Genomic DNA, 144179 nt, shown 5'->3' with positions numbered 1-144179 from the left:
GCCTATAAAGTTCCAGTACTCAAAAATGCCTTTAGTAAGCTCCATTCAGGCTTCTCCATCAATCTAAAACAGCAAGATAAAGAATCTTTGTTTGAAAACAATTGCCAAATTTGCCTCTCCAGTAGCTTATGCTGATTATCAGTTTCTTCTTCTTTCTTATGGCAGCACACTTTCCTAGAATATAGCTACAGTCGCAGGACCTAAAGTTTATCTAGTCCTGTAGCTTGACAATGGTCAGAAGCAAATTCTTAGTTAAGAACGGGCATTGGTCACTGCTTCTGCTCCTGCGGACACTTAATATTCATTCTTTCAATCTCTTCATATCCATCTCATTTAGTTAGAAGAGCTTTGTAGTAGTCTCTTTGTGCTCTCCCTCTGTCCACATCCTCCTTTTCCACCCCATTTTCCTGTCAAATTCTTGTTCTCATAAGCTAAGAATGCATTATATTTGGACATAGTAAGCAAACACCTTTCTAGCTGTTGTTGTGAATTTAAGTAAATCATCTTCAAAACACATTTCAGTAATCCTAGAATCATTTAAGTGGAAGGAATCTTGAGAAGTCATCTAGTCCAGCGTACTGCTCAAAACTGAATCAGTAGAGTTATGGCTTCATTAGAGAAGTGGCATTAGTGAAGTACTAACAGATGAGATTTTAGCCACTATAATTTTGCGACCATGCATTAGTCAGTTTGGACAAGATAAAATTATGCTCTGAATTTTGCTGGCACTGTATGAATTGGTCACTGCTGGCAACTTGGTTATGATTATAAATTTCTGCTTGACAATTCTCTACAGCCACCATACTGATCTCATAGCAATTAATGTATTTGTAAGACTTCATTTTCTTCTTTCTAACAACCCTATTTATTTTTTTTTTATTCAAAAAAATATATATATCAGGGCATGAAATTTTCCTAGAGGCTTTCTATTTGTATCTTACCTTTCTATTTGTATCTTACCTTCCTATTTGTAGCTAGAAAGAGAAGTAGGAGCCTCTAACATGTCCGTATTTTTAAGCACAGAAGTGCAACTCCTAATCAAGTTGCCTACATCTATCTCCTCATCCAACAGTTACTTCCATCTGCCTAGTATTCTGAGGGAAAGCCCTAAGAGAGAAGAAAAACAATTTAATATATGACATGTGCCCTACCCCTCAGGCCAAAGGGCTTATTAACATCCTCCTGAGGTTAGGGTGGTACAGTACGTTATATCTCCTTTAAGTCACTGTGCTTACACTATAGTTAGCTTAAGGCATACAAATGCTGTGAATCCTCAGCAACGAGTGCTAGAAGTATGTCTAGAATCATGCACTAAGAAGTGATGGGCGTGACTGAATCTTCTTTGATCCTCATATCAATTTCATTTACATTACAGCATGCCCTTAAGATACAGATGTCTCCAAGAAGGGCAAATATGATGCAAGGAACAAAAAGCTGATACAGTGCTAACAGGGTTTGTGTCAAGAAGATGATCTTCCTAGAATTGTGTTAGAAACTTGAGAGTTTTGGAGGAGGGAAAGAAAAATAGAAAAAGCTTTGTGACTGTGAAGCAGCTTCATTGTAAACCACTTTCATGCTTATTGCTGCAGTTTCTTTGCAATGCCGCTTTTCTTCTCCAAACTCACTTCGACATGGATTGTGGAAACAAATCATTTGTTTTGTTTGATATATTTTCCATTTTGAATTAATGATGCTCTGAATAACCTGATATAACTTTGATATTGTCCCAGACCATGAAGTATGTTCGGACCAGTTGACCTCCAGTGGTCCCTTCCAACTTAAATTATTCTATTATTACAAATAAACATACAAAAGCCTTAATCCTATCTCATAGTAAAAGGTAGATATTTCCTTTTCTCTTTGTTTTGTAACTGCAAAATATTAATGCTTAGGCCAGAATTTTGAATACCTACATGTTCATTTCGAGGAACATGGGGTACAAGCTCCTCTAGATGTGAATCCAGAATTCAGTCCAAGTAAAGCCTTTCGAAGTTTGTTTGGCATGGTTGTGTTGTATCTAAGGGTAGCTGACATCAAGAATGAGGTATGAGGGAAAGAACACTGTTGTTTGAAGTATATGGTAGGTGTTGGTTATAGCTCCTCCTGTAATTTCCGTATAGTGCAGAGTTAGACTAGCAAACAAGCAATTAGGATTGTAAACCTGCTGGCTTTTTATATCTTTTTATATATTTAGTTTTATCATATAAGCTTCAGAGGAAGAAGTAAATCTGTAAATGCATCTTTGATTTTGTAGGAGTTGAATTATGGGCAGGCTTTGGAGCACATTTCTCTAGAAGGTACTGTCAGTTGTTCTGACAGATGGAGAGCTGCTGAAGGGATGTTCCAGTGGATATAATTAGATTTATTGGGATGTTATGAGGAAAAAGGGAAAACTGAGAGAATATTTGAAACATCTTATTATTTATTCAGTACTTTATAGGCCCTTAGAGAATTTGAAGCTTATGTTGGTACTTGTAGAAACAACAAAGCAGAGGGCTGAAGACTGAAGCAGAAAGACAACAAATAATTGAGAGAATTTTATGCAAGTTGCTTAGAAAGGTGTGTTCAAAGAATGTGTAGTTAAATAAAACTTTTCTGGTTGACTCACTCTTTAATTCACTTCAAGGAAGAAGTGGGACTTCATAGGTCTTCCTGATCATGCTGAGAAGTATTGGAATGCAGTCCACCAAACTACCCCAGGGTAATCATTTGGCTAATACTTCCCAGATTACTTCAGTCTGACTCTACATTGGCATCTTATTTGAAATGAGTAATTCTGATTTGGAATCATTAGCAATAACAAGGGAACAGTGTCAAAAATAAAGATGATTCTCAGTCAGATTGTGGTCTGAAGTATCTGAAAAGAAAGTGTTCATCAAATAATTAATAATTGGCTTTACTACCAAATAGGCTTCTCAGTATTCTGTCTTGCTTCCAAAAAGGAGATGTGGTCACTTTGTACCACAGTGTGTACACCTAGTAGTGTTCCTTGAAGGGTGATTTGTCTCCCTTCCTTTTTCTTCCTTCAGAAGTTGAGGAAGTGTTTCTGGCACCAATATTCTCCATAGTATTTTATTTATTTATTTATTTTCTCTTGCAAATCTCCTTATTTCCAAACCTCTACCTCACATCATCCCACTCCTAGAGTTTGTAGGATGGAATCAGGTACCTTGAAGGATGTAACTTCAAAAAGCATATTGGCTCACTGAGAGCAAGATGCTTCCCGTGTTGGGCTGCACAGTGTAGTTCTGTTGCCAGCTGATTTTTCTTTAGCTCAGTCTTATTTGTAGGTATACAGAGAGAAAATATGCCTAGACTACTTTCAAAAGTACACATTCTGTGGCAAGTAACATAAGAAAAAAGGAGTGGAAAAGCAGAACTTAGATGTCTCTTACCCCATAAATTATCCACAATTCTCCATCGCTAGTATGTAGTGTTCTTATTTTAAAGAGCAACTGTGAGAATGCTACCATGCAAGAACAGCAGTATTTAATATCTACTTTGTACATGTGTGATTGCATGATACAAAGGCAAATATAGCTTAAGTCTTTGCATTTGCAGAGTGTTTTTCCTCCCCTTCCACAGAAAATATGACCTGGGGAGTGAGTAGTGCTGTACTTTGTTTCTAAGCCCTTATTTTCTCTTCCTGTAGCATATATTAAACATGCATTAAAAATTTCATTTGAACTTTTCTTCTCCTTGTGCTTCTCCTGCTGATGGATGATGACAGAACCATGTAAAATATTGCCAAAAATTTTTAATACGTGGTACATCATCTATCACCTAGAATTTATAAGTTTTAAAGTCATTGCTGTTCTTTATTTAAACATAATGTGAAATCATAGCTTTTTGCAAGCCATGAAATACTACCCACACCTTTTTCAATATCAAAGATGTAGTATGAGTCACTGTTTCATTTAATTCAACCAGTGACAGCTGTGTTCATGCAGCCTTAGTGAAAGCAGAGTAATGTTACACAGTCTCTGAACAAAGCACGTTGTGGGATGCATTACAGCAAGCCTCTAGCGTGACTGGGCAGCCGTCTGGAAGGGCTTTGTTTGGGAAGCAAAAGAGAAGTATTAGCTAAAGGACGGGGTTGTTCATCTTTTCTACTATAGCAAGGTGATCTTATTGAGTGCACAGAGATTGGAGTCTCAAAAAGAATTACAGAAAAGTTGTGAGGGTGATGCTCTCTTTAAACCCACCTTTACTTGAAACTGTTTTTGTTGCAGGATCTTTTTCCTACTTGTGTTTCCTTTCAATCATCGCTTCTGAATGTGGCTGGTGCTCTGAAAGTATGTTACAAAGAGACCCGGGAAGAAGATGAGAGAAAGCAGGGGACTACTTTCTGTTACTTTGCATGTGAGGTGTCACTGTTGCCCACAGGCAGGTGGTGCTTGAGTTTGACAGTTGTCTGGGTTCAGTTTCCTGCAGGAAATAAAGATGACACCAGCATTAGCTTCAGCCCCACAGAAACTCAGATTTGCTCCTGAGGCCCTTGGGGAAGCCATAAGACTGATGTTAACTGAAGGAGACCACATGTACGTCTATAAATGGGATCCTGAGTATATCCCAGATGCACAGCAGTGGGGAAGGTGAGAGTGAAGGATTGACTTCAACTGAAAAGAACATGATGTTTTTACTGCTTTTTAGTATGGAAATGAGGAGGTAGATAGCATGTGTTATTATGAGGGACAGACAAGACCAAAGTTTCTCAGTTTCTGACTTTGCCGTGTTTGTTTGCTGCCAGATGAGGTGTCTTCACTGTCTTGTTGGAGTGACTGTGGCATTCGTAATGCCTCAGTTGGCCACAATCTCTATGCCACAGTTGAAACTACACACTGAATTGACAGGTCACTGGGATGACTGTGAACATGAAGTCTCAACTCTCTGCTACATTACACAATGGAGTTTTTGGGTAACACCCCAGACAGTGCACTACTGATTCAAGACATCTGAAATATATATATTTTTTGGCTAATGACTAAAATCTTCTTCAGTGTGTGTGTGTTATTTATAATCGATACTTTTTAAACCCCGCAAATAGACATATTTGGCTGCACTGAGGATGGTTCTGCTGAAAACACAGATTGTGCGATACAAAGTACTGCCTCATCGAATTTATGAATATCAAGCGTAGGAAAATCTGCTTTGCTCAGAATTTGTAATAATTCAGCATATGTTATTTTGTCATAGACTTTCATTTGAAAGAGGAAATTGCTCTTAAACTGTTCAGATGGAGGGCCCATATATATAAGGATATCTGTTTGAGGAAAGCATCTGTCTTCTTGTATGAGGTTTCTTTTTTTTTTTTCTTTTTTTTTTTTTTTTTTTGCCAAGATTAGTATTATGAATTGCTTATTCCTATTACTGAGAAATCAGATAAGCTGTAACTATATTGTGAGTATGTATTGTGTATTATGCTTCATGTTTATTTATTTATTTATTGGTTAAACTAATGGCTGAAGTTCAGCTTGTTTCATTTTACAGCCCTTTTAAGAAAAACTGAATGTAGACCACTCCAAGTTTTTTTCCCATCGAGACAGCCATGTCATTTGTTTTCATCATTTTTGCTGGCTGAATCTGTGGCTGCTTGTTATGTACCTCATCATTCTGCTGCTGAGTAGTCCATGTGATTGCTTTCCAGTCTCTAAAATCAGTTCATCACAGACTTATTAATTGCATTGTTTATTCTAATGAGGCTGCCTGAAGAGAGTATATGTACAAGATTCACATGCCCAAGGCCTATAAGCATGCTCTTAGTAGAAATTCACTACAGAACCTGCACTGATGGTATGTAGTATACAGCAAACTCAGCATTATCTGGATAGACTGGCAAACTCTCACAAAAACCATATTCACACTAGGCCTGAATTCACTGTTTTCTGGTCTTTTCAGCAGTTTCTACAGAGCTGTTATGTAAACATTTCCTCATTTTTTCCTACCCCTGAATAATTCTTAACTTTTCCACTCCATAAATATTTCTATCTACCTCCACTTTCCTCCCCTCCCCAATTCCCCATTCCCAGTGCTGTGAATGGAGCAGAAATTGTTCTTGCTATTTTTATTTGATAACTTGTATCTGCGGTACAGAACACCTTATTTGACAAAACATCTTATTTTTGTGCAAGTACCCAGAGTGATACCAGCAGAGATCAGAAAATAGTGTGAGCCTGCTAACATTACCATTAATTGTTAAAATCTCCTCTTATTACTCTTTTCCATCACCTGTGGTATTTATTAAGAAAAGATACACTGAAGACTGAAACTCAGAAGTAATTTATTGATAATTTTTTCTGCTGATTTCTTAATAGTTTTACATGTTGGACAAATATATATATATTTAGATATATATTTAGATATATATAAGAAAATGGAAAGGAAAGGAAAGGAAAGGAAAGGAAAGGAAAGGAAAGGAAAGGAAAGGAAAGGAAAGGAAAGGAAAGGAAAGGAAAGGAAAGGAAAGGAAAGGAAAGGAAAGGAAAGGAAAGGAAAGGAAAGGAAAGGGGAAGGGGAAGGGGAAGGGGAAGGGGAAGGGGAAGGGGAAGGGGAAGGGGAAGGGGAAGGGGAAGGGGAAGGGGAAGGGGAAGGGGAAGGGGAAGGGAAGGGAAGGGAAGGGAAGGGAAGGGAAGGGAAGGGAAGGGAAGGGAAGGGAAGGGAAGGGAAGGGAAGGGAAGGGAAGGGAAGGGAAGGGAAGGGAAGGGAAGGGAAGGGAAGGGAAGGGAAGGGAAGGGAAGGGAAGGGAAGGGAAGGGAAGGGAAGGGAAGGGAAGGGAAGGGAAGGGAAGGGAAGGGAAGGGAAGGGAAGGGAAGGGAAGGGAAGGGAAGGGAAGGGAAGGGAAGGGAAGGGAAGGGAAGGGAAGGGAAGGGAAGGAAAGGAAAGGAAAGGAAAGGAAAGGAAAGGAAAGGAAAGGAAAGGAAAGGAAAGGAAAGGAAAGGAAAGGAAAGGAAAGGAAAGGAAAGGAAAGGAAAGGAAAGGAAAGGAAAGGGGTTTGTATTGCAGGTCATGGTAGCAGCCTGGTTAACTTTAAACTTCATTCTCTTCCTTCATTTTCCTCTCCTTATTAGATGTAGAAAACTCTGAGTTCTGGATTGTGCCATTTGTAGATTTAATTTTGCTGTGCTGACTTGTATCTCAGAATAATTTAAATCTCTTTTCAGTATTAACTTTTCTACTGCTGAATTACAAGCAGCAGCCACAGGAATGGATACAGCATGGATGCTACCACCTTTCCATCCCAGGCTTACAAGAGAGAAATAAAAGAGAGAAGTTTTGGAGAGCTGTTCCAAATCTTCAGTCTCAAGACCAACCCTGGATCCATGACGAGTTAGATCTCCTTTCAGGCTGTATTATTTCATGCTGTAGAGGCATGCATAATCCCAGTTGATCTTGATGTTGCCATAGATGTGAGGAATTCTTCTGCACCCCTGAGCCTGATGCAGGCCCCAATGAATGAGCAGGAGGCTGAGCATTTGTCATGGTTTAAACAAAATCTACCTGTGTCCGTGACAGGGGGCTGTGGGCCCCGCAGGGGCCCTAGGCCGAAAGGAAAAGTTAATTAGGAAAAGAAAACAGCGGCAACGATCTAAGGAGGCACATTTATTTACTAAATACTATATCGAAAGCCAGGATAATACAATATAATATAATTGAATTTAAGCTAACAAATCAAGCAAAATAGGAGAAAGAATGAGTCCTGAAACCGAGAGGCCTACTGTTAACTCTAGGCGAAATGGCTGACGGCTCCCACACACTGCTCTCCTGAACGCCAGAACTTGAAAGACGTCAGTCTAGCCTGCAAGAGAGATAATATAGTGCCCAGGTCCCGTGACCCATCTCTGACTGTGTTGTTCTCTGGGAGATGTAGTCTTCTTCTGTAAGTTGCAGATTTCAGTAAAATTATTCATGCTTTATATGATGTTATGATGTGGAATACTGATAGTAAAATTACAAAATTATTAAACCATGACAGCATTGGCTTCCCTGTTCTTCTAGTGGTTTTTCCTCCAGCTGTTTCTGTAATGATGCAAACCTCTTCCAAATTTGTGTTCTACCTCTGTTTCTTGGTTTAAATCTTAAAAATCTAATTGGTATATATTTTAACTGCATTTTGTTACCTTTTGGTGCAGGATGGACATCTTATTATAATTCTCCATGGGTTGATTTTTGTAAGAATTCAGTGTGAAAACTGGAAAATATTGTGTGGTTTGAAAGATTAGAAATAGAGACTTATGGTCCAAGTGGCTCAATTTTCTTTTGGGTTTATTTACAGAGGCTGCAATATTTGCAGTGCGTATCACGGTAATACTCTTTTCAGTGCCTTGGCTATTCTGTAGTCAGTTGATTAAATCAGGGAGAAAGAAATGAAAGTGAAAACACAATAAACCTATTTTTTATCCAAATGAGAAAGCCACAGCATCCAAATTCTTGAGCTAGACATTGCAGCGATAAGCTTCCTCATTCACAGTGACAAAACTCAGCCCTAATAAAGGAATGCTTTGCAATTAGAGTCATCTTGTGAAGATTAAACTGCTCTGCCCTCTGGGAAACACTGCTTTTATCTCATTAAGGATTCTTGCCACTTTACAATTAATAAAACACAAAAGATTCACCTCTGTTGCAGATAGAAGATAGTGGCAGCCGTGTTGCCAGACAAAGGCTCACCTCCATCAGGATGGATGCCGATAGCAGTGAGTTACTGTCACCTACCCTGGTTGCAGGACATAATGTAACTGGCTCCCACCAGAGTGTTTTAAACCTCTGTGACAGGACTGAAATGACAGTAACTATAATAAAAAGGGGCTTTTTTTTTTTTTTTCCCCCTACAAATAGTTTTAATTCAGAAATATGTTTTGTGACAGTTTAATCTAGAGAATACTCTCCATCCTCTTTTCACATTTTGACTTACTTTGTGATGGAAAGCATTTGAAAATGTAGACTGTTCTTAAAATTATCTGGTATTGTGAAGAGGTGAGCATGGACTTTGATACTGTATTCCTCAAGTCAGAAACTGTTGACACTTTCTCACATCTTCCTTTTGCCATTATAATCCAGAGGAGGTCTGCACTCATACTGATTTCACTATAGGTTTATAATGCATGAAGTTGTAGCAAAAGACTAGACTTGATCTTATTGACAGCATAGACGTTTGAAACAAGGCACTAAATCTTGGCTTGACTGCTTGTGAGAAGTAGTAGATCAAGCCAAATATAGCTCAGCATGATGAGGAACTATTGCTGTGAATTTGGTAACACCGATTACAAAGCATTAACTTATTTGTGCCAGTTGCAGGAATGTGCTGCCTGTGCTTATAACATAATGCTGTGGTGCAGTATGTGAGGAGGAGTAATCGCTGGGAGGGAAGGAGGAAAATACAGTCCAGGAATTAAAATGCAAGTATGCTGTCATGATCTAGAATGGATTGACAGTAGTGGCCATCTTTACAGTGATTCCTATGAGATCTAGATGAAATTTCATCTACCTACTGTGAGGATTTTGAACCAATTGAATTTAAAATGTAGCCTTAAATAAACACTAGAGTGTCCCTTTTCCTTATGCTACTGGATTTCTGTGGGTTTCTTATCATTTAGATAGTCTTAAAATTCTGGTAAAAGGTAAATACACGGGACAACATGTAGTTTAGTACTGAGGTTCTTGTAGAGGAGGAATATTTGGTTCCTTAAACCTACACATGAAACAGTGGTGAGACAAGTGTATGAAAACTTGTCCGTCTTCCTTTGCTGAGAGAAAGGATTAAGAAGAGCATATAAGTGGATAAAATGTATTAATTCTGAGATGATTTCAACTGTATTCCTCCTCCTTCCATTCAATGTTTTGCTCTTTGTTAAAATATGAATTAGAACTTAGAGACAATATCTTGAGGTTTTCACAGTGCAAATAGGCAATGCAACCAGGGCAATACTGTCTTTAAATGTGCTTGTAGGTATATGGTTTCTTTCTAGAAATGAGATGTGAAATGTTTTTATGAAACCTTGTGAGAGTCTGAACTCACAAGGGGTGGGGAGATCGTCTAACTTCCCCAAGGAAATTGCAGATTTTTAACAGGCTTTTGTTACAGTGATCACAATGAGAAAAACAAAATCCGTAAATGAGAAATTTCTGTGATTCTTAACTCTTCTCTATTTCTTTTTCTAAGTCCAAGGTTGATAGCATGATTGATAACTAGCACTGGGCAGCAAGGAATTTCCTATAAAGAGGCTGAAATATGCCTTGAGGTAGACACGGGCATTTTGGATGACATTAATTAGGATAATGAATGACATGGCAGATAATTGACACACCAAGTGCTTATGTCTTCTACCATTCATTGACTGCCTGCCAGTTCAGATTGCATCTAAAGATCATTTCATTTCCTGCTGGCACCCGATGTATACAAACAATTAGCACTGTGCAATGCCTTTTAGGTCTTTTGGTTACATGCTGAGTTAATTGCTGGTATGTTTTGATGGCCACCACGGTGCTATCCTTAAGTGTAAAAAACATTGTTATTTTTAAACTGGAAGTGGGGCACTTCATGGGAGCTTATTCAATATTTAATTTGTGTTAGAACTTAAGTAACTTACGTAAGAACCATTAAATAAAGGTCTTTCTCTTACATCTCCTCTTCTCTGGACCTTCTGTATGTTTGGATCTAACCCTTAGGGCACAGCTGTTCCAAAAAGCTTTTGTAGGAAAACTGTTGCTGTTGTTATATTTGTCTTTAAAGGTGAATGTCATCAAATATCTGACCCTTTAATTGTCCTTAACTTACAGAAGTAATAGAACTAGTAAGTACATTGCTTGAGTAGTATTTCTTTCAAAGTGTCTGTCCAAAGAAGCAGAAGTTTTTAAAAGTTCCTAATCATGAGATCATCATTGCTGTCTATTCTTATAGCACTTTTAAGGAGACTTCTCAGCTCGTTAAAATAAGAAATAGTGCTTTATTATTTTAGATTTATTTTGCATCTCTCTCTCTCTCTTTTTTTTTCTGTACTATTTTTCTCTTATTGCTAAGCATATTTATTGGAATTCAAAGAATACTAGATTGTTGAAGAGATCCATCACCAATTAGGTTTGATGAAGTCTTTTAGGCTTTGATGGTCAGTTTTTCTAAGCATGATAGATAGTTATTCAAATCTGTATGCATTTTGCTACAGCACTGAAGCGAAGACAGGAAATGTCTAACAGAGGAAATGCCGGGCTGTTGCTGTAGTTGTTGTTGGTATTTTAATTGTAGGAAGAGATCTCAGGATTAAAGGATATTATTTATAATTCAGGTGGCCAAATCACTAGGTATGAAATAAGTGCATCTTATACTGTATGCATATAAGTAGATTGCTCTGAAAATAATGCCTCCTATTTATTTCCATGGAAACTGTAGCCATTACAAAGAGCACAATAAGACTATTTAATTGAATAAATTCTCGGCTGCAAGACACTATTACAATACACTCATCATTAAGCTATGCATTTTCACCAGCAACAAAAAAGAGCCTGCATGCTGCTCTCATAAAAATCTGCATCAGCAAAAGTAACCTACAGTTTCACAGCTGCTATGATGACATCACTGCTAGGAAGTTGTTGCTCATATAATCCATTTTTACTGGCCCAAGAAAATGGAAGTCAGAAAATGCTAGATCTGGATTATACAGTGGGTGTGGTAGGACAGTGCAGCCAAGATTGGCAGTGTGCTCCATGGTCTTCAAACTGGTATGGGACCTGGTGCTATTGTGTTGCAAGATAAAGTTAGCCTTCTTCTCTGGTATGACTCTAAAATTTCAGGCCATCGACTTAGTCAGAGCATTGCAGTTTAACAGTCAGAGTTGATGGTTTGTCTGGCTTTCAGGAAATCCAGAAGGATCTCCCCTTTCCTATCCCAAATGACAGTGTATATCACTTTACCTTTTGAGGACTGTCTCAAACATTTTCTTCTATGGGGAAATTCATATGTCATCACTCCATGGACTGCTGTTTTGATTTTATACTGTAGTGGTGACACCACATGTTGTCACTGGAAGTGATGTGATCCAGGAAGCAGTCACGTTAAGTCTCCTATTGGTCCAATAGGTCCTGACAAATTTGTATGTGGTGGTCTTTCTGTTCCTGTGTGAGCATTCATGGGGCCTACCTGGTGCAAACTTTGCAATATTGCAACACTGCCACCATTGTTTCCAGTGCATTGAAGACAATATTCATCTCCATACACAGTTCCTTAGTAGTAATCCACTGATTATTGCAGATGATCTGATCAAGACACTCTTTGTTTTGTGATGTGACAGAACATAGCTTGTATTTCACGTCGCTGTCATCACTGCTGAAACCACTCACCACCTGGTATTACTACAGAACAGCCCTAGTATAAGTAGATATACATTTTCCCCGGAGTTGGAAATTCTTGGATAATAATGAGTAGATTTAGCATTTCTGTGGCCTAACGTTCATACTTAAATGTGAATGTGTGGGAGGCAGAAAAGAAATGGTCATCAATTTGGTTTTATATAATTATCAGTTCGAGTTTAGACTGTCTTCAAGACCAGTGATGGGCACTGGGGACCCCATTGCCTTGAAGTACAGGATCACAACTGTTGGAATTATAAGCTCCCATCTGACTGTAAACCTGTGGGATTTGCTGTTCCAGCTGGAAGTGCATAAGTTTCTGAGGCCTGATGGGATTCATCCCTGGGTACTGAAAGAGCTGGCTGATGTCATTATGAGACCTCTTTAAATTAATGATCTTGGGAATCTGGGGAGGTCCCAGTCAATTGTAGGCAGGCAGTTCCATATATGAAATTATAAGGTTTGTGCTATTACAAGGTATGGGAAGTTAGCATGCTAAAATAAATAGTTTAGAAGAAAAAAGTCTTCCTGTACTGTGTTTTACAGGGACACATTTAATCTGTGCTTCTTGGGGAAAGGGATATGTCTGAATAGCAGATGTAACTAATCAGGGTGTTGTTCTGGCAGCAGGAGTTTCCTACCAATATGTTACTCTTGGTATGATAAATTTTGAGTATAATACAGGTGTACTTGTGTAATAAACCCTTGTTTTCAGTTTAACTTGTAAGCTTCCCAAAACAGACTGTGTTGCTTACACAGAACATCTTCTGTTCAACTTGCTTATAAAAGTGGAATGCAAACTAGGTAGCTGCTAGGTCATCTAGATAATAAGTCTCATTTCTCAATGGACTTGGAACACCAGCAAATTTTCAATATCATTTAAAATGTCATTTGTATTCCATATATCCACAGAAAGCATAGTGACTTTCAGTATACAGATAACACAGTCAGAGCTCATTCGCAGTAATTTCTCCAGAGCATATAATGTGTTTACATGCAAGAATGAACTGCAGTTTTGAAAGAGGCACTTACTGCAAACAGTAGAAGTTTGAAAGACAATTAAGTAGTTACATGAAGCGCTACATACAACCCTAGGGAACATGAGCATATCAGGACCAGGCTTAGGGAATATAACAGCTGCATTAATGCAATTACCTTAAAAATGTCTATTTCGAATGTTCTTATTGACTGCCATGGCTCATTCTAGGTTGATGGAATGAGCCTGATATATTTCTGCTTTTCTATTATTGTACATTATGAGTAACCTCAGAAGTCTGACTTGCATTTCAGTGTGACAGCTTAGTACCTGATGCATAACAGTTGTTTTAATCTTACTATAGCCATGTTTAACTATTGAAACCAGTCTCCAGAGACAGTTTTTTCCATTTTCCTGTGATTTATATATTCCTTTCTCCCCTACATTCCCCTTTTTTTCTTTTTTTCTTTTCTTTTTTTTTCTTTTCTTTTTTTTCCAAGCTAGTTTCTCTGTCAGGACCCAGATCTCTTCTGTCAACAAATCTGAAAGCAGCAGAGGAACTGTTGACAGCTTTGTGATTCCCCGCTTGGCTGGAGACTGACCTTGCCACAGAGTAGACCAACTTCAAGACATTTTTAAAGCTGTTTGCCTAAAATTTGCATTAGAAACATTTGATGGGGTCAAGACCAGTCTCCCCTCCACATCTGTTTGTGGTCAACATGTTCCAATTCCTGACATACAGTAAATAGATCCCAAAGGACCAGTGCTATGAAACTGACGAACCTTGGGAGTACAAGTATGCCTCCTCAGATGAAGCCTTGTTCAGCTAGGCCTTAATATATGGATAGTTTAGATTATTATTACTTTTTATTTATTTTGTATCATTTCTGCCTATATTTCTTTTTTCAGACTAACCTATGAGGTACCTTTTAAATAACTAATCCCAACTGCTATACTGGGATTGCATCTTGGCTGAGCTGTTAAGAGAAATTATATTTCTTCATAAATAAGTAAAGTCTATCTTCTTGCAAGTGCTAGAATCCATGCTCTTCAGCCATTTTCCATTAAATATATCATTTCTGCTTGCTTCACGTTACATACTTACTGATAGATCACAATTAGGTTTCCTGCTATTTTTTTCCTGTACTGACTCCATCCAAAAAGACAGTCCCATAACTAAATCATAGAATCACAAGACTGGAAAGGACCTACAAGATCACCTAGTCCAACTGTCCTCCCATTACTGTAGCTACAGCAAACCACTAAACCATATCTCATAGCTGAAGTCATATTATAGGAATTAGATACAAGCTCCACTTTTCAAAAACTTTCTTTGAGGTTTTAGCCAAGTCAGCTGGTGTTGTCTTGCCTTCTTCACACCCCTAGGAGGAGAAAAAAAAAAAAAAGGAAATAGTATCTAAATTGTATGTTTGTTTCATTCTTCTGAAATACAATTTATGATGCTTTATAACGAATGAGATTTTTGATTACTTGGGTCCCCAGCTGAGAACTGTTGAGGGGAGCTGGTTTTGGAGAAGCTTGAGCAATCAGGATCTTCCTGAAGCATTACAGATTGAGCATGAAAAATGACTCATTTCTGTAATATTTTCTAAGATACACTGAGGTAGTTCTGCGGAGGGTATTAAAAAGAAATTACAGAGTATTTATAACCTCAAGCTGGCTTTGTGCAGACTATTGGTACTATATCCATGCTCATGTCTGACTTATATTACCTTTAACAGAAGAACACAGGCCCTTGGGGTGTAAAAATGAAAACCCTGTATTATGCTTAATACACATATTTTTAAGGCATTATGTTCTATACTGAAATGGCATAGTTTGTAAGACCGCATGCAGGAAATGATTTCTCAAGTGTATTGTTGGATATCAGCATTGGTTTAATATGAAGTACGGAGGAGTTATGATGCCATACATAGAAACTTTGCTCAGTGTTTTACAGTCCCTTAGCACTTTGAGCTTTGGTATCCAGTGTCCTAAATGCCCTATCTTAATTAGATTGTACTTTTGGTAATTAGTTTTTCTAGTGCAATATAGTCAGTCCTCTATGAAATTTTCTTTTGATGCCTAGGGACGCATTATGTCAAAACCTGATGAGTGCTGTGAGCTTATGTATGCAAAAGATGACTTATAATCAAGCTCACTCCTCTATACTAGGATAGCGAAAAAAGGGACAACAAGAACAGTCATCTTTCTGAATGCCCCAGCAGGAACTTCAACTTCAACTTATTCTTCTTCCATTATAATGTTAATATCTTGCAGTAACATGAACCTTTGGAATTTAAGCCCTGCCACTAAGGATGGCAAGTGCTTTTCCATTTCTGCCTCATATTTATTTTGGTGGATCATCAACACCTGTGCTCAGCAATGAATATATCAGCCACGTACACTGATTCCCAAATAATAGCTGGAATAGAGAAGGGCAAGCATTTTTTTCTAAAGATCTTTTTTTCAACTCAGAATTATATCTTTGACTTGACAACTTTTTATTTCAAATTTGCCAGTTTTACTGAACTGCCTAAAAGAGCGAAGGGGGTCGCAATGTTTTGTTTGATGCTTCTTTCACTGATATTTTCCAAGCAGATAGTATCAGGTATCTAAAAATTTTCTACCATTAATAACGTATTGAGAAAATACTCTTTCTTTGATGGAACTTAAGACTTGTATGTTTGGGTTTTTTATAATTGTTTTACATACTACAGAGCTTCCTATACTCCCACATATGTCTGAAAAATTCTAATTGCCCAAGGTGAAGTTAAAGTGCTCTGTCCATCCCTTAAATACATTAACTTATATCAGGTGCTGCGTACTTGATTGTACTCCTTGAGTATTTATTAACCCAACAATGCAAACAGTAACAAGATATTTCTATACGGTATTTTTAATAATAGGAAAATAAAAGTATTTCTACTTTATGAAATGCTATATTTTATCAGTTGATGAAAGTTGGAAACTTGGGATATCGGTGCCATAAAAACTTTCAGAAGTCATCCTGTGTGAAAGTATTCTGGAGGATTTGTTTAAAATACTAAACAGCCTGAGGCTATGCTGGACCTGGGGCCAAAGCCAGACTATAATGCCATGGGTCGATAGATGCTCTTTCCACTTGCCCTGTGATGATATGGATTTCAAGGATCACAATTAAAAATAGGTTTCCAGTACAGTTGTCATCACAGGCTGGATCAGGCACAGGAGGAGGACAGCAATAGACAGAGGCTGGAACTTTTCATGTTTTTGGTATAGAAGGTAGATTATTGTATAACCTTCATCTGACAGAACAGCACTTCTAGTGCGCATAACCTGGGGAAACAATGAGACACTAAACTCCTTTTCCTCAAGTCTGTGCAGTAATGAGATGTCTCAGTATATCAAATTGGTACATAGTTGATGCTGTTAGATGAAGTTAACAAGATGAAAATATTCTGGGTTGAACAGACACAGCACAATATTTCATTTTCTCCATAAAATTAATTGCTTTCTACCAAAAAACTTGTAATATTTTTTTAGAATTACACCTTCCACCAATAAGGTGTTTCAATACATAATTATCCCCCGGTTCTAATTAAGTAGTCTAAATATAAAACGTAACATACACATTTAAAAAGTTTTTCCTGTCTGTGAAGCCTTTCTCAGATCCAGAAAGAGTTCTCCATTTTAAGTGTAGAGATAAGTGCCACAATTTGCAATACCCCTAAAATGGGAATGAACTAAAATGAACCCATTACAACATTGTTTATAGCAGGCAGGAAGGAACAAACCGCAAGTATGTCAGTCAAAGTGTTTTGTTTCGTTGATTTTTTCATGTCATGTTATGCAAAATGAGAACAAAGGAGAGAGCAGTCATCACGTTCTCTTCTTAGCTCTCACTTGCGGACACAGTCTAATATTGTGCCTCAGAAGCAGAAAGAGCAGCAGCAGACTTCTTGAAACAGAGAAAATGAGACTTTAGCATTTAAAAGAGAGCATGAAAAAGGAATATTTAAAGCAATTTCTCGTTTAATTTGTGTAGCACATTTCTGCAGCTGTAGCTCAGCTATATTGAGGCAGTGCTTTGTGGTGATTTGGATGCAGAAAAGGAGAGTTAGTGGCCAGCCAGTGATGCGGGCATTTGGCTCATGAGGGGCTGGCTCATTCCCTGTTGTGCTTTGCAGTCAGATGCAATCCAGCTGGCTGTGACACGTGTGCCCAGCTCCCCTTTCCATAGAAAGCACACCTAGGAGACAGAGGGCAGGAAACAGTTTAACAGTTTAAAACTTCATCTAAAAGCATTAACAGTGTATGAGGTTGATAAACATTATACTGAGTTGTTTCATGTCTGCACAGACTTGAGGAAAAGATGCTTAGTGTCTCATTGTTTCTCCAGGTCACACCCCTGAAAGCTGTAGTTCTAAATTCAAAATGGCTCCCGGTTGTGCACACAGCTTTGGGAAGTGACTCCTGCAGTTTATCTGCAATTTTTTACCCTCAGCTTGTCTCCTGCACAAAAACTGAGCAAGCACATCCCTTGGCATTCTAATTACATTGTCTGTGGATGCCTGCTGAGGGTTTTAAGGCATGCAATGCAGTTACACAAAGCAGCAAACTCTATGCATAAGGATATTTTAAGTGGGCATTTTTATCATAGAGGATGTTTATCCATGCGTTTTTCACTCATTAATTATCTTCTCAGTGGCATTTTCTCTGGCAGATTACAAAGGCAGCAAAGTTTGGGATTACACAATTAGTCTGTGAAGTCTCCATTGCAACATGGGGTCCATTTGATCCCTTTTGCCTTTTGTCCTGTGACCATTTTGCACTGCAAGAATCTGCTTTGTTTCAGCAAGATCAAACTTCAGTTTAGAAACCCTCTACCTGAGCACAGTAGTGGGGAAGTTTCCTTAGGCAACCTTTCAGTCCCCTATGGAGCAAGTAAGTTCCCAAGCTTTGGACAAACAGTGCTCAAATCACCACAGCTAAAGTCCATAGCAATGATAAAGCACCCAATAGGAAGCGGATTAGTTCCATGTGAAGCCAGTACTGGAAATTTGGATGTTTAACAGAACTAAGTAAAATCAAGGCATTTATACCTTTTTAGTGCTAAGGGAAAGAAAGAGCCTTTCTCTTATTTCCTAGCATTTTCAGATCTTCACAGAAATAAGGAATTATGATGATAGGCTTGCTCTCTTAAATTAGTGGAGGCTCTGAGAGGAAGACTTTGATATAAATTAATTTAGCCCTCTCTACTAACGCTGTGATCTGTTTAATTACAGACACAGTATGTTTTATAAATATTTGTTTACAGCTTGCTGCATGAAAGTACAGGAAAAATATGGAAATAAATTTATATAATTACAGCTTAATGATCTGCATTTTAATTGAGATTTTACCAAATAATTTTGCAAAAATTCAAGAATGCTCCAGTAATGCTGCTGGATGGTTAGATGCTTGGGGTTTGAAATCTATTTTGTTATACTAACACCTATCAGGGCATCAAGTCAGGAACATTATTTTGGAATGTTAGGATTTTTTTTTCTCTCTCTCTCTCGTGTTTATGGTACAGTAGAGGAACATCTCTTATGTCTGACTGCTTCTGGTCAGTCAAAGTATGTTATGCAGTGTTTTGAAAAAGAACTTAAGGTTGATAGTTAGGTGTACATGTGCTCAAAAAATATACTCTGTGCTGCTGTTACTCTCTGAGATGCCCACTCTCTAACTCTTCTCTGAAGACAGAACCATATTGTTCTTGTTTTGTGCTTGTCTCATCCTACAGGTTCTGACTTATTTCCCAACAATTAATCACTTGGCAGATATTGTCACTTACTGAATAGAGAATTAAAAATGAGGTAGTAGAGCAAGCTACTCCTAAAACCTCTTTTTGAATAATTTATGATAGTGTGACAATTGCCATCTTGGCTAAGCAAGCAGGAGTTGAACCAAGATCTCAAATGGCCTTTGATATTACTATTTCATCCTTATTTGGAGCTCTAACATACTCCTCAACCCTGTCAGTTTGGTCCAGAGGAAAAAAAACACTCTCAGTAATGCTAATGTTAATGCTGTGCCCATGGAGTAGTGGTGAAGACTAATTTTCCAGAGCTTTTTTCTTACATTCCTAGGGCTACCAAGCATGGGTGATAACAAAATCCAGATGCTTATTTTCTCCCCTTTGCCTTTCCCTACTAACACTGATACAGTTAACAAAATTTACCAAACCTTGACAGAAGCAAAATTGTGACCCTCTGGGAGAGATGGTAATTTTGCTCCATGTTAGCCACGTCTATGCAAGTTTTTGCTCTTCGGGTGCAGATTTGCTGGAAATTAGACCTTGTCACATGAGATACTGACAAAGAAATTACCAGTCCATTTTTTTACTACTTTTCTTAGAACTCTTCTTTTGTTTGTCCATATTTCAGATCAGGCACAGTGAAAAATATCAAATGGATGCAGCTTGCTGTTTTCAAAGTGGTCCTCTGTGGCAGTTCTTGTTCCCCTACTGCTGTGTTCAGCGGGACAGGATTATTGACTTAAATTTATTTCTCTTCTTTGTGATTTTTCTTCACTGCCAATTCTAAGGCATGTTTAGCAATTGCTAAATCACATGCTCTGTGATTTCTCAATTACTACAGTACTACAGTACTGAGTGTGTGTATATATGTGTATGCATATAAGTTTAATAGTAAATCAAAATTTTCTTGGCAAATGCACCAAATGAAAATGCAGCTATATCCACCTTCAAGGATAAAGCCATGTGGATACATCCCTCTGAATATTATCATCATTCACATGCACAAAGTGATTCTTAACCTTTCAAGGTGTATCTAGAAGTCTCAACTAGATGCATGACCCATTAAGAATGGACTGAAAATTGTGGTGAAGTTGCTTTTGGTAGAGAGAAGTTGTTAATGTGTAATTTTGTGTGTGCCACTTTTAGTTTTCCTAGGAACATCTTCCTCTTCTGTGTCTCACCTTCACTGTTCTGCTTTGCCTTTTCTGCCATAAATTCTTATATATCTAAAATAGTAAAAATTAGCCTATGAAACAATAAACAGGAAATTAGTGCATTATTCTTTATGGACAACTAAATTTGGACAGCAGTGTATGAGCATTCATCGAGCTCTATCAAATTTCTCCCAAGTCATAGAAGACTGAGTTCAATTTTGAGTGGCTAACAGTAATATGTAATAATATATCATGTAAAGGACAAAATGAGTGGGAAGTTTATGCTCTTTTCTCTGCAGGTATTATTCCAGCCGTGTTCATGTGTAAAAATAGGTTATGTGCTTCAATTATGCATAGAAGTCATCCATAAATAACTTCACTTCGTTGGGAAAGATCTCTCATGCATAGGCACCTCCCTGTCTTTTACATGCATCCTTTTTAATCCATGTCTTGGATATTCTGTGCTTAATTTTAGTGGATATCCTTCAACTTAAACAACTTTTTCTAATTCATTATCTTTCTCCCTGCTTTACATTTTTTGTAAAATAAGGATTATTTCCCAGACACAATATGTAGGTATCTCTAGGTAGGCTGCAGCTCAGAGTCTCTGTTTTCCACTTCTTGTGATTACCTTTGTTTCCTGTTTATAGATAATGTATTCTGAGCTTTGCCATATGCTAAGCAGCCAGCCTGATGAAAAATATACAATCAACAAACAATCTGGTACTTAAAAACAGGAAAATCAATGCGGCAACTAATTATCTGTACTCTCATTTAACCCTAGCTGATATTCTATTAGATTTTGATCTAGGCTTGAAGTGTGTATGCAACCTACAAAACAATTAATAGAGAGTAATGCTGCATTCTCTTCATCACTGCAAAACAGCATTGAAAATGGCTTTCTATTGCTATTCCATCTAGGTTGGAAAAAAAGCACATTCGGTTTCATTAGACAAAATTTGATATGTCATGGAGCGTCTGAAGTCTAATAATCTAGTAGAAATTATACAGAGGATTGCTAGTTCATAAGATCTATGCTTTCTTTCTTTAGGTCAGCCTGCTTACCAGTTGTGCAAGCAAGTTAACGGAGTAGAAGGAATATCATTGTTGTGTCTTAAATATTGTCCATACTGTATACAGAGATAACAAGTTAAACCTCTCTTTTCCTGTACTGAAATCAGTAGCAGAATCTCCTGTAGGATCAGGGGCAAAGCAACTGAGATTCTCACTACAAGCTGTAATTCTTAGGAAAAAACAGAGCTCAGATTACAACATTGTCCCATGAAGCTAAATATGGGGAAAATAAAGATGTTCTATCTCATTTGTGCTATTGTAGAGTTGTGAAATCCTTGGAGGATGAAGGGGCAGATCTGAGCAGAAAGCGTGTGATATTTTCTGAGCAAAGAATGTTAGTTCTATGAATCTAAATATAGAAGGTGGACAGACTGCATAGCAGTAACAAACCCCTAAACTAAGTGTGAGAAAATTATAATTACCGTGAGTGTAAAATCACTGTTTATGTAATGCCATAAGAGTCCCAGTCTTTGCCAGAAAGAAAGAAAAGAACCAGCATTTTCAGAAACTCGTATTATTCTTTGGTTGGAGCTCTTAACGTAGACAGAAGGATGTCCTATCTTGTAAGACTGTGTTTCCTGAATAGAAGGTAGATACCTATAGAAAATGAGGTGATAATATACTACCTTTTTTGGAGGGCTTCAGTTTCAGACGATTAGCTGCAGAAATTGAATGCAAAGAAACACTGCTCGACTCCAAAACTGTACAGATTGTATCCCAAAGCCTCTTAGACTTTTTCTCCAACTTTTCACCTATATCCACATTTGCTCATACAAGAAAGCATAGAGCAAATTTATTTTATTCTCATCCTCATCATTCTCAGAGCAAGAATGAATCTGCATGAAGTGTTTGGTTTTTTTCATTTTGCTTCCTTTACTCTTAGATAGTTTTTGTTGTTTTTTTTTCACTATAGTAAATCTCAGGTAGTTTGGTCCTTTCAGTTTTGTGGGGAGTCATCAACCTGGTGATGGCTAAGATTGCACAGCTGCCAGTAACAAAGGTAAATGTACTACAACTCTACAGATCATCATAAAATCAAAAGTGATGAGTGTGAGAAACTCCCTTTCAGCCTAGGGAAAGGGCGGTTTCTTCACGCTCTCCCCTTTCATGCTGACAACAGCTATTTCTCTTCTATTGACAAGAGAGAAACCAGGACGATGCTTACTGCTGTCCCCATTCATTTGTTCATACCAGGGGGAAGAAGGCAAGAAGCTCTTGTTCTTCCCATTAAATTCAGTGTTTTTCTGCCTGGGGCTGAGTGGGGTGATGGTGCATTGAATGTAGCCTGCTGCACTGATCCATTGCACTTAGGGAGGGCTGTTGAATCATATGACTTCAAAATAAAAGCTTTTTCCCCTCTAGTACTAGGGATTTTTTTTTTGGAAGCTGACAGCACTGAATTGCTAGTGCTTTTGGTGTTAGATGCCAGTAAGGGAACAGTAGCAGAATTATTTACCTAGAGGGAAACTCATTTAAAAATACTTATAAACAAAAACCTGGGACTGTTCTCTAACTATCTTTTTCCAATTTTTTTTTAATTTTTTTTATTTTTTTTCTTCCATGATGTAGAAAAATAATGATGAGAAGCTAAAGGGGAAATGTTAAGATGGTGAAAAATAATTTGATTGTCCTAATGAGTCACAGCACTGCTCTGCTTACTGTCTCTTCCAGTTTCTTATTAGCAGGCAAATGGACATACACAGAGAAGCATTTCCTCTCACTGGCTTACGGCTGAGCTGTATGTTCAGCTGCTTATAATCCTTCAGCTGGTCATCTCCTCTGCCTTTGTGTAAGCGACTCCTCAGGATGCTAACGCAATGGTTGTATGTTTTGGCTGTTTCCAAAAATAATCCCTTGTGAATGTCCCTGAGTTCTTAAATGCATCATTTCAGACCTCTGAATCACTGAGACGTGCTACCATGGAAAAACAATAGCCCCAATCAGTCATAGTTAAATTTATGGCTAAAAAGCTATTAACCCAAGGCTTGTATAAGCAGGATTCTGATTCATTCAAATACTCCAAATCCCAAGAAGAAGAGTGAGGACAACAGCTGGCTCTCAGCAGTTTCTTGTCAAGCCATATAAACTCCTGTCTGTGGTACAGGATGCTGAATTGCAAAGATGTCCTGTGCTGCTGTTAGGAGGCACAACTCTTCATCCCCCTCTCCCATCCACTGTATAGCAGATCAAAGATGGGTCACACACATCTCCTGGGATGCATTTGGATCTTCCAGACCTTGCTTATACTCAACAGATGCAATTGGTAACCACGCTCATGGTTGTGAGTTGGGTGACTGTTTCATGTATGACCTAACGTGGTGTAATTTGCTAGCAGGGCTTGGCATGTCTGAAGCATGTAATTTATCCTAACTCACACTAATGATAAATTGCATCTCCACAAGAAGATTCTTTTTCTCTAGCATCAAGAGTTGGTAACATGAACCTCAACCTAGTATTGTCAATTTTATTGAGGTTGTTCACACCTTCAAATGGACAAGTAAAGTGAAAGAGCTCTCTTGGATACAGAAATTGCCATGATTTATCCCAAAGAAGCTCAACCGAACTCAAAGCCATACCAGACCTTTAAAATTTTTTGCTACATGCTGATATTCTTCAGCTTCATCTGTGAGCTGCAGATGAAGATAGTGAAATTTCACCTTTATTGGTTTCTAGATTGTCTGTATGTGTTTTTCTCATGAGAAATGCATTATGGTGTACCTGCCATAGAGTACAGAGACAGAATATATAATCATTTATATTGGATGTTAGGAAAATCAGGTTGGATGTTAGAAAAAACTGTTGTCTTAGAAAGAGCAGTAAAGCACTGGAACAGGCTGCCGAAAAAGGTGGTGAAGTCAGTGTCCCTAGAGATGTTCAAGAAATATGTAGATGTGGCACTGAGGGACATGGGTTAGTAGTGGGCAGCATTGGTGGTAGGTGGATGGTTGGGTTAAGTGAACTTAGAGGTCTTTTCCAACCTTAATGATTCTGTCTTCTGGTTTAAAATCCTTTTCATCCCCTCTTTTTAGAACAGAGAAGCTGTTTCACATTAGTTGTCCATTTTATCTTCCTAATGCTTTTTTATCTCCTCCCAGCCCTATGGGACTATCTCTTTTATTAACCAGGTTGGTTTTTTGTATGTTATTATATACAGATTCCCTTGTACTTTTCCTTCTTCTTTTTTTTCCTTAGCATTGTAATTCTGTAGAGGTGGGCTTTTTCTACTCTGATACTCTGCACACCTTCTCAAAATGCATCTCACGTGTGCCTCTCAACAGCACCTACACTATTTTTAAAGTGCACAAATGTTAAGTGTGGGCGTTTGTCTGTAAGCATACATTATAAATACCGTGTATGCAAAATATTGTTGTTTTCTTCTTTTAGCCATTGCACACTTTTCACGAATGATATGATATTCCATTTAGAGGACCGGGGGCCCAGTATGTTAATGCCTGTTAGTCTGTGGTTGACTCATGAGAATGTGCAATCAGAAATGACCAAAGCTTCTGATACACATCATGTAAATGTGCATTTTCCAAAATACATGAGATTTAGCTGAATGTGCAATTGCTACTTGATTGAATGGCATACCTGATGGTACTTTTAAAGTAAATAACAAGAAATTTGGTAAGTATGCTGTAAAATGAGGTTAAGGATAAGTAAACTGTTCTTGACAAAATCAGATGTAAAGTTAGATTCAGGAAGTTTTTGGCTTCATTGTTTACTAACTGATAAATCAATTTCTGCATGACCTAAACAATCTACCAATGGAAAGTTCAGAAGCAAATTTCCTTGGGGAAAATTGAATGCTGTATCGTAACATTCTTTCAGTTATTTCATGTAACATTTTCAAAGTGAAATCATTTTCCCTTTTCAAATTCACACTGTAGTTTCTGATAAACAAAATCCAAATTTCGGAAAGATATGGAGTGCCAACAGAAAAAGACAGCTTTAAATCCTAAAAAATAAAAAATTAAAAAAAAAATGTACTGAGAATTTGAGGGAGGAATTAGTACAGTTCAGAGCACCTCATCTAAATCAGGCTTTGTTCATGGCAGGCTGGTTTGTGATTTCAGTCACTAACCCCCAAAAATCAATTATCTCTGCAGTTCCATCTTTCCAAGTGCTATGCTGAAAAGCAGTTCTAAAGTTTTGAGACTTTCCTTAATTATTCCTACAGCTATGGACTTTTGCCTTCACACAGAACTTGTAAGATACCAGAAGAAAAGCTGTCTGTCTTCTTTTATGTCTGGGACTAGAAGGATAAGTTAGAAATTCATGAGCTGACCTATTTTACTAGACACAGAGAACTTGTCAGAGGTGTCCCAACACCCCTAAAAAACCTGCAAGACATTTGGAGAAGTGTTCCAACAGCCTTATCTTGCTATAATTGATTCCTGAGCTTCCAACCCTTTGCAGTTCTGCCAACCTTTGATGATCTACCTTCATTTAAGCAAAAACCCATCTCCTTCTTCCAACCTGTAGAAAAAGGAGTCAACTGTAGGGAAGAAAACGAAATGTTAGCATTTGTTTGTTTGGTGAGAAGTTCAAATTATTTCTTCCATGTGTTTCATCCCATTTCTTCTAAAAAGAAATGCCATTTTACAAATGCATTGGGCGCATTTTTATTCTGAAGTGGTACAAAATTTGCTATAATATCAAGTCCATTTCTTTAATCATCTTTTTACATCTTTATCCTTGTAAATGCACTGTTTTGGCTACCTGAATGAAAAGAGAGAAAAAAAAAATCAATAAAAGGAATTCATCTTACTGCCAGTCTAGTCATAAATCATCTGTCAGCTAAAAAAAGACATATATATCTTATCTAAACAAAACAAACTGTAAAATCAGACTTAACCCCAAAAAGTACAGAAACACTACAAAGCTTATCTGAGACTTTGCTGTTTATCTTTTTGGCAGAGAATCTGTAGAAGTGAAGAGCATTTTGATATGTCATTGTAGTGTCTGTGTCTACATTGTCCCACAAAGACATTTCTAGCAGCAAGTTTGAGGCTAAAAGCTTCAAGTGTCTACTTGCTGTTGAAATTCTGGGAACTGTCATGTAAGCACTTCACCTGACATGCTGGGAGTCCACAGAGGATATTTCAGGTGCACATTGCTCCTGCTGTGCTGTCAGTAGGATCTGGCATGACCAGTATGGCTGACGCATCTCAGACATACCACCATTTCCTCTCAGGGGGCCACATGCTCCTAGAGCATTGTGCTGACCATGCCTTCTGAGAAATGTCACGTTAGATGGGCACATTACCCTCTCCCTTACTGGGAAGCCCACAGGCTTTCTGCTACAACCATTCCCTTTTTATGTACTTTTACCACTGCCCTCTTTGAAGGTGAAACGTCCTATTCACATGTCACCCAAACGTGCTTCACAGCTGCTGTCCATGAGGTAAGAGCTATCTTACTGAGGACTTGTAGTGGTAACTGCCATGCCGCTGAAGGTTTGGTTTTTTTCCTACTGAGGCCACAGTGGCTCAGGGCTTAAAATCTCAGTGTATCATCCCACAGTCGGCAATGGACATCCCCATGTGCTTTTCTGCTGATGTACTCATGCACTTTACATTATCTTGGGCCTATTCAGCTTCTTTCCATGACTGCTGCTGTCTGATTCTTGCCTCCCTTGCTTCTTAACCTCATCATCAGGCCACAGTCCAGACAGCCTTACTAATTTCAGACAGACTAAAAATTATCTAGTTTTCAAAGCACTCAAGGTAATAGCATTTCTTTGTCTTGTTAACAGATCAAATCATTTGAAAAATCCTCATATATTTGAAGATAACTGGAAATTTGCAGGTACTTGGAAATGGGACAGCAAATACTCTTAGACTGATTGCCTAATATACTTTTTAGAAACCCAGCTGTTCATATCTGTACTAGAGAATTGTAAGAGTCTTCCGTATTCTGGCAGCAGAAAAAGTTCATGTGCCTTTTTCTTAGAGGTTTCTATATTTTGTTTTTCAGAATTTAAATTAAACCTTCTTTGCAATTAAAAAAAAAAAAAAAGTTTAAGTCAGTGCATTTTCATTTTCACTTGTAGTTTTATTGAAAGGAGTGTAGCTGGCTGGCTGGTTTTGTTTGTTTGATGAGGTTTTCAATTTCCTGAGGTTAGAGTGGTTTTGTGATGGCGTCTCCCACTTAAGCACTAAGTGCTTAAAGGTGCAATCAACATATATGCAGTGATTCAGTTATCCTAGTACAAGGCTACCACTCATGTTCATAAGGGAGCTGGTGCCTATTGATAATAAACAACAAGCAACACCTGGAGTGGTCAATGCTTTCCGCCTGAGTTTTAATTTGTCATCAAAGTCTCCTCTTCTGTACAGATATTCTGCTTGTGTTTAGCAGTTGCTGACGCTCAGTGAAAATAAAAAATAGTGAGGCTGGTATACAAAGTAGGATTAATCTCTAATTTGTCACGGAGAGGGCAAGGCCTTGGCATAACCATATCATTGGAACAGGAGCAGAGTTGCACTTGGCATCAGAGGCCAGTGGGGTGCTGACAGCAGGCTGCAGGATGAGGAATGAACTGAGTAAATGTTGATGTTGGTTGGAAATTATGAATCACTTCTAACTAAGCATGATGCGTCCATATCCTGAACTATTATGAAGATTTCCTGAGAGTCCCCTTGACTGATAGGCTCAGCTTACTAACTCACTGCATGAGTATGATGCCATTCCTAAAGTACAAATGAACACAGTGGCACTTCAGTTCCACTTGCAGGAGGGAATGGTTTCATATTTTTACTGAGGAAATGCATTGTTCCTCCATCAAGACACTAAAATGTCCTGCAGGCAACTGAGTGGAAATGAGGACTGGGGCAAGAGGAAATAGAACAGATATGTGGAAAATGGAATCAGAAGACTTCAAGACCAGAACTGAGTACCATTCTAGTCTCTCACTGACAAGTTAAGAAAATTGAAATCACTCACATTTCCACCCCCCACTTACTGTATTTCTCCTTAACAATAAAAATCAATAATTCCTAAGTGCCTCATTATGGACTTTGTTATGCTTCTTTGTAGGCTCTTGCACATTCAGGATCCTTGTCTTCTACTCTCATAACTACTATAAGCAGCTGCTATTTCAGTAAATTTTCTGTAGTGGCATCCTCACAGAAATATTCAAAGAAGTCTGGTACTCAGGAGAGAATTACCAAGCAGTGAGAACAGCACAGCAGGCAAGCATTTCAAAATGGAGTCAAAGCTGTAGTAAAACATCTGCCTCAAGCTAAAATCAGCCAGGTAGATTAGAACTGAAGCAATCATGTGGTGCGAACACATGCTGAGTAGCTGTAGTGTTATTATTTTATCATAAAATCTTCCACATTTCATTGTACAAAAAGGCATCAGCTACATTATTATTCTCTAGTCTCTCACAGTATATACTATGTAATGGCCCAGGGCTCCCCATGTATCATCTATATAAACACACATGGAAGCATAGAATTGCTTGAGTTGGAAAGAACCCTTAAAAGTCATCCAGTTCAACTCCTCTGCAATGAAAAGAAACATAGACAGCTAAGTCAGGTTGCCCAGAGCCCCATCCAGCCTCACCTTGAATGTCTCCAGGGGCAGGGCATCCAAGACATCTCTGGGCAGCCTGATCCAGTCCCTCACCACCCTTATATCTCATCTAAATCTCCATCTTAGTTTGAAACCATTTCTCCTTGTCCTATCACAACAGACCCTACTAAAGAACTTGACCCCATCTTCCTTATAGCTCCTCTTGAGGAGGATGTTATATCGGAACTGTGAAAAGCTTTACTGAAGTAAAAATAGATGACATCAGTGTATCTTCTCTTGTCTGTTGATGCAGTTACACCATCATAAAGGGCCCCTAGGTTGGTCAGGCAGGACTTGCTCTTGGTGAAGCCATGTTGGTTATCCCATATCACTTTTTTCTCTTCCATATGTCTTAGCATACTTTCCAAGAGGATCTGCTTCATGATCTCCCCTGGCACAGAGGTGAGGCTACATGTTAATAGTTCCCTGTGTCATCCTTTGTACCCTTCTCAAAAAATGGGTGTGATGTTGCTTTTTTTTTCACTTACCAGGGACTTCACCTGACTTTTCAAATATCAGCGGAGGCTTGGCAACTACACCAGTCAAAGTCACGTGTAAAGTCACTCAGTAAACCCAGTGAACACTGGATATATCTGTTCATATGGAGGTAGATTCTGCAGTGAATGCCCAGAGATGTGAAGTCTCCTTCTGTGGAGACATTCAAGACCCGTCTGGATGTCTACCTGTGCAACCTATTGTAGGGTACCTGCTTTAGCAGGGAAGTTGTTTGATCTCTTGATATCCCTTCTAGTCCCTGCAGTTCTGTGATTCTGGGATCTGTTTTGCTATCTTGAACAGTACTTCAGTCTACTTCTTAGTCTGTTAGATGAAGTTATAGTTCATATGGCTGTCCAGAGTCAAGTCTGTCACGTTCAGACCATCCAGGATCCACATTCATGCCTGATGCTTCTAGAACAGATGTCCAGACCTCCAGATGTTGAATAGTCAACTCAGACTCACTGCTGGAAGGAGCAGTCTGCATATCTTGAGATCTCGGAGATATATCTAAGTGCTTTGTCTGTTCCTAAATAAAACGTCTGAGGGATCATTTCAGGAACATTCAGACACAAGATATTTTTTTCCTATGAAAAAACAGTTTCTCAGTATCTTTATTTAACATGCTCACTTTCAGTTTATTTACATATCTTTTTTTTTATTATTATTATTTCAGAAGAATATTTTTTTATTATTATTTTTATTTTTTAAATTCTGCTCTCTTTTTCCTATCCCTTATTTTTTCTTGCTAATAGGCACTGCCATAGGTATTTTAGCCAGGATGTCAGCAGGATGTCAGGATGTCACTGCCATAGGTATTTTAGCCAGGATGTCAGCTGGCCTTAGCAGGCCAGCATGAGTGAAACATGTCAAGCTTCATCTGAAACTAATAAAAGGGCTTTCAATAGCAGCAGGAATCCTGACATGCCTGTATGGCTCCTCTTAGGAGCCTCTGACACATTGAGCTTGATGGTGGCTTTTAACCTAGAGTGTTGGTGCCTGGCTTCTGGCAGGCAGTGGGAGTGCCTGCCAGTCTATTAGAAGCACTCTCCTCATTCTGTATCTTGGACCTATTGTGTGGGCAGTGGAAAGGGAAGAAAGCTCTCTCACCTCTCCAGACCTCATTAAGCATCCTGCTTCCCCAGGATTACAGTAAAAGTGAAGGAACTGTCTTTGAATGACAAACAACACAGGGACTGCTCTTATTGGCTCACCCCCTGAACTGTCTGCTTGCAGGGTAGAAAAGCCTGCAACTCAGAGATGTTGGGAAGGTAGCTGAGGTTAGTTTTGTCTTTTTACTTGGCAATATATAGAAAAACAATGATTAAACATGCATTTTTGAGCCATCTCTAAAATGTCACTACCAGTTAGCCCTGGAGACTTGTACCATCTTACTGCAGTGCATGCATACATTCTTTCTGCTTGACAGATGTAGAAAAAATTGTTTTCTTTAATTATGCAGCAAAGAAGGAAGAAGTATAGCTTGGATATGTATAAATGCTTACTTTTACCATCAGTAATAACAACTGTATTTAAGGAGATGTTAACATTTCAGAGCAATTGATTTTCTTCTGATCATACTCTAAACAGATGAGAGTAGTGGCTGTTTCTACAATTGCCATTCCTAAATGTTAAAACAGTACTTGAAATGACTCAAAGTTCAATGTAAATGTTTTCTCCTGGCTGTTCTGTGTTGATTTTACTATGACATATTTTCCAGTAGTGAAGTAAATAATTAGCACATTGGAGGAGGTTATTTTGTTAATAAATGGCATACAGTGCCACTTAGTTGAATATAAACCTATTGTATCCTTCTGTTTAGGCAGCACGTATGCTCCACAGGTCCATGGCCTCATAAATTCTAATAATCTACCCAGGGCAAGGCTGGTTACTGTACCTCCAAAAGCCTGGATAGGCAAAGAAAAGGAAGATTCAATACTTGTTCTTCTTCCTTTAAGTCACCACTGATCCAACAGTCCAGAGTAGATGTAAGGGATCCTCTGCCTCTGGACACACAGTCAGATTCATGTTCTTCTTCCAGCCAAACTGAATTTGATGCAATATAAATGCCTGTTGAAATTGGGCAGACCTACTCATATCACATGGTAAAGGGCAGCCGAGTTCAGTTCAAGATGTGGTACAGCACCCTTAGAAAAAATTTCCTAGCAAATCCTATAGTATAGGTGGATTTGGACAAGCAGTCAGTGTCCTTTGCTTCTCCAAGCAAGGCAAAGATATGGCTCTTCATACAGATGTTGATGTAAAGATGATGAGGCAGACAGCAGAGCCCACCTGCCTGTCAGGGCAGCAGGCAACCTCAGTGTGTGATGCAAGAAGGAATGCCTGATTATCAAGAGTACAATGGCAGACCTTTTAAAAATGAATTCACAATTATCCCAACATACTTAAGAGGTGTTTCAGCCCCTGAACTGTTTGCTGTTTAATGGGGAAAATAACACAAATGCCAGTGAATTTGGAAAGCATCCAGAGCCCAGAGAGATTCATTCTGAACTGGCATTTGCCCAAATGTGAGACACAGTGAGTGGGGTGTATTGGGATGGCAGCAGGGTTGAAAAAAAGACGTGTAAAATAAGAGGGCTCCTTTTCTAATGACTGATGCAGATGAGTTTCATTTTCTTGAAGATACAGCTTTCCAAAATCTATGATGCTCTTTCAGTCTGTAGCTTCTTTGAGCTGTTTCTTTTTCCTTCTGTCTCTTATGCAGCCATCAGATGAAAGCATAGTTGCCGCAAGCTTGAAAGTGAAGCTTCCCTTGCCTTAAAAGTACTGTTTCTCACTCCTTTTTGCAAAGCTTTGAATCACCGCGACAAGCAAAACTGCTAACCTTAACTTTCCTCCTTCTAATTAGGCAACAGCATTAAAACTCTTTATTAATGCCACCCCTCCTGGGTAGTTGCAGATATATATATTTTCGCCGCGTAATTGCTTTCTGGCCCTCATTTTAATTAGAGTCAGGGGGGCTATGGGATTCCACCACCTTCATTTCCCACTGGCTCATTGTGCCTACAATGCAGATTCAGAAATGGGGAACTACTTTCCAGATATGTTTCTGAGAAAATGAGCAAGGGGGAAAGCCAAAACCCAACAGTGTTGCTTTCTCCCTGTCTAATTCCTCTTACATCCCAGCAAACTCTCTCAGTTTGGCTCCTTCGTTCACTGGGAATTCAGATTTCTGACTTTTGTCAATATGGTGCAGCTTTATAACTAGATTAACCAGGATTTTAAAGGCCATTTGAGGCTAAGCTTAAATGTTAGTTGAGGTTACAATTTTTTTTGCAAATATGACCCTCAGTTTTCTGGGTCCTTAGAGTCTCAGGCCAGGTGTGGAGAGAGGTGTAATGTTGTGGCAGAAGGGAAATGAGGTACACAACTTTGCAGCCCCAAATATAAAAGGAACCGCTTCTCCCAGCTGAGATTTTGCCTAACTTAGCCTTCGAGAAGTGTTTTTGTTTTACTTTAGTTCATATTTCCCTGGAAACAGATCCATTTTTTGAAAAGAGCAAAGAAACCATCTACCTGAAGAAAACATTTTGGTTAAAGTCCATCAAACCAATAGATTGGATGGAGAATATCTGATCATACTGAATTACCTTAAAAATAGGTCTACTGCTTGACAGAGAAATGTAAGTTTTTGAGATATGCACTTCAGCTGGATATTTCAAATGAAATGAATAGTAGTTAAATGGCAACAGTATTGTTATTATCAATCTTCAAATTTAATATATGCTAAGGTGGATGAAGTAATTCATATCCATCCAAGATATTATTTCAGGCAATGACTGCAGACACTTCTACTCTGTATAGTGTTCCAATTAAAGTTTTCTAAATCATAGTTACAATCATAAGGACTAGAAATTATAATTTCTCAAAGAGATGTGCAGAGTGAAATTCTATCTCTTATTTCAACATTTTACAATAAAGTTTTGTTTGGTTCTTTCTGTGTTAAAGCAGAAATAAATTCATAAAGCTGCAGGAATATAGTTGCTTTTTTGGAAGGTTTTCTTTTTTTTTAATATTTCATAGTTTTGACATTTTATAATTAATTCCGCTAGAAATTATGATCCATCCTTTAGTCTTCTGTATTTCCCTTCTTGGAAAGCCTGGCTACCAAAGCACAGTTTCATTACAGCCTAAAACTCCCAAGTGCCAGTTACACAGCTACATGAGGCTCCGCACCTGGGCATCATTTGGTTGCTTCTTTCAGAGTTCCTGATAAAAGGCTGATTACTGTTGCCAGCTCTCATGCACAGTTGAGTATTTCTAGAGAGGACAGTTGCTCCTCATCACGTCTGCCTAATTAGGCTGATTGGTTCACAGCACCAAGCCAACCTGATTGAGAGACGTGCTTGGCTCAGTGTCCTGATTTCTTACTGGTTTTGCTTTGCATTAAATGAAACTTTGCTGAGCCCCCCTGCAAGATGCTCTTCCAGCTAGAATTGAGGCTGCATAGCCAATGTAATGCTGAAGAAGTAAAAGCTGTCTTGCTGATGTGCTGTGGATGAGCTACATCACAAATATACTGAGGTCATTGTTCTAGGTTATAGCTGCATTGAGATTTTAAAAATATATATAAAAAAAGGCTGGATATATTGCAGATTAAGGACTTAGAAAGACTCACAAAACAGTGAATAGAATGCAGAAATAAGGGCCTAATTTTTATTTAAAGGCTTGTCATTTAAAGGTTGTTTGGCTATCCCAAAATGCTTTAAATCTGTACAGTAGAAGGTATGCCTATGAGAACTGTGCTTGTTTCAGAGACTGACTGAGGGAATAACATGTAATTCTGCACCCTAGTTCTTGCAGACCTTTCATAATCCCACTCAATTCCCTTCTAAGAACTGAAACATTTGCTTAGGACTACTGATCCCAGAAATGCAGCTTCCCGTCTTTGTAGTAGCATCAGCATGAAAGCTTGTGAAGAGGCTACACTTGCTAAGTTACACTGGAGCAGAATGATAAATGGAATGGGGTTGTGATTGAGATGAACTGTCTGACTAACAGGGTGCAAAATCGAGGGGGAAGCTGAGGATGGGGAAGCGTTTCACCATGTGAAGCACAATTAAGATGTAGGTTTGTCTTTTAAATCCCAAATTTTGAGGTGTTTAAATCAGTAAAGCTTATTCACTCTGCAGTGGTAGTCCAGGAGCTAATTCTCTGCTGGCTGTAATTCCTGTTACCAAATTAATTAGCAGAGCATGCCATGCCCAGGAAAGTATTTGTAGCATTCATATGCATATATCTGGATTTTGAATACTCTTCTAAATGTGGAAGTGCGCTGCTCACAAAGAAAATATAGCTCTTACATGGCACCCTTTAAATTATCTGCTGACTTTGACAAGCAGTCATACAGCATTTCTGCAATAGCATTGAATTTAGTGTGGGCAAATGTTCTTTTTTGTTGACCTTTGTGAGGGAAATGGTTGTAAGTGTCTGAAAACCTAAAACTGTCAGGTGCTCTACTGCATTCAGGTTTTGTAAGCTAAGGTACAGTTAATGTCAAGTGCATCAAAGTTTGCAGAAGTCACTTTCCTCTAACATAGATGAACCATCTGACAGATTTACATCAAAATCACAGACACATTCCCAAGTTTCATTTGATTGCATGTGAGATTGTTTCATAATTGCTTATTTTCCTGTGAAAATGTTGAGTTCTGCCATTAGCTTTGAATGCAGAGCAGTGAATTCCACCATCTGTTTATCTGACCCATCAAAACTAAATCCAAACCCCATGTACCAATCAAGGAATTCTTAAGGATAAATAAAAGGAAAAGAGCAGAATACTAAGGGATTTAAATACATTCCTACCAATATTTGGAAGTCAAGGAGTTCATACAGCTGCAGCACTTCAACGTTTGATCCATTTTTCCATTTCATACAATCACTGATATATACAGCTGACAGGCAAAACAATTTTGCATTCAGAATGAAAAGCACATTTGAATACAGTATATCCAGAGGATTCCCTCTTTTTATAGAAAGACCTCTATTCATGAGTAATTGCCTAGAAAAAACTTCCTTGAGGTACAACAGATAAGAAAGCAACGCATTTCCACAAGCATACTGCTTCATATTCTTCTTATGTGAGCTCACATGGCTTGATCAAGGCCTAATGACTCACAGCTTACATAGGCTTTGGCCACATCATTTATGATAAACACTGGAGGAGTTTGTCTGAAGAGACAAGAAATTGCACACAACTATTCTAATGAAAGATAGAAGTAGATCGTTGGTGGGAGAGCGTAGTTTTACGCCAGTCTAAGAGTGGGGGAATTAGGAAATTGATTTTGCAGTTCTATAAGTAGATATAGGTATTAGTCTTTAGAATATATTGCCTAAAGTCTTTATGCCAGCATGATCGAAGCACTAGATCCAAAAAGCTGAGCATAGGAATGGCTCAGCGGTCAGTGGTAGGATATTTATCATTGTTGATTTAGAATTTCAAGAAGTAAACAAGAAAAATATTCCTCTTCTATTTGAATGACAGACTTTCATGCTAGCATTGAGTCTAAGTGGCTAGTGAGTCTGTAGCACATAGGTATTAATTTTTGAGAAGCAGTGAGCAGTTATTTCTCTTAACTCAGTAGGGAAATACATGCAAGAAGGCAGCAAATCAGTGCCCAAACCCTATCTTTCTCTCCAACATACTGTGAAACTTGTCTGCAGCCCATTCCTAAGTCCTCATTGTGTGAACTCAGGCACATGTTTTGGGTGAACAAATTGCAATATAACTCAGTTTGGGAAAGAAGGGAAGATTCTCTGGCTACAGCTCAAATGGCATGCTCAGATGTATTCATACCTGTTTCCTAAAAGCCTTCTCTTTGATGGCTCCCCACCAGACCTGCATTTAATTAAGGCCAAGATATTAGAATTGCTCTCACTGAGCAGCAGCTCACCTCCACCACATTGGTAAAACCTAGCTAACTGGTTACAGCACTACCTCATCTGACAAGCATTGCATTTCTCTTTCTTCCAGAAAATTCTGATAGAGATTAGTGTGTAGTGGTATTCTCAGACTAAAAAATAATTGATTAAATTGGTTGGAGATCTCTGACAAAATGTTTGTTAGATCAGTCCCTTGGTATCAAAGCTAGCCCTGTAGGGAATATATAAATCATTTACATGTCCAGGAGTGATAGTGGAATATGAGATGATAACTAAGGTTTCTACTTTAAGTAGAAAATCCTTTTATATTGAACTAACATTTAACATTTGAAGGAAATTAGAACCCCTGAGGCAGAAACAGGGACATGGCTTTTAAACTGTGTTGGAAATGTACTGGAATAGTTACATGTCTTTGTGAGAAAGATTATACAGAAAAAAATACAGAAAATAGTAAAGAGTGTGCTAAAAACAGGAATTGTCCTTTTTGGGTAGGAATGTCTGACAGCTAAGACAAATTTGGTCCGGTTTTGTCGTTTAAAATAGTAACTGATATTTTGTCAAGTTGCTCCCTCATGGGTAAACTCTTACAAAATGAGAGCAACGATTCCATTAACTCGTGTCTCTTCTGTGGTCCCAGATGGCACAGTTAATATAGTTTCTGTAATGCCAAGTTAATACTTATTCTTCCTTTTGCTGTGCTCTTTTGTAAATTTGCCCTCAGCTCATATTATACCCTCTGGCAGTAGAGAAGTTGAAGGTTGAGGATGGAGGCTTTGGGCTTGATCTAAAAATGAAGTTCAAGAACTGTTAAAACAGAGCTTCCAAATGTGTCTTCAGACGCAACTTGAGTTTACCTGCTTTCTGTGATCTTTCATTTCATATCTAATGCTACTTCATTTCCTGTGTCACCTGTTTGTGTAAATAATACAGATCTGTAAAGCCAGTCAAGCAGGGTTTGTTTAAACGTATCTGAACACCAACCAATATCAAGCCAGAACTGACTCCAGTACCTGAATTTTCACAGTTTTCCCAGTTTCATTCACCTTTATGTGTCCACTTGTTGTTTTGGGTTTTTTGTTTTGTTTTGTTTTGTTGTTTCTTTTGAGTGCTAATTTCTTAAAGGGGAAAAAAATATGCAATGACAGAATATTTCAGTGGATGTAAATGGAAAGGAGTCTGGTGATATATAAGTCATCAGATGATCTCCTAATTCATCTACTTTTTAAGTAAGATGAAAAAGACTGTAAGCTGTATTTGTATACAGAGAAAACCATTAAATGTCCAGGAAGGAATTTCACCCCACTACTGATTTCTGTCTAATTCATCCACCACAATGCATGAGGTTTAACATTTAATGCATAAGCTATCAGTAAACTTAATGGCTCTAGGAATTTGTGACCAGTCTTCTCAGAGGTGAAATCAATGTCAGTATAAAACCATACCTCCCAAAGTAAGGTTTTGTTTCCAGGGATCCCTTTTTGTTTTTGTTTGTTTTGTTTTTTTAACCAATAATTCAGTACAGTCAGGTGGTACAAGAAGTGCTAGAATGAGTTAAGGATTTGAAAGAAATATATCCGAAGACCTCTCCTCTTCTGTCATGCCAGTTGGGTGGCTAGAGTAAAGAATAAAGAGGTTAAAGTGTATTTAAAATAGATGCTGATCTCGCAGGTTTAGGTTGTCGTAAGTGAAAACTTCAGAGAAGTTTGGCTGTATTCCATTTTTTCAGCTCCCTACTCTTTTAGGAATTTTAATTTTTTTCTTGGATAATTAGATCTCTGACAGTAGATGCATGAAATTAACAGGGAAGATGGTTTGCATGCTGACTATAATAGCACTGACTGATCTCTTTGCCAGATAACTGCTATGGCCTAGCTACCCAGTATCATTTTATTCCCACAGATATCATCAGACATCCCTATCTGGAACCATCTGTATTTGATTTCAAGGATGAAACCTTGGAACCATTTATTAATTTCACTGGACCAAGAATTCTGCATGCATCCTCAGAATTACCCCCTTAAGATTGTTCTCTTTGAAAATTTTTAGTCTTTTGGTAGTTGAATGTGAATGTCTTCCTCTTTTCAGTAGTGTAATAGAGCTGAAATTTCATTTAAAAAATACATTTCTCAGGGAAGATGGTTTTTAGAATTGGCACAGAAGCTTTTACTGCAATTCTCAAAATGTACCTCCCTAGGTGGGAGGAAGACGTGTTCTCTTTAAAATAAAATGAGCTTTATCTATCTTTGGTTAAGCAAAGTTCAGCACCCTGGTGTCACTCATATCTTTTGGAAAATTGCCCCCAAGTCTTTTTTTATAGCCTATTTACCATCTGCTAAGCAAACAACACCTAACAGTGAAGGGTTGGGAAAAACACTTATGGTTGTTTTATTATAATGTATTTTATGCTACTTACAACTTCCTTCTTACATTTAGATCAGATGAGATTTAGGTGCACTGGAATAAAGCTTTCAATCATGACTTTTCAAGGAGTAAGAATATGAATATAGGTGGGTGAAGCATGCACCAGATTATATGTATTTTTTTCCCTGAGCATACGGTCCAGGTGTAATTTCTAGGTGTTTAATACTGAAAGGAATAGTAACAAGTAAAACATATCTAAATCTTTTTGGACAAAAATGGTAGCATGAATTGGAGCTAACTGCTTGCTTTTGGTCCAGCTGGTCTGTCTTTGTCAACAGAAGGCAGCTTTTACATCTCTGGAAGAAGATAAAGCCCCATGAAATATTTTTGAAGATCACACTTATGAGGATATGAGTAGTATTTCAGCTGAGATCATGGAGAAATGGCTTTTTAGATGTATTAACAAGTACCCTTATAAATCCACTGGCAGTAATAGGAATAAAAAATACCTCTCAGAAAGTCAAAACCCCTACCAACTATTTGCAGTTAAAATACATCATTCACAGTTCTGGACATTCTTTGCTTTTCTATGTGGAAGATAAAAATAGATTTGCTACACAAAGCTCTCATTAGGGGGTCACACAAATACACAGCAGCTATTTTTCCCTAAATTGGATCATTCTCTACATTTTTCTTTTGATGTATGAAGTCCTTGCTGCACTGATCTTTCCTCATCTTTTCTGAGCACTACTGCCTAATATTGTCTATCACTCAGTGCACTGGGCTAAGTATGCCGCATATGAACACATATACTAGGAAATCTACTGTTTAGCTACTACTTCCTTACTTTGATGTCTTCGTTTGAGATTTCAGTCTTGAAAATATAACTCTCGATTTATTTTTTATTTTTTAAAATGCCTTTATACTTCAGATTCTAGCAGCCAGTGCAGAAAAGCAGAATTGTGTTTATCATAGCAAAATAGGAGTGCAAGTGAGAGGGAAAAACTAAAGGAAAATTTTGATGATAAAATCTTTCAACACAGCCAAATGTTGCACAGGTTAGATTCACAGCACCCTTGGGACTGACCACGCATACATCGACTCTGTAATATTAAGACCAGAAAGAAGGTAAAGCTGGCTCCTAGGTGTTGTACAAATTCAAAATGGAAGGTCAACATTGAACCTGAAGAGCTGACAATTTAGGCATAAACTTTGTGTGTTTGCAGAAGTTCATATCTGATTACTGGTAACATGTGACTTGGAAAAAAAAAAACAAAAAAACAACCCTCTTTTATTATTTTGCTCCTTAATTTCTAGCGCTTTCCTTTTCACATTTCTTGTGAATCAAAACTCTTTTCTGTCTGAAGTTATATCTTCATAATATCTGCAACTCTTTGGCTGTTCTGATCATGTGGACTACCACATCCTCTGGATTTTCTTCTCCTTGGGATACCAGAAAAGTGCCCTAGTTTGGAACAATCCCTTAAGTTATCTGATGAATGCTATCCCTTCTGTTATAAACTGCTGCTTTCTTTAATTGTTGCTCTCTTGCATTTATAAAAATTTAGCCACTTGTTCTGAGTTGTTAATTCTTCCTTTAGCTAAATTAAACATCCCAAATATTAGCCCTTTTCTGGGAATTTGGAATGACTTACTTTTCCTCCAGATTTCAGCTATTGTGATGCTCAAAAGTCTTTTCTATCCTCGTGATCCAGCAAAAAAGAGTAAGAAGACATAGAAGTAAGATGGACTACAAAATTAAAATAGAATTTTACAATTATACAGAGCTATATTATCAAAATTGTCAGCCATGTAACTTTAAGGTTCTGAATACTCTTGCTAAAATTTGACCAATCAAATGAATAAATCTACAACATAATTTCGTATCTTGCTTACTTAAAGTCTGAAACCACTAATCTCAGTCATTAAGCATTTGGATTTGGGATAATATATTCCATGGAAAGAGCAGAAGAAAAGATCCAACTTCTCTGGATCTGATGTGCAGGCCCTTTCTGCCTGAACAGCCACACTGAAACATCAGAATTACATGCATAGCATGGTGTTACTTCCTGCAGTACGACTGAAGAAAGAAAACCATTACTGTTGTGTTATTTCTTTTCTCTTAAATCTACTGAAGAAATAGAAATAATTGAGAATGTGGAAAGTGAAGTCATTCACACAATTTTCCTTCTTTTTTTTTTTTTTTTCCTTCTTTTATTTCTTTTCTTCAGTTTGTTGTTCTAAAAGTCTTGACTGTCTTCCCTAGTGAAATTGTTTTCTCTTGCAGCTGGGCTTGGCCCTTTTGGATAATGAGGCAGTGATATGTGCTTATAAAAGGAGCAGTGACTCAAAAGTGCTCTGTGTGGAGATTTCAAATGGCAGCAAGTGATCATATACTTTCCTATTGCTTCAAGCAACAAAATACAATGATTATTTGTACTGGAATACTTAAAAAAATGGATGATATTTCTATGGGGAGATCTAGTTGGAAAGATTCTCAACTAAAAGACTCAGTAGTTTTATTACTGCTTCTAGACAAGATAGTGAGACCTAATTTTTACCCAGGTAAACTGACCTTTCTCAGCCCTTTTAAAAGGTACTGAACATGTGTGATAGAATCAGAACAGTAATAGTCAGGAAAACAAACCTACCCCCCTACAAGCATTTTGTATTAGATTATAAAACTTTTAGTTACTTTAAAATCAAATAATACAAAACATTACAGATAATCTCTTTCAGTATTGTAAGGTTTACCTTTTTTTTTGCTGTTTTTAACTTTTACTTCATGTTTTTATTTAGAACTGGTAGCTATGTAGACAGAGCACAGTCCATTTTCATCACATATCCATCAGTATCTTTCAAGCTTTGCATATTATCAACATTCAAGAAACAAAAGCAACAGATGTGGGCTGTAAGATATTCACCTTTCCATTCAATTCATAGCAGGCTGAATGTTTTCTTTATTCTTGTTTAAGAGCTGTAACAGACCATCACAACAACTTACGTAATAGTAGGCAGCCCTCATCATACATGCTTCTATTCCATTTGACACAAGCACTAATCTGATAGAGCAAAATGTTAAACTTGATAATGATAAATTCTGATATTTCCATGAAGTCTTTCATCCTGCCAGATCCAAAGGCTCTTAGAGGTTTGCTGTGAACAACTGAGTGGTGCCACACTCTGTAGAAGAGCCCTGTTTTTCTAACAAAGGTCAACTGTGCACTAAGAAATCCTTTTTTTCTTTCTATGCAAATTATGCCAACACAACTATGTAGACAGTTAAATTCACTTTGCATTCAGCATGCATGTTTGTGCCCAAATATTACAGTGACAGGCACACTCTAAGTACCTATGACAGGAAATACTGTGCATCCAAAAAAAAAAAAAAAAAAAAAAAAAAAAAAGCAAAGCATATACATATCCTTGTATTCACCACTAACTATGCTGGGAATGTTTGCCAGTGCTTGTTTTAGATTCTATTTACAGGCTAAGCAAAACATTGCTCTAAATGCATTTTCACTGGCATTACTTAAGAAGTAGCTCATTATGATGCAGTACTGAATACCAGAGTGATGAAGAAAGCAGGTACCTAAGACAAATCCAGTGAAGCCCTGCCAGTTGTAATACTCATGACTGCAAAGGATAACAAATGGACAAGGGAATTTCAAGGTGAATTTAAGTTGGGGAAGGTTGAGGAAAGAAAAGTGACTGAAAGTTTCCTTCCATTGAAAGTCATTCAGAAAAAAATAATAACCCCAAGGGCGGTGACCCAGTGAGGATTTCCTCCCACTCCACCCTGGAAAAGGATGAGAAAAGAAGTAGATAGAGTTGATTGGGGTGATAGGGGACTTTTCAGAGTTGTACTGAAAGCTATAAAGAAGAATCCTACTTTCCATAAAGCCTTTCATTCTGGGGAATAGAAGTGAGGTTAAAGCAGAAAGAGTGGGATAGATCATTAGTTATCATCACTTAGTTATATTTCTAAATATTTGGAGCACAGATACTCTGAAAAGATTTAGTACATTATGCTTACATAGATGAATCACCATCACAGCCACTCACCGAACTGGGTCAGGGCATTCTCACTACAGTCATATTGGACTGTGTCTGTAAATGGCTATTAAATGCCATGAATTTCTAGGAGCATCTGTGAATTGCAGGAAGTGGTGCTACTGATTCCATGGGTCTCTTTTTTTATCACATTCCTATAAAAAGAGAGAAGGAATCGCATTGCTAGCAGAGATGTAAAATCAGGTCGGGACTGTCGCTAGTTATTTAAAGGTATTGCAAAGCTTTTTGTAAGCCTGAACATATTACATGCTGTATCTTGGCTAAACTCCATGTTTTGTAATTACATCCTCTTCTCCTCTTCTCAAACAACTTTTGTTGTCACAAGAGGATGCTGCTTTCTTCGTTTTCCTGAACTAGATGTCTGGATAGCAGTATTTTAATCTCATCATGATCGCTCTGAAAGATAAATTCAAGTTGTCTGAGATGCAGCATGGTTTCTGCATCACTCCCTGTAGCACTGCAGTATATGGAGAGAAGGCAGGTTTTTAAATTTATGTTCAGGAAGAGGTTTCATTTTTCTCCGTGCTTAAGTACAAGCACAAATCTGTTGGTTTGGCTTCCTCCTCCATTACTCCCTTGCTACAATATAATCACTCCAGGGAGCAATAGGAGGCTTAGTACTTTAACTCAAAAATGTGTTTTGAGATCATTGTAGTCAAAATGCAAGTCATCACTATCCCATTAGCTCTTGGAATGCTTTCAGAGCACTGACTGGTTTCTGCTTCCAATTTGATGAGCTGGTGACTGTAGCCCTTGCATGGCATTTTCATAAGCAAGGTCCTGAGGGAGGTGGTTGCAGTTGTTACCATGTTAGTCACCTGAGGAACTGCCAAGGTTGTATTAATAGCAAGCAAGAGGTATGTCACTATAAACAAAACAGCAAAAATGCCTTTTTCTGCTATTTTAGCACTGTTTTCTCTGTGGGTACAGTGTTTGTTTTCCACAAAGACAAAATTGGATTGAACAAGAATTGAAGCTACTATTTCTCACCTGGAACACTCACAAATTGAACTGAGGGACTGAGAGAGAGGCTGATTAAGTTGCACTTCTAATGCCAGAAATTCAGCCTTATTCTGTGGCTAATGGTTTTCTGTAGCACTCAGTCTGCAGCCAGATGAATGTTGGACTTTCAGTAAACTTCAGTCCTCTTTCCTCTGAGGGCTCTGCTTCGGTGGCAGACATTCTGATTCCTCCTGATTCCTGTGCTGCTTTGTACATTGCTAGGGAGAGGTACATCATGGCTTAGAGGTGTGTTAATCAGTAGTATCATCTCTGTAAGAACCTTTATACTCTTTTTGTTCAGGACTGTGAGATGGTTTATGCACCAGGCAGTGAATGATGATACATATATTCATTATTTGCTGAATAATGAATTCTTACTTCTCTTTTTTCTTTACTTCTTATTTTTCTCTAGTAATTACATGGGATGTCCAAGTGGGTATAACATCTTTGTTATTTATATATATGTAAAATAAGTGCTGATTTCATAACTTCCCTCTCAGTGAAATATAGCTGTGTTTGTGTACTCTTTTTGCAGAAAGGTGCCTAAATATGTTACAGGAAGAAGGTGAAGGAATGTGGTGTGGGCCAAAACATCCACATTAAGTTAACCTTGCCACTGTGGAGCTTGAGAGCAGGTAGGACTTGGCAGTACAAAAATGGTTATTAATAATCAGAGTACATTTTCCTGTGCTGGGAGCTTCTGGGATGCTCCCACTGAAGAACAGCTGGATCTCCAGCACCGCATTGTGTGCTCTGTGTCACAGCCCATCACTGTCATGTGTGTGGCTGGACACACAGCAGAGTGGGTGAGGCATAGCACTCAGGTCCTCAGCTTTGTTCTGCCCAGCAGGAGAATGCTGGCGGTGACTGCAGGCATCATCCAAGCACCTTTACACAGTGCAACAACTTCAGCCGGGGGCGGAGAATCCATCCTCATAATTTATTCATCCAAATTTCCTCTCCCTACTCCAGAAATCTACACTCATCTCTTCACTAGAGAATCTGTTCAATTTCCTTTCATTTAGCGCCATACTGCAGCACTCACATTTCCGCTGAGTACCTTCACTCAGAGACTGATCGGTGCTAATCACAAGTCCAACTTCTCAAGAGTGAAGCGTGGGAGAGAGAGGGAGATGTAGGCTCATCTAATTTGATCAGTCTGTTTTGTTACACTAAATATTTGATTTTCAATAGCCAGCTCCCATGGAAGGAAATAAAAATGTAAGAAATCCAGCTTCCTTCCCTTTTTGCTTTTTTGGTAAGATTTTAGGTTTGACTCATCTTTCCCAGGCTAATTGTCAAGAAACTGACAGATCACTCATGGTTGACAAGTGAGTAATTGGGAGAAGAGAGGGAGTGCAGCAGGTGTCAGTACTAATTTGGTAAAACAAACGGGGGAAAAAAACAGAGGAGTAGCGAGTGGTATGATAGTCACTTTCACAGTCATGACGCTACAAGCACTTCATGCAAAATGTGTACATGATTTTACCACACTTAGAGTGTTAACTATTAACCAGCCACTCCAGACGCACTTCAGAGGTGGCCTGCAGTTCACCGTAAGAAGATGCTTTTGAGTCTCTTAACAGGAAAGACTGGTTCATAGCACCGCTGAGGAAAGGGACGAAAAATAGCTTCATGATTCTCACCTATTGCATTATTGGTCCAAGCTGCTCTTGCAGTGGGCAGACCTTGTGCCCTTGGCCATCAGGAAGGTTACTACCGTCAGAGCTGGAGCATTCTATTGCTGGCATGATCTCTGTTATCTACAGCTGCCCTAATTCTCCCAAATTGAGACTCAGCCCAGACCTTGGCCATTGCTAGGATCTAAATCTCACTTACTGGATGGAAGAAGTGAGCGTTGTGCCTGGAGAGTTGCTCTGGCTCTGAAAAGAGCAGCCAAAGATTTTGCTATGTTTTAGATATCAAACCCCTGGAAATCAATTCTTTCACTTATCTGCCAAATCTGTTCATCTGAGCTCTGTTTTCTTGCTTCAGTCTCAGATGTCATTGAAACTGCCTCAACACCAACCAGTGCTCTTGTTTTGATCCCTGTAGTAGTGTTAGCAGCTACAGGCCAAATAATGGATTCTGCTGGCAGACTCCGAAAACACACTTTTGCTTTAAAGTGGTGATACAAATAGCAGTGCAGCATTTCATGTTTATTGTCTGCTAAAGATTTCAGTATCTTATATGCTCTATTTCAAAGGAAAATGCTTTTTTTTTTTTTCCCCAAATGCTGATACTGGAAATTCACCAGAGATTCAAAGAAAAGTATAGTTTTTTCCAGACTTCAGCATAGTTATAAAGAATATTGAGGCTGCAGGGCACTTTCTGCTCTGGCTTTCATCTGTACAACCCCTAGTGTCTTGAAATCCTGCCTTGCTTTCACCCACTGATAGAGCAGTCCTACAGGGCAGCCCCAGGTAGCAAGTGTGTTTCTAAGGGGTAGGACCAAAGTGAATCTGGTACCCTCTCTTGAGCTCCTTTCTGGCTCAGATGTCAGTGCATCACCTCCAAACACCTTTGCCTGTACCTCCAGGAAAAACACATTAGGGTTGCTTTTATTCTTTTTTCTTCCCCTGAAATATAAAGAGACATCTCCGCCAGCTGCATGGAGCGGATCTCACTCCACAAAGCGTACATGCATTGGGGAGGACATCCATTCAACCTTTCGCCACACAGACCTGAAGTCAGCAGGGAGGAGAGCATACAGGTGCCTTTGCAGCTGATTTAACCCATAGGCATGATTTGAGGCTGACAGCAAAGTCATGCTGTCCTTCCTCCAGGACTACCGCAGCTCTGAGAGTGACTCCGGGCACTGCGTCCATGGGAAAGACGGTGCCTGGGGATGCCGACAGCTTTCCCACTGCAGCCTGAGTGTTATTACTATGACAACCTACAGGTACGGATCTGCGCAGCGCCGGGAGCTCCGGCAATCCCTGACTGCATGTGCATGGCTCAGACCGGGGTCTCCTGCCTAGGAGAGAGGTAAAAAGCACTCAGAGCCACAGGTGCCCCTCCCTGGCTCTGTCCTGTCGCTTTGGGGTGTAAGGCAGTGTGGGTGTTTAAGAGACATCAGCAGGTAGGATTTTTAATCATCTTCTCTGGGACAAAGTAAGAAGAGTGTTGCTTTTCTCCTAGAGTCCTTCTTCAGAAAATCACCAGAATATAAAGCTGCCCTTCAAACTCTGCCTTCCTCAGCCTGATTAAAAGGTAAAATGCATGCTGCATGCATGCTGCATGCCTGTGTGTGTGCATGCATGCATACAGTACTTTCTTACACTACTATGACAGCACATGCTCCCCAAAGCTATTCAAAGCATTAGAAATACAACTCCTCCCTCCAGTGCCCTGTATGTGTGTGGCTGGGGCTTTCTGCTTTGCCTCACTCCCAGCTGATTGCGGGCTGATGGTCACGACTCTGCTCCTCACCTCCCGGCTTCACGCTGAGGAGAGAAGGATCAGGGAAGACGGAGAAGCCGGCACACAACTGCCCTACGGAGCCGACGATAACTTGCTCCCCGCGCAGCAGAACCTTACAGGGGAGGGGAGGGAGGAGGGAGGAAAGAAGGGGAGGAGGAGGAGGAGAAGGAAAAAAAGAAAATCCAGAGAATTCTAGTCCTGCAAATGTGACTGGTTCAGAGTTCATTTGCTCAAGAAGAGCAGAGAAGGAAGAGGACATTAAATGAGAAAAAGCAAGAAAGGTCTGTAGCTTTTTTTCCTGATACTAGCAGTCTTTTAGAGGGAAAATGATTCCTCCGAGCAGCATGACTGAAGTCAGCGTGGACAGCGTGGAGAAAGAGAATGAAGTGGAGAGCACAGAGCAGCCCCCATCTCCAGCATCAACCACCAGCCAGGAATCTAAGGTACTTATATCTCTCTTATTTCTGTCTGTCTGTCTTTCCTTTTTCTTTTTTTTTTTCCCCCCCTTTTTTTTTTAACAAATATGCATTGCTCTGATCTGTGTTTGAAGCTCAGTGGCAGGATCAGCAGTGGAGCACTGTGAGCCACCTCCGACTGCAGTCTGCTCTGACATTCCTACTACTGAATTCTCCCTGTCACCCGGGAGGCTCAGGGGTCTGAACTGGGGAACATTTGCTTTTTGAGATGGTTGGGTTAGGGGAATTTCGGGAATTTTCACCTCTTTATTACTCTAGGGACATGGAGGAGGAAAGGGGGTCAGGGATAGGATCACTGCCAACAGGTGATTTTAGCTGTTTTCACACTGATCATCACATCACTTACAGGGTTTCTGTCAGTGGCTGGAATGATTTATTTTCTCATGCATCCAGAGAGGACTGTTTTGGTGGGTGACTTTGGATGTTCCACTTCCCTCATCCATGCTAGTAGAGCCATCAGTGAACTTTCACTGTTTAATGAGCCAGTAGTTGAAATGGGATGTAAGTGACATCTTTGGCACAAGAATCCTTATGTACACTACCCAGAAAAGGATGTTTTTATCCCAGCCTTTTATTTATTGATTACTAAATGTGGTTCAATTTACCTTAGTGGAAACCAACATCCAGCTCAAATGGCATGGCCCCTACATTTTTAATTGACTAGTACATGAAAAGTTTTCCTGCCTGCCAGTATGTGACCTGGAAGACTGAGTAGCACGGGAAGGAAAGTAGTATCCTGAGATAATGAATGTTCTCTGCAGCTTTCCTGGTTAATGTGATTTTACTGATCCTCTGCTACTTACCTATGATTGATATCATGATAGCAGCTGCCAGATCTTCTTGTAGACTTCCACAGTGATGCTGTGTGCTGGGTAAGCGTATCAAAACAGGGAGGTCCTCATCACTTGGAGCTGACAGCTGGGTAGAGGCTTAGAAAGTCCCATGTGAGCAGAACAGCTGCCTCACAGGGAAGGTCTGTGTTGGCCTGAGTTTAAAAGGCGCTGGCTGCCTGGTATAATGTATGAAAGCTGCTATGTTATTTTGCAGCTAAAACTAGGTTTCCAGAGAGTAAGTTGCAAGAGACTGTGTGGGAAGAATTCTGACGTAGGCTTTGGGATTTTTTTTTAAATGCTGTACTCCAAGGAGAAGAACTAAGGTATCCCCTATGTAAAACAACCTCTGTAAAAGAGTTCTCCCAGCAACAAAATCATTCCTTGTTCATGTTGTTCACTATATGCATTCAGCACTACTGGGACGCTGCTGCAGTCTCCCTGGTGAGAAGGGAAAGAGTAAATGTGATATTGGTTCAGCCCTAAAAGGATTCGGTTGACAGGTACCTAAATCCTCCCACATAGTGCATTTCCCCAGAATTGTTGGTATTTGTCCAGTGGGGAGCTCAGCCTCCTAGTGAGGTCCCAGTAGGAACTGGTGCCTTTGCTGCATTGCCAGCATCAGGTCCTCACATGTGCTGTACTGTGTCTGGGCCAGGTGGGATGAGTGCTCCCTCTGCTCCCAGGCACAGCCAAGCAAGTTATTACAGAGCTGAAGTGCTGCTCATGTGAGGGATTTACCCACAGAGCACTCAAATCTCCCAAAATGAACAGACAGGCAGGAATCCTAAAAAAAGACAAAGCAAAGTGCTGCATGTAGGGATCCTTCTTGCTCCTTATGTATGCTCTCAGAAGGATGTCAGCAGGAGTTAGGCACATCTAGCCAGAGAGCAAAAAGACTACTAAGCAGTTTCTAATCAGACATTACCATCATCAATTTTTCCAGTCTTGAGAGCATTAGGAGTGATACACTGCAATAGGCAAAAGCCATGACTGTGCAGTTGATGCCATCACTTGCATACAGATATTTTAAGTAAACATGTAATCTGTGTATTCACATCTTAGAACTGCAAATAACATCAGAAACTGTTCTGTAATGTCATTTCAAAATATGGAATCCAAAGATCCCTCTGATCATTAGGTTAATAAAATTTTTTGTCCCAGTAAGCAGAAGGATGGAAAAATTATCAGTGATTTCATGATACCTTTTTCAAGAGAGTTTATGTACTTCAAAAGCCCTAACAAAGATATATGTCAGTGTGTGCCAGTGGCATGTGCATTAGCTTTCATTCCACTGCATCTTCTGCCTAGGGTGCTATCTTGTCAACCACGGGGGGTTTTGCTTTCTTGACATACCCTCTGTTGTGTAAGTTAACAGGTCCATGTCTTCTACAGTTACTGCAGATCAGTTTGTGCAGGGTCTAATTACCCCACAATAGCTTCTTTCTGAGGTAAAACACTATTAAGACTCTGAATATAGAAACAGAAACAACATGGATAATAGCAACCTTCAAAATGCGTTTGGAAACATTTCAGTGGAATGATAATTCTGAAAAACTTAAGTAGAGCTAATGTAAGAACATTGCTTCCAGCCTTTTGTAATCACAGTCTGTGACACATAGTCCCTTATAGTAACAAAGTCCAGAAAAGGGTTTTATCTAGCACACTCCAGGCTGTACTCAGAAGATGACACAGAGGAGATATTGCAATTCCTGACAAGCATGAGTTTGAGAGGCAGCACTTTAGGATGTTACCAAGTACCTAAAACTTGGAGGAATGACTTGCATGCACACACCCTTGCCACAGGAAACCAGCTTGCTAAAATAACATTAAATGCTAAATTTTTCCACCACGTTTTCCTATGGATTAGGAGCATATTTACTGGTGAGTAAACAGACACTGAAAGCTGGAAGGCCATCCTCTTGTGCATGTCTGCCCCATAATGAGCACCTTCACGCCTGCTCACAAAGCTGCTCAGTATGGAGAAATTCAAATGCTCTTTTAATTACACCATGTTGCCTGGTCTCTATAAGCAAGCCCATTTTACATGTTCTAAGTAGTAGATGTAAATGTTCCACTACTTTATAATGTAGTAGACATAGTACTGCAAATGCATCTTTTGGACTGTGTGTCCTCACATACTTTACATGTAGCACTTCCATTGTGATGCCTCAATACTGCAACTTCAAATAGATATCCAAAGGGTAGTAAACACTGTAACTGGGCCATCCTGTAGCACTACTGTGTTGCTATTGTGCTAAATACCCTACAGCTTGAATGGTTAAGAATGCTGCAAAGCTATTAATTAACTTATTAAATTAATCTGTTGAACCTTGAAAACATTTACTACACATCTAAGTACATCTTGAGTGGAAACTTGAAGAATACTTGAAGAAACTTAGAAGAATAACTTAATGAGGGTACCAAATAAATATATACTGTTGTTAATTCTATTACATGCATCTGTTACGTGGCATGTAATCATGCCTTCTACCTGCGTAGGTCCTTCACATCTGCCTTCCAAAAAGGCAAATAGCCAACTTGCCAAAGAATTTTCTATATTTTCAACTCAACAAGGGAGGAATTCATTGGCTAATGAATCCTAAGGGAGGATTTCTTCCTGCTGGTAGCAATTAAATACACACTACACACTTGCAAAACTACTAACTTAACAACAGAGGCAGAAATGTGGTGGCAGCAAGCAAATAATATTTCTGATGTCTCTTGTGTATAAAGGTACCTTGAATTTAGTAAAGAAAGCTAAAATGTGGGGGAAGGTGAGTCTAAAGAAAAATATCACAATTGACAATATTTCTGTATGTTCTGGCATAAGTGGCACATAACTTTATGTCTTTAGCTTTATCATTTTTACATTTAACTTGCACATGTATATGAAGAAGAAAGAAACTGTCTTCTGATTTCTGAATAGATTTGACTCAAGTCGTTATTGCTGTATTGTGAATAATGGCTGGGGATATTCATAGACAGTGGACTACATCTTTGAAAACGCCTTTCCTGTTTTTAAGTTTTAAGAGAGCTTGAGTATCTGTGATGTTTAAGCTGGTACCTACAGGATTGTCAGTGCAGGTCTTCAAATTATTAGTGTCTTGTTTAAAGTATGTAAAACACCTGTCAGATTCTTGCCTTCAATCTAAGCAGTAGTAATAAGCCTTGACCATTGTCATCAGAAGCAATCTCTCATGTAAAAGTTATTTATTTATTGACAGTAGTGAATATCTATGAAGGACAAAAATTCTTTCACAGCTTTACCCATTTCTGTCTACTTTTTTTCTGCTTTAATTATGATGTACTGTGGTCATGTATCTTTGGTGCAATAGCTTCACACCAACAATTTCATTGGCCTAACAAATTGCTTACAGTCAGGTCAGTTAGGTAAGTTGAACAGCTGAAAATAGGGGAAAAAAGCCCACAAAAGCAGAAACGAATCCTCCAAATGAACATGACATTTGGAATATGTATTTCACAAAATAGGTGAGTTTTTCAGTCTGGCACTTCTGCACACATACTGCTCATTAGCCAGTATTCAGGGAAATGCATGTTATTCTCTTCAAATTCTGAGATGTCATTTCAGGAGGTGTAGCACAGTTGTTCAAGCTGTAGCTAACCTGATATGTAATACATAAGATGGAAGTTGCTGAAAAGTAGTAAACCAAGAAAGTGATTCAGCATTGAGGTTCAAGATGTAGTTGTAATTCACTTATATCCCCAAATCAGCTGAAAAGGTTGAATTTACTTTCTTCTGTTTTGCTAGTGTAATAGAACAGTGGTGCCTGCATAAGATTTCAAAACCAGGTGTTAATATTAGATAGCGAACAACACAAAACAGCTTGAAACTCTTTGGACTTTAATAGGATTGTGTGGGATTTAAATCATGTAGGATTTGTGCTATGCACTTAAGCAGATATCTTCCCCATTTAAAGAGTTAATTCTTTATGAGGCTCCATAGATGGTTACTCGTCAATGAATATTTAAAGAGGCAGAGAGTATGGTGAACAGTTAGTGTTTCACCCTCCACACTACTGCTAAATACTCAGTATGTTGCTGTCATCTTCAAAGGAATACCAAAGAGCTTAAAAAAAAATCCTGTGGAAGGGTTCTCCTTAATCTTACCCACATGCCTCTGTATAAAATGGTGAGTACATACTATAAAGTAAGACTAAGGGAAATAAATGTGCTTAAGTTTTTTTTTTGTTTTTTTTTTTAAGATGTTACTTTCAATAACAAATTAAGTAACTAGAGGATTTTCTTAACAGTAAGGAGGTAGTACTCCATCAGTATTTTCTTGAGCAGAGTTGTTGTATTTACATCTGTTTTGACATTTCTCTCTGTCTTTTCTCCTGATTAAAACACTCTGCTGTTGTTTTTGCTTTGAGATGTATGTCAGATCATTTCTTAGGTGCATTGAGATATCTCAGGCAAAACAGAAAAGTGATCAGTTCATTCTCTTCTATCCATGCTTTCTACCTTGCCAAAGTGAAGAAAATGTCTATTATCTTTCAACAAGTAAAGATGACTTGAATCAAGTCTGGCATGGTAAAAAATGGATTTATTAGAAGTGCAGATTTTCAGTGAAACAAATAAAGTTGTTTTCAAAGCTGTAAGACAGTCCAAATCTACCATCACAGCCTATTATCCTGTACTTTTTGTCTTAAAGTAATCCTCAGAACTTATTGCTACTCCTTTTGAAAGACATTTCCAGCACCTGGATGCTCTAATGGCTAAGGGATGCCCTCTGCTCTCTCCTTCCTTCTAATTCTAGTCTAACTTTATCTTTGGCCAGCTTGTTGAGCATTGTACTTTTGATGGTACTACTTTAGTTGAAACAGGTCTTTACCATTCTTAGTACGTGTTTCCATCATTTAGGAGTAGACTTTTATATTCTTTTATATTCTTTCCAAGCCTTTTATTTTCTAGACTAAACAAGTCAGGCTGATACAAGATAAACTCTCTGTTCTTCATCTCATTCTAATAGCAGATCTGTGCACCTGTTTCAGTTCTTGAAAAACATTGACTGACTTTGTGCAAAGTATTCCACGTGAGCTTTTGTACAGTATCACTAATATGTCATTAACTTGCCCAGAAACACTGCTTCTGATGCCTTTAAGGTCCTCAATACATCCTCTTTGTGTGTTCTAGACACCCTTCAGTAAATGTGAGGTCACGATTCTATTTCTCTTCCATTATTTCCAATTATTAGGATAGATTTGTCCATCTTCATCTGGAGCGGTTTAGATCAGGTCCCAAGTGCCCAAGTTTGCATTTGCACTGTAACTCCCTCGAGCTCCAAGCCTCTTCAGTTTTGACAGTGCCTGCAGCCTCATGTAAGAAGGAAATGGCCTTATGATGCACTTTGTCTTTGCATCGCTTTCAGTAATGAAAATACAGAAAGCAAGATTGGCCTTAAAATGGCTGGTGTTGTTCTTTGAAGAACTCCACTAATGGTCTTCCTTCAAGCCACTACTTCTTTCAGCAGAAACTCTCATCCATTGGACTCTCTTTCCTTCATATCTTACAATTTCTCCACTACTTCCATTCTTTTATGTCTTGGCTAATAGATTCCTAGTTGATAGAACATTGAAATAGACCAAACCTGCCACTGGCCAACCAAATTTTCTTTGACTAGAAAATTTTTCACCTTCTCCAAGATAACTAGTCTAGGAGGATCTGGTTGGTTGCTTTTTTTTGTTGCTGTTTTTGGCTGCACTGTTGAGATCAGACCTACAAATATCCATTTTCGGGGATCCCTTTTTCCCCCTCTTGAAATAGATTTCTGTTTTTCTTTACCATTTTCCTGCTTGATAAAATTTATTAAGAAAACTTGGTCCTAGACTTGCAAAGTAAAATTTTGTAGTAGAGATTTTTTCTCCTTTTCACCTCAGCAGGTATACTGAGCTGTCTTTTTGATGTCATACCATCCATTTCTGCAAGTACTTTCCTATTATTCCTGTTATTTTACCTCAGGATCATTGTTCTGAGAAGAATGTGAGATGAAGCATTTGATAAATTCTGAGTCCGCCTTTTATCCCATCTTTGCTATACCACAGTCTCTTTCTTCTTTTCCATTTCCCAGTCTGCATCAATCCTCTGACATTTCATTAAATACCTTTAGCAAGGGCTCACTCAGTTTTCCTTGGCAAATAACATGCTTAAACCTTAGCAGCTCAAACTGAAAGCTCAGATTTGATTTGCATGCCAGTTTTCTTTTTTACTTTTTCTTTCTCTTACTCCACTCCTCACCATGTTTTTGTGGACTCCACTCTTTCCCAGTTTCCCTTCTGAGGTAACTATTTTCAAGCAGTTTGACAGGACCATACACCTATGTGATCTTTTTATTTCTTTATGTTTATTTGTTTCATATTACAGGTAGCATTAACATATTTACTTTGAAGAAATTCTACACCTCTTGCACACCCAAGCACATTCAAGTGTCTGATGGTTTCTATTCAGTCTCCTTTCTCTGCAAAGCATGTCTCTAACCTGATACCTCATGTCTACAAAGGCCAAGGCCATTCCACAACCCATGGCCATAGGGGTTCATCACCTCTCAGTACTTGCTGACAGCCTTCATTCATTAGCAGCAATATAGCAACCTACTTACATAGCTAAGCTGCTTTCTAGACCGCTGCTAAGACCTTCATGCTGCTTCTGATGGACATATTCAGACAGACACTAGCTTGGGTCCTTCAAACTCCAGGGTGCCATGTGGTGTAAAATAAATCCCTAGGGAGCTGGGAGTGCTGAAGATTTTGAATTTCATTAAGAGAATGAAGCACATCAAAGGCTGTCCTCTTGAAGTCCCAGAATTTGCTTAGAGGTTCATTTTTTCCCTCACAGTTAATTCAACTTAAGTGGAAGTACCACATAACCACTTGATCCCAAACTATTGTTTCTGATAGTCCTATGACAAGTATTATTTCTTGTTGCTTACCTGAGCCATTACTGCATGCTTATGATGGATAGAAGATTGCATTAATCTCATATTTGAGATTTTTCCCCATATTTGTCAGGTAGAGGACTTAATTTTCAGTAGTGAATGCACAAGTTGAATATCCTTGACTCTGTATTCAGTCCTGCGCAATTTGCAGTTGCATAGGCAAATGAGCAATCAATTAATAATTGTAAGAAAAGGGTGTTTCCCAGCTGCAGAACTCTCTGAGTTCAATATGGATTTGCAGACAAGAGGCCTTTAGGTGAGTAACAGCGATTGCTTGAATGCTTTTCTTTTCTTGAGACACAATATGCTTCATTTCTGAGTGCCATTTAAAAGCTTTATTGAAATGCCATGCATGCACTCCTTTATTAAGATAATTTTAGTAGTCTAGTGTTCTGAATAGAAGAGTAAAATGCATCTGACCTACAGTAACTGATGATTAGGGTTGATTCAGAAAGGAGCAAAATACTACAAGCTGGTGTTCACAAAGCAACTAAAATCATTATTTAGGATATATATATATACAGCTTATTTCTCAGAGTAAGTCAAAGAATTAGAGGCATGGCTCAGGTGAGAGAGCAAAGTCATCCTGACAGCTTGTTATAGCAAATATAGTTAAATATGGGCTTCGAGCTGCACTCACATCTCCACTACACCCAACTTTTAATTTCATTTGAGTTTTACAAAAATTATTTATGCACAGTGGAGAGGAATGACCAGCTTTTATAGTCCAAGTCAGATTCCTGGCATGAGGCATATAAATCACCTCCTCGAACATCACATGTATAGATGTGATATTTCTCTTTGATTTGCCAGTTTTTCTCCTGCCACTTTAAAAGCTCTGATAATGATTCTGAGAGCCAAGATATCTCAGGATTGAGCAGAGAGACTGAAAACCCTGCCTATAGCAAAAGGGTTGGAATTAGATAATCTTAAATGTCCCTTCCAACCCAAATCATTCTGTGATTCTATGATAACATGACTTGTGATGATATGCCAAAGATATCTGATAACGAACATTTTGATCAAGTGTGTTTGTCAGGTGCTCTTTTCTTTTTGGTCAAAACCTTTGGCTTTGGAGAAGTACTTATTGAGTGCATAAACTTTATTGAGGAACCTTTCCCTCGTTGCTGATGAAATTTCTAGTCAAAAGAGAAAAAAAAAATCATACGTTAATTTATACAGACCCACCTGTAAGCAGAGCCCAGCTTTTGGCAGTTAGTAGTCTCCCTATGTTACAAACAGACACAGACAGAAGCAGCTTTATCAAAGGTGTAATTTAAAGCAAAAGCCTGTCTAATGCCTTCTGAATTAGCCTCTTTGAGAGGAAATCACTTTCCTTTTACAACAGTACACAGCTACTGCTGAGTTAAGAGCTTGAATTTAAGTAGGGTGAACACCTCTTTGAATCTGTCAGAGCACAGTCTTGAACCTTACAGACAAAAACTGGCCAATTGTTCCCTTCCCTGGAAGTTTACTCTTCTGCCCGCAGTCCTCTCAAAGACAGTTTGGAAGGCTGCAGTTGTTTTTTTTTTTAATGTCAATGTGGAAAAAAAGAACAAAAAAAAAAAAAATTCAATATTAGAACTTTTTTTGCTGTGTGGAATTGCTGTTTTGCAGCCAGTCCTATAATGGAAAGTTATGCACCTATGACAAAAAGAGAAAAAAAACCTGAGCCTATCCAGGCTTCAAGATATGAAGCACCGCTATTAAACTCTAGCTACATGATCAATCATGTACCCGTTTCATGAAGTATGGGCACAGAGCAGTCTTTGGCAGGTGCACAGCAGTTAGATCTACCTCCCGTACTTAGTCATAATGACAAATGAACTTCATTCTCATGGCCATCCAAAAGATCCAGATGAACACTTAACTTTTTTTTGCAGGCTTGTTCACTCTCTGCCTTTCAGTACTTCTCCCTCTGCTCCTTTTCTCATCCAACTGCTTTAATCCAGGACGAGGCTCTCTGACACAGCGCAAAGTTTGTCTTGAGGCAAAAGAGTCAAAATTTCCAGGTTTCCAAGGTTAGCCAAGTTTAAACATGCCTGTTAAGAAAATGGATGGTGGTTCTTCTGTTAGGGAAGGGACCTTTTAGAAATACCATGTGAATGCTGGCACTCATGCTTTAAGTACTCTTGGAAAAAAGTGAACCCTACTGTTTGCACTTTCCTTTTCATCTGTATCCAGGACGTGCTTGTTTTATTCACAAATAAATTCTTCAAGTTGCATTTTAGTTTCCCTGTGTTGACTGGCAATATACTGTCTGTGCTCTGCATGTGGGCGCCTATTTCTCTCTTAATGTAACATCATGCTCTCTTTATAATGCATATACAGGAAAGTGTACGTAAATTTAGTACTCAGACAAAGAGGTAACAAAAAACATTTCTTATGCAGAAGAAACTGAACCCTCTTACGCTACCCTTGTCTTAGTCTATTATTTAGGTAGGTAGTAGTGTAACTCAGGAGATCCCTTTTCAGCTCTGTTGCCAGTGGAGGGCTTTTGAGCTCTTGCTTCCATAGCAGTGTAGGTTCCTACATACAACCTTGGGCTCCTATTCTGCCCTTGGTAGCACTTTTTCTTTCAGCAGTTCCTACCTGGCATCTAAGAAAAATGTTATGGACAGATGAGTCTCTGTACATGATCAAAGCTAAAATTAATTCCAACAGCTATACCAAACCTACTTGAGGCCTGCTAGAATGTAGATGAAGTAAAAGCATTTCACAAAGATATATATATATATATATTTAAATGGTAACTAAACCTAAAATTTCTGAGGAGAATTCAGCTGTGAATTCAATGGCCACAAGAAGTAGCCCCTCAGGTCAGAGAAAAATAGTCAGATCCTTTTTAAACAAGATGAGAAAACCAGCCTGTTTTTTCTGACTCTGCAGAGAACACATTGCAATAAATACAGTATTCCTGAAGTAGAAAATGACGTAACATCATTTGGCCTTTACTACCAGCTGCTCCGTTCCAGAAAAAGATCTCCTTTTCATGAGTTATCATTCCTCCAGCACAGTCATACTCAGAGTCACTGCTGTGTATAAAAAAAAAAATCAGTTGATGAGAAAAAGCAGGTATAAATCTTAGAAGTTATCAGTGCACTTGTTCTTCAATTCAACAGCAGCTGGTTGCTCTTCAGGCTCTGATATCTGCTATAATATGCCACACTCCTCATGAATCAGTGCCACTCTGCTGATACCAAGAATGGTAGCTACTCTGACAGTAGACTAGCCGAAGTGATACATTTCATGGAAATACCCACTATTACGCAGGATTCATGTTCATGTTTTTCCAAACACATTCTGTCCTCACTTGACTTTCCTTTCCTCTTCCCCCCCACTGCTCTCTTGCCTGCCTGAATCCCTCATGCAACCCCACTGAAATCACTGCCATTATTTCTGTCAGACAACACGGTGTTTTACTCATTTGAAATCCTTCACTTACCTATCATAAAAACAATTACTGTAAAATCTGTTGGTATCTGATGGTAATACCAAGCTCTTTTCTCTCTCAGCACCAACAATCCTAAGTTAAAATATACTTCATTTTTTTTTGAGAGCCCAAGTGTATCATAGACTTGTAAGTCTTTTATTCATTCATTTTTCAATTCTTAGCTCATTCTGCACATCTTTGGGGCTTAACGATCCCTTTTGGTACTGAGAAAAACTGTAGTACCTCAAAGTTACAGTCTTAAATTCTCTCTTTCTGTTTGTGATGTTCTGTGCATAACCGTTTTTTATTTAGAAGAAGCTAGATGTCTCAGTATAAAAACACAGTGCAGTCAGTCATTTTTTGTCCTGATACTTTGATAGAGGTAATTTGAGAAGGAAAGTTGTGCAGCTGGTGAGGATAAAAATAAAATGTTTTTGTTTTGCAGGGTTGATCTTGAAACAATAGCTGGCTGAAGATGTTCAGCAGCTTGGAGGTTTAGGAAAAATACAAACGAAACAGATTAGCCTGAGGTAAAAGGAGCAAAAAATGTTCAATAAATCTCATCCATAACTTGCCAATTAACATCTCCAAATGTACATATTTACATTATAAACTTGATGCGTAATTCAAGCCTTAAAGTATTTCCATATAGTGCCAAGTAATTGTAATTCCATATGTACATCATCATCATCAAGTTAAACTGTTCATTTGGTTTATTCTTTATGTATGACACTGAATGCAGTTTTTGCTGAGCATCACTTACCTGGAATGATGGGAAGACAGAGGACAGACTTACTTAGATGGAAACTTTCTGTACTACTAAAAGGTTCCTTGAAAGCTGAATAGTGCAGGAGTAATTTTCCTTCAAATGATTTGGAAGTACTGTTTGAAAATCAGAAAATGATTGGAGGAGGTATGTTGAAAGGTAGAAGTGCATGCCCTAGGATGCATTATGAGAAGACCTATAGCTAGAAAACTGTGCCAGATCAGGACTGGGTCTGGAAATAAACAGATCTGCCATGGTCGATAGTAAGATAATTAGATACACAGCAAGCAAAGAAGATGTTAAACAAGGTGAAAAAAGATTTTAATCTATAAATGACAGTATTTGCCATGTATCTGATAGCTGCTGTAGGATCCTAAAGCTGGAAAAACAAGATGAAAGAAACTCACTGAGGCCCCAGATGGAGCAATGAGAAGCCCAGAGGGATTTGTTCAACCTGCATTGTTGATGCTCCCCCCAGATCCTGGGCTGCAGTCAAGTGATGCCAGGCTGTGCTGTGTCTGCACATCAGGACACATCAGGGTCCTGCTGGGCTTCAGAACAGACACTGCCAATGTAACCATGCCAGTAACCTGGTCTCCAGAAGAGCTGGAACAAGCAGCATTTAAAGGATAGGACAGTGTCAGGCTTTTGGAGGGATAAAAAGAAGACAGGAGGCAGAAAATTTGCTACCAGGTTGTAAAAATAAGTACTTGGAGTGGAAGGAGGTTGTGAAAAAAGAAAAACTGAAAATGAGCCAACAAACACTGCTAATAGTCTGCAAGGCATAATCTTCCCACTAAGAAGAGTTTGAAGTGGAAAGATGGGAACAAGTTGTATAATTCAGATGTGAATCTGTTTGTGGATTGACAGAGGGAGGTGCAGAAACCTATGGGATCAAATAAGCCAGAATATATGTATTGGGTGTTGTTTTTTTTAAGCTAATAGGCCATACAGCAATCAAATCCTGGCATTATGGTTCTGTTCTTTCTATGATCAGAATATGAGCTAGCATTGTGTCAGACTGAAGGCATAGTAGTTAAGCAAGAAATCTAGTCAGGATAATGTCACACTAGGTACAAATTTGAAACAAGTGTATGGGAAAAACAAAAGCAAGAGGCATAGGTGTTCCATGGGTCTGTCAGTATTTGGTTGTGGAGGAGAAGAGATTGACTGATACTGTTTCAGAAATAGGAAGGATGAATAAAGTCCATCCGATAACAGGATGCCACATGTTCAGGTGGCCGTTCATGCTGCAGGCAGAAACCCTTTGCTCTTAATGCACAAAGTAAAACAGTAAAAATAAAAAAAGTTCAATTTCAAAGTAAGCAAAACAATAGTCTTGCCAAATCCTCAACCTTTACTTGGGAACTGTGCTCACTGAAGTCAGCGAGAGTTAGGAGTGAGCAAAGACCTTAGGATTTGGCCCAGTGACAACAACTCTGTTGTAGAGCTGAGCACTTATATGCTTTCATCATGAAGCAATTTTAACAGCCTAATTTTGGAACCCCAGAAGGAGGAGTGGAAACACTAAAATATTAACTATCACAACTCCCAGTAGATCTCATTCCTCCTTTTTGTGGACAATGCATATGTGATCAGATGGTATGTGGGATCTGGTGCTGATCTTAATTTGCCCCCTCAGTTACTGTCAGCCTCCCTGCCAGAATGTATCTCCATGTTTGTTTCAAGAGACATACTACCATTTAAAGTAGTGTCTGTTTTTGCTGGACAGCTAAACAGCTCTGTTAAAAAAGAAAAGAAGGAACAAAAGGAGATGAACAAATGAGCAAAATGACTTGGTGAAAATTATTAGCATAGGTAGACCATCACTTCTTAGCAGAAGTTGTCTGTTTTAAGAAGATCTCAGTGAGCTTTAATTTCTTGCAAGAACAGTAGTGGAAAATAATGATGCATGCTTCATAAGTGGACAGATACAAGGCACGGTCATGGATGATTAATCCTGCATTCACAATCATATTCATCACAGATTATTTGTGAGAAGAAAAAGAAGCAAAACTCAAGCCTTATTATTATTGTTGCAGACTCTCAGCAGGTGCATGCAGTGTAGCTTCATTCACCTCAGCAGGGCTGCCTGGATTTACATTACTCTGAAATCCAGCCTTTTAATCTCCAAAATTCACTGCACCACTTCCACTGCTACAAAGATGATTACGAGAGTATGTCAGGAGTTACCAAAGGGAAATCACTGTTCCATTTAGAAGGTGAAATGGAAAAGAGATATCAAACAGAGCAGCAAAATGCAGGATTTGTGGATGAGACCTCAGAGACAGCAGTCTAAATTCCTCTTATGTCAAAAGTTAGGAGATAACCGCATCTGCACATCATCCTAATAGGGACAAAGTATGGAGATGACCAGCTGCTTAGCAATCAGATGCCTGAGGTAAAGCCCAGGGTACCAACCAAGATGTAGTAAACACATCCATTTTGAAACCAAAAGTTAGAAGGGGATTTTAATGAAATTGAAGGACTCTTTTGCTTGTGCTGTGACCTTGTCTGCTAGCTCCAGGAGGAAAGACAGGAGATTAAATTGCCTGGTGATGAAGAAAGGAGCCACAGAAAAGTCATTCCACCAGCCACTTCTCATAACCTGAATTACAGGAGATCTCCCACAGCTGATACGACCCATGTTGGAACAGCTGTTTGGTGGAAAAGAGAATATATTTCTGTGATTAAATACAGAATTTATAGTCTTGCCTTTTTCTCTGGAAAGAAGCGTCTCCTCTTTGCTAGGTGAGGCAAGAGAAGGGACAATGCATTTTCCAATCCCAACAAAAAGCAATCAACGTGTTTTGGGAATGGATGAAGCATTGCTTAGTTTGATCTGTAACATGTTTTGATCTGTGCATGAGTTCACAAAGGATGAAGAACTGATGATCATTGAGCTAAACACAATGCACTCAACGTATCTAGATTAAAAGAAAAAAAAAACATAATGAGTTCATCAAAATAGAGCTGCTTGAAAACTCAACAGAAAAAGAAAATGTTTTACATAGAACCTTTGAGAGATTTAGTTAGATAAATAAAATGTATTTAATGTTGCTGTTCTCAGGGAGAGAAAAAATTGCTTAGTGTTTGGTTAAAAAAATAATTTTCCGGTTTTCACATGCATACAAATATTGTTATATTTATTTTGCATATGTTGCCTGCTTCTCACAAGCTGTTTTAAAATGTTTAAATGACAGTGAGTCTTTAGAAGCTAGTATGAAAATATATTTGGCAGGGAAGTTAATACAAGCTCAGGGTAAGTCATAGTTGCAGAATATCTCATACAGAGTTTACTCTTTTAATGCCTTCTGACTAAGTAGACTACTCAGAATATAATGAAGACAAGAAAGAATTTCCTTGAAATTTGAGGGAAATTACTGTAGTTAATAAACTCTTTGTGTTTCCTCAAGTGTGCCACTCCCTGGTAGGCAGTATTCAGTCCTCTTGCACCTTATGCTGAATTTCAAGGCTACGTAAAGGAATTCAGAGCAAAAGACAAACCATTTCATATTGTCAGGCATTTTATTTCACATTTGTTTTACTTATTTGCTACTTCTGGTTTGTTGCAATGTTAGAAAATGTACCTCGAACTATTGGGCTTTTGGGCCAATAGCAGAAGGAATTGTTGAGATCTATGTGAAGTATTCAGGATGATTTAAACCAAACCAGAAGGTTGTATAGAAGGGATGGAACTGCTAAGCAAACACACTATTTGGCTACACGTGCAGACTGTACCTCTTGCTAATGTAGAGGTTTGCCAATTAGATATGCAAACACACAGCTGCCAAGGATGTAGTACATCAGTAGAGGGCTGAGAACGTGTGATTCACAGTGACATTTGTAGGAATGGTGACAACTGAGCATCTCTTCAGATTGCGTGCTCTGAAAAAAATCCCTGAGGCTCTTTCAGGGATTTTTGCTGTTACACTCTGATGTGCCAATCAGAGCATTTCCTTGTACTTAGGACTCTGCATGTCAAACAAAATCACAGTAAGAGCCCTGCCTGGAAAGGTTTATATCCTAAATTGGTTTGAGGATCAGTGGGTGAGTATCAAAAACAATGGAGTTCAGGGGGGGTAATGTAAGGATGATGGTCAGAGAAACAACAGCCAACCAGAGTAGCTGGAGGTACCCGATAAATCAATATTATTATTGTTAGGGATTTCAGAAAAGATTTCCCCTTTGAGTAGTCTGATACAATATTTGAGTAGACAGATGATTTTTTTTTTTTTTACAGCAATAAGAAATATATTTGTTCTAATGGAGGCTTTGCCATCTCTTTGGGAAAAAAACCAAACACAAATATGTTACGTAGCAGATTGTACAGAGATGAGTATTCTCTCTTTGTCTATAGTTGATTAAAAGGATTAAAAGCTTCTAAGAAAGCTGTCTAGGGCAGCCACAAATATATGATAGAGCTAGATTCTCAGACGGTATAAATTGGCAACGATTGAAGTCAGTTCAGCTAATTCAATTTGTACTGGAAATGTCTTTGTACTATTTATTATTTAGAAAGGAGAAGATAGAAATCATCTTTGCTTACAGATTTTATTGTGGATACTTTGCCAAAAAACATACCAACCTCTTAAGTGTTTGAAATGTCCTTTTATCTTGTTAATTCTGTAAGACATGGCATTTCTCTCATCAACAGGCAAACACGCTATTTATAAAACTGCATACTGGCTTTGGACGTGTCACAATCTTATTTTGCTCATTGAAATGCCAAAGCAGTGCAGTTTAAAATCAAAACTAGAGAAGAACACAACCGTCCTACACTCATCTGTGCTCAAAAATCACTTGCTTTTGTGTCCCTCAATTTTAAGAAGAAAATTGCTAGCCTCCATGCTCACAAAAGCAGCATTTCTGTTGGAGGAGGTTCCTTGTTTGCTCTAATCAATGCAGCATGCTGAAGCCCAGCAATGCCTCCAGGCTACTGACACCCTGGTAACATCTAGTCCTTCAACAAATCCATTTAACATCTGAAGTATATTCAGGGGCTTGCTGGTACAAAATGAATGCTCTTTGGCCCAGAAAATGGACTGTGTTTGGTAGAATAGATTTCATTTGTCAACACTGTTGTTCTTTCCCTTTTTTGAAAGGCTTTTGGTTCGAGTCCCTTTTGGTGATGTACCTGACATGATCTCTAGTTAATTTACACAGCCATTCTGCATGTTGAAGTCCTTCATTAATAGTAACAGAAGAGTCATGTAATTTGGAAAGTTGTTGTTAGAAACAGAAAGGAGTAAGAAAGAGTTCCTTATAGAAGGTGGATGTCTGTCTAACAGCAGTGAGGGAAAACCACTGACAGCACTTACAGTCTCCATAGCTGAACAAATTAGGTACATTTTATAAGAATTGCAGCAATCAAATTGTCCTAAAGGTTCATCCCAACACCATTAATGCCTTGTGTTACTTGTAATTCATCTAATGATGTTGCTAATGCTAGTGTGAAGAAAGGGATTGAGAAGAGCAAGCAATCACTTTTTTGTTGTTTTTACTATGACAATAGTGCAGCTGACATCTGAAAATCGGGGTTTTGTCATGTGGTGTGTCAGTAAAGGACAGTTGATAAGCTTATTTATTTCATTTGTTCTTTCTTGTGGAAGATGAAGTTAGGTGTGGAAATTCATAAAAACAACCTTCTTGTTGTCCCCTTGCCATCCAGGAGCCTCTATTACTGCCAAGGATGGCTTGCAGTGACTGAGCAGGGAGCAATACTAAGGATGTTAAGAAGAACTCCCAACAGGGTTCCTCTGAATGCCAAAGCTAATGGTCCAAGCAGTCACAATACAAACAAACTACTTGTCCTTCCAGTTAACTGCCATTCACCTTGAGATCACTAAGGAGAGAGCTTATGACACAGGACTGAAGCACGCATGTGTAGGGAGTGGGTCTTACTCTAAGCTTTGGATGGTAAGAAGGTGAGATGAAGTTTTTCTAGAGAATTGGTGATGGTGGAGAGGAAACTTACCTTAGCATTTTAATTTGGTTTAGGAGTGTGGTTTCAAAGCAAACCTCTCAGTTGTGGAACACTCCATAGCCTCACTGAGCACAGACTGCATCTCTTGGGGATATGCTTGTGCTGCAGGTGGGCACTTAATGGGCACATAAAGGCTAATGGGCTGCTCCCTTTCAGAGTATTCTGAGCCCTGAAATGTTTGCATGCTGTATCTTCTTCAACACCCTCCATTTCATTCTGCAGATCAGCTCCTACTGAGCCACGTTGTCTGCAAACAGAGCCAGAGAGGCTTGAGAAAAAAGCTTCTTGATATCAGGGGAGTGGTTAGGAGCCCAAACAAATTATTCTTTGCAAAGTGGACAATTGGAAATTACATATTTATCTTTTCTAATTGCAAAGTTAGTGTTTATAAAGCAGTTCAGATCACTGATATCTTCCCAGCTTCAGCTTAAAGTTCTTCAACCAAAATCGTAGACAAGAGTTGTGCACTTTCCACGTAGAATAAAGTCTCAGGAAGGGCAAGTGCAACTCCCATTCAAATCAATATCAGTGGCAGCTGTTAACTCTAGGAATGAATTTCAGTAGCTGTCCTTTTGCTGCCTGCTGCTTTCTGGTTATAGCAGCTGAAGAGCTGTCATAAAGGGAAATCAGAAGCAGAGGAGGTGTTGATAAGCTGTAGTTCATCAGGGCTTCCTGATTCCTTGAAGGACAAACATTCAGTATCTCTGGAGAAGATAGAGATTGTGTTGGATAATGCTGAAAAAAAGGTTAATAAAGATCCAGGGTTTAGCTATTTCACTTATCTCTTTCTTGTCCACCGGTTTAATATATTGAGTTTTGTGACCGATAAAAAGCTTTTGACCAGAGACAAACTCTTTTCCCCATCAGAACATCTTGAATTTGATAGCAAAGGTTCTGTTTCTGAAGGATTGGTATTGTGTAGTCTTGTGGTCCTATCGTAATTCTAGACAAGCTTTTGTGCTTGTGGGAATTTTAATTTGGTCTTATTCATTTATTTATTCCAGCAAAAGCTTATTTGTAACCTTCCACACAGGGCAATAAAGGCCTAGGAGAATTATCTCCAGTGTGTTTCTTAAAGCCTTTTAGTTATTGGTTTAGGTCTTTGTTCAGTCCATGATTTTGTTCGTGATATTTCACTGAAGTGCTGAAGTGGGGTCAAACACAGAGCAGTCACGGTCTCACCTTTTCCGAAGTTCGGTAGTGTTTTTGTCTATGACTTAACTTTGGACTAAATTAATTCTGCAGGAGGAAATTAATCATACTAAAATCTGCATACTTCTCTCTCTATTGACAGAGCTGATTCCAGTTGAATTCCACAGCTTCTCCCTTAGGAGTAGCATTACAAGTGCATTAAATGAGTTAATGGCACATCAAAACCAGGCCTGTTATAAGCTAGTGTTTATATTTAAAATCTTCTAGTTAAAGAGTGGACCTGGCCATAACACACTTCACAATGAGAATTCTGCATTTGAGTAACAGCAAGAACGCCCACCTTACCTTGAAAAAGGATTTTAACAGTTAGTGCTCAGGATTATTCCCTCATGCAGAGGTGCCTACCAAGCTTACAGATGCAGTTTGGTCAACTCATTCCTGAATATCTGTGTTCTGTTCTGAATGCTGAGGCTGTAGATGTATGGTGTATACACAACTGCTCACTCACCTGAGTGTGTACACATAGGTTTGGATGTGCATGGCCTAAATGTTATATTACCCCTCTGTGGAAAACTACCGACTTTTCTGCCCAGGGGAAAAAAGGGTGCTGGAATATCTCTAGACTGGCAAGCAACTTTGCACAGGAGAATGCAATTAGGGTAGTAAAAACAGAACTCATTGAAACACACTGCATTGCTGAGCTTAAAAGACAGTTCACGATAAAACAAATACTGTATTGCACAGCTTAGTTTTCTTTCTGTGGCAGAAGCGGTATTTTGAAATTTAATTAACTTCATGTGACACTGTAGAAAGGTATGGCAAATCAATAATGAATGCCATTTCAGTCACCTTGTGCTGCTGTAATTCTGTGTTTTTCTGTGCTGATTAGGTCTGACTTCAGTGGGAAGCACTTTGGTAGCAAGGGGGCAAGTTATTACTGAGTTTCTGGCTGTCACTGGGAAGATTAAGTAGTTTCAGCACTTAGTAACTGCAGTGATTTTGGGTGCCAGTGACTAAGCAGGAGAGGAAGAATCTCACATTATGTTGGTGCTGTTGTAAGGTGGTTCTCAGGCTCAGCAAGTCCTCTACTTATCCTTCAGCTGAATGAGTTTCAGAAAACTTGCCTCAAAATTGGTGTTCGTTGACTTACTTAACTACTCTTTAGGCATTTCCCCTCTGAGACTTTCTGACAAACTAGTGGGAATTTCTTTCCTTTGGACCCAGGACTCCCTGTGTTGTGCACAGAGAGACATGTGGGACAGGGCCCTAGCTCTGATCCCCCCTGGCTCCCAAATCCTCTATGGAGAAACAGCTCAGGGAGCAGAAGGTTTCTCTAGCAGGATGCTGTGAAACCTTCCATGCAGCAAACACAAATACCATTAACCAGAGGCAATGGTTTATACCCATTTACTGGGGAGTTTGGTGTTGTGCAAGGTGAAGTATCTCCCTTCTTCAAGGGCAAGCTGCCTATGTGTGGAGGTGGTAGAGAGGCTTCCCCTCAGGATGCCTGCAGGCCTTTATCCCACAGTGCACTTTTGGCTGCATTGCAAAGAAAATGGATGGATCATAAAGAGAAACTGGGAAGAACAAGTACCCTGGGGCCACTATGTCAGTGTGACAGTCCCATGCTTTTTTGGGAGTGCACGTGAACTCTTCCCTTTATATCAGAGTGATTTATGTTTCCCAGTCGTCACTGTTTCTAACATAAACAGCTTCTAATATAAACCATTCCTGCTGGTTTGCCACAGCCAGCCAATGAGGCATGGAAAATATCAGATGTTATATCACATTTGCCCAGATAATTGCAATAGTGATTGAAGTGATTCTGTGATGGTTGATTTAATGTTGAGGGAAAAGATAGGATGGAGTTATTACACTTCATAGACTACAAAGATAAAGTGGATACAAAGCTGGCTTTCCCAGGATGCTTTCCTTTGACCCTATTCACGTGTGATCAGAGTTGGCAAAACTGTAAATTGATGTGGTTGATAAGCTGATGCCTTCTGTGGATCACCTTGTGCCCTTCTCAGCCTTACATAAAACTCTCTGGGGGAAGGATGAGATGAGCCCTAATAAGGTACAAGACACTTTGTGGGTAAAGAAACATAGTTTAAATCTGTGCTAATTATGCCTCACTGTGATGCTTAATATTCTGACAATGAATACATAAATTAGTTTATAAGAAATTATATGGATGCTTGTTAATTAGTAGGAATTAATTAATACATTAACTATCAGTTGACTGGTTAACTGTGTAGTTACTTTTTACCTTTCTAAAAAAAAACCAAAAATCAAGTATTTCTCAGTCAAAACTGCATGTGGTTCCTGTTTCTGCCAAATTCAAGACATTTAATTATATCAAATTTATTTACTGAATTCACTCTTCTTGTAATGCTATTTAACATCTGTTCCTGAAATGGCTTTACAGGCTGCTGAAGGCCATGCAATGGCTCTAACTTTTCTCATGCTTGAATGCAAAGAATATATTCTCCAAGGGAGTGTGTGTGCAACTCTCTGCAATATCTCTTGGTTGTCATACATGAAAGAAAAGACAAATAGCATTCCTTAGGGATATAAAGTTTATTACCACATCAGAAAATAGATGAAGAGTGGTTTATTTTCAAGTAGGGATCTGGTGTTGTTTTGTTTTTCTTTTATTTTGAAATTGCTAGTTAAATTCTAGAGTGAGTTTTATTACTCAGATGGCTCCAGGTTTGCTAATGGCTCCTAGGTACCCCGGGGACAAGCGGCTGTCTGCTACTCACTTAGCAGCAGCAGATGCCAAAACCAAGAGCCTTACCTTGCTGTTGAAAAGAAAGAGGCAATAATTGTGATTGTCTTCTTGGTTGCAGCTGCAGAAACTGAAACGATCACTCTCCTTCAAGACCAAAAGCTTACGGAGCAAAAGCGCAGACAATTTCTTCCAGAGGACTAACAGTGATGTGAAGCTGCAAGTGGACTTGATGCCAGAGGTGAGCACGAGCACAGGGCAGCTCCCCAGCTCAGAGAGCCAGGCATCCTCCCCCACCAGAACGCAGCAGCTGTCAGAAAACAACAAGGCTCACATCTTCCAGGAGCACATCTTCAAAAAGCCCACCTTCTGTGATGTCTGCAACCACATGATTGTTGGTAAGAAATAGTTTTCAAACTCTTTATAGGCATCCACATTAGAATATGCAAGATGACTTTCCGTAACTCGCGTGAGCCTAGATGTCCAATTGAGAGTTCTCATACAATAATGGTCTGCATTTAAGTCACATTGCTATAAACAAATACAAAATCTATATTCACTCATGGTTCTCTTTCCTTGGTGACGTATGTAATGGTTATAAATAACAGGTGAGGGTTTCTGCCAGGGTTAAGTTCTGTGCTCATTTAGGTTATATTGAGCACCAAGTGCGAAACCTTGTTATATATTATAATAGAAAGAGCAGAAATCCATCTTGAGAATTTGTGTCTGCTATTCTTTCTCTTTTATACAGCAGTAATTCTAACTCTTGTTCTTTATGACTGCCCCAACCCTGCAGTGCCCGTTTCCCATTAAATACGGTGACGATGTCCATCTACCTCAGCTGACAACTGAACAAGAAGTAGCATCTGCTGGGTAGTAGGCTCTGAGCCACTTGTGCACGCATGTTGGCTGTTCGGAACATGTGCTTTGGCAGAGTAGGTAAACTGAACAAATAAGAACTGAATTCACACTGCAGGCTTTCTTGGAATTGTTGATTTAGGTGTCTCTTTTCTAGCTGTCTCTGGCACTCCAAAAACCTCATGCCTTCGAAGGATCTCCCTTCCTCATCTCTGAAACTGTCCATGGCTATATAAGTTACTGCCGTAGGCTGACAGAAATAGAGTGCAGAACTAATCATTTATTATTCTCTTGAGCATCCAAAACGCAACTCCAAGGTGAAGTCTGCTCATGAAGTAATTTTCAGTACAGAGCAGAAGATCTAAAAAAGGCCTCCTTCATGCAGCAGATTATCTGTGAGGCTATATGGGTCAAGGTCAGGAAAGAAATGCTGGCAGGTGACTAGGGGTGTACCACATGCATGGTCACCACTATGGGAAGCTGTGGGAGCTGCTATTCAGTAATGCAGTCCTACAAATGCACATCTCTGCTGCTAGTTTGGTATGCACATGATTTGGCCTCGTTGTTTATCATCTAGCCCCAGCACAGTAAGGAAGGAATAAATTCAGTGTCTGTGTACCAGTGTAAAAGTGAGCAACAGGATTTCCATGTTTTGGTGCAGTAAATGGAGTGAGATGCTGGTTTAGCTTCATGTAGAAGTAGAGCAGGTCTCTGAGTGCAAACTATTGTCTGCAGTTTGTTTAGCTTACTGTAAGAAGCAATGTTTCTTGATGTGGAACTGCTTTTCATATGAAAGCTTGGTAAATTCTTGAAAGATGCTAATAGGGTTGTTTGACCTTTCTCAAAGAATGGTACCTTATTTTCCACATGAGGGTACCTGGTGTCTCCCTGCTTGTTTGAGGAATTTTGTTCTTTAGATAAGGCAACTACCAGTCAGCAGAATGTTATATCCAATGCAATGCAATCCTGCTTCAGTAAATTAAATAATTAAACACATGAGTCTTGGTTTCATCCAGCCCACAGCTTTACCAAAGCTGGGGAAATAGGAGTTTTGATTCCAGATATTTGTTTCTTCCATTATAAGGGGTAGGACACGTCAAAGGGGGAAGGACAAAAGCATCAATACCAGGGAACTGTATAGTCCAGGGATTGGAAGGATGTCGGGATGATAGGTGGACAAAATAGCTTCTTGTATGGAAGTAGTCCCAGAACTTGTCTCCTTCTATAATGTGGATGGATGTTCTATCATAGCTCAGTTTCACAAACATATACTGCAAATACAAGTGCTTCTCATTGCTGGCAACTTCTCATGAAAATTGTATGGAGATTAATATGATCACAAATCTGCACAACTCAGCAAAACTGTTCCAAAACACTGCTGCTCAAGACAGATTATTACTGGCAGCAAACTCTGCAGAGAGCAACTCCAGTTCATAAACATCTGTGCCATTCTTCCTTGCTAGGTTCTCTATGTCCTGCCTGGGGTAGAAAAGTCCTGAAGCATATCTATTAAGATTCAGAACATCAGCTTTAATCCCACCTGCCTAACTGAATTTTTCCTTTTCTTTTGTATCCTTTAAGGGCTTCTCTTTGCTGTTCCCTGACTTAGCCTCTTAATTAGGGAATTAAGCCTTTCGTAATTGCTGAAGAAGCTAATGCAACCCACTTTGGCTGGTGTCAGGCTGAGTCAGGTGAATTTCTCTGACCTCCTGTAGTGTATCTTTGCTTGAAGGTACAGCAGAGAAGAAAAGATGTTAAGAATTTTACCTTATAATGCATTTGAGTCAAATGCCCTTATTCTCATAGACAGAGGTCTACTCTATTTCCATAATGTTCTATCTTTGATCCTTACTACAGTCATGCCTGCTTTCTCTGTACTGTATTTTAAGCAGCATGGGAAATTTGGGTGCTGCTGTTTGTAGCTCAATTAATCCACATAAGTTGCACAACTGTTGGTCATGGGGTTGGTGAAGCAAACCAGGCAACTTCTCAGGAAATCATGTCAAGCCTGCTCCCACAGGCAGACAGAAAAAAAAGACTCATTTCTGTGCAGGAACCCTGCATTTATGCTTGCAACACAGAGTCTGTTTGTTCCTTCTATTTGCATTTTTCAAGGGCAGTGACATTTGAGAGTAATGTGTCTCTGGCTTTAAATTCCTTATTGATGAGAGTAAAGGCAAAGGCTAGATACATGTTTTGAAGGCTGGGGGAAAGAGTCCAGGAAAATCCCAGCTTGACTTTAGATGGTTTCAGTTTTGCCACCAAGAATGATTCCAGGTTCACCTTAAATGGTTCTCTAATTCACAAACCGAGCAGCTCTGCTTGGTGCCGGGCAGCATGATGAACTGTGCATGGCACGAGCGTGCAGCACACACTTTGGACTCGCTGCCATGGCAGAGCCTGACTGTAGCTTCAACATGAACAGGACACTTGGAACAGAAGCAGCAGGATCCCTGTGCTGCGCTTTTCAGCAACAGCAAAATTAAAATAAAGAAGCATGAAATATTATCTTGCTACAAAAAATACGTGCATCATCTCTTCTTGGTTGTTAGGCATCAGGAGCCAATTTTTGCCATTGGAACGCAGCACGTGTTCCTGTTTGTTCATTTGACAGCAGCACAGTCATAAGATAAAGGCCAAATGCATGTAATAGGTTTAAGCACTCAAAGGAAGACTTTTACTAGGATGAGTATAACGCAGATTTGCTCATAAACTATGGTGTATTGGTTCATTCTCAAGAAAAGAAGAACAAATATTAATTAATAGTAATACTGTGCCTTTTACCTTACATTAAAGACAGGAATAACTGTGTTCCTACTAACTATACTAGACTGCAGCTCAAGTTCCAGCTCTCTAAAGAGAAGAAAATTTTGACATAGAAGCAGTAATTTGCTGCCTAATACAATAAGTGAGATAATTTCAGATCCAAAGCAATACTATGAAGTGCACAGAGCATCTATTTGTTGTTGGGGTCTTCCAGCACTGTGAGATACCATGATACAATCTCTAGTTCTAATATTGAAGTCAATAGTAATAGTTCACACAATTTCAGAGCAAGTCAATAATATGTTGGAATAAGTATGCTCTTCTATTACTCAATCTTATGCCACTTTGCATTCCTCCACTTCTGCCACTGTGAGCTCCAGGCACTGGTCGGGTTAGGGCCGAGGATTCAGCTCCATGATAAGTTACATCTTTTCCTAAGTGTGTCTGCTTATGAACATCTTCTCACAGCATGACTTTTAGGAAGTGGTTGATAAACTGCTCTTGCTCCTAATTTTGCTACTATTACTGTTTTTATTATGATTTTAATGTATAACTCCAGCAAAGGAAAGTTTTGAAAACCAAAATATCTCATGTAATGTATCAGTAGGTCATTATTTAGAAGGTGCAGGTTTGTTTATTTCCTATCACTGAGAAGAAAATGAAGGAAATTCAGAGATATTTTGCCTTGGTGTTAACTACAATTGTCTGTGTTCAGTAAGAATGTGGTAAGATTTGGCAGTGTTCAGTAAAGGGAGGCAAATCTGTCTGACATCATCAAAGAGAGAAATCTAAATGAAAACAGTTAATGTTGCATCAAATGAGAAGCTTTAACTGTGCAGATCAGAAGGAAGTTCTTACTTGCTCTTCTCCAGTCTCTGGTGTGTCATCAGTCATTTCTGTGTTACTTTGCTCTATAAGAAGTCATGATGTCAGTACTATACTCTGGTGTATTACAAAAAATATCTCCATCTGTAGACTTCTCAACATTCTACTCATTTGCAGTTCATTTCCTGTGCTGACTCATATGGAAAAAATTTTATTTTCCACACATTCCAAGCATATTACACACAATTAATATGCTTCCATCTAAGTCAAATATAAGTAGTGTAGCAAAAAAAAGTAAGCCACTTTGCTATCAAAAATAGCTGACTAGAAAACTGATCCTTTAAAACTGTGTTTTAAGGGAATAGCTGCTCATTTATAAGCATCCTTGCGTGTCTCGGTGTGTTTCGGAAGTGTATTTAGCAGTTTTCATTCTATGTTTGATCTTATCACGGACACACATTTCTGATCAACCACTTGTTTTATTGGGAATATCTTTGTCTGGAAAGATATGGTAGCTGACCACAAAGATTCAGAATGACCAAATTAAACTGTGGTCTGCAGTGTCCAGCAGTGGTTAAAAATGTGTCTTCTTTGGTTGTGCCATTGTCACTCTGCCCTTAGATGTTTTCTATTGTTTATACTAGCAGCAGTTACAAGACTACAGATAAATGCAGGGAAAAATATATGTTTTAATGAAAGCTTTACATATAGGCAGTATTTTTTGTATGGGTATTCATCATTCACAGACTGTGTGCTGCCATGATTGTCCACATACAGAGATAATATCGAGATTAAATTTAGTCTGAAGCTTCAACAGAGCAAATCGAACCTGTGACTTCTCACTTGGATGCAAATTCTCCAGGCTACTGCAGTCCCTTTACAACTAAATTACTCAACCTTCTCTCTCAGGGAGCTGAGTTCCAGACAGAGAAAACAAAAAGATAAAAACTAATAATAACCCCCTGCCACAGTTTACTTCCAGTCTGCTAATAGTGCTTAGTGCACTTCAACAGTGAAATTGTGCTGTCTCTTCAGAGCTGATTCACTTCTACTACTGTCTGTTCTGGCTAGCCAGTGTATTTGGAGTTCTAACCAACCATCCAGGTGCCACAAATAATTCCTTTTGGCCATGTCTTTAAAATAAATCCTTTATTTCTTTATTACCGCCACCATACAGATGTTTTCATGGAGAAGAATGAGGAGATGCCCCTGGATCAGCTTGTGTACACCTCCCCAAGTGGGCTTATACGGTCTTTGCTGAGCCTTACCTGATCTGTTTTCCAGATCATTATAATAGAGTGTAACACTGAATGTATTATTATTGTTTATTATTGATACAAGCAGGCAACAGGTTTCCTTATGGAAAGAAGTTACCAAAGCAACTGAATCACAGAATCAGCAAATCAAAGGGTTAGAAAGGACATCTGGAGATACGTGTAGTCCAACCTCCCTCCCAGATCTGGTTCCCTAGAATACAACGACTTTTAATTTTGACTGTGAGGGAAAGGGGCAATTGTGTAGCCTTGTCAGTGACTGGTACTGGGTGCCAACCTATCTATTGCTTTAGTGGTCTGAAGTCCTTGTCTATTTACATTCCCTTCTGTAAAGATAGTCGTGGATTCGTGAGACTTAGATTATCACTCTAATTGATTCAGAAGTGTTCTGGCCACCAAAACCTTCTTCTGAGAATCAGTGGGTAAGTGAAAATTACTTCAGTCCCCTCTGGCCTTCTGTGAAAGAGTTTAGGAAAAACATTTGCCTCTTCCTCCCCCCCCCCCCCCCCCCGCAATCTATTTATTTATTTATTTATTTATTTCAATGTAGGAATAAAGATGGTGCAAAATAATGATTTTAACATATTTATTAGCTTGTTACTGAGCCTGGCTTCTCCAGTGATAATTTTCTTAAGTCGATAACTCTTCCCACGGTGAACCTTATGACAAATGCCAAGTAAAACTCCGCTGAGATTAGAGATTAAGTGCTGCACATTAATCAATTTATGCAGCACACAGTCAACTGCTACCTGTACATTACTCAGACACAGACAGTGTCATCTAGACTCTGTAATGTTTCCAGAAAGTAGACAGTTGGTACATCAAAAATACTTAAGAGGTGGATGAAAAGAGGGAAAGAGAAGTAGATGCACGTAAGGTATATGTGCTATAGACGTGCTCTGTAGATACCTCTCCCATTTTTTCTAAGCATGACAAAAATTATCCTATTCATGCAGGCTCATATTTGTGAAGTAGCTACAGAGGGCTACACATTATCCATCTGTTAAATTAATATTTTTCTTTGGTAATAAATAGTTAATCATACTTTAAAGCAAATATTGAAAGGCAAATATTTAGTCTGTTTATCCTCTGGGAGGGCTTCCTCCTCTGAGATGAGGCGAGAATGTTAACACTAAATTGGATAATCAGGAACTGCTTAGTTGAGAAAAGAGGATAGAAGTATATTTTAAATTCTAATTTGTCCTTGAACAGCATCAAGCATGTTTCACATTTGTTACTAAATAATTTTCAAGCTTACTGTAATTTTTGGAAAATTGCTATTAATATGAAATTGCAGTTAATGCTTAGTGAAAAGAAATGAGGGCTTCTCTGAAAGTAATGCTTCCTATTTTGTTACATTACTCCACAATATCTGAGGCAAATGCTGGTGGCATGGCAGTAGAGGTTGAACCTTCACACCCGTATTCCATTACATGTTGTTGCCATGTGACAGATGGCAGCAGAGGGTCAGTCTGATCAAATGGCATCTGACATGGAAGTTTATATGAAGCAAAGGCGTGTCACTGAATTCCTCCATGTGGAAATAATTGCACACATTGACATTAATTGACACTTGCTGAATGTTTGTGGAGACCAAACAGTGAATGTGAGCACAGTGAGGCAGTGGGTGCTGCATTTCAGCAGTGGTGAAAGTGGTGACAGAAAGACAGACCATGTTCTGGATGGCCATGCACAGCTGTCACACATGAAGAGTGTCTGAATCAGCTCATCTGTATGAATTGGCTGCTTACACAGAGAACTGTGTACAGAGCTGAATATCAGCTTCAATATGTAGGAAATGACGGTGGCAGTGTTTGAATATTGCAAAGACTGCACCAGGTAGGTCCCATGAGAGCTCACACAGGAGCAGAAAGAACACTATGTGCAAGTTTATCAGGGCCTACTGGACAAATACTGAAGGCTGAAGGTGACAGTTTCCTAAATTGGCGCTGTTTCTGGTGATGAGACATGGTGTGACCATTACAGTCCAGAGCCAAAACAACAGTCAGCGGAGTGGTGGCATGTGAATTCCCACATCTAAGAAAATGTACAGGATGCAGCCCACACAGGTAGTGATGTGCACTGTCTGTTGGGAAAGGAAAGGGATGATCCTTCTGGATTTCCTGTTATCCAAATAAACCATTAGCTTAGACTGTTACACTGTGACACTGGCCAACCTGAAGACTCCAACTTCTAGAGTCAGGCCAAGGAAGAAGGCAACCTCTCACTTGCAATGTGATAACACCAGGCCACATACTAGTTTGAAGATTAAAGTGCACAGTGAAAATCCTGGATGTACTGTGCCACTAAACCCACCATATAGTCTGGATTTGGCACCTTTTGACTTCCATCTGTTCAGAATGATGAAAGATGGACTTCATGGGCAACATTTATGTCTTCATAGCAACTGTGAAGCAGTGGGTCAGCTCTACTCATGAGGATGAGTGCAGCATGCAGGCTCTTGTTGATCACTGAGGAGAATGTATAGCTAATGGTGCTGACAATTCTGAAAACAGCTGAGAATTTGTTCTATCAAATAGTATTATTGTGTTCTTTGTATCTGTTGTAGTTTCTGTGGAAAGAAATAGGAGGCATTACTTTTGAAGCAACCTGTATAAACATGTTGACCCGCGTTTACCTCCTAACTAGATGGAAAACAGTAAACATTTCCAGTACAGACTCAATCTATATTTCATAGTGATCTTAGCCTACAAGATTTTGACAAAAGACTGTATTGAAAAAAGCCAACATAGCTGAAGTAATGCTTTTCTTAGGTTCTTTTACTGTCCTTGTGACTGCTCAGTAATGTCTGTTGCTCCTGAGATCAGACCTAGAGAAGAACATGATGGTAAACTTAAGTTTTTATGTGGATGAGGAAGAATACAAAACACCTTTATGTCCTGCTATGTACTTTTTTGAGCTCATATGAGTTATCAGATATATTCAGATAAGCAAATTAAATGCATCTTCTTTGAAACCAGCCTTCTAGTATATATATATATATATACTACTAGAATTACTATATATATATATATATTGTTTTTTTAATTGTTGTTTTTTTTTAATAGTTTTTTTCTACCAGAGTATTACAGTTGTGTGGAAAATAAATTGGCACATAGCTGACAAAAGCATTATCTAGAAGGAAACTCATTAGAAGCTTCACCATGCAGAGTGTTGCAGAAACCACAAAATGAGGCAAGTGGTGGAAATGCCTTTGTAAGAAATAGAATATTGCTATTATGTAGAGTAAAATGTCTGCCCACCTTTGCCTGTTATTTTCTTTGGCTTCAAAGGATATCTCAGAGAGCAAAGATTCTCATGGCTCATATAGAGCACTGATTGCTGAGACTTACCACTTTCGCCAGCTTCCTTCTGTTTTTGTGACACAAATGCAAGGAACAGAAGTTGGAAGAGTTATCTACTTCAAACTGCACTAAGTTTAATTTTCCAATTTATTTACTGCCTGTAGTTTTTTTCCTCTTTGATGTAGGTACAATAGACAGGACATGCTGAAGCAGGTTGCATACACATGGATTACCTCCTAGTCTTCTAATTCAGAAGATGAGCTCTGCATATTGTGATGTAATTGTAATTTCCTTTGTAACACACAATGAGTGATCTTGAGAATCCTGAAGTACTTTGTTTTGATGGTGAGATTACCTCCTGCTTAACAAAAGGGATGGATGAACAAAAGAAAAAGTGTCCATCACCCTCCCACCAAATCAATTCTACTTTCTCAGCTAAGACAGGAAATAACCTTGGTATAACCACTAAGTTATTGTGAACTAAAATACCTCTCAAAAGTGTAGCAAGCTCTCATATCCCATGAGGATCTGAGGTATGTGGAAGTTTCCAGACATACTCTGTAGTTCCCTTTTTCTGAGAAGTGGGGACAAAGTAGGGGGACAAAGTGATGCCTGGCCTTCCTCTGTAAGCACAACTTCAGCATCATGAAGGGCTCATCTGCACATCTGTTTACAGCTGCTTACTGAGTTTTCATCTGCCTCACAGTGTCTGTTATATCTAACAAATACAGAAAAATTACACCAAAAATCTATTTTGATAAATGTAGTCCCTCAATGCAGCTGAGCATATAAATCCATTTTGCATTATTAATCTCTGAATAGGACAACCACTGAGTTCTACAAATCTCAGATGTCACCAGCAGTGGGAACACAGGATGGTTTCTTTTGAAGACCAGCAGGTGAACAACATCTGATAAGCAGCTGTTGTTTTTCCATAATAAGCTGAATAAACACTGTAGCAGGCTGAGCTGCTTAGTGGCAGCTTCTCCAGTCCAAGTAGTATATATGGAGACAAAAGCACAATCCACAATTATACTTTTAACTGAAATGCCTTTCGCACGTTTTTTTATTAATTGGAAAAGTTTGGTTGTGTCACTTCCATTTAGTCTGTTACCATAATTTCCAAGCAGCCCATACTGGTTGAAGCTTGAAAGTAACAAGCTTTAGAGTTTACAAGTTCAGTTTTGGACAGTTATCCGTGCTCATACAGTTTTATCTGCTCCCTGATGGTGTTCACGATTTCAGCTATGTTTTGCTTATGACAGTTTCTAAATCGGAATGTATGTGTTGACTCAGCTGCCCATTAGTGAGATCCAGATACGTGCCAGTGCCTTCTGACATAAAGATCTTCTGCTCTTATCCCCCAGAAAAGTTTGTGTCTTCTGAGACTTCCAACCAAACAACACTGGAAATCATTCTGTTAAAAGCAAAGTTGCCTGCTGGAACTTACTGCAATTTATTTTTTTTTTACAGGTTATGTTGTTCTACAGGCCAGATGGTTGTAGCTGCATCATATTGTTATCCCTACTGTTTTCATTACCTCTGATAGTGGTATCAGAGCAATTACAGTCAGTATTTTAATTTGGACTTTCAAACAAATCACATAGTCATGCTGGTGCAAACTGCATGTGTAAATGAGAGAAGACATGACCTGGATGGGTTTGGCTTATTCCTGTTTGCATCTAGGCTGAATTCAGATAATGTGAATCATTGTTAACCACAGAGAGTTTAAATGATGCCTTTGAGCTATTCCTATTGATGGGTAAAATGTTAACAATTCGGCATTTCTGGTTTTAAATTTTAAATAGGTAGCAATAATGTAAAGTAAATAAAGTTCCACCAAAATATTCGTGTTTCTTTGTGATTACTAGATGGATCCCAGCAAAGATAACACTCTTTGCATTACTGAGCTACAAGAGCTTATTCACAATCAGAAGGCAGAAGTTTTCCTTGCTCTTTTAAACAATAACTGATACCACACAGAGGTGCATTTGTGAGTGTGCTTTGAGCCAGAACTGCTGTGAGTCAGGGACTAAATTTGGTCTCAGGTCATAACAGTGAAGGCTGCGGGTGTCTCTCTGAGCAGATGACAGAAGTAGTCAAAAGTGTTTTTCTATCCAACTGACTGACTCTATCCAACTGACGTCATGTCACTGAAATGAGTAGAATTTTTCCTTGAAAATTGTCAATTTAAGCAAAACTTTGTTTTGAAGAAGATTTTTCTAAGCACTTGCACGTGAGTTGGAAGGTTTCATTTAAATGTTTCTCCACATTTAGCATTTCATCACTTTGCTTATGAAATTGCTGTGGGAAAGGAATTGAAACAACTCATAATGAAATGTGATTGTAAAATTCTGTGAAGAAGCAACACATTGTGACTAACTGGCAAAAATAATTTCCATACCAAACAGGTACACCTGCCTAGTTACCCGTGGTGGTGCCCTGAGCCATCACTAACTTTGCCATAGCCTTCTGTTACCTCCACCTGCAGCCTCTGACAAGGTCTTCCCCAGCTACACATGCATCCAAGGGCATAAATGGCTCTGGAGCAGGAGCCTGTTTGTAGCCACATCCTGCCTGTGCAGTGGGTATTGGGCAGAGGCAAGCATAGTTACCCTGTCTCTATGCTTTCCAGCTCCATTGCCAATTGATATGGGGAAAAGAGGAGGGAAGGGAGAGGAATTATATCTATAGCAAGCTGCATGTCAGTGTTTTGTGTGTGAGGCCCTTTGCTGCAGATGTTGCCAGTTCATTTGCACTAATGAAGAACAGGAACAACAAGAAGGGGTTGCGCTGATGAGAGAGCATTTGTGCTGCAGGACGAAAGAACCAAAGCCCTCAGTAAGATTGAAAGAGCAGAAGGCCAGAGAGCAGTTGGCTGTTTACATATCAGGGTTTTTTTAACTAAACCTTTTATAGTCAGATTGCCCTAATCTTCTGGCACATAGCAGCCTCTCATTTCAAGCCTATTGATGATGGAGCTCTGTAAGCAACAGGCAACGTTAAAAATCCATTAGAAGAGCAGAGAGAATATTAAATTCCTTTGCTGAGGGCAGGCTGTTCTTTTATTCTATAACTCTTCTCCCACATTTCCAGCAAGTCCAGAGCTACTCTCTTCATTTTGCAGCACAGTCTTTGTTCAGATATCAGCTTTCTGCTTTCCAACTTCTCTCTTTTAAGGGAACAAAGCCCTTAAAACATCAAAATTTCAGCATCTCTAAGTGGCCCTAAAATATGTAGGTTCTTTTTCAAAGCATTTTAAAACAGAAAGAAAAAGTTGTAACTGGATGGCTTTGCATTTCAACATACGTAAGAACACAGGTACAGATAACTTAATCCTGCCACTGTTAAAGCCTTGTTTGAAGCTAACTTTCTTCGTCCTCACGTCAAGAAGAGTTACTGACCACAATATACTTGCTAATATTACTGAGACCAAGATCAGCCACAGATCTCAGATAGTCTTTCTTTGAGGCACTATGCCAGGCTTAATTTCTCCATGTTGCCTTGTCCTGCTCAGCTCTGGTACAATCACCATCTCTGGTACAGTTTAGTACCAACCCCCATTGACAAGTCCATGCCTATCACCTCTGAGCTATTTTCTTTCTCAGCAAAGCAACCCAGTGCAAAAAAATCCAGAAACACAGGTTCAAGATTGCTGGCAGTAGTCTATAAATGTAGTTGTTATTGAGATATCACTGTCAGTTTGTTTAGAGTAAAGAATGCTAAAGACAACCTATGTTTGGTTTTCAGAAGACTGGGATTTTTTCTTCTGATAATGCAGTTAGCTGTTAGTTTATTTATCATGGTGCTGCTGCATCTTAACTAACATTTACATGATCCAAAACGTGAGAAAATATTTTAAGAAATATGGAGGTGGATATTTCCTTTCAGGGTCAGACATTTATAGCTACGCTGCAGAATATGTGAAAAGTGCATTGCAAATAGAAACACTTGCAGCCAAATTTTTCAGTACAGGGCAGTGGATTTTGTCCTTATCACTAAACACTAAGAATGAGAATCTCTTTGGGACCAAAAGACAGGAAAAGCCTATATCCCATGTAAGTAAATCTCATTGTTCCTTTACCGAAGAATAAGAGGGCTAGTAGCATTGGAAATTCTTTGTCAAGGAATTACCCAGTTGACTTGCAAGAGGAATAAAGGCATTTTCTCTTCCAGCCATGTATGTTTTAAAACCATGAAGAACTTTACTTTAGCAGGGATATTTTTCTTTTCTGGAACAGCCCCTGAAGAAAAACGTGCCTATTACTGCCTCCATTTTTTCCTCAGTACATTGTTTCTAAAGAAAACTATGTCACTAGGAAGTCAGTTCTAATTTTATGCCCCACTTTGTAGCCTGCCTACATATGAGACAACATTTTGTGCTATTTAAACACTGAATATTGTTATAGGGAAATTGGGTGGGGTGGGCATTCAAACAGGCCCATACCGCTCAGTGGCTCATAATCTAAAATTTATTAATTGGACAGAACAGGTACAGTGGTTGGATATCGAGTTTTACTCTACAAAGCACAAACAAGTTTCTTCTCCTCCTACCCAATTCAGTTTAGACTGTCACAAGTTGGACTTGGGAAAAAGAGATGCTCATACCAACCAGCTGAGGTGTCAGGTCCAGACCTGGCAGCTTGGATGCAAATGAAGGGAATCCCCTTCCAGATCCTATATGTTTTTAGATCTGCCTGTACAGTATATCCTTTCCTGAGGAACTACAGGTTTAACCTACCTGCAGCTCTTTACATTTTGAACTAGCAAATTTGACTGTAAAATAGGAGGTAAAATCTTTGGAGTCAATCCCATGCTGTCATTATTCATGAAAAAATGCCTAGATAAGATTTTTGCCTACTTTTGTGTATGTACTTTGAACTCTTTCATCTTACTTGTCTTATATTCAAGCATGGAGAGCTTTTGCCACAGTGTTGAAATGAGTGTAGGTCACCTAGTCAGGTTGAAAGAGAAGCCTACTTGTAAAGTGTGATTTCTTCACCTTGAAAAGGAAAACACATTCTATTGAATTGTTGAAATGGAAATGCCAAGAGCTGCTGTAATCCATTTATCTGTAGGCAATCTAAGAAAAATACACAGCAGAATGCAAACTGATTGTTTCTTTTCCTTTCCCTATCTCTTTTTCAGTAATCCATTTGGTCGAGCTCTTAGCAGTAGAAAGCACAGTGGGGCAATTGCTAATGGTACTGGTAGTTTTCTGCAATGTGAATATTTGTGTATCAGTCAACACTCCTGGTCAACAATATATGGCAGTAATGACTATAAGTGTTGAGCATCTGGGATGTCTGGGAAGCATAGGTTTGAGCTCCAGTCTGTAAGCCAGTTGGATATTCGCACATCTACTCTCTCTGCACTGTCAGCTGGAAGAATCAAGATTCTTAACTTTAAAGGGATGGGTATCCTACTCAGAAAATGCCATTCTCTATTCTGTCCACAGCTCTCATACTCTGAGGCCTTGCAAATTAGGAAGGTGAGCAGCAGTCAGCTCAGGGGACAGGAAGTAGCCAAAGATGAATTTTTAAAGATAATCTCCATCCTTTCAGCTACAGAGCTTTTATGCAAAAACAGTTAATTCAAAAAATGAATTAGAGAGCAGGAGAGGAGGTTGGACGAAGGCTGAGATAGATACAAAGGCACCAGTGACATTATAGAGACTTCTCTTTCTCCTTCTAAGGTGACATCCCAAACCTCTCACTGTTACAGTACTGGCCCTGCTTGCCTAAAATCCTCCATTTCCCAGAAATTCTGGCACAGAGACAGCTTTCCATTGACAATTCCAAATGTGCTTTGGGAGAAAGGGGCAACGCGCTCATTATTTTTATCAGCCTCCCACAGCAGAAGTTGAAGTTCTGTGGAAAATATGTAATTTTAAATGTGTTTATTTATGCGAGCTTTAAATCAAAACCATTTCTGACTGGCATGTTCGTCTCAGCTGGAACAACAACAAATATTCATTGGGTCGCAGTTGGATTAGCTGGAGATGACAGTCCATGTCTTTGCCCTTCTTTCTGATAGAGACCTGAATATTTTTACCCTTTCTTTCTTTTCTATTTTTTCATTTTAGCCTAAGTGCCTAATATAGATATCTTTATACACTCAGCATAATGTCATGCTGTTACCAGCATTTGCGGTTTCCTTTCAGATTTCCTCAGGTTGCAGAGATCATTCTCACTAGCTATTAATCTTATGTTGAGTCTTTAAACAGCTGGCAAAAAGCACCAGCCAGCAGTGTTGTGGCCATAGCTGTGCTGGCCAAGATGATGATAAAGGTTCCCTTTGCAAGCATGTGACCAACATAATTTCTGTTGCATTTCTCATTTGCATCCCTTGAGATAAATGCCACTCTCCTGAAGTGCAGTGTAGTTTTTAAACTTTTATTGGAGAGACAGGCATAAAGCCTTGAAATCAAATTCTGCCCTTTCTGTCTCATCTGTTTCTCTCTGCCTTCAAATTTTTCCATTCACCTGTGTTGAAGTGTTCTGATCCCATTAAGGCTTCCTCCAAAAAAAAAGCTTAGATTTATGAAAGTGATGTTGTATGTCCTTTGGGTAGTATTCAGGGTCAGATTATCAGAACAGTTCAAGACTGAATTTTCCATGGCTGTTCTGAAAAGCCTAGCCACTGGTTCAGATATTCAAATGGGAGCTGACCCAGTCGTAGAATATTTCTAGCAAGGTGTTATTAAATATGACCTGTTTCTCAAAACAATGTGTCCTTCTAGTACTGGGAGTCTGGATGTATTAGCTTGTATCTGAAGAAAATGACTGTGACAGAACTTCATTTGTAAGTCTGTTTGAGAGCTACTCAAGTGTCCTGATGTGAAATTTCCTCATTTTCTTCCAGCAAAACGTGGTTTCTTTTGGCAATTTTGCCTTTTTCATTTGCAAAACAATACCAGGTTTGACTGACTGTGAGAAAATGAATAGATACATTAATAAACAGGACACAAAACATATGCACATGCATGTGTGCTTTCTTCCTATAAGAATTTCCTGACTTTGTTGTCTACTAAGTTTATATGCAGTATCATTTTGCTAAACATGACCCAGTATTTTCCACTCTAAAGCCCAGTTCTAAAGATTTGCAATTATCCAGGCCAAGTAGTGCACATCAGTGACACCTCTGATGGTTTTACCATTGATTCATCAAATGGGATCCACGCTATCCAAGTTTTGGCAAATGTTTTCATATCACAAGGCATAAAGAGAGAAAGATAGTGAGCCCACAGATAAGCCTGTGATGTTATTAATCATCTTCTATTTGGAAATGGTGCTAATATGATACTCCAGAGGTGATGAAAATGAATGCATACAGACCAAAGAAGAAGTGTTTAATAGAGATGGCCACTCACTGAATGCTGACTACCCTGTTCATTGAAGGTAATACTGTGCCTTGAATAAAAAAAATCACATTCCAAGACTGCAAAAAAAAAAAAAAGAGAGCGAGCAGAACCTTTGTTCCAGTGTGCTCAACTTGTAACAATTTGATTAAGTAACCATAATAAGGGTCTTTGGAGAAGGGAACGGAGATAGGTAATTATATTTTTAAGGTAATGATAAAGAGTCCTTCAAAGTTATTCATCTCCTCCTCCTTTGAAAGAATAACTGGAGCAAATTGTAGTTACAGTGCTCAAAGTTTAGCTTAATTGCTAAGCCTTTAGCTCCTGTATTTCTGATCCACCACAAATGGAAATGACTGGCACATTCCAGGTGGATAAAGGCATTTCACTGAGTACTTTATACTAGCAGCTTCCTGCTGTGCTGTAAAATTAGCATAGAGTAGTATCTGCTAGTGGGAATAAATGGTGGGCTGCAGTCAGGCTGCCAGCTATTTAGGGGACAGGAAGCAGAGAGCAATATGGCCAACAGAAGTCCCAGAGGAGAGTGTTTTAGCATCTCAGGCTTCACAGGAATAGTGTCACTTCCAGACACTGCTATGACCATCTGAAATTTAATTCTCTCTGATCCCCACGTTTCAGTCTGTAAAGAGATTAACCCAGTGGGAATAAGCAGACCACAGAGTGGTTTTTAACTTCATACACACCCTGTTGCCCTCTGAGAGACAAATGGAACTGCCCAAGTTCCCCTCAGATATTCTGCCACGGTGAGTCATTATTATTATTAACACGATTATTTATCATTTTTACTTTTAGTCATTAATACCACTTATTCTTTTCTACTTAAAGTATACCTAGAACAAATCTCTCACTTTCACATGCTCTCGGGAGAAATGTATTTGCCAGCAGTGTTTTAAGACATTGCTATCTCCTTTGCCACTTATTTACACTAATGAAACATCTCTCTTATTTTGGTATGACTGTCAACATACTTACCCAGCACTATAATAACATGCTTACAACACCCATGTTCTACCTGCTTTTTCCTTATTTCAAGCTACAGGGATGCATACAAAAACCAGCTCCATTCAAGCAACTACAAAGCCAACAGTTTTGCATGCACATGACCCCAAAACCAAACCACAGTGTAAATCCTGGTCTTGCTCACACCTGTACCACATGTGGATGAGTCCTTCTCCGCACTGTGAGCTGCAGCTCCACCTCAGATTTGAATCTCGGCAGCTGGGGGACAGATATATTGTCAATATGAAGTTCTCCAACCTCTGGCATGCTTTTGGAACAGCTTAGCTGTAATCCTCCTAGGATGTTTGAGCTAGTGTGATGGAGATCAGAAACTGGATAATGAAGAATTATCCTGAGGGAAAATTAAAATATTTCCCAAATAAATGTCCTTTTCAGAGATTGAGGTATGATGTGTAAGTAAATGTAGAATTAACTCTTCTTCTTTAAGCTCTTTGGTTATTCCTCAGAGGGAGGAAGGGAGATACATGCAAATTACTTCCAAGCTGCTTATCCCCACAGTTAACCAAGTAGTTATAAGTGACAATTAATAGATGACTGAAATTTTTGATAGTTAAAGGCAGTTTCATTTTGATTTTAAAATCTTTCTTGTAGTCTCAAATGTGTGACTGCATTCTCTCTTTGAAGCCACTGTTTACCTACCTGCAGGTAACGAACGGCATTCAGCAGTAGAAATATAGTATCACTCTTTTGTAGTTTATTATATAAGACTGATGGTGGCTCATTCTTACATAACCACAGATTTCTCTTCTAAAAAGTTGATTTTTGGAAAATAGTGCACTCTATGTGCATTTTGCACATCAGTTGGATGTGCTGCTACATCATTGAATGTGTCTCTCCTGTGATCACACAGTTATACCATGTAAAGACCAATATCCAGCCTATAACTTGTGGGTAGAATAACATAATAGAGCCAGCAGAAAGGACTGTGGCACTGATTGCCCCTTCAGCTGAATCTCAGGAGTAACATGGTAAAGCAAGGTAAGAGCTAAGTGTCACAGATCAGTGTAAGAGAATCACACGCAGGATAAACATTGATTTTAAGTACCTTTTGCGTAGGCAAAAATATGATGACATTTTGCTTTTTTCATTCCTACCTGTAGATCTAATAAAATAATGAGGAAGTCCTGTTTTCTCACAGCTCTCTGTGTTTGTCATAGACCATCAGAAAGGGTGATACAGCATTTCATTCTCAGTAACACAGGCACGAAGCCACAGAAGTCAATATTGGTTTGAGCATCTGTTAATGAAAAGAAAGCGTAACAGGAGAAAAAATCATCACAGCACACTAATCCAAGTGCAGCCACTCAGTGGGAAAAAATAAAGTAAAAACCAACAGGAATATATTGCAGTAAATCTAGAAAAAGAGCCCAAGGTGAAGCTAACTGCACATACCCAAGCAGTGAGGCATCATGCATTGACTCAACCAAGAGGGGTCATACAGTCTCTACCCAGGGGCCCTTGGAGTGCACCCCAAAATGCCAGGCCTTATTAACTCCTCATCTCTTAAAAAGTCTCAGGAAGAAGGCAGTGACTTTGCTGATTACCTGACCTACAAACAACACGCAAGTGAGACGTCCAAGCCTGTCTCAGAACAGCCATCCCCAGCTCTTGCAGCAAGCCTCCACCTGACTTGGAAGTGGACACTTCAGGGACCTCTTCCCCTGAAAGTGGTCTCAACAACACTCATTTTCTGCCACCAACTTGATTTATCTTACCCTGAAGTTCTTCTTTCAGAAGCAGCATTTCACTGAATTCAGTCAGAAATGTGTATGTGATATTAACTACTCAAATAATCAAGATCTGCATGAGTACTTTCAGATGTGGGATCTTCTGACTCCTCTGACTAATATTCCTATCATGTCTGACTAATGAGGGACAGTTTAAAATGTCAAGAGTTTTTTTTTGTTTTTATTTTTACTACTTTGTTTCTTATTCAGTCAATGGTAATGAACTGACATGCTGTTTACTCATCCCATTTATACAGTCCTGCGGCTTAACTGCTACTACGTCATTCAGGAAGTCTTACGGGCATATGAATAAGAGTGTCTATTCCTTCCTGGAAGACTGACTATACTCTGTCATTTCAGAGTAGGTCCACACTGAATGTCATTCACAGCTACTGTTCTGCAGTACTGGGAGAAGTCTGCTTCTGTATGGCAACATTTCTGCTGGAGCTCCCTAATACGTGTCACCAGATTTTTCTATTGGCAGTGAAGGAGAATAAGATCAGGTTTATGTCATCCTTGCTGCCCAGCTCAGGGATGTGCAAGGTGCAAGGAGCAATTCCAGCATGCCCCTGAACATTGATCTGAGGAAGCAAGAGTGGCAGCCCCTTGGGTACACTGATAGGCAATGCTAAGGAAGCATCCTCACTCTATCACACAACAGAGCCTAATCTAATATATATCCAAAGGCAGCACCAGCCTCGGAAGTAGCCTGGAGTAGAAGTTGCCTGAAATGAAAAGACTCTTGTCTTTTCATTCAATAAAAGAATGTGTATAAACTTGCATTAAAAAGTAGGCAAGGCAAAGTTTGCCATCAGTATTTATACTACCACCACTGACCTCCCCATTAGCTCTTTCAGGTCGTTCATTAAATGCATGGAAATTCGTTAAGTGCATGGAAACTATTGATTTTGTCTAATCAAATCATTTCTGTCCATTTCACAGGGACAAACGCTAAGCATGGACTGCGCTGTAAGGCTTGTAAGATGAGCATCCACCACAAGTGTGCAGACAGTATTGGACAACAGCGTTGCATGGGCAAGCTGGTAAGTAAGCAGCCCAAGGCTGCAAGTGAAGTGGGGGGGCATGTTGCTTTGTGGGCCAGACCCCCTGGCTGGCATTTAGCTGAAAACACAGTTACATAATCTAAAGTGAGCTGAATATTATAATTAATTCCCATACTTTGAACTGTACTTACTGTAGTGGAAATCACTGTGGGGAAAGCTACCAATTAGTCAAAATATTTCAGTGGATTTTAACAGATGAAAAATCCTTCTCATGATCTTTTTTTTTTGTTTGTTTGTTTGTTTTCCATTGTTAGGGCTTGAAGAATAAGCATAATTCATCTTAAAAAGAAAACTAAAAGATATTTCACAGTGAGACTCTACAGAGCTTGCCTAAGTCTTTCAATAGGAGAGGCTTGGAGGAGCCCTGCCCTGTAATGCACACAGCACCTTAATGCCTGTTTTATCAGCAAAGGCAGAAAACTGTATTGGAAAAAATTCCAACTTAAAATGACAAAATGACCTAAGCCATAGTTTCAATTCTATTGCAAAACATGTGCCAGATGAAGGCAAATCTGAACTAAGTGTAAACAGCCTTGCTATGTTAAGTGATTTTAAAAACATGCATAGTCTTCAAAAATACTAGAAAACCTACTTCTACCTGGAAAGATCTTTTCAAGTATATTCAGTGATTGCTATTGTTGTTCATAGTCCTGAAGCAAATCTTTATGCTTGTAAAGAATAATCATTGTCCTGGTTTGGTGCTTTCTGATATAAAGGAAATTGATCCATGAAGAGCAAAATTATCTCACTGCAGGCCTGGGACGAGCCAAATATTAAATCACATTGATTGTTTCACACATTGCCTGATTCCAGCCTCAACTCTTGTGGTGATCGGTTTACAAAAACAGAAAACAAGAGGCCAAATTTATAGCAGGAAGAATTCCAGCAGAGTCATGGGAGTTTTATGAGTTCATGTGGTGTCTGAATTTAGTTTGGGTCTAAACTGAAGCTGGGGAATCTGGAATTTGTTTCTGTAAGGAACCAAGTTTATCAGCCCCTTTGCTCATTCTCAATCCATACTGCAGCTCATTAGTGAAAGAACTAGTTCTGTATAATTTTTTAATGTACACTGAATGTGAGACACAGAAAATATGCACATCCTCATGAGGCCTTTCCACTTCTCACTATGGCTAGAAGTTCTCACAAACTGCAGAGATCAGAGATCTGAGAGAATTTTTGTGACTCTTTAATGTCTTGAATGGCATTTCCAATGGCTTAGGTGTTAGCACCTTCATTTTGGGTACTCAGCATTTGCCTGAAGTATTTCCAACCTGGGATGACAAACAGAAATATAACAAGAAATATTCAGTCTTCTAAGAGTTGTCTATAGAGTTATACAGGGTACTGTTATTGGCTGTGCTGGTTATGTTGTAGGTTGAGTTGTTATAGTGCATTTCTCTACAAATAGACATTTAGGGGGCATGTGGCGATGACTTGGGGAGTTTTTTGACTTTGCAAGGCAAAAATAAAAATAAAAAGGAGTGGAAACTGTGGTCAGTCAGCAGCAAATTTTAGAAAAACCTGAAAAATTGATACATGAAAACATGGGGAAGAATAGATGCATGTTTAGCAAATGCAAAACAGTGCAAATTCACATCACATAAGAAATGGAGAAGGGAACACAGAGCGTCTCAGAACATCTAATGATTCAGCACTTCTGCTGCAATTAATTAGTGTTGCTTTTGTGAAAGACAAAAGAAAAGAAAGGCTGGAAATGAGCTCCTCCTTTTTCCACACAAATACGGGAAATTAGCTTTTTCCAGGAGAAAAATTAAATAAAACCCCAATCTCTGCACCCCACCGTGACTCAACAACAGAAGGCAAATTTCCAGTCTCGCCACACTTTGCAGAAAAAATAAAAAAGCTCTGTTATGCCACTGGCCAAAGAGCTGAGGTTATTTCTACTATGTCGGTCATGGCAGCAATGCGCTTCACATGGTTTTGCTTTCTCTCCCTCCAGCCAAAGGGATTTCGACGGTACTACAGCTCACCACTTCTCATTCATGAACAGTTTGGCTGCATCAAAGAAGTGATGCCTATTGGTAGGTTCTGATTGCTTTTCCATTCAGTCTTCCCTTGGCAGTGCTCTGCAACAGCAGCGGCAGACTTCCAGCCATGGTGTTTGCCCTCAGCTGCCTTCCAGCTCCTTTCAGTGACTGGATGTCCTTCTGCCATCACAGGAAAGGACCACTTCAAAGATACAAAGCTGGAAGAGGAGAGGGTGTGTTTATTGTGTGTTTCACTCAAAACCCCCTACATGTAACTTCTTAGTAATCACTGTATTTATAATAACAACTATATGAGCTCAAAGTAAGGAACTTAGGAAGAAACTGCGGAACACTGAAGTGAAGTTCTGAGCCGGGAAGAGCTATGTAAGAGGCAGAGATCACAACAGTGGATGCATTTAAACCACTGGTCTGGCCCTTATAGGACTTTGTAAGGTTCTTGTTCTTTTTTCACCCACCCTTTTTACTTTTCTCTTTTTTTTCCTTACAGAATGTTTCTGCAGTTTGTCCAAGTATCTAAAAAATCACATTTTTCTCACTGTCATACCTGAAAAGAAAAACTTCTGAAATGGAGAAATTGAGTTGATCCTCAATAATACTTCTCCCCAGCCAGAAGTACTCTGAGCAGGCAAATCTGGCAGTATAAAAAGAGGAATGCCAAAAGTAAACAGTCAGTTTTAAATGGTTTACCTGAGAACACTTATTTTGTTGTTTAGAGAAAAAAGAAGTCAGTTACATAGATTTCTTCTAAGTTTCTCTTTCTAAAAACCATCCATCATTGTCATTTTTGTCACAAGTAATTTAAGCATTCTGAGCAATTTCTGACTTAAAAATGAGATGTACTTTGTTCCCATCAAAAATCAAAATCCCAAGCATTTTTTTAGTACTTTGCCTAGTTTTCTCCTATACGGTGTTACTAAGATGCTGTATTCTAAGCATCTACTGCATGGTATGACAAGGGAAGCTGAGGTCTAACAAGGTTGTATGTATAAAAGGGTTTCATCTGGATCCATTCATGCCAATTGGAGATGTTTGTTTCTCTTTCATGTGATATTACTTTGGGACTAGATAGAGAGGGAGAGTATAGGAGTGAAAATGATCAGACATGCCAGTGGGGGTGGTGGCCTTTCTGGCTACTCCTAGACTATAATGAGCAACCTGGAATGCATTTCCAATGGCAGGCAACTTCTTATGACTGCCCCACATCCCACATGGTCCCACACTGGTGCTATCAACACCTTCCCGGGATGATCCAGGTCATCTTATTTATCCATATTATCCCAGTGCTGTGAGGGTTAATAGCAAAAAGGTGAAAGCCTACACACACCACCCTGATGCTCAGGGAAGATGCAAGTTTTTTACCATCAAGTATGTAGCATGGAGAGCAGTCTAAGAAGTTGGTGGTGGGAACAGGCAGGAAACATGCATTAAAACCTATGTATGTTGAATCATTCATGTCAGCATTGGTGGAAATTAGGGAAGGAGGGTGGCAGATGGACTGAGATGAGGCAATGACAGGGACTCAGAGAGCCTGTGTGAAGGAAATGTAATCTTAATGTGAGCAAAGATACAGCAAAAAGTAAGCCAATTATATTAAGGCCTTCAGATGCTTTTTATAAAGATAGTCTTTCAACAGTAAGTCAGTACAAGCGGATGTTTCAACAAGTGGAGCAGGAATCACTGCAGAAATATCTTTTAGGGATCGAGATATATACTTTCTCCTTCCATTGCAGCCTGTGGCAATAAGGTTGATCCTGTGTATGAAACTCTCCGCTTTGGGACTTCTTTAGCCCAGAAAACCAAGAAGGGAAGTTCTGGAAGTGGGTCTGATTCTCCCAATAGGAACTCTGTAAGTATCCCACATCTTCCTTCCATTTTCTTTGTGGAGAAGCAGTACTTACTCATTCACAGGAGTTCACAAAACTTGTATTTCAAGCTGTAAAACAAACACACACTAAAAGAAAACACCAGCAAGATCGGTCCCAGCTCCCAAGATGAGACAAGAAAACACTATTTTTATAAACTCAGTATCTTTTAGATGACTCCTGAGAAAAAGAGAAAAATACAAATTAAGTGAATAATCTTTTATTCTCATGAGATAAACATCACAGATTTAAGCTACTCTCCCCAAACCTTGAATGCTGACAGTTATTCTCAGCCTGTTATAACCAGACAAAAAGATTTTCGCCTCCGTATTAAAACTTACCATCCATCATGGAAGTCAGTTTATTCAGGACCATGGCAAGAGAGTGGAGAATTGAGGACAAGAGAAGAAAGAGTTCCCTTAGCCCTGCCTGTTGTAAATCCCTGCTTAGTTTAATAATACCACTTGACAATTAGTGCAAAGAGAAAAACGATATTTTAACAGTATTGGCATCCATGAGGTCAGATTATCTCTTTTATGTTTTACCAAGAGATTCTCCCACATCTCAACAAGCAGTCACAACTAACTGCTCCACAGTCTGGAGCTGATTGTCATGTCTAAAAATTAGACCCAAGCTATCTGACCATCTTTCCTGTGGTCACATCTGAAAAAAAAGTTACCAATCCACAGAAACACTGTGAGACTTGATCTCCAGGCCCCTGTGCAAATATTTACATGCTTAAGTTAACCTTGAGCACGTTTGGTAGAGCGTCTTCCTAGGATTTAAAAATATGCTCACTCACTTGAGTGAATGGTGACTTCTGATGGCACAGGTGGTCTCTAAACTGATACTCATTTCTCAGATGGGAAGAAGACAAATTTACCCAAGAACTGAGTGAAATCTGCAAGGGAGTTGTTAAAGGACATGTCCTTCATCCACTCTCGTTTGTGCCTTAAAAGGAATTTGGTAATTCTCATTCTTTTTTAAAACCCAAAGTGACTCTACCACCTGTCACGTTGTGATTACACTTCTTTCTTTCAATTATTTCATTTACTTGAAACAGAAGTTCTACAAATGCAGTTATTGCCTTCTAAATCAATAAAGCATTATGTTGAATTATGAATGACTACTCAAGCATAGAAATCATGAATGCTGTGTTTTCCCTAGAGAGGTGATCATAATGAGGTAGGGTGTGGGTGTAGAATGAGGAACAGGTTCATTATGGGAATTTCTGCAGAGTAGTGAGGCTGGGGATGAATGTAAAACGTGTCAGCTTTCAGAAAATAGAAGATACTAGAGAACAGAATAAACAGGCATGTGAAATCTCAAATTCTGCTGGTGCAAGCCTGTGGATTAAGTCAAGAACAAAAAACAGGGATGGACCCCACCCTGATCAAAACAATGTGTGAATAGAGCTTCAGGACTGTGATATGTCACCAAGGAGCAGGCACTGACCAGTGGACAGAGGAGGGGGTGATAAAGAGCCCTTAGACACCATGCAGTTAATAACACGCAGGGAATAAAATTATTTCCCAGTGATCCTTCCTGATCCCTTCTGTGCTGCTCTTTTCCTCTAGAAACAGAAGCAGTAATACAGCTGTGAGGCTCACAGCATCACTGAGACTTTGCAGCTCAATTGTGCCTGGACCCTGACAGCTGAGGAGTGTTTTAGAGTTCTGCCATGGGACAAAACCAGGGACACCAGGGATGGGTTCCTACTGCACCTCACAAATGTGTCCAAGCCATGAGAGGGTTAGCTCAAGCTCAGAGCAGTATAGTTGTACCTGCCAAGAATAGTTAACAGCATAGGCAACAAGCCCAGGAGCCGTGCCCTGCCTCTACAACTGCCAGGGCTGAAGCTCATGTCTGCCCAGAGTAGAGATACCATCTCGCTCTGAACTAGCCAAGGTATTTTTAATATAACTGAGCAGTGTGGATGCACCCACTGTGATTTTCAGCCTGGATTCTGCATTTCCTGTAAAAGAAAGTAGCCATATGTTCCAGATTTACTACCTACTGCTTTCTTCAAAATGTGCTTCTGCAACCCACATTTATACAGGAAGTCACTTGAGGTGATATAAATGTGATTCCAGTTCTTATTAGTCTTCCCAAAAGCAGCTTTGTGCCTCTACCATTTCCATTAGACTGTGTCATATACTTCTTGTCTGAAAAGTCCTGAAACGTAAGTGATGTTATTTCAGGAGGTTTTGGATTAGTTATATGCTGAAGAGACAGTCAGTGCACATCCCATATGCAGTAGTACCCAACAAAGCATGAAGCTAATTCTTATGCTAGTTCATAAAGATTGAGGAGCACGCCACAGCAGTGGGCTGAAAAATAGTCGCAACTTGCTATTTCACCAAAGCCAGTCTTTCCCACCCCCACCCAGCAACTAGCAACCCCTAGCTATGCTCTACTCTGACTCATTGTTATCATTTCTATCACAGTCCCTTCTCACCCAGGGGTGACCCATTTGTACAAGGTGGAAGACAAGCATGACCTTTTCCTAAAGGGTGAAGTCTAAAAACAGTGCATCATAGAAAATAAAGTAGAAGGCTGTGAAAATAATAAGAGAGACATGATAATCGCTACAGCATAAATCTACTGTTACTTGCATTGAGAAGTAGCTAAGAAATAAAATTCCTAGGAAATATAATGAATTGCTAATATATTTTCTAAAATGAAAGTATTGTTGTAAATATTAATGAAAGGAAAAAATCATATAAAAAAAACAAACATGAAGCAATTCGGATTTTGCACTCTCTACACAAAGGCAGTGGATATTCCTCATTTGGGTTGTTATTTTTATCATGAAATGCAGGCAGATGTCTACAAAACACCAGATAGACATGTGTATTCTGTAAAAGTCTAGAGTGTTGTGGAATAATTAAGTTAAATCCTTCCATCTGCTTTAAAATCCTGTTAACAAGAAATAAATAAAGCTTAGGAGCATATGAGGACTTTTAGCAGTTTTTTCATATTGGCAGCATCGTTCTAATCTTCAGTTTAAAGTTTTGCTTGTTTGTTTGTTTGTATGGTGATGTTTTATCCAAAAGAAGTCGTAGGTGGGAAGTTCAGAAAGAGAAGCTCCTTAAGGTTAGATTCGGACAGAGCTTCTTGGCGCAGCTCCTGGTTCCTGTCAGGCTATACATGGAGAAGCCAACTACCCAGCTGAGGAATCCAGCGCCTTACGCAGAATGCATTTGTGAGGCTTGGGATTTTGTCATCCCATGTTTTCCTGTGTCCTAGAACAATGGGTCCCTAATCACGATTGACATTAATATGGTACACATAACAAATCATAGTAATTCTAACAACAATATTTGAGCTTCATTTGTCTCTAACTATACCAGCCAGATTTAAAAAGAAATCTAAGGCAGATATTTCAAGGCTGACTTCACGACTCCGTTACACTCACTGTTGTTTTTGTGGTTTTTTTTTTCACAGAATGTTAATGGAATTAAAATCACACACTTCTTTTACAGTAATTTTACTGGAAAACGTGCTCGAGGTTAATAAATTGTTAGTCAATATTTCAATTAATGGCCAGTCTATTCTGTAGTCATCTATTTAGAAAATCTTCATCATCTCCAATCTCCCCAAACTTCTGTTTTATACAGACACTCATATTGTTTAACACAGTCGATTATTCCTTAAATTTCACTTTACTTTACACTGCAAAAATGTTGTGTGCTGAAGACAGGAAATTTTTTCTAGAGTTCTTTGTGGGCTTTTATTGCTCCCTATAAAGTAGCACCACCAGCTTTGATGTTTTCTGCAGTCCCTGAGCTGACTTACTCTGCTCTGATAGCACCCAATTGCTGCATTCCCCAAAGGCTTGTGTGAGGTTTTATTTCACCTCGTCGCTCACTTTCCCTGGCTTTTCCCATCTCATTTGCTCTTTCTGTCCCTGCAGACAGCTGATCTGGCAGAAGTTCCTGAAGAAGCCGATAGCAGCCTTGACATAAGCAGGAGACGCAGCAACAGTGGTGAGTGCTGCTAGGCCAGGATGGCATCTTTGCATGTGATGGCCTTGTGTAGAACCTGTTCCTGATTTTGGAAGGGGGAGGTGAGTGAGGCAACAAGCTAGTGAAGGAATTTAGGGGAATGATTTTTTGAGTGTCAGGTGAGATCCAAGCCCCTGGTTTCCATCATTTGTTTTGTCCAGACCTGACACTGGACAATGTTCAGGTCTACTCCTTATCTCCTGTGTTTCACAACTCTAGACCAGTCACTTAAAAAGTTTCAGTTTCACACTGGCAACGTGGAATAAAACTAAGACTTTTTTTCTCTTTCCATATGTCTGACTTGTCTACATGTCTCTATATACTGCAATCTCTTCAGTATAGGAAATGATTCATATAATATCCATATGTCTGTAAAATATACATCACAATGAATCCTGATTGTAATTGCATCTTCTTCAGTACAGCTACAGAATCTGTCTCCATAATATTAATAGCCGATTCCTTTGTCTGCTTTTCAGGGAGTAATGCTTTTACAGCATTGGCATGATAGAATTTTTGAGACCAGAGATGAGTGATGAAATCTCAGCTACTGTGGGATAATGTACATGACCTTCTTTTTGAATTCAGTCATGGCAAGGGAAGCAATAAGTACAGAGTGGGTTGGAGCACTTTTACTAAAACTTCAGGCTCAAGCCATCAGTGAGTGCTCTAGCACAATGAGGCTACTTTGGTAAACTTCACATGAGATGTACACTACAAATATAAATCACAGAGAACATAGCTTTTTTGTCTGTTAGACCCCTTGTGCTCCTTACATGCAGCTGACAATTCATGTGGGTGAGACGCCAGCTTTAACTGCTCATTCCACTTTCATGCCGTCTCCTCCATATTCCTTCCTTTCCAAGTGTTCCTATCACTTCTTCTCACTGTGTTCAGTCATTTCCTCCCTTCAGTTTTGTGAGCATCCCATCCATGTCATCTTCTTTCTCATGACAATTTTTTTAGCTTTTCCATCTCACCGATGTGTGTTGGTTAAAGAATTAAGCCCACTTCACATTTTTTAATCCTGCCCACCTGAGATTAATTTGGCCTTGCCTGAGTTTCCTCATAACTTCTTTTTCACTGTTGAACAGCAGTTTAATTTCTGAAACCCAAAGAAACTTTTTCTTTTGCTGTGAGATCTGCCTTCACTGAATGCACTAAGAGGCATTCAAGGAACTTACTCAAAGAGATTACTTTAAAAAACCCAGCATGTGTCAAACCTCCAAATAACTTCCGCGGCACATTAACGATTCCTTTGATCATCACTGGCTTTTTACAATCCATCCTTCAGAGGCTCGGGATATAAATTATGCATCAGTCACTCCAAAAATTTCCCCTTGGTAGATTTTTAATAAACTGCCCGCACTGTTTGCACAAGCTGTGGAAATGGTAAAATCCTTTTCAGACTGTCAGAATCTCTGGGTTTTTCTGGGTGTTTTTTGGTTGTTGTTTGGTTTTTTTTCTTTTTCTATTTTCCTCTTTTGCTGCGAGGGCAAGCAAATATGAAAGGAGGTGGATTTGTGTTTTGTAGAGACATGAACAACAGAGCTTTCAGACTCTGGTGCCTCCTAGAAATATCCAGAGACCATGAACTAAACAGAGATTAAAAATTTAACAAAGTAAATTCAAAATGTTGCTGCAGGGTGATTCACCACTCCTTTTTCTACTGTTGTCCACTGCCTCTTTATCAGGCAGTTCCACATTAATGCCTTGATGAATCAGGTTCATTCCAGTTATTTTTATTCCAATAAAAACCTGCATTCTGCAAACAAGATTTTAGGAACATGCACATTTGAGCTTCCTTGTTTAAAGAGAAAAAGCAGAAAGAATTCAGCACGTGTGGCAATGGAATCAGCTCTATAGGCATATGACAGCAACTTCAGGGGGTGATGGATTATTTCAGGCCCTGGTACACAAACTATCCAGCAAACCTGCCTGGTTTACAATTCTAAGTAAGTTGACATACCTAATCACCAGCCCTTCAGCCTCCTCTAAGCCACTTATACTCCTTTGCTGTTGTGAATTGTCATCTGTATGTGGTCCACGAGCCCTCCACAGCTCACAAGGAGCACATGAGTAACCAGGCTTTGTTTTCTATTACCAAGCAGAAATTCCCCCAAATGTGTTATTCTGCTGAAATGCTTCCACATCTTCTTCTGAAAGACTTTCTACAAGTCCAAACGGTTCCTATTTACTCAGCTTGCTCTCCAGACACTCACCAGAACTTGTCCAATTTTCTTACCTCCTTCTCCACTGAACAAAAAGCAAGTGGAACATAGAAATATAAGTAGGACTTCTCTACACAGATGCCAGGTATATGCACACCCCTATGCTACAGGATACTGCAAAGTGTTTTTTCCTTAAAGTACTCCCTTTTGGTGCTGGTGGCAGTGTGCAGAGTCAGGGTCCTTTCCCCGCAGGACTTGGTGGAGAGCACAATGAGACCCCCAGGTCAGCCACGATTGAACCACTTGGAGACAACTTGGGGCAGTTTCAGGCTAAATGTATCAACTCATACGCAGACTTCACATTCGCACAATAGACTTTATTACTTTAAAATTGTCTTACATTTTATCAGAGTACATGTGTTTTTGTGTGCTCATTGCTACGTTTCCCTTTGTAGAAAATCTTTCTCACTCATGCTGTGTCTACTGTTTTATCTGTCTCCTCCTTTACAAGAACAGTATGCTTTCTTCAAGATCTAAGTACAACCAACTGTTCTCAAGGAGCCTTACTATTTAACTCATAAAACTTCTTCAAAGGCTTTACCTGGCTGTCATTGGCAATCTAGAATAGCCACAGTAGCATTTTTCATGGAAGAAAAGTGAGAATGTGTAAGAGCAGAAAGAGAAGGGAATTCAGCCATTTAGTGATTCCCTGGCCTCTTCTTTCTTTGAATATGTGAAACCGTATTGCAGAGAAATAGAATGAAAATCCACTCTAACAATCATCCTGCTACTTTTTACTGTTTTGGAGATCTCCAAGTTCTTGTTACAGAATTCAGAACTGCTTGAAACACTTGCAGGGGTAAATGGATGGCGGTGATGCTGTTGGTTCTAGCTGCTGAAGGACTCCAGATATTACAATCATGTTCAGAGTTTATCCAGAAGCATAAAACACCAAGCAATTATTAAAATGTAAAGGGGGATTCAATCAATTTAATAAAGCCAGTATGGTCTTTCCAGGGAGATAACCGGGGACAGATACCTGTCATGTCACAAAGCAATTGTGAATATAGTGTAGCTGATTTGTATCAGGTACCAGTCGGGTCAGTTATAAGCTGTGATTCTTGGTTTATTCCATGAGTTTCTGATTTACTGCCTTAGAAGCACATTTTCAAACATATAGGTCTGTGTCTCAGACAACCCATCTCAACTTTGAAGCACTTCTAGTGTCCGTGTGTGATCAGATGGAGAGGGCATAGCCAGTGCATTCAGGCAGAGTTTGCTGGAGAGAAGGAAAAAGAATTACACCAAACATGTAGAGACAGAAGATACAGAAAGGGAAGAAGGTTTTTTGGCTGCAAAATTCTCTTAATAATGCTTGTATACAATCATCAGATTTTGTAGTTGCTTTCAAATGGAAATTCTTCTGGTCCTAAACACAAAAATACAGCATCAATGTGAAGGAAAGACATTAGGACTTTAAATAGTAATGCATTTGGGAGACTTAAGTTCTGTGCTGTATCTACCTATAGCCATCCAATCAAAACTGGTTATCTAGTATGACTTTAAAATCTTCAGGATATAAATGGTTTTGAGCCATGCAGTAGGTTCAGTGGAATACCTGGTTTTGTTGGGGGTGTAAAAAGGTTCAAATGAGACAAGGGATCAAAGAAAGTAAGGGGAAGAGTTTAACAGAACGAAGCTGACCTTGCTGAAGTGAAGTGCCTTAACCTATTCTAATATGTCATGTGTTTGCTTTATTTTAGTGTTTACATATTCTGAAAATGGCACAGAACACTTTGGAGAAGAACCAAAAAGTATAAATTCCCCGGTACGGATAAAAATTTTCTGAGAACTCAGTGAGGATGGGCAGACATGTATAATACAGACTGGGGAGGACCTTTAGTTGCTAAATTATAGTGGGACTGCTGGGGGCACTGTCTGGGGCAAACATTAATATCTGCCTGTCACATAATGATTCCATTTCTGGGCCCCTGGCTATGGTTGGAAGCACTATATGGGACTGGATGGCTCTTTTGGTTGACCAGTAATGGACCTTTTTATGTTCCTATGGTTATTATAATTTGATGTTATGAACATAAAATATCCAGTGTGGGAGCCGTGTCATTACAGCAGAACAGCAGTAACATAAAAATCACAGAACTGACATAATTTGGAAAATTACCCAGGGTTTGGTTTAGGTGCTTTTTTTCCTGCAGATTTCCAGTAGAGAAAGAGAGGCAAAAGGGTAGCCAGTCTTCTCTGCAGGAAGCCCAGAGCAAATAACTTTCTGTTTAAGAAATTCATTTTCCCTCTGCATTCATTGGACTTGTGCACTTTACAGGTTGAGCTCATCTGTAATGTGGCCTCTATAAAAGATATATTATATAATGCCAGCAGTATACTGTGGGGCTTGCAACATTCATATGTTAAGAAGGAGTAAAACTTAAGCTTGCTTTTATGGTATCACCCAAAAGACCAAGTTGTTCATATTTCTGCAATAAAATTGATCTTGGGGTTCAAGGACTCATTTCTCCATGAAGACGTTTATTGCGTTGGTGCCCCACAATGTATTTAGGCAACAGTCCTCCAAGATCTGAAAGCAATAAGATTTTGGCTAATCTCTTGGAGTAACAGACCTTGGTTCCTCAATGTAACAATGTGAACAAAATTCCTGGGTTTTCCAGTGTCAGTAAGCTTCAGACACGGGGCTATACGTTACACTTAAATATTTTACATGCACACATTAACATTTTCTCATTATCTTTTTTTTTTTTTTTTTTTCTTAAAGGGACCATTTTATAAAAGCACGTTACAAATGAACACCTATGTTGCCTTGTACAAATTTGTACCACAAGAAAATGAAGACTTGGAGATGAGGTAAAGGCCCAAAATATTTATTATTTCATTCAATGCATGCAAACTAAGTGGGCTTTTCACTAGAAAATATTCAGTTTTCAGTTACTTCATCATTTTCAAACATAAATTTTCAACTAGGAATTCCTCATCAGTTGTCTATTTAATGCTGAATGTTTTGTAAGTCCTGTTTGATTTTTCCCTCCCATTAGATCATGGATAAGAAAAAAAGAAAGATGTCCAGCTGCTGGATGGCATTTTTTTTCACACTAGAAAATACATCCTGAGCTTTGCAAAGTGTTCTTGTCAATGATTAGTTTTTAACACTTCCTGCCTCAGTTCTGCATCAGTTGCTAGCATTGCAGGGTCTAATCCAAACCCACCGAAGTGTAAGAGCATCTTTTCTTTGAGTGCAATAAGATAGACTCATGCTGTTGATATTTTGAGGGCCTTGTTAGAGCTGTTGACTTCAGATGTGTCAGTTCTCTCCAAGGCATTCCCTACATGATAATAGTCATGCACTTGCCACAAAATTTAAGGAATTGACAGAAATTTCTCAGTTGCCAGCATCTCCTTTTTAGTATATCCAGCTGTATCTTCTCATTGCACTGGAAAGAATGGGTGGGATGTAAGGCAGAAATGACAAGTTTCCCTATCATTCTGTTCTTCTATCATTTTCTGATCACTATTGTACATATGACAGCTCTTCAGGAAATAACCGCAGGCTATGGTGACCTGTAGTGCAACTTGCCAGCCATTCTGCTTGAAGGATCCCACTTTGCATCCTGCTTCTTTATGTGGGTGTATTTCATCCTGAGCAGTTTTCCTATGGCATCCTCAGCCAGACACAGACAACCAGATAATGCATCATTCCCCAAAATTCCCATGTCCCTCCCAGAGAAGGCCAAAACAACCAATGGCCTACAACCTGAACAGTCATTACCGACAGTCTCTTTCCATGGAGACAAGAGCCAGGTTTTGGAATAGCATCACCAGGCTGCAGCAAAGTTATCTGTCCCATGGCCAGAAATTCACTAATACATGGATTAACACTGTTTCATAAGTGATGCCAAATAGCTAGTAATGCAGTTTGGTATCTGCAGGGAAGGATTCAGGTCATTTGGATGAATTTTCATTCAGCAAATTTAAGTTTCTGGAGATGGGTTCAGCACAGCAGTATTATCAAGATTTGATATATACTGTCCTGGCAGCTCAAGTCAGGGATCGACTGGATGGTGATCATCTTAGCAGAGGGAAGAGAACTAGCAGAGGAAGGAGGTGAGCTGGAAGGAAACATTAAGAGAGATTTGTGGAGATTTGAGCTCATGTCTGAGGGCATGCAATGGGCAGCAGACTGCTGCAGCTGAGCAATGACAGTCTTTATTTCAGCAGCAATTAGTATTTGACACAACCTTGATTTCTTCCTTCCTCAGCAGTGGAAGCATTCAGTCTTGTTCTCCAGAGCTCTGGCTTCAGTAAAAATGGATAGTCCAATAACAAGCTTATTTTAAGAGATGGCCATATTTTACAGTGCGTAAAGCAAGTTCTGCAGTAAAGCACTCTTGGTGTCAGATACTGCATTGATAAACACCTGTCTTTGCACCTACTGAAATCTAGAACACTGATGTAGAGCAGAGCACTTGTCCAGGGCTGTGATGCAGAGGAAAAATAACAGGGTAAGACCAGAGAGTCATTTCAACAAGCAGTGAACACCAAGCAGGTTGTCCCTCATCAGGGATATTGCAGCCTAAGTCTAAGCAAGAAAAGTAATATAGGTTCACTTGGGACTTCTATTAATGAATCCTTTCGGGAGATTAGAAACATCATTGTTAGTCCTGTACTGAAAAGTATCAGCTGCATTTGCAGGTCTTGCATGTAAAATCTCAGTACTCAGACCATTGATGTGGAAGACTTCAGGTTCAGTTACCCTCTTCCTCTGACAACCTGACATTTATTTTCTTCTAAGTATTTTTTTGTAGCTACCAGGCTGGAAGTTGTTTAAAAGATGGAACTCTTTAAATCTTTCTTGTTGAAGATGTTCCTCCTTGCAGTGTCAGGGTGCCAGTAACATTACAGCCTGTTCACTTTGGAGTGACACTCTGGGCTCCTTCAAAAACCAAGTACCTTATATTAAATATTAACTGGAATTGGATGTCCTTTCCTATGGAAAAAACTTTTTACCACAAGGGTAACAAGTCATCCTTTTTCTCTAAATTCCTTTCTCACAGCAAGAACATTTAATTATTCCAAACACAATGGAACAGCTTCCCAAGGAGGGAAAAGGCTACTCTTTTGCCTTATTGATAGCACTTTTGAAACCTAAAAATTCAGGATGAAAATTCCCATATCTCCATTTGTCTGCAGCAGTGATAACTGTTGGGCAAGTAGACCAAAGAAGCTCTCCAGTTGGACAAGTGCATGTCTTCTACGTGTGGTCTGCAAGAGCCCATTAAATTCTCTATTTATCACATGTTCTCAATGTGTTGTCAGACTCTTGTACTGATACCTCACTGATACAAGGAGACTAACATGACATGCAAAGGAAGATGAATACTTCGGGGTCAACCATTAATTTTATTAAGATCAAAGAGATGCCTCTTATCAAGTAGACAGATTTCTGAGGTTAATCCATTTTGCAAATGGGCTGCCACTTACATCCTGCAACACAGTGCGATTATAATTACACAATAACGTTGATGAAGTGCCACCAATGGGGGGAAGGAAGTCAAATAACTGTTCAACTACCTGTACGAAACCAGCTTGGCATGTTTCACTATTAGCGTTTCCAGCCAAATTATTCTCTTAGCGCTGCTTTGAAACTAGTCAGCTGGATGTTGATACTTAGCAATTACAACCCTGCACTGTGCATTATAGAGGTAAATATGTCCTATTCAAAAAAAACAAAAAGAAAAAAAGAAAAAAAAGACATTCCTGGGCAGAATTATATCCCTGCTGACTAATTGCCTTTGTCAGTTAAATAGAACCATTTTCCTGCTGCCTTCCTTCTGCAATCACAGCTTGAAAACACAGATGATAAAGTAGTGTGTCCCAACAATGCAAAATGTCTTGAAGTAACAAGATAATGCCTGTAACAAATAGGGACTGCATTTTAAGCAGTTGCTTATTAAACAGGAAGCAGAAATTCCTGTTCACAGAAGGTGCTGTCTCACAATAAAGATCTAGCCTCAATATACCGCAATTCTCTTCCCACGTTACTATGATTTAAGAAAACCTTGCTGCCTCATTGAGTCTACCTGCAGTAAATGCTCAGATAAAATGACCAAGGAAGGACCGCCTTCCTATTAGAAGGTAACTTTGGGAGCTAATGCAGCATAGCTATTAAGAGTCATCCTGATCTACTTTTCCTCTTCTAATTACAGGCCAGGGGATATGATCACTCTTCTGGAAGACTCCAATGAAGACTGGTGGAAGGTACGTGCTAATTATTTTGCATCTATCTGTCTCGTTTCCAAAGGGAAAAATACATTATTTTCAATACTGAACTTGTATTAAAGCTACTAACAGGTTTCTTCTGTCAATACATTTTCTCCACAGGGAAAAATTGACGACAGAACTGGATTTTTTCCTGCTAACTTTGTTCAAAGAGTGCAACATGATGAGAAGATTTACAGATGTATCAGGACGTTCATTGGCTGCAAGGAGCAGGGACAGATAACTCTGAAAGAGAACCAGGTAAATGCAGGGAGACCCACTGGGCTGAATTCTAACCAGACTTGAGCATCCAACAGTCAAACTGATGTGACCAGAGGGAAGGTGCAAAATGCACACAAACAGATGCTGTTTGCTGCAGTTCAGTTATGTTTTCAAGATTTACCATTAACCTGGTGATGATCTATAACCAGCTAACGCATTCTCCCTGTTTATTGTGGCCTAAGTTTTCAGACTTACAGATGTTCATAAAGATATTTACATGTTACCTGCTGACCTCAGGACAGCTTGGAAAATAGTTGTAGAGGTAGACCTGAGTGCCTAACACATTGTCTGCTTTTCTCCACGCTATCACAGCTAATTAGAGCTCCCTTTCCAGACCTTACCTTACCTAAATATTAGCATAGCACATTGCTTTAGCTTCAGCGGGAGCAGAGTTAAGACATCACTGAAATAACTGTAAATCTTAACTTTAGCCCTTATTCACTGGTTGTAAAATATCTTTAGACATTAATGGCTTGTGATGTTGCTTACACATCCTCTCTACAAGATATAATTTAAGCAGTAAGTGGGAGTTATAGTACACCACGTACAATGGAGATTCACAAAGTCCATTCACCTGGCATATTTTCAGTAGTTCCTTCTACCTCGGGTTATTCGGGTAGATTCACAAGGTGGAAGCCACAGCCACTATTATGCAGTGTGCCTTTGATCTGACGTTAAGTACACTTGCAAACTGAATTTTTACTGGACTTCTTTAGTATATCTGATAACACTGCTATAAATGTTCGCTAAAGCGAGAGAAGAATTTGGCTCAAAACTTGCATGGAGAACAGTAAGGTTTGCAGCATAGGGTCATGCGGATGTGAGGACGGCTGGCTGGGGGCCACCCACAGGCTGAGTCCTCCAAGCCGTGCACAAAACAGGAAGCTGGCTTTCTATCACTGTATTTTGCGAAGCCTGGTTTTGTTCCACCTTCCTTTCCCTTGGCAGTGTATATCCCATCACCAGGAGGTGTTTTCCTTATAGTGCCTGAAAAGCCACTGATTTTAGCAAAGTGGAGCAGAAATCAGCATTAGGGTGGACTCCAGGACTACATATTTTCCATGCAGAACTTTTGTAATACTTCACTCCAGCAGTGGGTAAGGTTAACTCGTACCTTTGCTGCTGCCTTGTGGCGCAGCGTAATACACTAACGCTAACAGTCCTTAAATATACACAGCTTTTTAAGGAAGGCATAGTATACAGTAACAGGAATGTACTTTAACTGCCCTGTGCGCTTAGTACATTTGGCAGCCCTTAATTTACTGGAAAGAGATAATGTGCCTAATTTTTTTTTTTTTTTTTTTTACCCAGCTCTTCTTTTTATTGTTTATATTTGTGCACACAGGGAAGAAATCATTACCAAAGCCAGACTGGAGGTTTGGCACCTTTTGTGCTCTAGGATTAACAATGCAGAAGCTTGAGGAAATGGGAGCGTGGAGATTTGCTTGCCAGCACAAAGGAAGAGTTGCAGTCTGTGTCCTTTCTTGTCAGCAGGCACACCATATCCACTCTGTCGGTGTGGCTGCTCCTGCAGACAGTGAGGGTGCAGTTTCTTGCCTCATTTCTCACAAGACCACAGTTTTTAAGTGGGCAGGTCTGGCAGCAGCATCTGAACACAAAAGCTTCCTATAGTTCCCTAGATCATAATAGGCTCACAATGGAGTTTGCAATGAGGAGCGAGGCATTGTCAGTGGTAGGGCAGGTGGTAAAAATGGGATTATGAATCCATCCTATTTGTCCATCCCCCTTTTTTCTTCTTTTTTTCTTTTCTTTTTTTTTTCTTCTTTTTTTCTTTTTTTCTTTTTTAGACCTTTCTAACACAGAGATGCTGAGGGCAAACATGAAATAAAAATCTAGTTAAAGCAGGGGGCCAGAAATAAGGCTGAACCAGCATATGAGCACAGGGTGGTGAGAGCCTGTTCCATCCTCACACTAATTATCTTAAAAAGGGGATGTTCAAGAAACTTCAAGGCCATTTTGAGTAATTTTGAGGTTGAATGTGCTCCAGAAACTCATCTGCTTGCCCCTGTAGTCCCATACAGGAGCTAAGCCTCGTGTGACAGTCCCCAGTGACAGCTGGCAACCTGCGCAGGGTCAACATGTGGTAGCAGCATAGGGCCATGGGCACAGGGACACCCAAAGCCAGACCAGACCACAGGACCTGTGCCTGCCTCAGAGATCAACTCCTCAAGGGCACCATTTATTGCCCCTTTTTTTTCTTTTTGTAGCAGAACAATGCTTCCTTTCCTGAGGAACAACAACATGTGCTGTGAAAGAAAAGTTATTTGTTACTAGGAATTTTTTACTTCAACGATTTATTTTATATTTCCAAGTTCAGTTTTCCTTCCTTCTTTCTCCAGGTATTTCTCTTATTTTTGATCCTTTATTTCCCCAGTGTTTATTTCTCCCACTGAGAGAGTTAAACATAAGGGAGGACATGGGAAAAAAAAAAAGAAAATCATCTGAATAGGACTTCTGGAAAAAGTTCTGCAGAATCCTTTCTTTTTTTTTCATTTTGCTTGGGGATTTCTGTGGGATCTAAGCAGCCATTTTAGCTGTCTCACAGCATTTGGAATCCTGGGAGCACAATATATGTACTACATACAAAGCACTGGCTTGTTTTAGATTAGCAAGGAGGAGAAATTATTCATTGCTACCAATTCCTGTCAAGTCTCACTTTAGCTAGAAAAACTCATTAACTGGTCTCATAAATTCCTGTAACTATAGTATGGCAGATCGTCTTCATTTTATTGTGTTAATTCACTGGGGGAAATTCTTCAGGGTTTTTACAGGGGTTCAGAGCCATTCTTACGATGAAGGCTAACAGGAAAACTTATCCTGTGCCTTTAATATGAATTTTCAGTATAATGGTTCATAACATCCATGGTTTATACTGTAGGTCTCCCTCTCTTTTGTACCTTACGTGAATGTTCTCGAGTTGAGAGCCTGTATTTGTAAGGAAAAAGGCAAAAAAAATGATGGGTATTTTTTTTTTACACAAAGGAATCTATGGCTCCATTTCAGGCAAGCAGAGACATTTTCAAAGTTTGAAGCACAGTAGGTGAGGCTTTCTCTGTAATCATTTGTTGTTTTCATGTCCTGTGAATAGCGTGTTGGGTTTTCAGCTTCACGCAGATTTTTCTGGCAAGGCCAACACTCAGGGACAAGACTGCGGGGAAAACAAAGCAGCACATTTGCACGTCTTATGCAAGACACAGGGGTTTATCCTCACAAAGGTTTCCTTGAAAAATTCACTATGGAATATGAAACTCAGCCTGGGAATAAGCAGTACTGCTTCAGAGACATCTTGGAGTTCAGGGCGTGCTGACAGTTCCTGAAACCAGTGTAGAAAGAGGCTAGGCACTATAGGGCTCAATCTGATATGTGCAGGAGAAAGGCAGACTTAGCCTTGTTTTTAAAGAAGATAAAATATTCTATTGTTTGAATGTCTGCTGCTTCTTCTCTTCTAGTATCCTAATTAAATACAGTAAATGCCCTCTTTAAGAAAACCCTGCTCACACCCTTTACTGGCAGCCCCTCTGACATCTACAAGCGTACAAATGTAAACCACATTAGGACCGAGTTCTTCATGATTAAATAACACTATTGATTTTGAATTGCACAAGTGATCTTGTGAAACAGAAACGACCCCAGCCATGACATCTATAACGAGATTAGCAGTCAGAAACTCTCTGCCTCGTCCAAATGTGGACTGTGAGTTTACATAAAGGTCAGTGCAACAGATCCATTTTGCAAAGGATGTGTTCTAAAAATGTCACTGATGAAAACTAGCCCTGGTGCAGAAAGCATCTCCCATCCAGGTTCCACAATGACTGCAAAAAAGGCCATAACCATGATGGCTGCAGCTTCCAAACCAGTGCTGTTAACATTGCTGTCCCCAGGGCATAATTCCCCTGCACCCAGTTGCTCCCATTTCATAATAAGTGGCTTTTAGGTATGTGTATATCAGCAGTTACATTCAGATCTGATCCAGCACCCTGAGAAGAGCACAGAAATGGACTTTGACCCAGGCACAGGCTCTCATCCTGTAGCCTGGACTCAACAGGGCAGGACTGCAGCCTGGGTCTCCAATCCCAGGGGATTCACTTGCCTCAAGTCTTCTCATTAGTTCATATGTTTTGTTGGTGTCTGGCTTTTCACCTTGCTGCCTGGGTCCCCACATTTTTCATCCTGAGGTACTCCAGAAGGGGCTGAACTTCTTAAAGAATGACTCAGCTGCCTTTGAAAATCAGTTGCACTACTGAAACAAACCCAGATTGGAAAGCAATGCTGAAGTTATCCTCCCCTGAAAGAGATGCTACCCTTCACAGTTAGGCTTGAAGGAAAAAGGGTCTTTCTCTGCAGCTGTCTCACATTTGCACTGATGCTTGTCTTGTTTAACTGGGACATTCAGTCAGAGACACTGAGTGGCACACAAGTTGTGGAAGAGTTTAGAACCTGAGCACAGCACATTTTGTATCCAGGTCATCTTTAAAACCCTGAACAAATGTCACATGAAGAACAAGCTGGTGTTCTTGGTCTGAAAGCTAGTGAAGCAGCTGATATAAAACCTGTCATCATACTTTACATTGTAGCCAAATTAGCATAAGAACTGAGTTACCTATCATTTCCATCCACAGAGCTTACTTTTAGGCAAGAATTTCAGTGCATAGACAGAAGCAGATGAAACTCATCATGTCCCTGTGCTGTCACTCCTAGAGACAAGCAGAAGGCGTGAGCTTTCAGACCTCTTGACCTGGCACTGTCTCCAGGCTCCGGAACAGCTCTTGAAGCTGTGCTGTCCTCGTAAGCAAATTCCTGTCTCATCAGAACTAGCCTGTTACTGACAGACAGGTGAAATATGTGAAAGAGAAGATAAGCAAAAGACAGCTACAGAAAACTAGAGCAAGTTCAAAGTTACTCTGGGACAAAGAGAATTTGCTACAGGACTTAGAAACACAGAAGAGTTCTGATAGCAGCTTGAAGGATCATTTGCTGATTGCTTGTATATCCCCTGCTGAGGGCTGAGGGATAAAGAAATTCCAAGGGCAGATGTTGACAAGTTCAGACATCAATCAGGATCTGAGCAGTTGTTTGCTTTATTTTTCTTGTGTGTTTTGGGTTTTTTAGAAAAACGAGATGAAAGAGTGAGAAAGTGACTTTATAATACCAGATCCCACTTTCAGTTATTTCTGTAGATCCCTTGATGACTGAGAAATAGCCTGAGATGTGATTGCTTATCCCACGGCCTACTCCATTAATAAACTCTTGAGCCAGGGCACTTTCTATTTTCTTTCTAAAGAAAAAAAAAAAAAAAGCACGTTGTTTGTCTCATTTGTGTAGCTGCCAAGTTCACAGGGGAATAGCTGCTCAGCCACCTTGCCCCCAGAACACTCCAGCCTGAGTAGCTGTCATTTCAAGCAGTTTCCAGTTGGATGCAGTGAACTGTGGGTGTCTGATGGCAGCTTAGGCATGCTGTGCCTTCAAAACCATCATACTTGCTGTCACCAGGGCTAGTCCTCAGTGACAGCTGATTCATCAGGTGGAGCCCAAAACTCTGTAAACCTCCTGATTTACACCTACCTAAGAAACTCAGATCCCAAGGCTTGTGGATGGAAACCTTGGTAGCACTCACAAAAGGCGATGAGGACAAACGTGGCCAAAGGTGGGGTTGCATTCCCTCCTTTCTGAAAGTGCAGAATCTGGAGCATCTCCAGAGCTGTGCAAAGCTCCAGCAGCTGTTACAGCCCTGGAGAACTCCTGACTTGTACCATACTAGTAAAGTGTGTTATACTGCAGCTGGGCTCAACCTGCCTTTCACATGCCTTTGGGAAAGAGTGGGAAAACCTTCTGTCATTCCAGGGCTGGCACATGCAGGGCTTAGGGCTTAGTGTGAGAGAACTTCAGCTGGAATTTGTGAGGGTGCAGACTGATTAATGTATTAATGTATTAGTATGGGGAGCAAGACAAAATCTTGCAGAAAGACCTTGTTTCCCACATAGCCAGTGAAGATCTACAGCTATTGCTATAGCAGAGCATTCCCACTGATATCGGGGAGAGCTTGAATAGCAGCAGCAGAATGAAAACAATTTTTAAAGTTCAAATCTGACGTCCTTTTCCACTCCAAGGATAAAGAAAACCTCTGTTCAGAAAGTTCTGTGTTTTTCTTTTGTCCACAAGTCATTCTGCTTACAGTGCAAGACATCAGGGAAGAGTCTGTCAGACTTCTTTAGTTAGGAGGTAACATAGTGATGGCGTCAGGCATTCCTTTTAACAAGCCAGGTCCATTATGGAGAGCCTACAAAAGGGATCAACTGAGAATGGGCATCTTTCAATCAAGATGTTCTTCCCTACTTTAAACTCATGCTTTGTTCCAGGCTTTTTCTCTAGTTGTTGAGGTTTTCGTAGTCTTCCTCAAAGACAGACCAACATCTCGTAATACTCAGAAGAATCTTCCCGTATACCTCTGTTACACACATTTCTGCTTCAAGTCATGATGTGACTGCCTAGGGAGCTGCTACTGTGCTAGGGATTCATCACACAAAATTAGCTAGACTCTTTTGCAACAGTACCTGAACAAAAACAGCATCAATTACATCCCTCTCCCTCTCTTTCTGTGTGATTTAGCCCAAACAACAATGCATTATTTTGCTTTAATTGGATGTCAACTCTACTGGTGTGCTCAGGCATTCTGCCCCAGGAATGCAATTCAATTAGAATTAAGTAGGTAACCTAAGAATATTAATGAGCACGTGTGTTTTCCAAACCCTTTTTTTTACCTACAGAGATACACCTGACCATTTCCAAATACTGGAGATGGCAAATATGAAACATCTTCGCCTCCTTCATATATCCTTTCATTTCCCACTGGCAGCATCATTATTACTAGCAAATTTTAGGCATGTAGCAATAAGAGGACAATCCGACCCACAGTTGAGATATGTTATTTAGGTGTCACCGTGCAATTTGTAAGAGTCATGCTGGAATGCATTTAGTCAGAAACGTTTTTAGCCATTTGGGGTCATTTCATGCTCTCTGAATTGCTGTAACTAAACACCGTAAATACCCATCAGATAGAGCCTTTGTGAGTATTAATCCAGATACAGGGCTTAAAAGACCTGGCACTTTCATCACGAGAAATCAGTGAGTTGATCTCAATAGCACCATCAAATTTTTTGCCTATTTTTAAACTGTAAATGAATAATAGGAAATATGTCTTTCTTTGGTATAGATGTTTGAAAAAAAAAAATCTTTATTTTTATGCCTCTGTGCTCAAGTGCCCAGTCCAAAGTACTAGTGCTTTCAAATGGCTCATCTATTGCCAAAGTAGTCTCAGATGGGCCCTACAATGGAAATACCTGAGTTCACAAAGGTCTCTAGGAAATGCAGATCCTTAACATGATGTAGTGCTTGCACTGTTGTGAAGATCATACAGTTTCCATCATGATTACCTCTGTTAGGCACTGTAGTTGTGCAAACACACTCACAGAGCTGTATTCAGGTCACATACTTTGGTGTCCATAATAGACATGGGCACCTGTAGGTGAGAGAGCTGAGTGAATAACATAACTCATTACCCATCTGAGAAGCACCTGGGTTCCTTAAATATTCCAAAGAGAATACGCTTGCATTCAGATCAGCTGCTGTGAGTGACCCACCTTGGCACTGTGATTATTTTTCATCAGCTGCTGAGGGAGCCTGATAGCTCATGATCTGAATTACCCACATCTCATACACAGACAACTAAATCATGATAGTTACAGTAGGTTGAAGTCGTAATTTGAGCTTCAAAATATTTGATCCTGTATGAGGGTGTGAATGATTTTAATGTCTCTCATTTATATGTGGCACTTCAGAGAGTCAGGGGGAATTGGTAATGCTCTGAACATATGACTCTGAGTTTCTTGTTAAAGCAGTGAGCCTAAAAAGGATTATTCTACCTATAGAAGTTACTAGCACAGTGTCCAGCCTACCAAATAAATAGCCTTTACTTCAGTGATTTGTCTCTTCATCACGAGAAAGAGATTTTTATTTTCCTACCTTCTTTGCATCCAGATTTGCGTGACTTCAGAAAAGGAACACGATGGCTTCATCAAAGTATACAGCGGGAAGAAGAAAGGCTTTGTCCCCATAGACATCTTAGAAAACATCTGATTGCAACAGCCTGCTTGCTGCAGTAGGAGCCCTTTGTTGGCAATGCCTGTCTGCCTCATCTCACACTGTGTCAACCCAGATGGGCTGTCTTGCAGATGTTCAGGGAAACAGTGGGAAAACTGCAACTACAAGAAGAAAAAGACGTTTAGACTGCCACAGCAACACTAAGAAATTAGAAAAGTGGAATGACTGAAAGAAAATATAGTCAGAAACCACTAGGGAAATGAGAGGCCCTTGGAAACTAATAGGAAAAAGGTAAGAAAAAGAAGTCTGGGCTGATTTCTGATGCAGGATGGCTATTGCAACCCTGATGGAAACAGATAGCTGTTCTGAAGGACTAAACTCAAGTCTCGTTCTTGTGTCTTAGAGAACTGTTGGACTACTTTCTTGTTGGAGATGTGTGTTTGGGAGGGAGGGACAAATACAAGTCAAACAACTGTCCTTGTACTACAGCCCAATGCTTGTGGTAAAGTGTGGCTGTAGTTCTAAGTTCTGTCCACTGTATCAACCAACTAGTTTAAGCGTTTATTCCTGATGTTAGTCTCATATCAAAGCAGTTTGGAGTCACCATGTGGATGTCAGTTCAAGAAGTGCACTGTGCCCTGGAGGTCAGCAGCTTTCTCTTTCTGTGTAATCTTACCTTATGAAAGAGTAGCAACCTTGTATGTCCTTTGTTTTCTCTGTATACAAACAAAAGCTCTCCGCGTGTGCCAGGTGTGATGGCTGCTCTCATAGCTCCCAAAGATGGCCTGCCCTCCGATTAAAGAGCCTTCTTGGAAGTGTCCCTCTGTGTTTCCTGCACCCTCATCTGGTGAGGCAGAAAATGGGAGGAATGCCGGGAGAGTGCCACAGGCTTGAAATGTTTTGTACCTTTCTGTGTTTATTGCACTTACAAGATTTTATATATTAATCCTGTTTATAAAAAAAATAAGACAGTTAACCAACCCCTTGGAAGACTGAAAAACACTAGGAAAGGACACCACGCAGAAGTGAAGACTGTACTGAAATCCAGAACTTGTGATATTAAGGCACCGAGTGTCTTAGCATTGTCTTCACCCAACAAAGTCGTCTTCATTTGCTAGATTAGTTTTACAGATTCATCACTCACTCACATGAGTACCTCCTTGGCATTAACAACTGTGCACCTCCTGTAAGCCCCCTCAGTCCCAGTGCAACTAAACAGACTTACGCAGATCAGCCGGTGCCAATCCTGTTGTAAAGCAGGGGCCTTATGATGCTTCAAAACAGCGAACCTAATTTCCAAGTATTTAATTGGATGCAATTGCACCAAATACACTTAAACAGTTTCATATGTATTATGACATAGAGATTAAATCCTGTCCCAAAGCTCCCTGGTGAATTCAAGCCTTATTTGACCAGCCTGAGATTGAGTGCCAGTTTTTAATACTGCTGCAATTAGCCACAAATGGATGTCCTAAATGCCAACACTGCAAGAAGAAATCCAGATGCTGCCAGGTTAGTACAGGCCTTTGCACAGCTGACACTATTTCTAAAAAGATGCTGTCTGTTCTGCTTCCTTATATTGAGGCAGTTTGAATCCGTGTTGCACAGCCCAGGTCTCATAGTTGGGATGCCCAACAGCTGACCTTATGCAAAGCCTTATTAAATCCAGTGCTGTGCTACACATGACCAGAAGCTCACAGAGCAAATCAGGCTGCAGCCTCTTAGAGGCACATTTTGCAACTCTTACTTATCACTTAATTGCCGAGGAGGAAGTTACAGGGGTGATGCTGAAACATCATCCGTTGTAATACAAATGGTCTACACCAATAATTCACGTCCTTCTAGCTGATCAAAAGTATCTGATTTCATATCTTTCTCTATGGGAATATCAGTAATTCATAAATGGCTTTCCTACAGAGCAAACAATAAACATTTCTCAGCTCATTCTCCTAAGCAACCAGTAGACTTAGTAGGAAGAGGGAGGATTCTGACACGCCTTAAAGATCAAAACAAAAAGTCATGATAATCCACTCTGCTTTATATGATTTATATATATATATTCACCAGTTCAAACAAGAAACTCAAATGTTTGTTAGAATTGAAATATTTGCTATTTTTTATCAGACCTGACAAGTGGGCAAAGGAAATCTGTATTAATCTATACATATGTGCTATTGTTTACATGATTGCATCATACTGTGATTCCCTATTTGAGTCTTCTATGATTTTAAGTTATCCCTACAATGTGCATCAAGAAAGAAAGAATTCAAAGAATTCAAATATATGAATATTACCTACAACTCACAATGGCCTTTAATCAATGTCAGTTTGATTCCTTTTGATACTGAGCAATAAACAATAAAGTGATTGAGTAAAACAAAACAAACCCTACGTTGACTGCATTACGTCTGAGCAAGCATTGCTTCTGAACCAAAGCTTTCATGGTTATCTTTCCTTTGTGTGTTTTGTTTTGTCTTTTTACTGGGTTTTTGCTGCTGTTCGATATGGAGATGTAATTTATGCCTAATTTAGCAAGAAGCACATACATGAGTCTTACTTTAAGCATGTGATTCATTGGCTATTTGCACGCTTAAAGCTGAAGCACTTTGCTGAATTGAGGACATTTTCCTCAAATTAATTTTGGATGCCTTACTCTGAATCCAGATGAGTATCCCATTATTTTCTTTTCCTACCATATGCAGTTTGCAATAGATACTGAGTTAGCAAGCAGTTAAAAGAAGCTGGAGTGGAATTTATCTGACGTTTCCTCAGAAAATTTGAACTTTAGGAGATGAATACTGTTCACACTTAATATTCTGCTTAATAAAGAATGTGCAATGGTTGGAAGGAGAATAGAAGTGTATGTTTCTTGGCTTCTTTGCATCTGCCGCTATCATTTTCAGTCAGCCACCTCAGAGAGCATTTACTACAGTCATCAGCAACAGACATCACTGAACATTGCCATTTCAAATCTACAGCTCTTGCATTTGCCATATTTAGCAAACCATTTCTAAAGCAGTTCTTCTGTAATGTATGTAGCATGCATAGACTCAGAGTGAAGTTTTGCAGCACAGCCATCCTAATCATTTGTTTCTGGCAGATCAGACTATATTTTAAGCCATTCGGCATCTCGTCACAGCATAAAACTGGCTGTAGAATATTTTCATAAGTGCTAGGAAGATCAACCAGCATGAGCTGAGGGTGAACTGCCCAAGTCATGACTTACTCTATCCGTAAACAACACGTTATGTATCTCAGCGTATCAGCATCCTGCTCTAACACCTGACCACTTTGTCTTGGTGACTTACTTCAGCCACAGATGCTGCAGTGCATGGTCAGATGCACTCATTGCACCAGGGGGACTAAGACACTTACTTCTATGAACACCATGCATCTTTAGCACAGGCTTTCTCTTTGTTATTATTGGTTGAGATCCAGTTGACTAAATATCGCACTGAGTTCCATTATAGACTGAGGAGACTGCGAGAGTAGTGAGCAAGGACACTGGAGACTTGGAAGAACCGTGACCTTCTAAAGAAACCACTGGGGACCATAAAGGTTGTCTGAAATGGCATTAGGCAGAAATGTTTGGAAAATGAACCCTACTCATTTTTCCTATATGCATGCAGACAAGTCTGATATACTGAGCACTCAAATTACATTTCTTTCCCTAAAGGACACCGAATAAATACAGCTCACCGTATCAATCTTCTCTCATTTAAGTCCACCATAAAAAAAAAAAAAATCTTTGAATGCCACAGGGAGTGAAGTTCATCTATTATGTTGGAAAAGGCTGGCCGCTGTTATCATTCTTCCAAAACTCAATGATGTAATTTACCTCATCTAACAGAAAATGTCTACAGCTAAGCTAGTAAATCAATTGGCTTTCCTCCTTCCCCAGAAAAGAGAGTTATGGGCACTTCAGTATTATGGTTCACGTGACCTACTGAAGCCTTCTGCTTTTGCTCGAGTTATATTGTGCCTCTCAAGTGCCTGTTTCTACCCATCAACAATCATGATGATCCTTGGCCAGTTGGATGCAGACCTCTGCAGAGCAAAGTTCTGTATCAGGACAGAGAAATTCCTAGCACTGATTTCTGGATGTGTAAGTATAATACATATAAGTGAGTATTGTGTGTTTGTTTGATGCTTTTTATAACACTGCAGAAGTTACTAGTCATTATTATTATTAGAAATGAAAAAAAAAAAAAAAAAAAAAACCCTAAAAGGAAGTCTCTACTCCCTTTCTATTGAATTTCATTTACAAGCTGGTGGGCAAGAATGGCCTTCTCAATATAACATGTTGCATTTAACTTTAATAAAATATTAAAAATATTTAATAAAATATTGAACTGATCCTAAGAATTTAGAACACTGAATACAGGAAATATTAGCTTGGCCCTAAGTCTGCCTCCAAGTATAGTGCCTACCCACAAATCCTGGAGGCAACAATAACACGCACTGACTGCAGTCCCAGGAAGGCTGGTTCAAGTGTTTCATTTCTGATTTCAGAAAAATGCAGTCCCAAGTTACCATCCAGACTGTGCACGTTACAGTTTGCAAAGCAGAGTGAATATACTTTCCATGTGGGATTACATATCATCATCACATTGTTGAGTTTTCCATAGGAAAAAAGGAAAAAAAAATTTAAAAAAAAAAAATCTGAATCTAAGAGGTATATATATGGGTTATTTTTAAAACTGTTCTTTATATAGAAAATTGCCATGTGCCTGGGGAATGAGCACTTGGCAGGCACACCACAAAGAGGCCCGGAAGAACTATATCAGGGCTGTGTCAGGTTCAGATGTATGTCCTTTTCTTGAGTAGCTCCAGGAAAATTAACATCACTCATTCTATCAAATAAGATGGCGTTCGTTTATGTACAGACACTACATAAACACAAAGCTAGGTTGATATGCATATCCTTCTCTATCCTTACATTCAGTAATAGTACTCAGTAACATGAAGCCAAAGGCAAGAGGATGTTCCCTTAAAAATCTGTCACAACTGATATTTTTTACTTAATATTCTTAGCACCAGGCTAGGGTGGTTGTCAGTGCCCTACAAGTACTGAGACACGGAGCTGTATAGGCAGAGAAGTGTAGCTCTGACAAGTATTAGCTGTGTTAGACAAAGCATATAGCATAAACTCAGAGTTACCGCTGGGTGAACTGCAAATCTGCAGTGCACTGAGCACAGTCAAGGCACTCACTGCTCCAAACTCTGTGTGATCCATCCACTAAAGGCAGGGCTGCATGCTGCATAAAAATGGGCAGCCTGGAAACAGTGTCAGAACAGCACGTAAAACACACCTCTTTGACCCAGGTGCCTTGAAATAATGAGGTATGGAAAATAACTTCTCCTTGAAGGCTTGAAGGAGAGGAAGTCAGGAGGAAAAGACAGGGTGCATTCCCAGGGGCTTCAAATGAACAAAACAACAACAACAACAACAAAAAGAAGCACCAGTCAGTGACACAGACACACCGTGAAGAGAGAGCACACATTTACCTTTGTTAGAATGAAGTAAATCATCATCTGAGTAATTACTATGCTACCAGTGGCTTTCCAGCTGGTAGGGTCAGAGGTTGACTACATGAAACTAGTAGACTGTGAGAGTTATTTCAGCTTTGCATCACAAACAGGGAAAACTGAGACATAGCCAAAAGGTGAAACCTGACTAAAAGGACACAGCCCAGTAGCAGCACTAAAGCAACCCCTTCAACGTGCCCTGGGCTCCTGCAGCCCTGTCCTGGGTGGGGGTCTGGGCAGAATGTCAGCATCCCCCACCTCACACCCTGGCCCTAGAGCACATGGCAGACCCCTACCCTTCCCAGCCTGCCCAACCCCAGCCAATAGAGCCTCTATCCACCATTTGCCTTCCAGGAAATGGTCATGGTGTTAACCAGCCACTGCATGCCTTTTGTGTACTGCAGAAAAAGAATGCCAAAATTGCCCATAGCAAACGGAAGGCAAACAGAGTAGATAGCATGGCTCTGCTCCCCCAAAACCTTAAGGTCAGACTTGTATGTGTTGCAAAGTGGGCCACGGAAAATGGTCACCCCTGGCACCTCTCTGTAGCACCTTTCTCACCAGCACTCTGGCTATCTCACACTCTATCCCACTGAGAAAAGCCTTTCTGAGCCATGTACCCAGTGTTTGACACTTGCTGTCTCGCCAAATTCAAGTGGCCTTCTCACAGAGGCAACTTCTGCAGACAGGTTGGAAGCTCTCATTGAAAGTGTGGATAGAAAGGGACCACGCCTGTATGACCAAGGATGGAAGGGGAAAATCAGATGCTATTTCTTTTACCCTTTGGGAGAAGTCTGGTTCCCCGAGGCCCAAGTGTTACATGGGTCAAACTAAAAACGGGAAACAAAAATAAACTTTTGTGACCGGCTTGTTCAAGATGTTTATTACTCTGTCACCATATTTCACTCCAAAAATGCTACATGAATCCAAATAGCCCTTGCTTTCTCTTGCACTCATTCCACATCCTCATCAGCCACTTCCCTGTGTCTTGCGAAGATCTCTCCTCCTCAGTCTTTCTCCTGCTGCCGAAGGCAATACTTCTTTACAGTGACAATTCAAGCTGCAGGGGGACATTCCTCTCTGCAAGAGATCTGATCTGCTGTCAGAATGTTCCCCAGAAGTTTTCCTGCCATACAGTTCTTGCCATGCACACCAGTGTCCAAGCAGCAGTAAGGAAAAGAGGAGCACTGACCTTCATTAGTGCTTTTGTTGTCTGCGATACTGGAGTGTAAAGAACCTGACCTCCAGCTGATCTGAGCCTGACCCTGCTGACATACCTGTAGGCAGTCAGGTCTGAAAATGAACAGCATAGCAATTTTTTGCTATTCATTCCTCCTGTTTGTTATCTTTCCTGAACTGTAGGGTCAAGATGGATGTTTTCCTTTCTCCTTTCCTCTTTCTTTCATTTTCCTAAACAATAAACCTCAATACATGCCTTAATCATTAGTTACTATACCTCAAATGGGCAGGAAAATTATTTAACTGGAGGGGCTGAGTGTGATCACACACAGCAGATTTGCTTGCCACTCCTCCATGCTTGCGTCCAGGCCTGAAGTACGTTGTCCTACATGAGTAGGCAGACAGGGCACTAAGCTGGCAGCACCAAAAGCATGGCTCACTGAACACTATCTGCACTGGGAAGAAGCAAGCCCAGCTCCAAGGAGAAGGTTACCTTATAAAAATAGCACTTAGGGCACCATGGCTTCAGCTTCTTGCTTAACCATGGACATGAAACTTCATCCAATAGTACTGTGGCTATCATGGATTTGATACTGTGATGGGACAGCCTAGAAAAGCAGACTGAAGCACATATATTTCTTCAGTATTTATCTAGTTCGCAGAATTTTACCGCATTATTTTACCTTTAAATAGCCCAAGACAAAATTATTCCCTGGCTCCTACCCATCATCTTACACAGCAGCTCATGAACTGCTGTAGACTGACTTCCTCTGGAGATGTGTATGGTCCCTGTGGCCTCTAGAGGCTACTGCCATATGTACAAATGACAAGCAAACCTGCTTCTCTCACATCCTGAAAAAAAAACTCCCAGGAAAGGAGAAGCAGACTAATTCCCGTACCAGGAAGTAAATAACATTTTCCACAGCCTTTCTTAGAAGAGCCAAAGGTCTCACATTCCCAAAACAGAAGCAAGATTTCTTCACGAAGACTACCAAAACCATCTCTATGCTTCTTTTCTCCCAGGTCATGGTGCTCTAGATTCGCTTCTCCAAAATCCCAGGGGCCTTTATTTTGGCTTGCATGATGCTAGTAAAGATTGCAAAAACACATTTTGCCTCACTGTAATGTCCCCTCCCTCTTAAAAAGAAGAAAACACAGGAACTCAGAATAACACATTGGCTGCTCACGATCAGATGCTGCAGCAGTCAGGTGGCCCTTTCTCTGACAGCACTTCACTTACTCCATGTCTTTTGTTACACAAAAGTTGCTAAGTGAGAAGGAAAGTCCACAGTGTCTTGAGTTTCAATAGTTCTTCAAGAAGCTTCAGTGAATTAACCCCCTCATAGATTTAGCACGCTTGTCACATTTAATGCCAGCAGTTAATGAAACAGTCTGCAGTAGGCCAGAGGCATCAGAGCAGCATCCTGTCTGCAGTGCAGCCTCTTCAGCAAGCTCCTCAGCCTGTCAGGTCCAGACAGGAATGGCAATCTTTTATTTCACTCCCACAGTATGGTTCTCTGTTTGGATTAAGCCAGCTTTCCATGATCTGAACTCCTTTTAAACAACACCACCATGATTCTGGCCTCAGTCCTGCCAGGGCAGATCTGAGAGGTGGAGGAAGAAGCACCTCCTATACTCTTGTAGCCTTCAACGCTCTCTGTGGAAGGCAAAGGCTCAGTGTCTACTTAGAGGAAACCCAAACACAGGCTAGATAAGTGCCTCCCCCACTGTCTTGGGAGCAAGGGGAGGAAGAGCTGTCAGTGCTAATGAGGCTCAGAGCAGGTGATGCAATTATCAGCTGAGAACATGAGTAGGATGAGACAGATGTTGCTTTCAGGGTTCACTGCTTTATTAGAGACACCTGCTAACCATTTTGCATGATACCCCCCCAGCCACACCAGATACAGCTTGTCATAAAATGAGCTGGTACAACTCAAACCAAAACCCTCTGGGCAATATCAAAGCCATCCTCAAGGCTGCCCTTACACAGTGGGAGTCCCAGCAGGAGCTGAAAATGAGACCATAAATCACTTTTAAATAAAACAGATATGCCACTTTTTCTTCATGAGACTCTGAGATTGTACATCATCACAAGCCCCTTCTTCCCAAACCAGAGTCCTTCTCTTCCAAGCCATGTGGTTTTGCAGCAACCCTAGCACCTCCTCAGCCCATTTCCAGCCCTGATGCTGGATCTCACACCATCTGCATGGCTGGGGCTGCATGAAGTCCCAAATTAGGACATGGGACAGCCTCTGTCACCACTGGTAAATGCTTAAGGCAGAGACTCGCCTTTGTGTGGAGCTGCAGAGGAGCAATGACTCCATGCTGATCTGCACACTATGGATGTGCTAGCTAACTTCAGGCTTGAGGCTGGTGTAAGAAGTGAGTCCCAGCCAATGTCTGCCTGATTGGATCCAAGAAGTGCTAGTGATCTGCTGTCGGAATGATGCAGGGAAACCTGGGGTGCAGAAAAACAACCCTTGTGTGAAATCACAGCCAGGCACCTGTTGTAAAGCCTTATGTGACAGATCATCACTCAACAAGTCTGGGGACCTGACTTAGGGCTACAGAGGATGAAGGGAATCAGGCAGACCATATGGAGCAAGTTCAAGTGCAATATCATGATAACAACTGGACTTCATTTATGCTTGGATCCACCCTTGTTCACACAACTGGGAAATGAGAACAAATGAGCAGTATGGATAAAAATCCATTAAAGTGATTTATGGCTGCAAAGCACTTTGAGAATCTTGTACCCAAGGTAGTGCTGGAGTCCAAAGCATGATCTCAACACAGATGTCTGGCAGCAGCAAGAAGCACTTTGTAGATCACCACAGACTGAAATTACTTTAGTTTCAAGGTCATAGACACAGGCATAAAATCACACCTGTGAGATGCACTATTCCCACTCTTGGCTGGGTTGGGGGAGCAGCAGAGATCTTCCTCAAATGAGGCAAAGGAAGTCCACAGCATCAACACACACAAAAGAAACCTCTTTTTACCACCAGCTCAACCTGGCAAGAGAAAATGAGTCTTCTAATTGGTTGTGTTCATTCATTTAAATATTCCTCAGGTAATTAACACTGAGCACCAGCAGAACTGGTGTTCCCTGAAGAATGAAATATTTCTTGCCCTTCTTGACCCCCTTCCTGAAAGACTGAGATGAAAGGAAGGTTAGGAGTAGTCTTTTCTGGGTTTTCTTATGTCTCTTTTGTCTTTCACATTGGTTCCAGGAATGGGAAGTCATTAATCACCTATTGAGACAGCAGATAAGAGTTGCCTTGGGGTTAGCGCGGATTGGAAAAGATCATTTAAGCATGGCAATTAATTGAAATGAGTAAGAGACTCTTTATGCAGAGCTAAGTAGCAGGTGATAGGTAGCAGATTTGGATTGGTATTAAGAAAAATTGAATGAGGAATCCTAGCTGACACGAAAGAAGAGTAAAAGCTGAGTTATGAAAAGGTGAAAAAAAAAAAGAAGAAAATAAAGGAATGGAGAAAAATGCTCATGGTGATAATCCCAGTTTATTTATAGCTTTAAATTATTCACATGGAAACCTCTGGCTCTGGGTCTCCTCCTAACCATGTTAGCCGGGTCGGCACTGCACAGACAAATCAGTATCAGCCAAACATCAGACACTTTGAGGCTCCAGAAGAATGATGCTTCAGACAATATTTGCATTACGCATCCCTGTGACAAAGTTTTCTCTCTGCTAGACTTTGGAGTCAGTGCACAGTGCAGCCCTGGAGTGCTGCAGGTGGGGGGTTGCATGAGCTCTCATTGTATGTTTGTTGGTTTTGCACATCCTGTCTCCCTACCACACAGCATCATTATGCCTGTACATGTTTCTGCTTACCTCTTTTGATGTGAAAATCCTCTGTTTGCATAAACAAATGTGTTTTCAATCCATTTCTTGATCTCTCAGAGATACCATCCTTTTGATGATGGGTACTTGTGCTAAGGGCATACTGTCTATGACAGAGAGAGTGAGAGACTCCACTGCACTACACTTCTTTAGCAACCTGCTGCTCACATGCAATCCACCCTGGCTTTCTGGTACTCACTATCCTCTTCCACTCAAGAACCCATTTGTGAAGGAAGCCCCAGGAAGTTCCTGCTTCCACGCTGTTCTTTCAGGTAGGACACAGACTCTCACTGCTGATGTACAGAGGCAGGCAACACCTCCAGGACACTGTTAGATTCTGGTGCTTTGCTGAGGGAGCTTTTCCCAAAAGCTGGGGAAATGGCTTGTTTTGAAGAGCCAACACAGAGCAATAAAATGATTGATACAACTAGAGTTGAGCACTGGTGTTCTGTGGTGAAAAGCCTGAATTCATTGAAGTCTCTAGGAGGTACCATTTGTCCAACACATAACTCAATTTCCATGTGGGTTACTTTGACATGCTCTGTTAAGCTTGCTACATCTGCTTAAGAGATTTGTTATTGGACATCCATGCAAACGATTTCTTCATGGCACATTCAGAGCTGTTTCATCAAGGTAAACAGAATCTCAAAGCAAATGTTTCAGCATTTACACGTTGCAGTCTCTGTATGAGAGATGGCATTAGGAGAACTCTACCTGATTCAGCAGCAATGGCAACAAGCGCTGCTTCTGAAATACCCAGACCTCAAAGCATTGCAGCAGGGCTGCAGCATGTCGGGCTCTGTCAGCAGGGTTTGCCAAGCTTCACAATGGAGGCTGTTTGGATTTTTGGCCAAGGTCTACCTGCCACAGGCAGAAGTCCCACAGGTAGAAGTCCCACAAGAGAGCAGACAGGATTCCAGTTTGTCACCTGAGCAGCTGTCAAAACAAGCTTTCATCTCTGAGGAAAACTGAGGAAGGGAAGGATTTCCAAACAGAAAAGTTGATTAAATTTACTGATAATATCAACTGGCTATGAATTGCTACTCTATATTGGAAGAAAGAAAACAGTAGTGAATTTCTCTCCTGCTTGTCACAGAACAATTCACAGTCTTCACTGGGGGGCATTGGTACCCAGAATTGTTTTCAGCCTCTCTGTACCCAGAATGTCTGGTGAATCCTGACATCAAGCCACTGAAGGTCAGGGTCTTTTGGTAAATATACTTTGAAACAGCCTTTTCCAGCTGGTGGTCTCCAGATAAATCAGCAGCTTCTTAGCATCACTCCCCCTTGCACCTTCATCTGAAACAAACTGCTCTGAAAGGGCACCTTTTCCTTTGCAGTAGATGGCAAAATACATAAAAAGCATTTATCTCCTGGAGCTGGCAACTGCTCCCTGTGCCCTGTGGAGCACCCAGTTAAGATTTTTTTCATTCCTGCTCAGTAAAAGTCTAGTTTTAATATATTTTTGATGCCTTCAAATCAAAGTTCAGTATTTGGTGCAATAATTTCCTTGCATAAATCATAGAATCACAGAATTGTTCAAGTCGGAAAAGATCTTAAAGATCACCGAGTCCAACCCCAACCCAACCATACTACCCTAACAACCCTCTGCTCAATCATGTCCCTGAGCATCACATCCAAACGGTTTTTATACACATCCAGGGATGGTGACTCAACCACCTCCCTGGGGAGCCTATTCCAGTGCTTAACAACCCTTTCTGTTGTATAAATACCCAGTTCAGCAGCTAGCCAGGTTGATCTAAAGCAATCAATCTTCAGGAAATTGGAGAAGTTCATAATAAGCTCTCAATCACATTTGCAGTGCAAGATTAACACCATTTCTGCATGGCTTGGCTCACTCTAAGTCCTGAAGGACCAATAACACTCAGAGCAGCTGTGATTAAAGTTCACACTCTGGGCTGTCATTTAGTGGACATTAAACTAATTACAGAGCTGCTTGCTTCAGAGGAAAAAATGATTCTGCCATCGTAAAAGATACCAGTGCCATTGCAGTGGCATCTGTTCAAAATAAATCTCGAAGAAACTAAAGGTTCAGGTAGAGAATTCATTCAGGCTGGAAACTTGAAACTAGCTCTGCTGCAGCAAGGCAGATTCAGCTTTCTGAAAACAACTCTTCCTCCTGATACGTTAGTACACTCAACTCTTCTCTCATGCGCTATTACTGCACAGTGTATGGAGCATGACTCACGATACATCACAACACATGATAGCTAGGGAAAATTGAACCTCTGAAAATTGAGATTAAAGGGGGAAATCCACAGGAATAAATAATACTATAGAGAGATAGAGCCAGAGCATACAAATTAGACGTCTTAGAGCTGGTTTTGGCCTGTCATGTAGCCCTTGGTAATGGGCTGTGGACACACTTTATCTTCCTAACATCCTACAGCAAGTCTGAGATGATAATTAAAAAAGGTGAAGCATGAGGCTGTGTGTTACCAAGTCAAGATGTGCTGGTAGCTAAGGATCAAAGATGTGTATATTCCACAGCACAGCCTTATTGCCAGTCCCTGGTAAGATGGAATAATAAAAATGGTAGGCAACAGAACTTCAGTGGAGTAACTAAGTGCAGAGCGCTCATGGGCAGCTACCAAAGGAAAACTTGAGGGTAAAATGCTATTAATGCACTACATGTCTCTGGAGTTCTGAACACATCAGCTGAACCCAGAGTTACAGTTGAATTGGAAGTCATGCTGTAGGAGAGAGAGAAAGGTGTAGAAAAACTTGCACTAGGAGTACCCACTAGTAGTAGTACCCACAGTTAAATGAGATTAGTCCGTAATATCTAAGATGTTTTGTTCAATATCTACATCAGTGACCTGGATGAAGGGATAGAATGCACCCTCAGCAAGTTTTCTGCTGATATAAAGCTGAGAGAAATGGCTGACACACTAGAAGGCTGCAGTGCCATTCAGTGGGATTTAAGCAGGCTGGAAAGTTGGACAGATAAGAAGCTGACGAAGTTCAGTTAGGGCAAGTTAGGGCCCAATACCTGGGGAGGAAAAACTACATGCATCAGCACAGGCTAGGGGCTGACCTGCTGGAAAGAGGCTGTATGGACATGGGCCTGGTGGACAACAGGTTGGCCGTAAGACAGCAGTATGACCCTGTGGCCAAGGAGGCCAGTGGTATCCTGGGGTGTGTTAAAAAGAGCATGACCAGCGGGTTGATGGAGGTGATCCCCCCCAGATACTCTGCCCAGGAGAGGATGTATCTGGAATGCTGTGTCCAGTCCTAGATTACTCAGTTCAAAAAAGACAGGGAACAACTGGAAAGAATTCAGTGGAGGGCCACAAAGATGATGAAAGGCCTGAAGCACCTCCCTCATGAGGAAAGGCTGAGTGACCCAGTACTGTTAAGCCTAGAGAAGACTGGGAGAGGATCTTACCACTGTTTATAAAAATCTAGAGGGCAAGAGTCAAATGGATGGGGCCAGGATCTTTTCAGTGATGATCAGCAACAGAACAAGGGGCAGTGGGCATGAATTGGAACATAAGAAATTTCACACAAATGTAAAACTTCTTTACTATGAGTGTGACAGAAGACTGGAACAGTCTGCCCAGAGAGGTTGTGGAGACTTCTTCTCTGGAAATATACAAGAATCATCCAAATGTTTTCATGTGCAGCCTACTGAAGGGAACCTGCTTTAGCAGAGGTGTTGGACAAGATGATCCCTGAAGGGCCCTTCCAAACCTTATTATTCTTTGATGCTGTCTACCAGAACTTCTGATCAGGGTGCATTCAGGTGCATCCTGACTCCATCCAGATTACCTAACCTTGCTGGCAGCTAGGAGATGCTAGATGCTGCTTACAACTAATAAATACATTTCTGGTAACTCTGGTTTGGTTTAAGGGAAAGGCTGATCCTTCCAGTATCTATGTCTGTTTGTACAAATGCACAAGCAGAGTAGATCACACTTCACTATCTCTTCTGCATCCTTTGAGTGCCCAAGAGATTTCTAGTCTGGCAACTGAGAGGAAAACAAAGAAGACATTGGGAAGATATCAGTGAGCAAAGAGAAAGAAGTCCTCTAAAATGTCTTGCTGCTGTGCTGGATCTGTAGATAAACACACATACACACATTAATTATCATTTTGTTATTTATTTTTTTTCGAATTGACTCTCTCAGCAGTAAGATGCAGCAATTGACATTATAAAAGAGTGGATGGTTTCAAATTAAATTAAAGGAAGACAATAGCTTCATAATGGCTTTCCCAGAACATGGGCACTCTTCCAGCAAAAGATAATCTGATGTTATTATAAGTTCCATTAAGCTTTCACACTCAAATTGCCACAACACTGCAAGCATAGATTCATGCAACTCATGTATTATTTGTCATCCATGGGAGTACTAGCCTTGCACAGGGTGTGCCATCAGCCCTTTTGTTCTGTATCACTTTCAGTAGTCAGAAGCAAGTCACTGAAATGCTTGTTAGCAATGCTGAGATGTAGGTGCATGGGGAAATCATCTGGTATTGGCACACACACACATCCTCCCACTTGACAGACGTCTCTTGTTGCATCAATACAATCAAAAAGACTATCTCTTTCACCATGTAAACAGCACTTTCTCAGCACCCATGAATCAATTGGACACCAACAGTAGCCACCATCTTCCCCGAAGATGGAAATCCCAGAAGAATCCCAGGGGGGTAAATTAAATGCGTAGACTCCATCCTTGTCTTGAATGATTATCTTCATCTCCAGTTAATTGATTCCCCTGTGGCACTGGAGGCTTTTGTGTGAATAGGAAGGTCCAACTTCCAGAATGGAAGTCACACTGATCCTAGTCTTGCTTCCATGGAAATCAGCTGGAGCCTCCCCATAAGAATGCTATTCAGCCACCCACTGTCTGTATTCTAGAATTGGAAAGAATTAAAGAGAAGGTTAAACAATGTAGGTTAAAAATAGATTTAAATACATAATGAAGGATGCAGAGAAGAAAGCAGTAAGAGGTGAGGCATTTGGAAGAAAACATGACACTCTGAGATAATGAGAGATACGCACACACACAAAAACATAATTAGTTACAATTAGATGAACATTTTAAGTTGAATATTTATATATGCTCTCTGTAAGGATGTATACCTGTCCCAGGAGATCCTACAGCCAGAGTGAGAGTGATACTCTATTAACCAGCAGAGCTAATGTTGATGCTGAGGTTTCTGCTCAGTACTAGACAAACACATCTCATTTGTTTGGAAATGATCCACAACCAAGGAGGCTGTGGATGCCCCATCCCTGGAGACATTCAAGGCCAGGCTGGATGTGGCTCTGGGCAGCCTGGTCTGGTGGTTGGCAACCCTGAACATAGCAGAGGGGTTGAAACTAGGTGACCATTATGGTCCTTTTCAACCCAGGCCATTCTATGATGCTATGATTCTATGAAATATGTGGCAAAATGTACATTACTCACACGAGAGTTGCAGTGTTCTTCCAGCCACCACCAGCAAAAAGACTATTGGATACCAAATCTGATTTCATTCCAGGAGGGGATTACAATTTCAGTTCAAAATCTTTGTTGTGCAGTTTTTTTGTTCCACAAACTATTCAGCTTGGTGCTACCCACCCAGGAATAGCACTGTTTCCAATGGAACACAATGAAAAGTAGCGGTTGGGAGAAATCAATAGATAGGGTTAGAGATCTTCCTTTGAGAAATGCTTCTGGTGAATTCACACAGTCCAGTGTAAATTTGAATATGCTAATCATATGCACCCACAGGTACAAGCTCAACCCCAAACTGATGAACAGAGACATTTTTCTCTCAGGGAAAACAAAACCTAGAAATCAGGATAGCTGCATGTCAAAACACAGTGAAAAGCTTTTAAGGTAGATAGAATTTTCACATAGCCCAAAAGAAACCTCAGTGAGATGCAATAGGGATTTTAAAAAAGATACAAGGATACATTAAAATTAAAATAAAATAAATAAATAAGTAGTTAGATAAATAGATAAATAAATAAATAAAAAGAGTATTTGGCCAACTGTAAGGGAGATTGTGTTGGTTGGAGATTGTGTTACTCATGCAGACAACACAGGTAAGATGAACATGAGCTGCAGAACTTCCTGCAGTTTAGGTGCTGAAAAAAACTGCTGCTGGAAAAGGCATCAAAAATGATACCGGAGATGTTAAAAATGACTCCCAGTTTTTCAGAAGCTCACTGAAAGTATAGTTTCAGAGTAACGTCCTCCTCTAATGTTATTACTTTCAGAGAGCAAGCCGAAGGCCAGTAACAGGTTCATTATTCCAAGACAGACATAATAAAGCACCAAGGACTCAAAGATGAATGAAAAAAAAATCAGACCAGAAATAAAACCCATATTTTGAGAGGTAAGGATAGCTGGCCAGTTGGACAAGATGCTATAATGGTAGAATTTCCATCCTGGAAAGAGATGACTGAGAAAAATAATCTCCCAGTACCAAAACAGAAGTAATGCTACAAAACTGGGGGGGGGGGGGGACAGAGATATGTGGAAGATGGTATAAGGGTTGTTTCTGAAACAGAACTTGAACTCTCTGAACTGTTGCTGAAAATCACCATTAACTTGAAGTACAAAGTGGGAGTGAATCACTCAAAGTATTCACAAGGTCTATCATTAGAGGTATCCTTGCACTAAGTTATTGACCGCACTTCAGAGAAACAAAAAGGGGCAGTTGTGTTATCCAGGAACAAGGACTGGAAATTATTTTAAGCTTTAAAATGGTTCTTACTTATTCAAAAAGTGTTGCCCAGGTGTTTGCAGCATTAGTCAGAGTTTTCAGTTGTCTAATCACAGTTTCAACCTCAAAAACCAGTATTAGTTAGCCAGCCACTGGGAAGCAAAGGGAAGCAAATGGAAGGAGGGGAAGATCTTGATGTCACACAAGTGTCAATGCAGAGCAGCCCTAACAAAGCCAGAAGAGCCACAGTAGTGCAAAACACGTGGGAAGGCATGTTCTGACTCTGGGGATTGTACTCATGCCAATATGACTGGCACAAAGACAAAGAGCAGTGAGAAACACCCTTGTCTGGGCAAACAGGCATCTGCTCAGCCAGCTCTGCAGTAGGCAACGGGCTTACACAAACCCAGTTCTAGTAGATGGTGGGCAGCACCAAGCGCTTGAAAAAGAGGCACTGAAGTAAAGTATCAGAATCAACCTAATAGGCACTTGTAACCTGAGGAACTGGTTTTATTCAGAAGATGGTGAGCTTAAGTAGGTCCCCTCTATGGCCAGCCCTGTGACCACCGCTGGAGGTGTAACCACCAGTTCAGAGTCCCAGGTGCTGACCTGGGCAGATGTGGGCCTATAGCAGCACAGAGGACAAGGGGGAATAGAGGTCCCCATGGATCAGGTGCGTGCATGTATTTCTATCACTGCTACTATGTGTGCCCTGTGGGTGAGATTAACATTTGTATTGTATACTGGATATTAATTTTGCAGTTACATTTTGCAACCCCGTATATCAGTGATCACACAGAAAAGCCGAATGAAGTCCCACCTGCTTCTATAAGTCTGACAGACCCAATATATACTAATCAGCCACGTGTATTCATATGTCCCTGGTGAGAGCAGAAGACACGCTGTTGTGTGTCTGCTGGAAATGACAGAGAACATTCCTAATGTGTGCTCTGGATACAGATTTTCCCTTCTGCTACAGAACTACGTAATCTTTTAACATGATCCTAGGAATTATCTTTTTTCCAGTGCCCCATTTAACTTCATTGTTGATGTCATGGAAAAAAAGCAGTCAGTTGTTTACCAGAGCATTCGATTTCTTATCAGCAGATCTGACTATGAATAATTATACCACATACTAATACCATAGTAAGCCAGTTAATGGGCTACAGATGCCTAACAAATAACAGGATGGGAGAATAAAGGGCAGATTGGCAGGAGGTTGTTTGCCTTTGCGAGGGTTGAATTATAGAACTGGCTAGGCTTCAAAACTATGAATCATTAAGAACATGCACACAGCAGTTTTACATCAGTGAGCATTATTGACTGCAGAGGAGCTAATATTGATCTATGAAACATATGGGAGTGGGGAAGCAGGTCCCACATAGTTAAAAACGTATTTTAATGTCTGTCCTTTGAATTGTGTTGGTTCCCTGAAACACCCACACATTTCTGACATCATGACCAGACCTTTATACAAAGCTTTAGGAATGATAGCTGTTTCCTTTCAGGTTCACGGTGGCAGAAATCTTTGAAGTATGACTAAAAAAAGATGACTGTGAGTTGCCATACTTGTCATTTCTCCTGTCTGCCTTGCCACTATAGCTCAGTTTGCATTGCCTATACTGGTGATCATATTCAGAATTAACTCACCTTTTCTTAGCAGCTGTGATTTACCTTCATTTGCACAAATGGGATGAAAATATAGCCTCGTGGGTCTCTGGACATAAACACTGTAAAGTACATTAGCAGCAAGAAGTCAGAAGAATGAACATCATTGACCACGAAGTTGTGTTGATCCCAGGGAAGGGAAATCTATGATTTTTTTCTACACATAAATGAATTTCGTGGCACTTAGAGATGCTGGACTAACATCATTCAAACCATGACCACATGGGTTTCCACTGGTGTATGCAATTATATATTTGCATTTTGACATACAAAAAAATTCATGACAATATGTCATACATAAATACTGAATTTGGAATCTTAACTGTAACACGATTTTTCTTAAAGTGCACAGTTAACACTATTGTCCATATATGGAGCTTAGTAAAATACTCGCATCTGTTATTGAATTTAACATTTTCTTGACGCTGATCATTGGGCCTCTTGACAGCTTGGTTTGCTGTGCCTAGTGACCTGTCGCTAACATCCTCTCACTTTGTTCTTCCAGATACCAAAGCCACATACCTGTCATGGTGAGGCCAATCATGGGGCTGAAAATACTGGAAGATGAGCACAGCCCTGTTTTTTCAGTCCAATGAGAAGAGGCATATCCACAAACACTTCACAGTCCTTGCAAATCCCTATAATTATAATCAGACCTGCAGGCTGTTGAAATACAGACAAAAGCCTCTCTGCAGGATAGGTTTATATGAAATACAAGACATTCTTCAATTCAGGAGCTGTTTTTCCATCTCTCCACTATAACGAGGCAGTGAGTGTGTGATAAGCATCTGTTTCAAAGCAAGGTCTGTTTGCAACATGACCTCCATACCTTGTGGGCTGTGCACCAGTAAACAAGGCAGGCATGATGGAAATCTACCATTTCAGGTCTGGCTATTGAAAAAAAGAATATGTGTGATTTAATTTTCAATTCTTTATGAAGCTGACGAACAAGGCACACAGCTCTTTCTCCCATTAATACAACTTGCCTCATGAGATATCTGAGCTGTGCCCTTATGTGATCCTTTTCCTTTGCATTTATGCAAGAGAAAGAAAGGAAAACCAGAGGGAACTAATGACCAAGACACTAAAAACATTCAAAGCCAAGAGCTCACCATGAAGTATCTAGGTCTTCAGTTCCCTGGACCCTCATAGGGAGCCAAATTCCATTCCTTCCATTGTTGTCTGCTTCTTCTTTGGAGAAAGTACATTCCCAGTTGTTTAAAATTATGAAGGACACACAAATATTTGCTCTAAGACTGATTTTGACATGCAAGATCTCAGGGAAGGACCAATTTAGCTGATGGGCTGTGTGGTCTTTGCACAAACATTTGGCCATTTTGAATGCGATCGCTTTAATTCACTTGATCACAGTCAAACCATAGGTCTGTGTTTTGGGAAATAGGTGAGATCACTGATCAAATAAATTGGTGCAGAATATATTAGATATTTACAACACATCTATGGGCTGTCAAGAAATGACTGGACCATAAAGAGGAGAGTGTGAACTAATGCAAGAGGACCGGATATGGGAAAAGATTTCATTTAATATCAAGTGTATTTAAAATGACTATTTTATTATAAACTTCTAAATGAAATACAGTTTCTGTGGCTGCAGCTGACCTCCACCTGCATAAATGAGAGGAAAATCTAGCTTACAGTGCAAGGGATAAAAAAATAAATAGAAAACCTTATTTCCTTCCCAGAAGCTGTAAGTACTTTCTTAAGGAAACTTGGCAGCTTCCAATGGCTGGAGGTTATTTGTGGTACTTGCACAACAATCACATTCAGATCTTTTGCCTTATGATATATTTTTCACCCCTCTTATTCAAAACCAATTTGATTAAAAGCAGTCCTTGGTCTAATGGAAATTCTCCTCTTTTGCTTCTAATAATTCTTACTGTAATCTAGTAACTATTCTCCCTTTAAATTCCACAGCCTCCAGCTCAGATGAAATTCTCGTAATGCTTTCAGACTGACTCTTCCCAGGCACTGTGGTTGTTAGATCTAAACCACTGCCCTGTGTTGTTCCTCACTGTAATGGGTCTTGCACCTGCTGGACCTTGAGCAAACACTGGAAAAAAAATCAAACAAGGCCAAGAGGAAAAGGAAACTTGTTCTGTCTGGGACTGAGTTATCTTCTGCCACAGCCACTTGGCTCACTGCAGGGGAAGAACTGTCCTATGGGAATGGGAGACAGAAACCAGAAGAGAATAAACCTTCCCTATTCTGTAATGCAAGGCAACACAGTATTGCAATAATCACTGAAATAATCACTTAAATAGGAATGAGCAAATCTCACTTTTAAAGGGGTACCAGATTTTTATCCAACAGGAGGAAAAAACTGATCATGAAGATATGGAGAATTAAAAACAATAAAAGATCCTTTCTCTGCTTTGTCTGAGCTCTGGACACCTCAATCAAGCTGCTGCACTTTAAGTTTCATATTGCTCACCGTCAGTCAGTTTATCCAATGCCGTTTCAAGTAACACAGCCAAAGGAAATAATATATCCCCAGTGCCCCTTTTCACACTGATCCTGCACAAACTAGAGTTTGGATTTCAAGATTCCTCATTCATTCCCTAAACATAGAGCTAATTACCTTGGACAGATGACAGACCGCATTACTTCGAGTAACACAAGCAAACCTAGCAAATTAACTGAGGCTCACATAACTTCACAATCCCCATTTCAATAAGACATTAAATTGAAAACTCTCTTCAGATTTGTAATTGTGTAGTGCATCCCCACCTCCCAAAAGCATCTGGCCCAGGCAGGGGGCTACAGAATGGGATTGCTAACAATATAACCAAATTTACAGGAGCAAAGGCTATTAAGCTAGCTTCTTGATGGGAGACTTTGGTTACCTGTACTTTTGTTGTTGTTGTTTTTAATAGCAATAAATATGTGGAATTGCAATAAGGATCTGATGGTAGGAACTGAACTGAAAATAGAACCATATGCAGTAAATATTCATGTGACATTATCCACAATAGAAGCTGATACATTGCTGCTATTTGAATTAATAACCAAAAAACTCTGAAGCTGATCCCCCAAGGAAAAAGAAGTTTCTTAAGATAAGCAAGGATATTAACAGGAAATTCTGTCTCTCCATGGCCTCATTTTAAGACTCAAACTGCTTCAAAATATTAATAGGATAAGTATTCATCTTTTTTTCCTTCCTACCATCTATTCTTTCTATTTTTACCTTGCTAGTTATCGTTGCCATAATATAGCACCATTAAATTGTACACTGGCTCCAATTTGGAATGCATAAGAAGAAATCCTCACTTGCTCGTGCATCCTTGTTAAGCCCAATGGGACAATTTGTGTGTGGATAGTTTACATAATTAAGGGTTGTGCTACAAGATGTGGGGCTAACTTAGTGACATGCTCTGTGTACTCAATAATTTCTATTAACATATTTATTAACCAAGTCAATATATCTAGATGTATAAGAATTAATAACAAAGGAGTAGGTGTTATAATTACCACAAGGCAGGTTCTCAGAAAAGAAAGGGAAAAAAAAAAAAAAGAGAGAAAAAAAATGGAAAGATGGAAGGGAAGGAAGACACCAGATAAAAGAGACACCAGGAAGTGCTAAGGTAAGGGAATGCCAAGAAAAATGTTACAGACAGGGGCAAGAGAGTTTTGTAAAGCCTCTAATAGAGTATCACAAAGTCATACTGTCAAAACTAATTCCAGTTTCTTTGGATGTGAACACTTCTGTCTGGCCCAAATCCTGCTCAGCCATCAGTGAACACAGGGTAATGACAGCAAGCTGCAACACAGTGACAAATTATGAAGTGTATGGTCAGATTCTGCCTGAGTATGAGGTCTTAGGAGCTTAGATCAAGATATCAAAGGAGTTTAGAAGACTGCTTGCAATTGGATAGTAATTACTGATGTAGAAGAAAGGGTCAAAAGGTTTAACATAGTTTAGATCTGACACTGAAACCAACTCAGACACCTGTCTTCTGGCAGGAGACAAAGCAGCCTGCTGTGACTACACATTAAAACCACACATGTAGCTCAAGCACATGCAAGCAGGCCCAGTTTTGGAGATTAATTCTCCCACATTTACTCTGTAGAAGCTCTAAGTAGGCAGAAACCAGCTGCTGATCCCTGTAAAAGTCACAGTTTCTGGACAAAGTATGAAGCATTCTCACACACCTGATACGGGTTTAAGACCTGCTGTAGTATGCTTATCTCTTCCGATATGACAGCATTACCTCATAATTAATTCCATAATTGGCTAGAAAAGTTAAGATTCACATTAATTAAATTATTTTAGGAGATGCTTTAGTAAATTAATCTTCCAAAAAGGCGAAATTTTCTGATGTTGGGAGTGGCAATGAAGTAGGGAAGCAGCCAGATCCCATAGTTGGAGAGGTACCTGAGCTGGCTCCTCTTGAGCCAGTCCAGAAGCAGAAGTTGCACAGTCACACTCCAGTGGCACTGGCTTGTGTTCACCTCCCAACTGGTTCAGTACTCAGTAGGCACCTCTCTGATTTCTAGTTCAGTCTCACACTTTCTTTTCCTCCCTTGCTGACACCTCAGCCATGCCTGGTGGCCCCAGAAGTAAGACACCCTGGTTGCCCCAGAAGTAAGGAATGGGAGGTACAGCTGGGGAGAAGGCTGTGCTCAATTCTGTTCCTACAAGTGCTCAGAAAGTCCAGGGCACACTGCTTGGAAAAGAGCTATTTCTGTGCTCTCATGCCTCATAAGGCAGTAGGGGTTTAGCTGTGACTGATGGCTGAGTGAGGAATACACTGCAAGAAATTCTCCTCTCTGGCTCCTTCTATACCACCCTACCAGAGGGGGAAGGAAAAGACAGAGCAAGAAGGCAGGAATTAATTCCAGCTTTACTTCAGCGCTCTTGTTAAGAGTGCTCTGTGCCTGCCAAATGCAAGCACCATGGTAACAACTACAAGCAAATTAATGAATTAGAAAACAGTGATCTTTGCAAATCGTAACTGTAGCCACAAAACCCCATACAAGGCCGAATCATACAAATTCAGTGACAAATGACGCAGATCTAACACAACCACACAGCTCCCTTGCCCAGCCGGAGAAGGTTGCCAAATCACAGACACTTTTAGGGGTCAGATGAAGAATGGATTTCAGATAAAAGACTGGTGTTTTGTCCTGTTTGAGTTCTGCTTTTGTTGTCGTTAAACTCCTGCCACGGGAGTCCCTTGGAGGAAGGATTCCATCCATTATAATTCTAACAGCAGGTGGATTAATAGTGAAAAGCAGTAGGCTGTTCTCTTTCCCAAAACATACTGCTTTTACAAGTGCCAGTATCTCAAATAGAAATGCAACCAAATTTGCTTCACAGCAAATGAAGGTATTATTGGAGGATTTAACAAAAGATTTGAGATAGCTTTTTTTGCATGCTTAATACCTCCTAAATGTGAAAGCAAAGGAGAAGAAGCTTCCCTAAACTATTCCAAAAATATGAGAAATAATCAACTTACAGAACAGCAGAGCTGCTCCAAAAGAGGGAGAGATTGTTGATTAACAGCTAAGTGTTGTGATGAAGAATGAACAGCTGAGTTTTTTCTTCCTTGAACTGGAGCTAAGGATGACACATCAAGAGGAAATGCAAGACAGCCAGGCTGAGATTTCATTTGGACACAAGCAGAAGGATCTGGAACAGAGAGATTGATCTGAGGCTTGTCCATATAAAGACAGTAATCAACTTTGTACTTACAGATGAGTCAGGTGCGCAAGAAAAGAGAAGGAAACCACTGGCAAACAGCTCTACAAGATCCACAATATGAGCTAATATTTTCCTTCCCTGTTTTCATGTCCATGCAATAATGTGTGCTTTTTCATGTCACTTGCTTCAGCATTTTCTTATTTTAACAGAGAAATCAGATTTTCCTGCAATATCTTCAGGTAAAGGCAAGGCTGCTGCACAGTTTTTGTGCGCTTAGTCCCATTAAAATATGCACAACACATGCACACTTGTTGTTATCAAGGCTTTATCTCGACAGCACAGTGGCTAAGGGGACACTGAGTGGCACAAATTTCATGCTACAGGTTCATAGGTGCTACAGGTATTGGTGTAGAGATGCACCTCTACAGACAACTTGGAACAGACACGCTGTTGCAATTTGATTTTTCAAGGCAGGGTTGTATTTTCTGAATAAATGTCAGTTTAACCAGATCCAAATTAAGCATATGCTGCTAATTTTGTTTGCCATTAAGGACATTTTGCAGCGATCTTTATTAGGATATGAAACGTTATTAGAATTCTGTTAGCTAACATATCTATTTTCACTTCAATATGAGAATTTCCTCAGCTTCTCCATCTCCTCTTTTCTGCTCTTCAGGTCTTTTATTGATTGGCATTTCAATGCACTGCAAGAGTGTCGGAGAGTAAGAGATTAAGAGTGTGCTGCAGGCAGAAGGTCCATACTGCATAAAAACCCATTCTCTTCATTATTACCCATTTGACAAAGATTTAAGAGGGTTTTTGCAGCTGAGGCCACACAGAAAAGATTACAGATCATTTCCAAAAGACAAATTGCAAAAAGCCTGGGTAATTTCCAGTGAGATGTACTTGCCTACATTAAGGAGTTGATGAAAGCACACCTTTAGGGTGCAATAGACACGGTGCTCACATCATGGAAAGGAAACTGGAAACGGCAGCCAGCAATAGGGTTGGCTGAAAACTTTAGGTATTAAATATTCTTCCACTGGAAAATGGGATCTGGTTGAACTGGTGAACAGGGAAATATTCTGTGTTGGTTTGTTTCTCTGTTTGTTTTACTGTTAGCAAGAGAAAAGGCATATGTTTTGCCTGCAGCTGTGTGACAGAGGAATTGGCATTGGAATCAGAGATGCTGCAAGGCTGCTTCAGGTACCAGGGTGACATGCAACCTCCCACTCTGCTCTCGTCCTCACTCTCCACCTTCATGCTCTGGTGCTGAGCTCAGGTGCCTGCAATTTACGATGGTCATAATCCTACAGAGCACAGCACGAGAAAGGGCACTTTACCAGAGAGCAGAGGAGAGCAGGGAGGAGGGACATGGAGCTGCAGATCCCATGAGGGCAGTTCAGGCAGATGGAGAAACAAACGACAGCTCATAATGTGCAAAGCATTCAGAGAGAAAGCCAGATTTACATTCTTATATGCTGAACCAGATTATGGGAACCCACATTAATCTCTTATTAATACAGGACTGCTCTGCAGTGCCAGCCATCATTAGCCTCACACTCTGGTTCATTTATAAAATCCAAAGGCGCTGGTGGTGATCTTCGATGACCTTGATGACCTGAATGGTTTAAGAGATGCCAGCTGACAGTGTTGTGGATCATGTTTTGCAGAAACAGGAAAATTATCTTGGAGGTCCTATGGGTTATATTTGGTGAATGGTCAGCTAGTGTAGACAGCAAGGGTGTATCAATAAATCTTTGTATTCAGGATGATCCCAGTGGTACAGACATCTCATTTTGTGGACATTTTTGGACAGTATTTGTGTTTAGATAAAAGACACCACATGTAACCTGAAAGTTCTGTTAAAAACAACAAACAAACAAACAAAAAAAGCCTTTTGCAGGGAGCTGGAGGACTGCACTTAGTCTATTCCATGCTTGGTTTGCTTTTAGGGTTTGGTTTTGAATAGCACTGAAAACGTGTGCTTTCATCTTTGCCATTTCACAATACCAAAACAAACCAAAAGCAACTACTCTAATCAATATTATAAATAAAGGCACAAGAAAAGAAGTATGTCATTAGGAAATTCCTTGTCTTGTCAGAGATGATTCCCCTCTAAAAATAATTACGTTAATAAGGTTTCCAGGGTATCATCCCTTAGAGATTCTCTGATGCCTGCATAACAGGGCTTAATGCCTCTTCTCTGAGAATGCAGTGCTCTCCTCCACTCAAGTTTATGTTCATAGGTCTCATATTAACTCATATGCCTTTTAGACAGATACTCCTCTCTCAGATGTTGGTGATACTGGCAAGGAGTTCAGAAGTCTGTAGGCAGGGAGACACGTACCTCAAGAGTGTAACCACACAGCCTCATTTCAGGCTATGCACCCAAAGAAGCTGCAGGTACACCACAGGAAGAATGTATAAGTAATGTAATAAAGGGACAGGAAAAAAATGCTAAGAAGGCAGAATAAGTAATGATTCAGTCATTTGCTTTGGCAAATGCAAGGAAATCCACAAATCCTCCTTGCTCACAGTGCCTGTAGCAACAGCAGCTTTGCCTCGTAGGTCTAAACTGACCCAATGTTCATCTCACAGTGTAGAAACAACCAGGTAGATTCATTACTTGTTCTCCTATGTGCAATTGTCACTATTGTGCTGGGTTTTGGAGAGAAGGGGTGGTGTAGACTTGTAGATGACCACTTCTCTCCATCTTCCTTTGCATCACAAATGCACCACTTACCAACCCTAGCTAACAAACTGGAACAGGAACATCTGCTGGGGGACCAGTGTGTGAGTGGCACAGCACAGCTTCAAGGCCATCAAGCAGCAGAGAGAATCAGTGTGAACAGTGAAATGGGCTGTCACAGGGCAACTAAGCAGCTGGCACAGCTAACTGCTCCAGGGGGCACAGGAGGCTCACACATATCTGCCATCTAGCACTTTGCATTGGTTTTGCTTACCTTGAACTTCATGCTGAATAGTGTGTGAGAAGTCAGTGCTGACCATTTGTGGCTGCAGAAAGAGCAGCATATGAAGATGAATTAGCAGGGAACAAAAGAACATTCCCAATGCAAAGCACTCATTGAGTAACTTGGGTGTCCTCATGCTAAGACATAGGAACTCTCAACTCCATACCAAGTCACAGGAAAGACTGTCATGCTGTGATCACCTTCTGCGTTGCTTACCAAACTAGAACTCTACCTCAAGGTCTACATCCTGGTACCCAGTATTTCCATTTTGCAGTTTTTAAAACCTCATCTATCTTAAAATCAAGTCAGACAGAGATAAATGTATGCAGACATTCTAAAAATGGCATCCCAGAACTCCGTGATCTTGAGATCACCTAACACCTACAAAGTCCACAAAGCAGGTTTCAATCTTTGTCATGTTGACTGGGTAGTTCTGCCTAAATCTGTATTCCTGTCCTGCCTTTTCTCCCTACACAAAAAAGTGCAAATAATAAGCAAAAAATGGAATCATTGTTTTCCTGACAGGAAAGAGAATTCTTTATCAGCTGTGGATGGAATGCTGACAGTAAACCAGACTTCATTGCCATTATGAATAATATCTACTGAATAAACTACTGATGTCATCAGCATCAGTAGGCAGCTACAGTAATGACAATGTCTTGCCTTGCTTAAAGCAAGGCAAAGCTTTAGCCAAGAAGGGGCAGGAAGGAAGATTACAGCTTAAATGTGAGAGCCCATGTTGCGATGAAGCAGAGTGGAGAGAACCTCCTAGCTTCCTCCTGGGAAATCCATGCTCTTAATTAGAACAGTATGAACCTGAGCTAATCTTGACAGGACTATTTAACCCAAGAACAGAACCACACTTATGTTATATTTGCTTCAGTATTGGAGCAAATAATAAGACTTGTGTAGAAACAACCTCATCTTAGATAGGCTTGAGTATTCAATCATTGCTACAGAAGGAAGTTTTTTCCTGAGTCTACATGATGTTGCTTTTGTCTTAGTCCAGCATTTAGTAACAAAAAGTAGAAAGGCATCAAGTTAGATTGAGTAACTACAGTTAACCAAGATATTCATCTTTCACCCTTTCTTTTCCATCATCTTTGCTTGATCTTTGGTTCTGTAGGGACATCAATCTAATGCTTCTGCTGGCTAGCTCTAAAATGTTCCTCATTCAAAGTCCTGAACAGTCCTCTGAATTGGTCTTCTGTGTCTTTCAGAAGCTTTGAAAATTTGTCTGACTTTGAGTCTTTGGTAGGAACGTGAAGCAGAAACACTATGTAAGCCCATGCAGAAGGGCTAGAAGGATGGTGCAGCGAGTCACTGTTAGAGGGGCAACCACGAACTTGTCATCTATATTGCTTATTCTTCTGATTTCTACAACATTTGAGTGGTTTTTTTTGCTATCACTATAAAACAAAAAGGAGTCTGAAAAAACTTCAGGCTTTTAGAGAATATATGAATAAAATCAGCCAGTAATAAAGCAGGGTCTGCTGACAGATGGCAGAGTAGGAGTTTGAGTCAATCAAGCAGTGAACTGGGATGGACTGATGAGAATGTATGGGCAGTTCACGTTACCACTGATGGTGCCAAAAATTGTCAGAGTATATGCTTGATCACAGATCAGTGTCCAGGGAATTCCTGAACCACTCTATTCACATATTAAAACAAGTAAAGAGCTGGAATAAGATGAGTCGAGTACTAGCAGATTCACTTAGGAGAGGAATAAAGAATACAAACATTATCACAGAGGGGCTGGCCATGGTCTGGGTGACAGAAAAGAAGATTTAGTAAGGAAAGTGAAGAGTTTAAGAATCATGTCAAAGACTGTGAATGTCATGTTCTGTTTGTTAGGAGCCTTTGAGTCTCGTCAGGAAACAGTTCATTAGGAATTCCTCTGCAGTCAGTACAAAATGTCTGCTTCAAATGACTCACATATTCTTTAACCTTATTAACAAGTTCAGATATAAGCATATCAGGCCTAGGTTTGCAGTGGCAGGCATTACAATAGTTATTTCAGTGCATGTATGAACTGCTATATGGCAGGTGCTGTAATGTTAGTGATTAATCAGAGTGCTACTAGTAATACGGTTCAGATGTGAGGTTAGTTTGGTATTTGGTACTCCTAGAGAGCAATTTATCCTGCTTTTTGACTGATATCTGGAACACAAT

At 39.8% G+C, this 144179-nt stretch overlaps 1 protein-coding gene across 4 annotated transcripts; it reads left to right on the top strand.

Moving 5' to 3' along the window:
- The first annotated feature begins 46624 nt into the window (after positions 1-46624).
- On the top strand, positions 46625-117297 carry STAC (SH3 and cysteine rich domain). Of its 4 annotated transcripts, none has more exons than XM_085538149.1 (13): positions 46625-46640; positions 46880-46951; positions 47481-47604; positions 69612-69888; positions 89589-89689; positions 91671-91752; positions 93450-93565; positions 97498-97570; positions 101523-101587; positions 102548-102636; positions 105993-106044; positions 106168-106305; positions 114382-117297. In XM_085538149.1, the coding sequence occupies exons 3-13, from the start codon at positions 47488-47490 to the stop codon at positions 114478-114480; spliced, it is 1209 nt and encodes a 402-aa protein (XP_085394275.1). In that variant the 5' UTR covers positions 46625-46640; positions 46880-46951; positions 47481-47487; the 3' UTR covers positions 114481-117297. The 4 variants fall into 4 exon arrangements, with proteins under 4 accessions (XP_085394275.1, XP_085394274.1, XP_085394276.1 ...); XM_085538148.1 differs by lacking the exon at positions 46625-46640 and adding an exon at positions 46660-46726; XM_085538150.1 differs by lacking the exon at positions 46625-46640 and having other exon boundaries at positions 46871-46951.
- The last annotated feature ends 26882 nt before the right edge of the window (positions 117298-144179 follow it).

This window comes from Coturnix japonica, chromosome 2, assembly GCF_054131305.1.
Source record: "Coturnix japonica strain WE chromosome 2, WE-NBRP24, whole genome shotgun sequence".
NCBI lineage: Eukaryota > Metazoa > Chordata > Aves > Galliformes > Phasianidae > Coturnix > Coturnix japonica.
The sequence above is the reverse complement of the archived record's forward strand: the minus strand, read 5'-3'. Positions and strand labels throughout refer to the sequence as shown.

What these genes read in the sequence shown, in the direction of transcription:
- STAC (XM_085538149.1), top strand. Translation starts at nt 47,488, where the DNA reads ATGATTCCTCCGAGCAGCATGACTGAAGTCAGCGTGGACAGCGTGGAG. An exon ending in ATTCTCCCAATAGGAACTCT is followed by an intron (nt 93,566 to 97,497) that starts GTAAGTATCCCA and finishes CTGTCCCTGCAG; the next exon opens with ACAGCTGATCTGGCAGAAGT. An exon ending in AATGAAGACTTGGAGATGAG is followed by an intron (nt 102,637 to 105,992) that starts GTAAAGGCCCAA and finishes TTCTAATTACAG; the next exon opens with GCCAGGGGATATGATCACTC.